General features: G+C 47.4%; 5 protein-coding genes across 9 annotated transcripts; 4 read left to right on the forward strand and 1 right to left on the reverse strand.

Annotated features, from left to right (window-relative positions):
• Window positions 1-25,477: 25,477 nt before the first annotated feature.
• Window positions 25,478-52,292, forward strand: LOC309854284 (ectonucleotide pyrophosphatase/phosphodiesterase family member 7-like; the record flags this gene model as incomplete). Its single annotated transcript, XM_082713180.1, has 5 exons — window positions 25,478-25,727; window positions 40,152-40,297; window positions 47,857-48,483; window positions 50,567-50,804; window positions 52,165-52,292. 5 exons carry the CDS (start codon window positions 25,478-25,480, stop codon window positions 52,290-52,292), a joined length of 1,389 nt encoding a protein of 462 aa, XP_082569306.1.
• Window positions 52,293-56,233: 3,941 nt separating this feature from the next.
• Window positions 56,234-70,598, forward strand: EEF2KMT (eukaryotic elongation factor 2 lysine methyltransferase). 2 transcript variants are annotated; one of them, XM_082713798.1, is made up of 8 exons: window positions 56,234-56,367; window positions 58,867-58,929; window positions 61,011-61,091; window positions 62,437-62,538; window positions 66,347-66,480; window positions 66,562-66,857; window positions 68,220-68,369; window positions 70,332-70,598. In XM_082713798.1, exons 1-8 carry the CDS (start codon window positions 56,272-56,274, stop codon window positions 70,430-70,432), a joined length of 1,023 nt encoding a protein of 340 aa, XP_082569924.1. In that variant the 5' UTR covers window positions 56,234-56,271; the 3' UTR covers window positions 70,433-70,598. The 2 variants fall into 2 exon arrangements, with proteins under 2 accessions (XP_082569924.1, XP_082569925.1); XM_082713799.1 differs by lacking the exon at window positions 58,867-58,929 and having other exon boundaries at window positions 56,239-56,367.
• Window positions 70,599-70,663: 65 nt separating this feature from the next.
• On the reverse strand, window positions 70,664-83,403 carry ALG1 (ALG1 chitobiosyldiphosphodolichol beta-mannosyltransferase). Of its 2 annotated transcripts, none has more exons than XM_082713797.1 (13): window positions 83,256-83,403; window positions 82,180-82,257; window positions 81,961-82,064; window positions 79,137-79,285; window positions 77,257-77,346; window positions 76,815-76,925; window positions 76,241-76,362; window positions 76,035-76,073; window positions 75,648-75,707; window positions 74,749-74,859; window positions 73,398-73,512; window positions 72,391-72,466; window positions 70,664-71,308 (listed from the first exon to the last, which is right to left on the reverse strand). In XM_082713797.1, exons 3-13 carry the CDS (start codon window positions 81,994-81,996, stop codon window positions 71,177-71,179), a joined length of 1,041 nt encoding a protein of 346 aa, XP_082569923.1. In that variant the 5' UTR covers window positions 81,997-82,064; window positions 82,180-82,257; window positions 83,256-83,403; the 3' UTR covers window positions 70,664-71,176. The 2 variants fall into 2 exon arrangements, with proteins under 2 accessions (XP_082569923.1, XP_082569922.1); XM_082713796.1 differs by having other exon boundaries at window positions 83,146-83,401.
• Window positions 83,404-88,933: 5,530 nt separating this feature from the next.
• Window positions 88,934-102,495, forward strand: LOC309854611 (UPF0764 protein C16orf89 homolog). 2 transcript variants are annotated; one of them, XM_082713950.1, is made up of 8 exons: window positions 88,934-89,248; window positions 93,245-93,394; window positions 94,775-94,925; window positions 95,928-96,045; window positions 97,753-97,888; window positions 98,492-98,596; window positions 99,683-99,769; window positions 102,125-102,495. In XM_082713950.1, exons 1-8 carry the CDS (start codon window positions 89,038-89,040, stop codon window positions 102,286-102,288), a joined length of 1,122 nt encoding a protein of 373 aa, XP_082570076.1. In that variant the 5' UTR covers window positions 88,934-89,037; the 3' UTR covers window positions 102,289-102,495. The 2 variants fall into 2 exon arrangements, with proteins under 2 accessions (XP_082570076.1, XP_082570077.1); XM_082713951.1 differs by lacking the exon at window positions 98,492-98,596 and having other exon boundaries at window positions 88,965-89,248.
• Window positions 102,496-109,371: 6,876 nt separating this feature from the next.
• On the forward strand, window positions 109,372-118,703 carry NAGPA (N-acetylglucosamine-1-phosphodiester alpha-N-acetylglucosaminidase). 2 transcript variants are annotated; one of them, XM_082713873.1, is made up of 11 exons: window positions 109,372-109,488; window positions 109,579-110,034; window positions 111,395-111,534; window positions 112,416-112,524; window positions 113,611-113,739; window positions 114,240-114,445; window positions 114,550-114,597; window positions 115,779-115,907; window positions 116,094-116,225; window positions 116,311-116,374; window positions 117,859-118,703. In XM_082713873.1, exons 1-11 carry the CDS (start codon window positions 109,403-109,405, stop codon window positions 118,067-118,069), a joined length of 1,710 nt encoding a protein of 569 aa, XP_082569999.1. In that variant the 5' UTR covers window positions 109,372-109,402; the 3' UTR covers window positions 118,070-118,703. The 2 variants fall into 2 exon arrangements, with proteins under 2 accessions (XP_082569999.1, XP_082570000.1); XM_082713874.1 differs by lacking the exon at window positions 117,859-118,703 and adding an exon at window positions 117,636-117,852.
• Window positions 118,704-124,396: the final 5,693 nt, after the last annotated feature.

The raw sequence follows: 124,396 nt of genomic DNA on the forward strand, positions 1-124,396 counted from the left end.
TCATCAGTTGATGGACATTTTGGGGTGTTTCTGCTTTCTGGCTATTATGAACAAATTTGTTATGAACATTTGTGTATAAGTTTTTGTGTCGACAATTCTCTTAGGCATATAACTAGAAATGGAATTGCTAGGTCATATAGTAACTCTATGTAAACATTTTGAGAACCTGACAGACTGTTTTCCATAGCAGCTGCACTGTTTTACTTTCCCACCAACAATGCATGAGTGTTCCAATTTCTCCACATCCTCGCCAACACCTGGTATTATATGTCTTTTTTATGATAGCCATCCTCATGGGTGTAAAGTAGCATTCCATTGAAATATAATTCACATATCATGAATTCGCCCTTTTAAAGTGTACAATTCAGAATTTTGGAGAGTATTTACAAAGTTGTGCAATTATCACTACAATAGTTCTGGAATTCCAGAACATTTGCTTCGCCCCCAAAAGAAACCCCATAGAAGTCACTCTCTATTTCCCTCTCCTAAAACTACTAGTCTACCTTTGAAGGGATAAATCTCTTAACCTCACCATCCATACGGGAAGACAGATAATACCACATGCTTTTTGGACAGTAGTAAGGATAAGATGAGGTCATGTGTATGTGTAGAAACCTATAGTACAGAGACTGACATGTGTATGCTTTCAGATCTAATCTAGATACTGGGCTGATAGACTTCCCTCGTCTCTACTCGCCATTCTTAGGGCTGTGTCAAGAGAGATTCCAGCTCCAAAAAGACAAAACTCAGCAATGCAGGATATTGGTTGGCACTTTTGAATGAATGATCCTCACAATGAATGATCCTCCTGAGAAAAATTTTGTGGAGGTATATAAACCCTGCTTGATGAGTTCTAGACCACACACCCAGCAAAGCCCTGGGATATGATAATTTCAAACTGGCCTGATCACAGTATTCCCTTTCTTAAGAACTTTCACAGTTTCCCCATTGCCCAAAGTTGAAAACGCGTGAGTGACTCTCCATAATCTGGCCTCAAACTATCTCCTACAATGAATGCTAATTGTTGAAGAGATTCCAGTTACTCTGGAGAAGTTCCTTTGAACTCAGGCATATCCAGTTCCTCCTCTTGCTGGCTTCAACCTTGAAAAATGACTACCACTCTGAGCCGAAAGATCCTCATCTTTAAAGTAGGGGCAATAATGGCTCTCTTGCAAAGTCACTGTAATTACGGAACAGAAATATAACTAAAGAGCACTTAGGACCAACTTCTGGCATACACTAGATCAGGGATTCCCTACTTTTTTTTAAAGGGCCAAATAGTAAATACTTTAGGTTTGGGGGGCCATATGGCCTCTGTCATGATTACTCAAGGTTGCTGTCATAATGCCAAAGCAATCATACATCATATGTTAAAGAATGGGATTACACTGTTGGTTGGAATGCAAGCTGCTGCAGCCAATTTGGAAAACAGAGTGGAGATTCCTCAAAAAATGAAAAACACAGCTACCTTATGACTCTGCAATTGCACTACTGGGTGTTTACCCCAAAGATACAGATGCAGTGAAAAAAAAAGCCATATGTACGCCAATGTTCATAGCAGCCATGTCCACAATAGCCAAACTGTGGAAAGAGCAGAAAGAGCCTTCAACAGACGAATGGATAAAAAAGATGTGGTCCATATATACAATAGAATATTACTCAGCCATAAGAAAGGATGATTACCCAACTTTTGTATCAACATGCACAGGACTGGAGATTATGCTGAGTGAACTAAGTCAAGCAGAGAAAGTTAATTATATGGTTTCACTTACTTGTGGAACATAAGGAATAACATGGAGGACATTAGGAGAAGGAAAGGAATAGTGAATTGGATCCGAGGAGGAGATGAACCATCTGAGGGGGAGATGAACCAGAGAGACTTGGACTCTGAGAAATAAACTGAGGGTTTTAGAGGGGAGAGGAGTGGGGGGATAGGTGAGCCTCATGGTGGGTATTCAGGAGGGCACGGATTGCATGGAGCACTGGGTGTCATACATAAACAGTGAATTTTGGAACACTGAAAAAATAAAATAATAAATAAATAAATAGAATGGGAGTGGCTGTGTTCCATAAAACTTTATATACAAAAGCAGGTGGTGGGCAAGTTTTGGCCCAAGGGCTATAGTTTACCAATCCTTATACTAGTCAATAAAGAGCTCTCACTTGCCTGTGATGTCTTATTTCTGAGCCACACCCGACTCTTCACAGATCCCTGCACAAATCCCTGCACCCCCTCCATGCCTCCACTCAAACGAGGCTACCACCCCAAAATGTGCAGTATGAACTTTACCACTTTTGTAAAAACTGTCCTGGATTCCTGTGCTCTGCTCTGCAGGCTCCCAGAGTCCAAACCCTTATCAACACATGTCCACATCATCTCATGGTGTGTAATTTACAATTCTTTCTTCCAAACTGGACAGAGAACCCCTGTAGCCCTCATAGCCTCAGGACCTACCACAACACATCACAGGCAATGAGTAAACATTTATGGAAAAAAAAAAAATCAGCAGTAATCATCACACACAACACAATGAAGAAATCTCACAGATATGATGCTGAGTGAAAGATGCCGGACACAGAAGAGCTCCTACTGCACAATTTCAGTGACACGAAGTTCAAGAATAGGCAAAACACACCAATGCTGATAGAAATCAGAGCAGATGGTTCGCTCAGGTGGAGAAAGAGGTTATAATCTGGGAAGGGGCCCAAGGGAAACTTCTGGGTGCTCAATAGGTTCTGTCTCCACATCTCAGTGGTGATCACATGGGTATATTCGTTTGCTACGCTTCCATAACAAAGGACCAGGAAGGGGGGGGGGCCTGATGTAATAGAAATTTGTTGTTTCACAATTCTGGAGGCCAGAAGTCTGAGATATGGATGTGTCAGCATGGCCATGCTCTCTGATGGCTCTAGGAGAGAAATCCTTCCCGGCATCTCCCAGCTTCTGGTGGCTGGCAGCAATCCTTGCCTTCCTCAGTCCGTAGAGGCATCATTTCAATCTGTGCCTTCACCTTCACATGGCCTTCTCACTGTGTATGTGTCTGTGTCCAAAGTTCCCTCTTCTTATAAAGACACCTGTGAGGAGCACCAGGCTGGCTCAATTCGTTAAGTGTCTGCCTTCAGCTCAGGTTCTGATCCCAGGGTTCTGGGATTGAGCCCCACATTGGACTCCCTGCTTGGTGGGGAGTCTGTTTCTCTCTCTACCCCTGCTAATGTGCATGCCTCTCAAATAGATTTTTAAAAAATTTTAGTTAAAAAAAAGACACCTGTCATATTGGACTAAGAGCCCTCCCCAATCCAGCATGATCTCATTCTAACTAATTACATCGGCAACAACCCTGTTTCCAAATCAAGTCACATTCTGAGGTCCTGGGGATTAAGACCTTCCACATATCTTTTGTGAGGACACAACTGAACCATAACAAAGGGTGTATAGGTGCAGTAAAAAATCATCAACTTGCAAATTTAAGATGAGTACACTTTTATGTATAAATATTGTGTCTCAGTAAAACAAAATGGAAGGAAAACAACAAATAAGCAATAACCAACAAACCCCACCTCTCTGTCAGCATCTGAAACATAAAGCTGGTAATGATACCCCCACTTCTGGAGAAGATGTTTTACTTTTTCCTCTCACTTGTGGCATTAGATATGCTCTCTCCCCATCAAATCTGCTCAGGCCCCTGGGATCTGCCTCTTCCAGAGGTCAGAGAGAGACTGATGGTGAAGCAGCCATCATTTTCACTGTAAAGCCTCCTCAAAATTAGCAGGACCAGCCAGCTGCTCACTTTCCACCCTCACGTGCCGCCCTTGGCAGACAAGAAGGAATTTTTAAAGACTGATTACACATTCTTTTTTATTGGTGCCATGTTTGTAGTATTTGCTGTCCCCAGCTGGTGCCACAGTAGGTGATATAAAAAGATGTATGAATAATGTATACAACAGCTCCAGAGTCATCAGAGAACCTCACTGCCAAAACAGGCAAGGGACATCGGGTCGAGAAAATGAATTTGAAGGGGAAGAAAAAGAAATGCATATTCCTATTCAGTTGTCCCTGAAAACTGTGGGCTATGATCGGCTTGAAGAAAAGCAAACAAGATCCACATCCAGGCCTGAAGAAAGCTTCCAAAAGGATCATACAGGGTATTTGAACACAGCAACCTCACATCCTAAAATACAATCATGGATGCACAAATATTTACGAACAAGCATGTTTGTTTCAGCATTGTCCTATGTGTGAGGAAAATAACTAAAGCTACTGATCTGAGAGGGTTCTCTGTCCATCGGTAGAGATCCCTCCACAGTTCTTCTTTCTCTCTTGCCTCTGTCTATGGAGGTCAAACAAGAGATGCTTGCTTTCCCACCCTCCCTTGCGGCTAGGGTGGCCATGTGACCCAGTCTTGACCAAGGAGATGTAAAAGGAAGGTCTCCTAGGAAAGACATCTCCTCCTTTGTAAGAACACTGTCTCTCTGCCCCCCATCACACACACACACGCACACACATAATCCTGGCCATCCCCATTACTCCCTCCCTCACATATATTTCACACCTTCAGATGGAGCTATGTAAAGATTTCCTGCTTGGCTCACAGAAGCCATCTTGTAACCAAGAGAGAAAACCCAAGAGAATTGCAGAAAACCAGCCCAGAGCCCTGATATCATGAAGCTGCTGAACCATGCCCAGAAAGACCAACCTCCGGGCTCCTTGTGGACCTTTGCATTCACCTGCTGAGACTTGCTTGCTGGTGAATACCTCCCTAACTGCTCCATACCTCGCCTCTGAGGGCCTGGCCTCGGAAGTAACACCCATTCAGCCTCAGAAAAGCCCCAGCCTTTTGCCTAAGGCAACTGCAAGTATACCCTGTAGTGAGTTAAATACTATCCCTCTCTCCACCCCCAAAGCGTGTCTATGCCAAGCCTTAGAATATGACCATATTTGGAAATAGGGTCTTTGCAAATATAATTAAGGTAAGACGAGGTCATTAGGGCAGGTCCTCATCTGACGAGAGTGTCCCTATAAGAGACAGAAAAAGACACACAGATATTCAGGAGAGAAGGCCATGGGAAGACAGAGGCAGAGACTGGGGGGAATGCAGCCACAAACCAAAGAACACCAGGAGCCACAAGAAGCTGGAAAAGGCAAGGAAGGATCCTCCCCTTAAGCCTTAGCAGGAAGTGTGACACTGCCAGCACCTTGATATCAGACTTCTGGCTGCCAGAACTGTGAAAGAAGTTTCTGTTGTTCTAAGCCACCAAGGTTGAGGAGATTTGTTGTGGAAGCCTTAGGAAACTACAGTATTTGGTCGAGACTGTTCACACTGGTGAAACCACTGTGTCTCTCTGACCGGATGGCCTGACTCTGACTCACACTCCTTGTGGGGTCTCTCAGGCTATGAGGATGACCACCCCATCCCCACCCCATGGCCAGCAAACTAAACTCCTTACTGCCTGGCTCAGAGATCCCTTCCTACCTCCCCATTAGGTATGGAAGTAGCAGGAGGCAGCCATGAAGCGTACTTTTGTTTTACTCAAGTGCAGGGGGAGGGAAGAAGTTTCATTTAATGCCACAGTTACAACTAGAAAATGTGTCTTTACGTAGATTAAACATAGCTGAAATGCCCATCAATAGAAGACAGGATAAATACACTATGGAACATTTAGCAATGGAATATTATACAGTAGTTAAAAAAATTGTAGTCTACTGAGAAATAGTGATATAATGTTTGGGATTTTCTTCAAAATAATGTGGGAAGGGGTGGAATTGGATGGGGTCAATCAGATGAAATATGTTTGGCTAGAAGTTGATCATTGTTAAGGCTGGGTGAAGGGGATTCATTTTATTATTCTCACAACTTTTGTGTATCAATCAACTTTTAAATGAGTCAGTCTTCCACAATTTTTTTTTTTAAGATTCTATTTATTTATCAGAGAGAGAGAGGGAGTGAGAGCGAGCACAGGCAGACAGAATGGCAGGCAGAGACAGAGGGAGAAGCAGGCAAGGAACCCAATGTGGGACTCGATCCCAGGACGCTGGGATCATGACATGAGCCGAAGGCAGCTGTTTAACCAACTGAGCCACCAAGGTGTCCCAGTCTTCAACAATTTTAATCTCACATTCTGTGTCAATTATACTTTGATAAGAAATTTTTTAAAAAGAAGCAGCCCTTATGTATACTCTTGGAAAGGGGTCCATGATATATTCTAAAGTAAAAAAACAACTAGTTGGTGAATAATCCCACTTATCATATGAAGTAAGTATGGAGAATAATCTATAATTTTTACTATAAATAATAATTATAAGATCTATAATATTTTAATTATAATATCTACAAAGTCTATAATAATCAATACAACAAACCCAATAATGGTTTTAAAATTTGGCCCGCTGTTATTTTCTCTCATATCACTATTTCTTTTCCACAGTATGCTTCCTCGTGTTTGTCATTACACGTTCACAGGCCTCCATGCATTAAGCACTCCATGGATATTTGTTGAGTGAGTGTTTGACTTCACTTCCTAACACCTGTGGAGCCTGAGAATTCAATGAATTCACCAAAAGAACAAGTAAGAGACTGTACCTAAGGAGGCTCTGGAAGTTATTACTATTCCAGAGCAGCTTATTATTTATTCTTTTAAAAATAGAAATTCTACTCTTGTCAGAATAGCCTGTAGGCTTCAAGTGCAAAATTATAACATGAAGGCAGACCTTGGGAACAACCCGGGCAGCTGCAAACAAGATCATAGGCTTGAAATTGATCAACACAAAAACCCTGGAAGGGTTTCCCACCAGGAAAAGTCTGTTTTGAAAGAAGCATTTCATCAGGACCCAGGGGTCAGCTCATGGGGGGAGGTGGGGGGCGCTCTACTTAGGCCAGGGGCAGTGAGGATTGGGAAGCGCTCCACAAGAAAGGATCTGTCTTGGCTAAAGTTCGCTCTACCAAGTTCAGTTCAAGTTCCTATCAAAAGGCTAGTACACAAGTTAGCCAGGCGTGAGGTGGGCACACTGGCTCAACAAGGAGTACAGCAGCACACCTGAGGTCAGGTTCTCACCTTCTCAACCCACACTGTAAATTTAAATAGAAGTACCATGATCCCCCTCTCAGCTAGGAGTGGGAAGCATGGCAAGAACAGATCGGAAGCCCAATCCAACACGTGCCACACGCTACCACCAGTTACCCACAAGCTCCACAGTACAAAGTGCAGACTCAGAACTGAACACTGGTGCCAGCAGACCTGGGCTCCAGTCCTGGCTCAACTCCTAAGCTTGGCCAAGTGGCTTCCATTCTCCAAGCCTCATTTTCTTCACCTGTAAAATGTGGTTGATCATGGTTCCTACCAGGAAAGGGTAGGGCAAAGATTAAATGAGATAATATGCTTAAGGCAGTCTAAGCACATGATGTCCCAGAAGCAGACCCCTTGAGATAAGGGTCTGGTTACAAATAATTGATTTGGGAGGTGATCCTCAAAGAAGCCCTGATAGGGGAGTGGGGACATAAGATGCTGACAGGAAGAAGCCAATACTAGAAGAGTGATAAGCAGGCCCTGCTGCGGGCAAGTGGGGCTCAGTTGCACTGGGCAATTCAGGAAAGCTATATACGGCATGTCTCTGAACCCTGTCTCCTGAAGGGGAAGGAGGCTGGAAAGCTGACAATGAACCCCTGCCGGTGGCTGGCTGAGAACTGCTCCTGGCACGGTAACTTCCAGGTAATCTGCTCTACCCCATGCACTGGCTGAGCAAGCAGGACATGGGGTGCAGAAAGAACCTCTGCATACAAAGGAATGTGAGTGCTGAACGAGTAGGCAGGGCCCCCAGCAGTGTCTGTTACACATGCCACAGTGAATAAGACCGCAGACTTTGAAGGCAGGCTGCCTGGGCTTGGATCCCGACTCCACTACCTAGCAGCTGTAGGACGTGGGGAGAGTAGAGGAGGCAAGAGTCCCCAGAGGATAACCAGGGCTGTTGACAGAACATGAAGCAATGAAATGAACATGAAGCAAATGTCACAACACTGGGCTACAGTGATCATTTAAAAACTCAGACCAAGGGTGCCTGGGTGGCTCAGTGGGTTAAACTGCTGCCTTCGGCTCAGGTCATGATCTCAGGGTCCTGGGATCGAGTCCCGTATCAGGCTCTCTGCTCGGCAGGGAGTCTGCTTCCCTCTCTCTCTCTCTCTGCCTGCCTCTCTGCCTACTTGTGATCTCTGTCAAACAAATAAATAAAATCTTAAAAAAAAAAAAAAACAAAGACAAACAAACAAAAAAAACTCAGACCAATAATCCCTGAGAAACACAAATACTTTGTAATATAAAATATATCACAAAGCAAGACAATAACCCAAAGATAAGTGGAAAGACCCAGCTGACACGCAGAAAGAACTTATCTTTGGCAGCGATTCTCCATATTCTTGTGCATCAAGGTCACTGGGGTAGGTTGATAAAAAGGTAGATTCCTGGGCTCCAGTGCCAGGGAGTCTAATACAGTGAGCTCTTCAGGTGATTTGACAAAGACAAGCAAAGGACCACATTTTGAGAAACATGGTGCTCACAGAACCCAGGGCACTGGTTTTTCAGATCTCCTGGCAATACCAGGTGGGTAAGAGACACCTCCAGGAAGAAGTCACTATTCAGCATTTCAAATGGGTTAGCCCAGTGATGGGTATTGCAATGAACACTGAGTGTTAATATGCAAACAGTGAATCATGGAACACTACATCAAAACCAATGAAGTACTGTGTGGTGACTAACATAATATAAAAAAATAAACAAACAAATAAACAACTTTTTAAATGAGTGCAGGCACATCAACACTCACACAATACACATGTATGCATACATCAACAATACGAACAAATAGGGCTTGGAATGCCAACTATATTTACTCAACAAAATAAAGGACTCTGCTCCCCCAACATATTTCAAGAATTATCAACGAATAATTCATAAGCTCTGTGACCATCACCACCTCCACCCCCCACCCCCAAAGCCTCTTGAGAACTAGCCAAGGTTAATGAGGCTGGTGGTTATCTGCTGAGTAAGTGCTGGCCATGCAAGTTAAACTGCCTGAAGGTGGATTCAATCTATGGGTCCAATTCTTCCAAGAGTACAAAGAAAAATGTTTGCATGGGAAGAGAGGCCCGATGCTCCAGCCTGGGTGAGACAAAGACAACAGGGTTCCAACAGGCCAAACTTGGAATTTGGTCCAGGGAAGGCAGCTGACTCTCCAAATTCCTTTGCTTCCTCACTTTCAGACTTGCTCTTTTACCACTCCATCCACTGAGCCAAAGGCAGCACGAGGAACCTCCCCAAAACCTTGCTTTCTGGAGCCTCAAGCAATGTTCCCTATTCCCTGCTTCCAAAAGGTGAAGGTACCCGTGATTCCCACCTCTCCCACTTAGGTCCCCATCCCTCCCCAGATAGTGGGAAGATAGGCTAGGGGCAGTGAGGGTCACAGCTGGGGAACTACTCTTCTGATGTGCACAGTGGTAGCACAGGTCCTTGAAAACGTCATTGCTCCAAGTGAGGTTCTCAAACCAACATTGACGTTCTCCAAGTGAGGTTCTCAAACAGGCATTGAGGTTCTCAAATGTCAGCATTGACATTGGCACCAACTCAGTAGCTCATCAGAAATGCCCAGCCTCAGCCCCCCGCCCCAGATCTGCTGAATCATAACCAGCATTTTATTAAGATCCCTAGGGGCACCTAGATGGCTTGGTTGGTTAGGTATCCGACTCTTGGTTTTGACTCAGGTCAGGATCTCACAGGTTGTGGGATTGACCCCTGTGTCAGGATCCATGCTCAGTGCGGAGTCTGCTTAAAGATTCTCTCACTGCCCCTCCCCCCTCAAATAAATAAATAAATGTTTAAAAAGAAAAAAGATCCCTATGTGACTTGTATGTCCACATTAAAGTCTGAAGTCCCCAGTGTCTTCTGAATAGGGCCTCAAGTCCTCTCTATGTGTAGGGACATGGACCTTAGAAAGTTTGGGAGAAGGACAATTACAAACCTCAGCTGTCTCTGAGACGTTCATTCTAGGTCTCCTTAGACAACACTCAGAGTCTTTCTTCGGTGTATTTTTTTCAATATTACTGGGAAATTGGTCATTTTTATACTGTCCTTAAAAAAAATAATTGTGTGACTATGTAGATGATTTCTCATATTTTAAACTTCTCCCCTGAGGCCTCAGACAGAACTGCAGACCTGTTTGGGTTTGTCTGCATGGCATTTTTAAATTTTTATTGATTAGTTGCCAATATTCAAAAGTGAGGACTTTCTGCATTTTTTTTTTTAAATCTCCTTTCTAGGGGCACCTGAGTTGTACAGTTGGTTAAGCATCCACTTTTGGGTTCAGCTCAGGTAGTGATCTCAGTGTTACGATATTAAGCCCCACATCAGGCTCTGTACTCAGAAAGGGTCTTCTTGAGATTCTCTCCTTCTGCCTCTGAGCAGGGAGCCTGCTTCATCCTCTCCCTCTACCTGCTACTCCCCCTGCTTGTGCTCTCTCTCTCTGTGTCAAATAAATAATTTCTTAAAAAAAAAAGCATCAGGCAATGGCATATGGGGCAGAGTGGAATTTCCAAGGGTAGGGCGTAGGAAGTTGGAATGGGGAGGGATTAGAAGGGGAGCTAGAAGTGAGTGGAGTTAACCGTGTGGTTTCCCCTTAAAAAGATATGCCCCAGCTCCACCCCCCACTCCCCCATCCTATCCCCCCCACCCTCAGCTGTGAACGTGACCTTATTTGGAAATGGGATCTTCGCAGATGCCATTAGGTTAAGATTAGGTCATACTGGATTGGGTGGAGGGAGAGCTAATCCAATGACTTGTGTCTTCACAAGAAAAAGAAGAGGAAGATTCAGACACAGAGACATGAAGGAGGCATGAGAGAAGACCATGTGTGATGGAGGCAGCTGGAGGGGTGCAGCTATAAGCTGAGTGGGACACCAGAAGCTGGGAGAGAGGCAGGAGGGAGGCTTCTCTAGTGCCTTCCAAAGGAGCAGTGCCCTGACGAAACCTTCATTTTGGATTTCTGTCTCCAGAACTGTTGAGAGAATAAATTTCTGTGGTCTTAAGCCACCTGGTTTGTGGTATTTTGTTACAGCAGCCATGGAGGAAAGCAAACACAGAAAGGTAGAAAATGTGGGAGGAACATACCTGCTCCTTCAATATCCGCCCCCACCCAGGAGGAAAGCTACATAAAAACTAGAATTACCGTGACAACTGGGTTGTTGAATCAGTTGCCTAAGGGACCTGATGGGGACAAGGGCAAACTGAGTCCCCATGTAGAGAAGAGTCAGCCCTCATCTTTGGCTGACTGTCCCACATATTTTGAGCTTTCAGCAGAAGTTAGAAATCAGAATTTTTTTAAAAAAGATTTTATTTATTTATTTGAGAGAGAGAGAGAGTGAGAGAGAGAGCATGAGAGAGTGAGGAGAAGTCAGAGGGAGAAGCAGACTCCCCGTGGAGCTGGTAGCCTCATGTGGGACTCAATCCCAGGACTCCAGGATCATGATCTGAGCTGAAGACAGTCACCCAACCAACTGAGCCGCCCAGGCGCCCAAAAATCAGAATTTTTTTAAGATTTATTTATTTATTTTAAAGAGAGACAGAGAAGGAGGGGAAGGGCAGAGGGATAGGGAGAGAGAGATATCCCATCCCTGAAATCATGACCAGAGCCAAAATGAGCTTAACCAACTAAGCCACCCAACCACTGCCCTCCTTGAAACTGCCTTTTAAAGCATCCCTCTTACCACTGTAGGTAATCTCCAAGGGAAACAACTCTTGTCTATTTTCCCACCTTTGTAACTCTAGTACCTAGTGCTATGTGAATATGTGGTAGGGACTCAAATACTTGTTGAATGAATGAGTGAGCAACAATGAATGAAATAGAAAGAGTAGAGAAGGGAAGGAGACAACAGCATATATCACACCCCAACCCCAGATTTACAAGGATATATGCTGTGGCAAGAGATACTTTAAACAAAATGCAGTCATTGCCTGAGATTGTCAAGAACCACTCGGCGCATTTTATTTCCTCTCTTAATCAATACTGCCCAATCTCAGTGCTTGCTCCTGTCTCATTAACATTTATCAACAACGCTCAATGATATGTGGTCTTTTGCAATTGTTTTTCAACTCTGAATTTTAGTTCATCTTGCAGGCAGCCCATTTAGCATCAGGCGAGGACAAAGGCTTCTTCTAATCTGTATCCCACTGAGCACCACCAGCTTTATCAATGTCGTTCCAAACCCAGGCTGGCTGAGGCTCCCCCTCCCCCTTTGGAATTATATCAATTCTAAGAATCCTTCATAATCCAAACTGACACTCCATCTTACTCTATCATGCCACCTTTTTTGTTGACAGAGGAGGGTCCTTCTCCATCTTGCTTGGCAGTGATGTACAAGCAAGCAATTTCCATCCATTTTGTAGGGCAGATGTTGACAAGTCCTAAGAGCAGTTTCAAAGTGCAGACAGAGCTGGATTTGCAGAGGGAGTGAAGGGGCTCTCAGGCCAGCTCAACACCTCCCTGGGTATTCATTTACTCCCCTGCAGTCCCATTAGGGAAACTGTGGGCATCTGTCACAGGCCTTCTGAAAGAGGTCTCAGAATGACCCTTTCAGCTCGCTCCCAGGGAGTGATCCTGCCATGCTCAAGGCTTTGCCAGGGAACTTAAAGACCTCAGGGTTAGTGGCTTTTTGTTTCTAGCTGACCTTGACTTGTATTTTGCTTGTTATCAAGTGTGCCCCATGGCCCCATGAGCAAAAAGAGACTATTTTCCTGCACAGGTGGCTGGCAGTTTGGTTCTCGGCACATCACATCAGCTCCTGCAGGCCTCCTTCTGCAGAACTGAAACAGCATTTGTTTTATTTCAAAGAGCCTCTGACATCTGGCAGATTTTGAAAAAACATCACCACTTAAAATTCGTTTTCTCTCTGAGGTTGTTTTTTTTTTCCCCACTTGAGGTTTGTTTTCCTGTGCAAAGCCACTGGGAAGACGTCCTATGGGAATTTCTCTGCCCTGACTCCACCTATTGCTCACCTACATCTCTGATCATGGCACCTGGTGATTCTACCTCATAGCTAAAGGGTCTCAGGTTGGGAGCAGGAGATCTGGGAGAACCAACTGTGCGTGGGGAGGAAGGAAGAAAAATCTAAACAACCTGGTCTTAACCTTGGTCTTGGCTTAGGAAGGCACAGCCTCAACAGAAGCAAAAATGGACAAAGTTTTACATACTTCCTCCTGGCCTCCTCCATCTGAACCCAACATCAGGCTTTCTAGACCTCTGGATGTGCTCATCTGTGATAATTCCCCCTCCAACACCTGTTGTTCATAGAGGAAGGTACGTGTGGTAGGCAAAACTCTAAGATGGTCCCAAAATCCTCATTCTCTGGTGTCCATGTGCTCTATAACCCCCCATCCTTGAGTGTGAACAGTGTTTGAGTTATATGGGATTACATGTAACATAAGTTACATGAATGTGATTGAGTTACATGGGAAAGGCAAAAAAGGCAAAGAGATTCTCAAATGTGATTAAGGTCCTTAATCAGTTGACCTGGAGTTAATCAAAAGGGAGATCATTCTGGGTAGGCATAACCTAATCATGTGAGCCCTTTAAAGAAGGTGAAGTTTCAGTGAGATTCATTCATTCAAGAAGAAGCAGACAACCATGCTATGAGTTGTCTATGGAGAGGGGCAACACCTAGGAGCTGAGGTCCTCAGCCCAACACCCACAAGAATCTGAATTCAGCCAACAAACTGGATAAGCTTAGATGAAGACCCCAAGCCTCTGATGAGACTCCAACCCCATTTGACACCTTGGTTGCAGTCTTGTGAGACCCTGACCAGACTCATGACCCATGGAAAACATGGAATAATAAACTAGTGGTATTTTAAGCCAGTAATAAATTGTTATAAAGCAATAGAAAATTAATATAGAAGTAAGCCACCACTTTTGATCACTGAGGGAAGTTTCCATTCTCTCTTACATAATAATCTTTATCACGGCCTGAAAATTTGATGCTATTAATTCCATTTACTACAGATGAGGTTGAGGCCCACAGAAACAATAGAATTTAGCAAAGTCAGTGAACAGAAATGATAGAACTTAGCAAAGGTGCACAAGCTAGAACTCAGCCCCAGATGCATACAACTGAAGTCCACAATCTAAAACATCCATTAAATTTTGCCCCCTCCTCCAGCCTTGCTCTTCAGAAATCACTTCCTTCAATGATGGATCTCAACCAAATATTCAAAGTTATTGAACTCCTGGTTTTGAGAAAATTTAGTAGCTACCTACCAAAATTAATAATAATAAATACTATTTTTGAACCCATATGTTTGAAATACTGAGCTATCCCTATAGGATAGATTATACAGATATTTTTAATAAAAATATATAATAATAACTTCGTAATTATTTTAATTATTTCCTCCATTTTATTCATGAGGAAGCAGAAGCATGAAAAAGTAAAAAAAGTTGCCAGGGATCACACAGCCAAGAAGCAGTAGAAACAGCACCTGATAAATAAGTAAAACCTTTTTAAAAAGAGAGAGAGAGAGAGAAGAGAAGAAAAGAAAAGAAATGGCACCTGACCGTATGCAAACTAGCATCAGAGGCCTGCATTTAACCATCACATCATAGGGTCCTCTAACAAAAGTCTTAAGTCTGACATTCTGAAACCAAACAGTACCGAATAATAGCTTGGAAATGCACATATCTTCTGAAGGCTAATGGATTTCAATTTCAGGAGAATCACAAATAAGTACACTTAAATGAGGTCTTCTGTGTAACTGATGGGAGTAGTCAACAAGGCTGTTCACAATTCTTTGGTTCATGTTTCAGGCACACGGAAGTTAGGCATGACCATGTGATCTATTTTGTCCAGTGAAACATGAGAAAAAGTAACTTGTGTCACCACCAGGTGGAAGAATTAAGAGACTCTGATTCACACATTCCCTTCCCCCTACAATGGATGTCAAGCAAACATATACAGATGGAGCTTTCCTCGGCCTAGATCCCTAAGCAACTAGAACAGAGAGACCACCCCACAGTGCCCAGACACACATTGGACATGTACGTGACCAAGAATAAACCTTGTTGCCCTGCACAGCTAAGATTTAGGGATTGTTGTTACAACAGCATAACCCAAACCATCCTGACTAATACACTTCCCTAACTAGGGCTTTTTACTGAAAGCAAAAGCATTTTTTAAGTTAATGACATTATAAATAAAAGAGCAAATACCAACATAATCTGCACTTTGTCAGGCAAACAGAACCAAAAAAGCCAACAGCCATAAGTTAAAAGAAACAAATCATTAGGTTGAAAACAGAACTGTCAAAAGAAGCATAACTGACTAATTTAGTGATTGGTGATGAACATCAGGCAAGACACAGATGTTGTCCCATCATCATTTATTGTATGCCTAATTGCACACAAAATGTCTGACTAAGAAAAGCACAAAGTGTTCAAGCTTATTGTGTTAGTTCAAAGAAGTAACTTTCTGTTTACTTAACTTTTCAAAATGGATTTATTTATTGAGCAGCCCTCATGTGTTGGGCACTGTGCTGGGTGCTGGCATCCAATGGTGAAAAAGTTAGGCATGGCCCTACCCTTGAGGAACCCATGGGCTAGTGAGGAGACATAATAATAATAATAAATATGTAAAATGAAAAAATATGAAAATCCATAAAGGGAGAAGCAAGAGGCTGAGGTGGGAGAGTAACAGGAAGTCCACTTCGTAAAGGGGGTCAGAAAAGACCCCTCTGTGGAGACAACATTTAAGCTAAGACATAAAGGACAAGAGGTTAGTTTGGGGAGAAGCTGAGGGAAATCAGTCCCAGAGAAGAATAGGTCCTAAGATGGGAAGGGGCTTGCTGGGTTCAAAGACTGAAAGGAGGCTAGGGTGATGGGAGAAGAGGAAGCAAAGGGGAGGAAGGCAGGGAGGAGGTACAGAAGTGGGCAGGAGCCCACTGACTGACTCAATTGACTCAAGGACTCAATTTTATTCTCCACCCAATGAGAAGCCAATGCAGGAGTCCTAAGATCACTTTAGCTCCTACCAGGTGGGAAATGGATTGCTGAAGGCTGTGGCAAGAGCAGGAAGACCAGTTAGGAGCTGCCATAACCCAGCTGAGATATGGTGCTGTCCTGAGCTAAGATAGGAACCGTAAAGATGGAGAGAACAGACAACCTGAGATAAAGTTTAGAATCACAGGACTTAATGATGGGGGTAAAGGGCAAAAGAGGACAATGCCTAGCTTACTGCTTTGAACAGCTGCATAGGGGTACCTGGGTGGCTCAGTGGGTTGGGCCTCTGTCTTCAGCTCAGGTCATGATCTCGGGATCCTGGGATCGAGCCCTGCATCAGGCTCTCTGCTCAGCAGGGAGCCTGGTCCCCCCCAACCCTGCATCTCTGCCTACTTGTGATCTCTGTCTGTCAAATAAATAAATAAAATATTTTTTAAAAGTAATTTTTTAAGATTTTATTTATTTGACAGACAGAGATCACAAGTAGGCAGAGAGGCAGGCAGAGAGAGAGGAAGGGAAGAAGGTCCCCTGCTGAGCAGAGAGCCCGATGTGGGACTCGATCCCAGGACCCTGAGACCATGACCTGAGCCGAAGGCAGCAGCTTAACCCACTGAGCCACCCAGCTGCCCTAAAAAATCTTAAAAAAAAAAAATAATAAACAGCTGGGTAGATGGTGGTGCCACTTAAAGAATGGGAGAGGCTTGGGTTGGGGATAAGAAGGGAAGAGGATGAAAAGCAAGAGTTTGGCTTTGGTGGCTTTGAATGTGTCAAATGTGACATGTCAATTTTGTTGACAAGTGTAAAAAACAAGAAAAAGTACTGGATGTGTTCAAAAGAGAAGTCTGAGCCTGAGATAGACATTCAGGAGTCATCAGCCCAGAAATGTCAGCTAAAGCTATGGGGATAGATGGGCTCACCTAGCGAGCAAGTCTAGAGAGAGCAGAGATGTGTGTGAGGACTAGGTTATGAGAACAGCCAACATTTAAAAGGTGATATTGCTGGACAAGTGAAGACCTGATTGAATGACATCCCCTACTTCCCAATCCTTCCATTATGCTAAAAGGGGATGTGTGAATCAGAGTCTGTGTACCTCCAAGGAACACCTATGTGTCTCTCTTTCTTCTGAGACCTTTTCCAAAGTCCTCCTTCCATATTTAGTGAAAGAGGATACTCAACATACTTGCTTCTTCTTCTACCATCCAGCCTAAGCAAAAACTTTTGACTATAAAAGGAATAAAGAAGCCTTTAGTATCTGTTCTGCACTGCTAATTCCATCAAAGATTTCTCATTATTCATGCCTGGCAGTCTAATTTTCTTCTTTCACTTTTCCCAACACGGTCATAGCCTTAATTATTGACCTTTTCACTCTCCTAACACCACCTCTTCTCCTCCTCTCAGTACTCAGGGAGTTCTCACAAGATTATCTTCTGGATCCTCTTCTGGGCATAGAAGGTATTTTATGTGGACAATTCTCCCCCTTTAAATCTCTATCAGAAAAGTCAGAGATCTCTGTGCATCAAATGTTAAATTCAAGCTGGACAGATCATGCTTCCAGTTTCTCTCCTTCCACCTTATGGATTAACAATTTTACAACCTTCCCTGAGAAGGTCACCATATGTTCACGAGGTTGGAGTTCCCAAGTTCTCTTTGTCCTGCTCAGAATGAGGCATGAGAGAGTATTACATTATAGCATTTGCAGAATGCTGCATCTTGTTCTAGGGGCCATATTTTAAGAGACATGGGCAAACTAACAGGCATTCAGGAAACAGTTACTACAATAGGGAAGAAAATCAAAACCACACCAAGTAAGCAATGGTGAAAAGATTTAGAGATGTTCAGGTTAAAGAGAATGGAGCAAGGGTCCGGGAACTATGGCTCGTGGGCAAAATCCAACTTGATGTGTGTTTTTATAAATAAAGTTTTATTAGAACACAGACACATCCATTTATTTATGTACTCTCTGGCAGTTTTTCATGTTTTTTATGCTAGTGGCAGAGTTAAGTAGTTGTGACAGAGATTGTAAGTCCTGCAAGGTCTAAAATACTTATTCTCTGGCTCATTACAGAAAAAGTATGCCAACCCAGGTCTGGAAAATGAAGGGAGTGATAGAGGGAGGGAGAAAGGGAAAAAAGAGAGTAAGTGGAAATATGGCCACATTCAAACACCTGCTTCAAGAAATAGGAATTCAATTCACTCAGTGTGGCCCACGGTGTCAAACAAGGGGCAGGAGATTGAAGGTACAGAATAAGAAATCGACTGAGTATAAGAACAAATTCTCCAACAGGCATAGAATTCACACCAGAATACCTGCCTGGAGTAGTGAAGATGATGTTGGTAGGTGCCCATATGTGGTAAGGGGACAGTGCCCCCCAGGGGTAGGCAGTTTTAGATGGAGATTTTGTTAAAGGAAGCATACAAGCTGAAGGTGTTTTGAAAGGCGGAATGAGGTTGGAGAAAGGGCTGTGGCTAGAGACAGTGGAGAGGAGAAATTGTGGGGAGGAAGGAAAAAGTGGTGTGGCCATATAGCAAGGAGCTTTACAAAAGTTCGGTTCTTCAGTACAATCTTCAATTAAAGTAGTATTTCACCAATGCTTCTGGGATTGTGTTTGTGGAGATTTGTAGGAGATTTATGAAGATTCATAGGATTTACAGGAGGTGGCATTGTCTTAAAGAAACAGTACATAAGCCCCCAGAGACGAGGGTCCACTCTAGTTGAACCAACCCTTCCAGGTATGTCACAGATACTAGGAGGCCATTCTGAAACCTGCTAATCTCGAGACCATGTGAGTCTTCAAGAACATGATCTAGAATAACACTAGCACTTATTTCAACACCTGATGTGAATCTTGCTGAAGTGAAGCCACAAGAATATGCTTGTAAAATTTTTCTTTTATGTCAGAGCTTTCTTAGTAATTCATAAGTCTCAACCACATGGCAAGGGGCAAAATAATTTCTGAGCTTTGAGATTTCCCTGAGATGGTCCAAATCTGTGAAAATTTAATGGAAATTGTCTAAACCCACAGAATGTACAACACCAAGAGTGACCTATAATATAAACTATGAACTTTGGGTGACTATGATGTGTTCATCAGTTGTAACAAATATCCCACTCTGGTGGGGGATGTTGATGGGGGGGGGAGGCTGTGTATGTGTAGGGGCAGGGAATGTATGGGAGATCTCTATACCTTCCTCTCAATTTTGCTGTGAATCTGAAACTGCTCTAAAAATGTAAGTCTCTAAAAGTTTTTCATAGAAGTTTCAAACAAGAGGACATTAAGGAAATAAGTCAGCTCTGGACTGAATTCTGTGAACTTACGGATCTTCAGCAGATGGGAAATGCAGACCCCACATGCTCACACCCCCATGGGCTAGTCCTACTGCACCCAAAACTAAGTAGCTTTAAACCACATCAATTTATTATTTCTCATGAATCTATGAGTTGGCTGGTCATTTCCTCTGCTGGTTTTACCTGGGCTCACTGTTATGGCTGCCTGCAGCTGGAGGCCCAGCTGCACTAGAAGGTTGACAATGGCCTCACACACATGCCTGGCAGATGATGCTGGCTATTGGTTAGGGAACTTAGTTTTCCTCTACATGGCCTCTTATCCTCCAGAGGCCCTCTCCACACAGCCTCTTGAGCAGAAGAGCCAGGGCTTCCAATAGAGCAAAAATAAGGGAAGCTACAGAAACTTTCAAGGTCTAGAATCAAAAGTCAGAGACGATCCCCTCAGTCACATTCTACTGGTCAAAGCAAGTCACAGACCAGCCCAGGTTCAAGAGGAAGGAAATGACTCCGCTTCTTAATGGAATGGTTCCCAATCACACTGCAAAAGAGCATTTGTAGGATGTTGCATTCATCTTTGGAAACCACCTACCACACACACACATACACACACCCCTTTTTGTGCAACCCTCCTTTGAGGTGCATAACTGCCAGCCAGACCTAAGCAATGGAAGAAAGAAATTAGAATTCCTACATGCCAATTCTCTTCTTACTTAACTTCAGCCCATCATAAGCAGTCCCTACTAGAGTTTACATCACTTGAGAATTCATTGATCTTTGGATCCATCAATAAGGAATTGAATCCATAGCAACAACCTGTGCACAGGAAGTGTTCAGTTCATATATGTTTTTCCTTTCTGCTGAATCAACCTGAAAGAACTTTATATTTAAAAAGTTTCTTTAAGGCCCAGTAATTACTAGGCTTAACAGGATGCATTCTAGATCCTTACATCACAGACGTCTGTTGTTTTCTCAGCCTACCACCCCTCCCTTCTATGACTCTCGTATATCTTCCTACTCCAGCCACGTGGCTCTAGTGAAGACCTCCATGACTTCTATGACCCTGCCCTCTGATCACAGTTGATTGGTCCAGAGACCTAAATAGGCCAATCAGAGTTCTTTCCCTGGATTAATTTTCCTAACTGGAACCGGAAAATATAGTCATGCTTTGTGATGACAGGAACTCTGAAATGAGGAAAAACAGGAGCTTTTGTGGTCATGTTCCTCACCTTATGGAGAAAACCAGTCCTGAGTGAAAGAAAATTAAGGTGACATGCAAACAAAGGCAGACAAAGAAATAGAGGGATCTGGTGGTATGTGAGTCCCTGCTTGTGGAACCCAGCTGCATCCCTGCCTTTCTGCAGAATGATTTCAGTGACATGAGAAATCATGCCCTAAAAAACCTGTAGCAGATGCCATGCCCATAGCCCATCGTAGTCATCATTCTAGCACTCCATACACTCAAGACTGAAACATCTGTGTTGGCCTCCCTTCCCTTCCTTGAATCACTTCCCCACCCCCCTATGGGTGCTCCCTGGGATCATCTTCCAACAAGCTACCTGACCCCCATCCTTGGTTCAGGGTCTGCTTCAGGGCAAAACCAGTCTAAAACATGGTCCCTCTTCTTACCCAGACTAATAAGAAATGGGTTTTTTGTCACTAGCAACCAAGAGTTCTACCTATTACCTCATTCTGGGATGATTCGCAAAATCTATTTGGAATTCTTCATCTCCACTCCAGTGACTATGTCTTAAATATACAGATTTCTCTAAAAAGTTTAATGGTACTCTTTCCTTTTTTTTTTTTTTTTTAAGAGAGGGAGGAGGAAGGGACAGAGGAAGAGGAAGAGAATCTTAAGCAAGCTCCACACCCAGCAGGGAGCTCAACATAGAGCTCCATCTCACAACTGTGAGACCATGACCTTAGCCAAAATCAAGAGTCAGATGATTAACCAATGGAGCCACCCAGGCACCCCAAAAAGTTTAATGGCATTCTTGAAAATTAACAAAGTTTAATGGTATCTTTAAGTTTGACACAACATACTGCAATTCTGTAACAGTTCCCATGACTAATATATGAACCACACAAAAGAAGGTAAGAACCAGAGATGGGTGGGGGCACCTGGGTGGCTCAGTTGGTTCAACGACTGCCTTCAGCTCAAGTCACGATCCTGGAGTCTCAGGATTGAGTCCCACATCAGGCTCCCTGCTCATCGGGGAGCCTGCTTCTCCCTCTGACCTTTACCCTCTCATGCTCTCTCTCTCACTCTCTCTTTCTCTCTCAAATAAATAAATAAAATCTTTAAGAACCAGAGATGGCTGCACTTGCAAGAAAAAATGACAGTCAGGATGGTATAGCTGGAAAATGCTTGTGGAACTGCGACACTCAAGCCTCATGTCCCACAGCTGAGTACTAGACAGCTTGAAAACATAGTGGCCGAAAGAGATTTACTCTCTCCTCCATATTTCATCTTCCACTCCATCCAAAGTGCTCAATAAATATTTGATAAACAAATGATGGATTTAAGCTTTCCAAACTAAAACTTACCAAAAAGAACCCAGGCACACTACAATGCTGGGACCATAAGCATCACAGTGACCATAATGAGAATTTTCTGCAGCCAACCACCTCCACCAAATTCTGCTGATTACACCAAATATGGCACTTCAGGGATGTTTCAGTGGATGTGGCAGAATGTTTGTTGCATGACTGCTAACTAATTTTTTCTGTGTTTCCAAAATATAGAGATATGTATAGATTGTCCCCAAAAGGGCCTACCTGATTACAATTACACAATTGTATATAATTCCCAAAGGGCCAAATCACTTAGTACAAGCATTCCAGTCACCTTGGAGAATCTACACACCAGGGACTCAAGATTCTCTCCTTGGAAAGTCCCAGTTCTGGGATCAACAGCAACTCTGCTCCAGGTCTGGCCTTCTCAAGGATAGTATACATTGTTCATAGCCACCAAGGGTATGCAAGGACACAAAGTACAGATAACAATGCTTTATTGCCCCTCAATTATCCATCCCTCCCACATGGTGGAATGCCAAGGAATACCAAGTCAAATTTGTCCAAGCACAAAATAGTATCATTGGCATCATCAGATCAAATAACAAAACTTTCAGGGGCAATTTATCACACACTACAAGCAACCAACAACTGTTAAGCACTTATACTGCTAGGGACCAACGTAAATGCTTTACCTGCTGCTTTAGCCAGGATAGACTGGGTTATCCCACAGTAACAAATGAACCCCAAAATCCAAATGGCTCCACAACAAAGGTTGATTTCCAACACTCCATTCTACCATGGATTGGCTAGAGACTATGCTCCTTGTGGTCACTCAGAGACCCAGAATGATGGAAAGCCTATCATCTTAACACAGGACTTTCAGTTAATGGGGTGGCAGGGGATGACAGAGTGAAATGGTTAAGTACCATCCCTAGACAGATGTAGACTGGAAATGATGCATGTGGCTTCCACTCACAGCACATAGGCTGTAATTACAAAGGGGCTGGGAAATTAGGGGGAGAACATGGATATCCCATTAGCAGTTAACATTCCTACCAATCTATGTACAATATCTCATCAAAGTTTTACAACCTTCGGAAATATATCATTATTCCTTTTTACAGCAGAGAAAACAGAGACATAGAGGTTAAGGGACTTACGCCAAGGTGTCATAGATAGTAAGTGGCAGAATCAAGATGTGAACCCAAGCTTCAAAACATGCTCAACCTGGAAAGCTTCAAAACACACTCAACCACAATGCTGCATACTCATCACAAAATTCTATGCAAATCACTCAAGTAGCAAAACATATGCTAATTAATAGGAAAAGCCAAGGTATACAGATAAAAAATAAAGCTCCCCTGACATACCACATCTTCACCCCAAAGATTCAACCTAAGCAAAAACCTGGAACAGAACTCCAGGCAATTTCAGCAAGGGGGAAATAGGTTATCCACTTGGGTCTGATATCCAGCCTTCAGTACATCTACGTCAAGACAAAAATCTTCCCAAAACTTCCCCTGAATACCTAAGCAGACCTTCAACTCCTGTCCATTGATGACATCTTTATACAAGGCACAGATCTTTCTAAAAGTGCAAAGGTAAATGTCATCCATGTATCTGCAGGAAGAGGCCACAGGCAGATGTTGTCATGTCCAGATCAGTGGCTGAGTGACAGTGCTTCCGAAAGGTTAATTCCTCCCAGCCTACAACACTCAAGTCTAGCACCACCTCCTCCAAAAACCCTTCCCCTACCCAGCTTCTCCAGGTTGGGACCCTCTACCTCTGCTCCCACATCACTTCTCACGCACATCTTTAGCAGGGCCCTTCTATTGCATGTAACACTTTACTTGTCTGCCTGTCCCCTGGACTCTGAGCCACCCAAAGGTAACCTCTTCATTTATATTTCTGTATCTCTTATACCGAGGACTCAAAAAATCTGGAGTGAATGGGCAGATGCTTAAGAGTATTCAAAGCAATTTGTGTCCTTGGGGAATTTAACACACCCCTCCCACACCTGGCAACCATGCGGCCAAGTGTAAAAACTACAGTTCCAGGGGTGCCTGGGTGGCTCAGTGGGTTAAGCCTCTGCCTTCGGCTCAGGTCATGATCCCAGGGTCCTGAGATTGAGCCCCACATTGGGCTCTCTGCTCAGCAGGGAGCCTGCTTCCCGCTCTCTCTCTCTGCCTGCTGCTCTGCCTACTTGTGATCTCTGTCTGTCAAATACATAAATAAAATATTTTTAAAATAATAATAATAAATAGGGGGCGCCTGGGTGGCTCAGTGAGTTAAGCCTCTGCCTTCAGCTCAGGTCATGATCTCAGGGTCCTGGGATCAAGCACCCCCATCGGGATCTCTGCTCAGCAGGGAGTCTGCTTCCCCCTCTCTCTCTGCCTGCCTTTCTGCCTACTTATGATCTCTGTCAAATAAATAAATAAAATCTTTAAAAATAATAATATTAATTAATTAATTAATTAACTACAATTCCAGCCTCACATCTGCTCTGTGAACTTGAAGTGGTTCCATAGCCTCTCTGAGCTGTTTACTTAGCTACTAAGTAAACACCACCTCATAGATACGTTGCAAAGACTAAGTGGAAAGCAGAGGGTATTCAAACAAATATTCATAGCAGCACTATTCACAACCGGCAAAAGATGGGAAAAAAAATATATTGATCAGCTGGTGAATGGATATATGAAATGTGGCATATCCACACGGTAGAGTACTAACAAGCCATGAAAAGGATGAAACGTTGATTCATACCACAACACGGATAAACCTTGAAAACATTATGCTCGGTGAAAGAGGCCAAACACAAAAGACTACATACTTTATGATTCCACATATATGAAATTCCCAGAGAAGGTAAATCCAAGCAGACAAAAAGCATATTAGTGGTTACCAGAGACTAGGTAAGGGAGGGATGAGGAAGGCCAGTTAATGGTCATAGGGCTTCCTTTTGATGGGATGAAAAAGTTCTGGAACTAGAGAGAGGTAATAACTGCACAACATTGTAATGCACTAAATGTCGCTGAATTTGTACACATCTGAAAGGTTAAAACGGTAATCTTATCTTATGTGCATCTAACCACAGTAACTATTTAAAATTCTTATGGAAAATTTCCAACCAATAACCTACCTTAGTTTTTTTTTTAATTAAATGGAATAGATAATGTGTATATAGTTCCTGGCTCTCTTAGGTCCTCAATCCCTGGTGGCTGCTTTCAGAGTCAAAATGAAAACAATAATTTGTTCTCCCCACAAAAACAGAATATACTGAGCAAAGGAAAACACCAGTCTTTTTCCCCAAATCTTCACAATAGTGGAATTGACATCAAAGTCCAAAGTATTTCACATGGTTTGATTTCTATTACCATGGTGAAATATGCACAACATAAAATTTACCATTTTTACCATTTTACAGTGTACAGTTCAGGGTCATTAAATGCATTCACAATGTTGTGCAGCCGTCACCACCATCCATTTCCAGAACTTTTCATCACATAAAATATGACATCTTGTTACACTCCAGGTGTTTTAATCCACAACAGAGCTCAGGCACAATTATCAATTTGGACTTTGTTCAACCACAGATAAAAAAGGGAGAAAATGGGAGCATGCCCATGAACTCTGTGATGTGTGGTGCTTGCGGCATGACAGGGCTTGGGGTCCTCACACTGCTGCTGTCTGTCCTGCTGGTCTGGGCCAGCTGCCACCCTGTCCCCGGGAGGAAGAACTTCAACAAGCTGCTGCTGATCTCCTTCGATGGCTTCCGCTGGAACTATGACCAGGATGTGGACACCCCCAATATGGACCGTCTGGCCCAGGAGGGCGTGAAGGCCAAGTACCTCACGCCACCCTTTGTGACCATGACCTCCCCATCCCATTTCACCACCATCTCTGGTAAGTTTCAATCTGTAGCCAGTCCACCAATGCTGGTGGAAGCCCCCGTATCTGTCATTCCCTGAAACAGAGCCCAATTTCAGTCAGCCCTTGGGAGAGTGAGGCAATTCATGCAACTGGAAGAAGCACTAGCTTAGAATATTATGGTTTCTAAAACCCTGCTGGCTACAGGGCACCAGCCTGCAGAGAGAATCAAGACTATAGCTGCAGCCTCTCCAGCTCCCATTCCCTGCTCCCCAGGCCCACCCACCCTCCATCCACGTTGGCTAATGTTCTTTCCCAAAACTAAATCATTAAAAAAACTTTATAAAAATAATAAAAAATTAAACTTTAGAGAACTAGATGAGATTAGATGGCTCCCTGGCTTATTATTGAAGAGGTGGAGCAATACTATGGGCCTTTTCTCGGGATTTTTTTGTTTGGTTGGTTTGGGGTTTTTTTTTTTTTTAAAGATTTATCTATTTATTTATTTGACAGACAGAGATCACAAGTCGGCAGAGAGGCAGGCACAGACAGAGAGAGGGGGAAGCAGTCTCCCCGCTGAGCAGAGAGCATGTCGTAGGGCTCCATCCCAGGACCCTGGGATCATGACCTGAGCTGAAGGCAGAGGCTTCAACCCACTGAGCCACCCAGGCATCCCTTTGTTTTTGTTTTTAAAGATTGTATTTCTTTATTTGAGAGAGAGAGGGAAAGCATGCGTGGGGTGGAGGGGCAGAGAGAAAGGGAGAAACAGACTCCCCACTCAGCAGGGAGCCTGACATGGGACTTGATCTTAGGACCCCAGGATCATGACCTGAGCTAAAGGTAGACACAGCCAACTGAGCCACCCATGTGCCCCATCAATATTATCTTTGAAGAGAATTCAAAATTATCTTCTGTGGCCCAGAAAGTCCCATGACCTGGCCCCTGACCCATTCTCCTTTGGCCGCTCTCATCTCTCTTCCCTTCACTCGGTTCTCTCCAGATCACAAAGATAATTTGCTTATGTCTCCACCCAGCCCCCAACTGCCTCAGGGCCTCTGCCCTCACCAGTCTTCACAGATCACCCGGAGCATGTAGTCCAAATGGGGGAGATAGACATTAGACAAGAAGATACACTAACAGATCTCACTGCAACTAGGAGAGGCATTGAGAAGGAAGAGGAGAGTTTCTTCAGAAGACAGCAAGGGAACCTGACTTGAAATTGGAGGTAGGAAAGGCTGAGAAGGAACAGTTGAACTGAGAACTGAAAGAGACCTCAGGAGACAAAGAGAAAGGAAAAGTATTCCAGGCTGAGGGAAGGGTATGTTCAAGGTCTCTGTGAGAGGAAGGATTGTGGTCATTCCAGAATCCCAGTTGCCAAAATGCAATGGATTTCACTGAAGAATAAGAATTGTTTCTGTTCCTCCAACATGGGCCTGAAGCTGGGCATGTGCTAGGTGCTTTGGCTTCTACATCTCCAGTACAAAAGTACTGCAAAGCAAGTGTTGTCCCCATTCCACAGATGAGAAAACTAAAGCTCAGGCTGAAAAACTCATCAGTCACTTGGCCAAGAAGTGGGCAAGAGGGAAGCCAGGTCTGGAACAAGTGTGTCCCTAGCCACCCAGAACTAAGTTCTGCCTAGCTATGAGCCTGGGATCCACATGGATACTACCTCTCATGAGGTAGGGAATGGTGCCTGGCAGGGTGAGCCTCACCCCTACCCAGAGAACCACTCCCTTGGGGTCCATGGCATCTCCAGGAGCCTCTGAAATGAGACAAAACTGCTGGTATGTTTTTCAGAAGAGGGTTTTATCACTTCCATCAGACTCTCAAAGGGGCCCTTGAATCAGAAACTTAAAAAATAAAGCTGAACAACCACTCAGAGGGATATTTGCTGAGAGAGATTTTCCTATATGTAAACTCTTTGAGAGGCAAGTCATTTGGGAACTATTAGTGCCAGGAAACAGGAACTAAATAGCCCTTTTCTGGAGAAAGTGAGTGCTACTTCCCAGTGGCATTAACTTTATAATACTTAAAAGATCTCCCATGGGCAGATTCTGGGTCCCTGAACACTGAGAATATGATGGGCACAAAATATTATAAGGCATGCCCACCTTTTATTTATTCCCAGAAGGTTTTCAATAAGACGATATAAACAGTAGGAGCAAATTTTAAAAATTATAAAATCACTCTAACTCCTCTCCTACACTCATTGCCAGTGGGGAATAGAAATGGGTACAGTTGCAATGCAGGGTAATTTGGCAACAACCAATACAATCAGGAACATACAAATTTTCTTATTTGGCAATTTCACTTGTAGGACTTTATCCTACAGATATATGTATCTGCTGGGTAGAAAACGATGTACAGTGTACATACGAAGTTATTCATTGCATTGGCATTCGTAACCACAGCAAAAATAGAAAACAAGCTAACTAGCCACCCATAAGCGAATGGCTAAATAAAATACCAGACATCCATGGAATGGCAAAATCTGTTACCTTTAAAAGGGAAAATGAGGTAGTTCTTTATGCCCTGATAGGAAGCTATCTCCAAAATGGATTAAGTGACAAAAGCAGGAGGCAAAGAATGTGTGTGTTTATATGTGTTCATATAATATAAATGTACACATATGTGCATACAATTACTTATAGATGTATAGAACCTCTGGATAAATAAACAAGAAACTGGATATACTGGTTCCTCCAGGAAGGGCAGGGGGTGGGAGACTTTGAACTGTAACCCCTGTGTACTTTTTAGATCTTGGACCATGTGAAATATATTACCTATAAATAACAAAATGCTATACACCAAACCACCTTTTTAATTTGCCCACTGTGGAAAGAACATGCTCTTTTGAACCCTCTATTTATAAGCAGACTTGCCATTTATTGAGCAGGTGAACATTCACTCTGCTTCAACTTTAGAAAAGGTTTTCCAACCGCAGCACTATTGACATTTGGGACCAGATTTTTCTCTTGTGGGGTAGGGGGAGTATCATGTGCACTGTGGAATAGCAAGCTCATCCCTGGCCTGTAAACCCCCTAGATAGATGCCAGGAGCACCCCCTCTTTCCAATGTGACAACCAAAAATGTCTCCAGACATCGCCCAATGTCTCCTCAGGGAGCAAACTGGCCTCCAGCCGGAAACCCCTGCCTTGAATGGTAGAACCTAATACCTGGCTTATGAAAATGCTAAGCAGGTACCATCATCATCAAATCTTTCAATTCCTATAATTGTGATTTGAAGTCAGGACAGTTACACTCTTTACAGGTGAGATATCTGGATTCAAAGACATACAAATCTTTTCTGGGACAGAGGTAAGATTCTTACCAACCTCTGGATGGTTACAGACACTGATTTCTCAATCCCTGCCCTCCAGCATGACTATGACCCACCAGTGTCTTTGATTCTATTTATGTAATCATTCCAAACCCCTCTGAATATTGCCCATCCTCATAGCTTTCAGGAAAACAAGTATATATCTTGAGTATGTTGTTAATGAAACAAGAGGCCACCCCGGGCCCAGTAAAATTCCCAGCATTTGTCTTCATGAGCTGGGCTCAAGCAGACCTTTGTATGACTCCAGTATGGGAAAGAATCATCCATAATAGAAAAAATAATGGATAAAATTCATGCTTGCAGCACCCAAAGACCTCATCAGATTCCGTGGTATAGGCCTGACACAAAATACGATAAAGGGGACTCTCTTAGCTCAACAACTAATTAATTGGTATTCTTACGAACACCTCCAGGCAGTTTAACAGGAAAGAGAGGTGATGAGGAGGAACCTGTCACACTGCTTCACTTCTCAGCTGCAATACTACACACAGCTCCAACACAGACTCAGGTCCGAGAAGCCATGTGGCCACTCCTCTAAGCTTCCTAGACAGAGATCAAGGGGCAAGGGCCAGGTGGTCTCAGGCAAGGATCAAGGCCAGGAAAAGCCACGTCCCAGGCACAAGGACCCATGAGCAAGCCTCCCTAAGACAACTGACTTAGCTGCCCAGCATCAGAACTCTGGGCCTCCTACAGCGTCTGCTGCCTTCATCTGGCAGCCGGACCTCCTCATGGCTGGGCGCTGTCAGGTGTATGGATATCTCAGCCCCCACCCCACAGCCAAGGTCACATGGCCCTCATCAGTTTTCCCTGATACTGGTAAAGAAAGTCTTCCTGGAGAGTTTTTTTTTAAAGGGTTTCCAACATATTCATTCCTTCATTCAACAATTATTGTTTGAGCATCCCCTTTAAGACTGTAAGCTGGTACAGTGGCCAACTACACTTAAGTGTTTCCAAGGTCTTGCCACTTAACAGGGCTTGGCCCACGACACAGGCTCATGTCCCCTATGTTCCCAGATCCAACAGATCCCATGGATCTTTTGCGGGGGGCAGGGGTGGTGTTTCCTTTTCTCTGTGGCTCTGCCAGGGAGAAAGATGAAGAGCCATTTCTTGTGGATCCTTCTGCCTTTTTGTTTCCTTTCTATGACAGTTCAGGGAATCTGACAGGCAAATGTGTTCTCACTCAGCTGTGTCCCCCCAAAAACTTTTTCTGCACCCCAGCTCCTCTATGGGACAGAGCTTAGGAGAAATACCCACAGTCCATGCTTCTTCCATGGCATCCTCTCCTTTAAGCAGAGAGGACAAAGTCCTCAGCAAAAAACTGAGGGAGGGAGGATTTCTGAAATGTCCTACCTTATCAGCTCTCCATGTGGGACAATCTACATCCTTACAAAGAATGTGCATTTTTCCTCCAACTATCAGCCCTTGCAGCACCACCTGCAAGAGGTGGAAGTGGGGCACCTATCTAGAACCAAGTTCCCAAGAGCAAAGCAAGCCCTGGCTCTGGGGGAAACATTTTCCCTCCGGTTCCCCAACACTGGGCACTGGGCAGGCCTGCGTGTTAATCAACTTCGCTCCCTCCCCCACGAAATGAGTCATTATAAGATAAGATAAGATGTTTTCTTCTTCCCACCTTTCCCACCTGGCTTCATCACCCCCACCCCCAACACACACACACACACACACACACACACACACACACACACACACACAGGCTTGGCCACAGCTCCTGGAAGTTTCTTGAAATAGAATGACGTATTAGTTTTCTATGGTTGCAGAACCAGTTACCACAAACGTAACGGCTTAGAACAACACCCATGTATTATCCCTCAGTTTCCTCAGCCTGATGGGGCTTTTGATGAGGGTGTGCAGTCCAGCAGTCCAGTACTCAGTCCCAACAAATCACACCTTCACCTGTGGGGTGGCTCATAGGGCATGGGCTCCCTGTGGTTTCAGTAACCACAAGTGCAACAGCCACCTCCCAGCACGTCCCCCCCTACTCTCTCCGAACTGTCCCAATTCCCTTCAGATCTCACCAAAATGAAAAGCCATTCTCTGAGGGTTAGCGGCTCATTCTGCTAGTTTAAATCACCAGATTCCTTCTCCCTCTCCAGAAGCCTGTACTTACTGCTCCATCACTGGTAATGACAGTGAACATTTCTGCAATCTCAGTTTTTATTGCAAAGTGATTGAGGACCAGGGAGAATAACTTATGCTGCTGAAACTAAGGAAATCCCGCCAAGCAAGTGGTGGGTGGATAGGAAGTCTTATGGCAGCAGCATATATTTTTCTCCCCCAAGGAACCTACTGACAGTAAGAAGCTATCACCACCATGATTCAGACAAAGGCTATGGAAAATGTAAGCTGTGATATTATAATTTGACAATCTTAAATCTAGTCAAATAGATATAGATCAGAGGTGAAAAGGGGACTCTGGTAATTGGAGGGTGGTTGAGAATAATAAAAGTGAGGTCCTCTCTGCTCAACATTTTCTCCTTCCTTGAAAGGGTACTTGTTGATAGGATCATTTTCCCTACCAGGCAGAAATTAAGTCTCTCCTAATTCCAGAACCCCTCCAGGGCAACCCCAAAACTAGAGCCATCATTTTGTAACTCTATAGACTGTGTACAGCACCATTCTAGGGAAGTTATTTTCATGAATGCTACGTGGGTAGTATCCCCTGGAGGTGCACAAGGCACAATTTACACAAATGATAAGTTGCTTACATTCTATCCCAAAACCAATTTGTAAGAGGTAAAGATTCCTCACAGATGTTAAAACCCATCATGAATCCATGACTCTCCTTCCACCTGAAACAGGAGCAAAGGAAGCACGGCCAAATGTACTTAGATGATCTTTAAGACTAGGGTCAGGTTCTCAATGTCTCACCACTGACATTTTGGGCCAAATCATTCTTTGTCTTATGGCGGCTGTCCTATGCTTTATAGCGTGTTTAGCAGCATTCTTGGCCTCTGTTCACTAGATGCCAGCAGCATCCCTTCCGTGGTTGTGACAACCAAGTGTCTCCAGACATAGCCACATGTTCCTTAGGGGGGCAAAATCACCCCCTAGTTGAGAAAACTTGGACTAGATGTATAATATACAAATCACATAATCAGAGAGCCAAAGGTCACCCATGTGACTCTAACCAGTAAAAAACACAGAGTTTGAAAGAGGTAAAAGAGATAGGTAAAGGAAATTAAATTCCTGCCGCTGGTAACAATACAAGCCCAGTAGATGTTGTTGGAAACCTAGTTAGAAGATGCTATAGACCTTCATCAGCTCCCATCCTGCTTCCCCAGAAATAACTCTCCATTGAAAAATTCCTCTAAGTCCCAAAACAGTTCCCCCCAAAACACAGATGAACAAAGCAAAGAAACTCACAGATGGAGACAGAAAAGATGTGCTTCCAACATCAGTCATTTCCACAAGAAGGGAAAAATGGAAGTCATGAAAATAATTGAAAAAAAAGGAAGGCTGGAAAACTAGGATTATTTCCTAACTTGTCATGATGCTAATTTCCAACATGTAGAATGTAGATGTAGATGTCTCAGGACTATGGATTACAAAGGAGAAAGTGTCAGCCCAAACACCACAGCAACTGAGACAAAAATCGTGACTGCTCCAAATCCCAAGGCCTTGAGTAAGAGAAGTTGGAAACGCTTGAAACTGACAGCATGGTTGTATTAGTTTCCTGTTGCTGCTGTAACAAAGTACAATAATCTGGGTGGCTTAAAACAACAGAAAGCCTAGAGGCTAGAAGGCCAAAATCAAGGTATCAGTGGGCCATGCTTCCTCCACAAGTTCTAGGGGAGAATCTTTCCTTGCCTCTCCGGGCTCTGGTAGCTGCCAGCATTCCCTGATTTGTGGCCGCACCATTCCAGTATCTGCCTCCATGGTCACACTGCTTCCTCCTTTTCTCTCTGTGTCCTCTCCTCTTCTGCGTCTTATAAAGGGGTTTAGATCCAACATGCATAATCTCTTCATGTTATGATTTTCGGGATGATCTCTTCATGTCAAGATCCTTAACTACATCCATAAAGACCTAGTTTCCAAATAAAGCAACATTCTGGGAATAAGAATATGGACATATAATTTGGGGGGGTATCAATTCAACTCACTATAGTGGTCAGAGGAGAAAATGAAGTGAGGAAAAAAATGCAGAGGACAGATTCCATTTCCATGACAGTGGTTAGTAAGGCAGGACAAGGGTAGAACTGTGTGTTAAAAGAGTTCCCAGGTGGAACTTAAGCACTGCCCGCTGATTCCAGCTACTCAAAGAGATAAAATTTCTGTTTTTGACAGCAGATTAAAGGAAGAGGTGGAGAGTATGAAAGCCCACTCTCTGTTGGCCTAGTTCCTACAGAATCATGCCTCTGCCTTAGGGCCATTCTCAAGCCTTATTCAAGGATAAAATGATTTATGGATAGCCATAATTAAAAAGCAATGTCAAAAAGAAGCAACAACAGCATTTTTTATTTGCACTTACACATGAGCAAGAGCCTTTTCGTAAAATGGGCAAGCTAGGGTTTAATATTCTCTGTCCAAAAAAGGGCTGCCATCATGAGTGCTAGTGTTGGAGACAAGCCAATTCTATAGCAGGAATTGATAAGGTTTTAAATTTTGATTGGCTTACCTGTCCTCATTTCAAGTACTTTTTTTATGGGTCCAGTGGATTATCAATGGGTGGCACTCTGGGTGTGTAAACTTGAGTAAGTGTGGTTTTGAGCATCAGTGGGGGCTGTTTCCCATTCATGTCTTGGCTGTGGTTCTCAATGGGCTTGTCAGCTCAAGAATGAAACACTGGGTTGATTTAAGGTGGTTGGTTGACTTGATTTGGCAACTGCTCTTCCTCACTGATTTCATACTAGCTGGTTAACAAGCTGTTTTCTTCTTTGGTTTTGGGAATGTGAAATTAATGAACCACAAATCAGAAGGAAAATGAAGATATGCTTATAGTTTATACAGTAGATTAATTTAAAGGAATTAGTGAATAACACATAGCAATTCCTCAAATTATTGTTAAATAAATAGATGCATTAAAGTATATCTACACCCAAGTGGACAACCTATAAATATACACTGTTACATCTGAAAATTAGGAACAGAGCAAATGTTTAGAAGAGAGGGGGAGGAACACCCTTATTAAGTTATTAAGTTATGGCATGGTTTCTTTTAATCCCACTAAAATATCTTTTTTCCCAAAAATGACTTCAGACTAAATCAGGTTCTATCTCCTACTTGCTCAGATCATACCTGAACTGGGGCAGAGGTAAGAGGAAGTTTGCTCAGTTAAATTCAACAAATATTTGTTGAATGTCTAATAAGGGTAAATCCCTATGCTTTGTGCCATGGAGATTCCAGAATAAATGAGCCATAACCTTACTCTTAGGAAGCTTGTAAACTAATAGAAAAAAACATATTTGTAGGCAATCATCTGAAATTCAAGAGGAAATGAAATGGATGCTAAGTGGAAAGTATAAGCAGGATGGAATGGCATGAGTGCCATGTGTGCCCAATTCCAATGACACTCCCTGACAGCCCACATCAGTTGCACAGGCACCCATTTCTCATATGATCTGAATGACCATGAAGGTTTGCATCTAGACAGGTCTAATCTAGGTCTACAGTCTAAGTCAGGTCAGTCTGACCTTAGGATAAGGGAATAAAAGGAGTGGTTTTCATCTATCACAAGCCAAGGAATAGCCCAGAACAGTGGCAAAAACCAAAAACTTTGCAAGTTCTAGAGCAGGACTGAGATGATAAGAAAAAGCAAGTCATGCACCATCTCAGCCATTTTTTTTTCATCATAATCAAAAAAGGAAAGAACTTCAGCAGTCTTACTGGGTAGATGCCAAACCCTATTTTTAGTTCAAACTTTGGAACTCTCTCTCAAACCATCTAACAATGGCCAAACTGGTCATTTGTCCACAACAACATAACTGGACAATATTGTTCACTTATTTCCAAGTGCTTATCACGAGAGAAGTTTAGGTCATTAACAAAAACGCACTAAGCAATCTCAGGCTACATAATCCTTTCAGCGGCATAACTGACAATGGATACAACTGGGGCAGGTAATTATAAAACAACCTCTATCTACTTCTACCCAAGCAGGAAACTGCTTAGTTTTAATAGTTAAAAATCATGGCAGATACAAGTGACATTTGAACAATATGGGGGTTAGTGGTGGTAACACAGTCGAATCCATGTATAACTTTTGACTCCCCAAAATTTAACTACTGATAGCCTACCATTGACCAGAAGCCTTACTGATAATATGGACAATTAATACATATTTTATATATTATATTCTATATTCTTACAATAAAGTAAGCTAGATGAAAGAAAATGTTATTAAGAAAATCATAAGTAAGAGAAAATACACTAACAGTACTGTAGTGTATTTATCAAAAACAATCTGTTGTATAAGTGCACCCACACAATTCAAGCCCATGTTGTTCAAGGTTGGACTACATTTGCACTTGCCTTCTATGAGGCTCCAATGTCACCTCCTCTGTGAAGCCTTCCCTGATCCCCTCTTTTCTGTGTTCTCACCGCACTTTATTCAGCATTGGAGCACTCCTCACCAGTTATGTCAGGGAATAACAGCCATAAAACATAGAAATCCTTTCACATTAGCTCAAGGGAAAGGTCTGCCCTGTAAGGCTCTACCAGACAAAGTCAAGCAAAGGAACCAAACGAGAGACGATGGCAAATGGAGTTAGAGTTATGGAGTTAGAGAAACCAGACCTTATGTTTCTGGCTCTCATTAGTCCAGTGTCCTTCCAGTCAGCCCCAGGAACTCTCCTTTCTCTGTTTCACTTGCTCACCACCAGCTTTCTCTTTCTGCTCATGGCCCATCATGGTAGGCTTCTCAGAGCCCACCACCAGATGACTAGTCATTTCATCTCTTGGTTTAAGTCTTGAGAGAGAGAACTGGGTTTCTTACCAACCAACTGAATGTGGGGAGGAGATGCCACATGGTACAAATACGGTGCCTAGACCTGCCTCTCAGCAACGCCTACAAGAAGGGGAATCCTACGAGAAGGTGCCTGCTAGCATTGCAGGTACTCCAGAACATGCTCTCTCTTTTTTTAACTCTCTCTCCCCTAGGCTGTAAATGCCCTGGGACATCAAGGATAATACCTGGCTCAAACGTTTGAGAAAGAGGATTTGGATCCAACACTAGACTTGATGGTTTCCTAAATTCACCCTGCAAGTATTTGGGAAATAAATAAATGTCAGTCTCTGAGAATCAAGAAAAGGGAGTCAAATCTAGCTGGGTTGGTTCCCACACCTGAGAGGCTCAGTTGGGTGAATTTACCCACACTTCGCCATAAATGGCATGGTGTGGGAGTAGGTATTGTACCCTGATTAAAGCATAATTAGCAAGCAGCAGGAATCACGTTCTCTAGGAGAGCTTATCCTACTTCCTTTTTAACTTCCACATCACAGACATTGAAATGACATGGATGACAGACTCTCAGAATGGATAAAGCCGGAAAGGACCTTGGAAATCATTAACTCTCTCATTTTACAGGGAGAAAACTAAGTCCCAGGGAGAAAGCAAGTGCTTACAAGAGCCAAAACCAAACCCGGATGTCCCGTCTCTGAGAGCAGTGCCCCTTCTGTAGCACTGTACTGTAGTAAGGGCTATGTCATCTGACCCTTTGTCATCAGTTCCTTTGCAGCTACTGGAACCCCAGGCATGGTCAACAGTGTTGCCTTCACACAGCTTTCCAGCCTGGTAACTGATTGTCTTCAGAGTTGAAAATGCAGTTATAGTAAAACTGATTGCCACTCCCTGCAGCTGTTCATTTCTTAGCTTTTCCCCTCTTCTGTCTTATTCTACCCACATTCTAGAAGTGGTCCTTAACCAGGATAAACAGCCTAGAGCAACAGGAAGATGGAACCAAAGGGGCAGTGGAAATTTCTGCTGGGTCATTAGTGGTCCCAGCTGCTGGCTGGATGTAGAACATGCCTTTAAGTGTCAGGGTGAAAATAAACCAAACACTATGGAGACAGTTTTCTTTGCACAATTACTGGGACTAACCATGCCACAGAATAGAAGAGTCATGCTCCCTGAACTCATTTTAGGTTAGGTATTTGAAACCTGGGTAACATCTCTTTGAGTGGAAAATGGTTCTGTGATTGGTTCCCAAGCTAGTCTACTTGACTGATATTATAACTGACATCTGGATCCCAGAACCTGGAAGCCAGAATCATTAAGGTCCAGGAGGGGGGAGTTTCTGTGTCCATGGCATCCTCTGCTTCCTCCAATCCTTCCTCCAAATCCTCCCAGTGGCTTTGCTTCCCCAAGATACTGGAGTACTCCAGGCTTTGACAGCTGCCTCTCCCCACTTTGGTCCCTCAGGTGAACTACTGTCAACCCAGATTTTGGAGTAATGGGCAGTCTGCTAGAACTAACCCACATGTATGTGTGAATGACTAACAGTTCCTAAAACAATGGTTCTAACATGTCAGTGGGGTATGTCAGGGGGCACTAGAACCACCTGGAGAGCTTATGAAATGTAGGCTCCCAGACCTCAGTCAAGAAGTGTGAATTCAGCAAGGGCTAGAGTGGAGACCAGGGAATTTGTGAGGGTTTGTTTGGTTGCTTTTTGTTTTGTTTTGTTTTGTTTTTTGAGAGAGAGAGGGAGAGGGAGAGCGAGCGCAGGCATGGACAGAGGGGAAGGGCAGAGGGAGAAGCAGACTCCCTGCTGAGCAAGGAGTCCCACTCGACTTAGGGCTCAATCTTAGGACTCTGAGATCATGACCTGAGCCGAAGGCAGATACCTAACCAACTGAGCCACTCAGGCTCCCCAGGAATTTGTGTTTTTTAACAAGCAGTTCAGTTGATTCTAATGTTGGTGGTATAAAATACCATGGATAAATACTAGAATAGATGAAGTGCCCGATGTTTGTAAATTCCAGTGATTTGTTCTTTACTAGCCAGGAAGAGTCACAAAGAACAGAATCCAGGATTTGCAGGCAAAAAAAAAAAAAAAAAACCAAGGCAAAAGCAAGCTACCCCTGGGTGAACTGTCTCTGTGCTTCCATTTCACCTACTATGATATGGCATGGATCAGCCATGAGAAAGCTCCCACACTATAACAAGGAAATATGCTACAACATGGATGAACCTGGAAAACATAAAGCTAAGTAAAAGAAACCAGACACAAAAGGTCACATATTGTGAGATCTCATTTCTATGAGATGTCCAGAACAGGTAAAACTATAGAGACAGAAAGAAGATTAGAGGCTAGTAGGAGATGGGGGAGTGACTGCTTGAGTACAGTCTCCTTTTGGGGTGATGAACATGCCCTGGAACTAGAAAGAGGTGATTATTGCACAACATTGTGACTATACTAAATGCTACTGAATTGTATACTTTAAAATGTTAATGGAGGGGTGTCTGGGTGGCTCAGTGGGTTAAAGCCTCTGCCTTCGGCTCAGGTCATGATCCCTGGGACTTGGGATCGAGCCCTGCATCGGGCTCTCTGCTCTGCAGGGAGCCTTCTTCCTCCTCTCTCTCTCTCTGCCTACTTATGATCTCTGTCTGTGAAATAAATAAATCAAATCTTTAAATAAATAAATAAAATAAAATGTTAATGGAGAATTTTATGCTATATGAATTTCACCTATTAAAAAAAAAAAAAAAAGCATGGGCTATAACCAAGCCTCCTGGGTTCAAAGGCCAGTTCTGCTACATGATCTTGAGCAAACTCTGTGCCTATTTCCTTAAAGGGGGAAATCTCTAAAAGAGGGGCTATAATAGTAGCCACCTCACAGAGTTGTTGGGAGCATGAGATGAGTTAATCCCCCTATAAATTTAGGAAATGCGTTGGTTTTTATGACATGACAGTAAATATGTACCATACTTTCATCACACAAACACTACCTGCTATTATTCAGGCAACCAAGGCCAGGCAGGTTAGGGGCTTATTTAAGTTCACACTTATGTTCAAAAGCCAAACTGCGGTTGGCACCCAGCTCTCTTGGGCTCTAAGTCCATGGTCTTCCCCTGCTGACCATCCAGTTTGATCCCTGACCAGGAATCTTGACCCCAAAGCCCTATCCCTGACAGCAGCACAACTTATTTTCAGTGCCCCTAAGCATGATCTACCTATAAGACAGAAACACTAAAGCAACAACTGTTTTTGCTTCTTCCCACCTGAAAGCCTTGGCCATCCTAGCGGGATTTTACCCACCATCAGCCTGGCAATGAGTCTGAGCTAGTGGAGAGCTTTCCCTTCTTGGTTCCCGTGACCATCAAGTTCTGGTCACAGTATGTCAGGCATTGATTTAACTTGGAAATAGGAGAAATCGTCACTATCTTATTATAATCAGCAGGGTCACCCAGAGGATTCTGTCCCAGCAGGTAAGGAAGTGTACTCGGCTGTCCCCTTGGATCTTTTGGTTCACTCTTTAGAGTGTCCCCCAACACACACTCCTCTTTTCCCTGGTACAATTTAAGACCACGGGTTTTTTTCTATATTGGTTCAATTCTTATGCTTTCAAGAATAATCTAGCTTAATCACATTCTCCAGCATCTGCTTTCCCTAAGTAGAGAGAAGTAAGTCTATAGCCATTTATGTCTAGAAATCCTTCCTGATTCCGTTGTTTTCCTCAAACAGTATGGGAGTCCTAGGGTAAACCCTGGGATGTTTGCCAAGAATTAGGTCCACTGGATATTCAATATTGAATCAGATCATCACAAGCAGAAGATAAGGAAAATCATCCCACAGGAAATATCCAAATTCTAGGCTCTTACCTTCTAGACACAGAACAACCCAAGTAACCTGGCCTCCCCTTGCCCTGCCTTCCCTTCCATATCAGGTTCCACAGCCAATCCCAGCTTCCTCCAGGACTCTGAGGTCTATTCCAGGAACAGATCCAGTCTGGCAGTTGTGAGATACAATTAGCCCTTCCTTTATGCCTACCAACATTTGCACCTCCAGAAAACCAAGTCAGAAGCCCCAGGGTAGCCACCCCGAGCAAAAATCCCCCAGAAGTAGGCCGACCAGAAGGGTATTGAGAGAGGTCTTAAGATCACTTTGATAGCCCTAGCAGCATCCATTCACAGTACTTATCAGTACCTTCCCTCTTTCATTCCCAAGGTCGCTGGATTGAAGATCACGGAGTCATTCACAACATGATGTTTAATACAGAGACACAATGGAAGTACTCCTTCAAAACTACACAGAACAAGACTGAGTGGTGGGACAATGGTGTTCTCCCCCTCTGGATCACAGCCCAGAGACAGGTACTATCAGAAACCCTAGGTTGGTTTCCAGGGATATTGCCTCTCATTCCTAAGCATGTGGGATGAGGGTTGGAAGCTGTGACCTTGAGAAAGTGACTTAACTTCTCTAAACATGTTTCCCTAAATGCGTAATGGGAATAATGATGATGTGCTTATTTAATAGATTTTATGTAAGCATTAAATGAAATATGCATTTAACCATTATCAATGGATGAGTCTCTATGAGGGCAGAGTCTGGCTGAATCATGATTGTACCTCCAAGGCTCACCATAGGATCTGAACTCAGCAGCCCTTTCATAAATATCTGTTTATACTCTTGCCTCAGACTTAAGCATAAAAGCCCTTAAGAATGAAGCTGACCATTTAATGAATCTTTAGACCATGAAAAGCTCTGAGAACATTCACTTGAAAGGATTCCAGTGGCCATTTACTATTGCTTCAAAAAGGCAGAAATCAGAGCTACATGTTTATAAAAGTCCTTGCCCCAAAACTGCTGTCAGCTTTGTATTTTCTTTTTTTTTTAATATTTTATTTATTTGTTTGATAGTGAGAAAGAGAGAGAGAGAGCACACACACAAGTAGGGGGAGCAGCAGGCAGAGGGAGAAGCAGGCCTTCTGCCAAGCAGGGAGCCTGATTGCCAAGCAGGATCCTGGAATCATGACCTGAGCCGAAGGCAGACACTTAATGACTGAGCCACCCAGGCGCCCCCAGCTTTGTATTTTCTTAAACAGCTTCCACAGTCATCGCTTCAGAATAGAATCTCTCTCCCCAAGACACCACTTTGCTCCAAAGATCCCCTTGCACTGGAGCTCCATCTCTGTGCTCCAGCATACAGAGTGTGTCCTGCTGCAAGGTGGTGCTGTTGCCTCTCAGAAGGCAGGCTGTGGACTTGGACTCCTGGAGAAGGATCTGGCCAGCTCCACCTTTCTCCAGCTGCCTGTCCTTGGGCAAAACCCTCCTCCCTGTGCTTGATTTGCCCCACCCATAAAATGAAGATTGTCAGAGTCCCTGCTTCTTAAGCCCATTACGAAGGTTAACTGAGATAATGCATGTAACATGCTGAAAACTAAATGTTCAAAAACTATTAGTCATTAAAGGAGGCTGAATCATTTTAGCACTTCAGCTGGTCACTACAGCTCTAGCCAGAACTATCCAATGGAACTTTCTTTGATGATAGACATGTTCAACTGTGCATGGTCGAACATGGAAGCCACTAGCCACACGTGGTTATTGAGCCCTTGAAATGTGACTAGTGAGACTGAGGAACCAAATTTTTAATTGCATTTAAATTTTATTAATTTCAATTTAAATCTAAATACCACATGTGGTTAAGGACTACTGTACTGGACAGCATAGCTCTAAATGAATCAGAGGAGGTTGTCAGTGACTCAATCTCAGCTTTATTTTCCCCTTAACTGTTATGCTCTAGATTCCTTTCTCTTCTGTCACATTTTTTTCACTTTAAGGCAGAAACCATGCAAATAAATTCTGCCCCCTCAAGAAAATAACACTAATAACACCTTCTATGTGCCTAGTACTGATTTAAGTGCTTTACATTTATTAATTTATAACAGTTTTATTAAAGACTTTATTTATTTATTTGACAGAGAGAGAACACAAGTAGGCAGAGAGGCAGGCAGAGAGAGAGGAGGAAGCAGGCTCCCTGCTGAGCAGAGAGCCCAATGCGGGACTTGATCCCAGGACCCTGAGATCATGACCTGAGCCTAAGGCAGCGGCTTAACCCACTGAGCCACCCAGGCACCCAATTTGTAACAGTTCTTAAGTAGGTATTAGGATTATGCCCACTTAACAGGTGAGCAAACTTTTTTGTAACTTCTAAAGTTACAAAGCTAGCAAGAGGCAAATCTAAGATTTTAACTCACTCAGAGTTCAGCAACTCTTAACTCTTAACTATAACATAGTATTACTTCCTTGGCTGAAACATTCAGCCATGGGTTTTATAGTGAATCACCTATTTGTCTTGCTCCTAGGGAGGTCTGGGCGGTCTTCATTAATTTAGTGTTCAAAACCCAGGGCCTTTCTAGTCTCTTGCTACACTATTTGTTCATTGGCACAAGGTTTCTGGTAGCATTCTTTCCTGTAGTTTTTCTTATTCATGGTTCTTGTCTCATTGCCATTTATTTTCAGGACGTGTTTCCTTCTGCTCAATTCATAATCAGAGTGTTCTTCCTCTTTGCTGAATTCATAAGTGGTTGTGCAAAAACAGGATCTGGTGCAGGGCCAGACGATTGACAACACGCCATGGGTTTGGCAAATGAAAATCAAGCTGGTATATCTCATTCTACCACTGACATCTCCTGCAATGGGACAGGGCCACTGGCCAGCTCCCCGAGGAGTTGGCAGGAAAGCTGCTGCAATCAGAGCAAACCTGTGGCCCTAGGTCAGCCCCATAGTAACAGCATACCAAATGGCCCTAAATGTCATTCAGGGGTCCATCTATATTACCAGGCAGAACTATAATGGAGTGGCCTAACCTCTAACCATTACTGGGAAAATCCATCCTTCTCCATGTGGGCTTTGTGGAGATTGATGCATCCACCTTTAATAGGACTAAAATGTTTTCCTTCCATGACATTAATGCTGCCAGAGTCTAACAAGATACATAAGAACTGACATGCGTTGTGGATGATGCCTAAAAGATGGGATTCCTGGCCACCTTTGAGTCCATTATTCACATCCAAGAACATATCCACACTCCAGCAGGACTTCAGTAATGGTCAGGGGATAAACAGAGAGGGTCCATTCAAAGCAAGCTCAGATTTTAAATGAATATGCCTGATAACGGAATATAATTAATGGCTGAAGTGGTTCACCAAGTTAAGAAGTCCTAATCCTCAGAGAAGGGCAGGCAGCCATGACTTTAAGACCCAGGAAAACCATAAAAACCTAGGAGCATGTATTACCTTTCTGTGGAGGAGCTATAGAGCATATTAAGGAGTGAAATTGTGGGGGATAATCTGAGTGAGAACCCCATGGCTTCCAAAAGTCTGTATCAGGACCATGGTAGGCTACAACCAGGAGGGGATTTGGAGAGAAGGTGGGGAAGGCAGCTATGATTTTCATTGTAAACCAAGTCTCATAGACAATAGCTTCCGAACTTGGAAGAGCTGTGAGCAGGATGGTGCCAGCTGCTTCTGCCTAGAGCATTAATAACAAGATAATTCATTCCAATATTAGCCCAAACCATGTCTTTATTATGCATCATAAAGGTTCTAAGAATAATGATCTGACCTGTGAAAGGGTGTGGGAGGGGGAGAAAATAGAATCTGGGCTGTCTGGCTCCTTCTGTTCAGTGACTCCTCTAGAGCCCAGAAAAGCAATGAAAACAACTCAGATCAACCTTGACTTCTGAATTTCACATACATAGAGTCCATGTCTTTCTACCCAATCACTTCCTAGAAGGAGGAACTCCTTTCCCTAAACCATACATACTTTCTTTTTTTTTTTTAAGATTTTATTTATTTACTTGACAGACAGAGATCACAAGTAGGCAGAGAGGCAGAGAGAGAGGAGGAAGCAGGCTCCCTGCTGAGCAGAGAGCCCGATGTGAGGCTCCATCCCAGGACCCTGGGATCATGACCTGAGCTGAAAGCAGAGGCTTTAACCCACTGAGCCACCCAGGCGCCCCAAAACCATACATACTTTCCACCAAAGCACAACCATGATGAAATGTTCAGGGGCCTTCCTAAAACATGTGTACCTTGTGACTATCCACTCTGTCCTAAAGGAAGAGACAAGACAAAACGCAAAACCAAACTGAAACTTCTGTTCTAATGATTAGTTCTGAGGAGTTTGGTGGACTCTGTACAAAATCAAAGGATATTGCCTATAGGAAGTACCAACTCTTGTTTTAAAAAAGCAACTTAAGAGTAATAGCCACATTGATGCAACACTACACTAAGGGAGAATAATGAACCTAATAAAACCAGTGATTTTCCAATTGCTATTGCTACTGGAAACACTGATTATGCTAATTAAAGGGTAGAATAGTAAATACCCACTCTTTTGCATCCAATTAAATGCTCAGATTATTTCTCAGAAGTATTTGTTGAAAATAGCACTTTTGATTATCCCGGGTCCCAAATAAATAGAGTCGTGTGTGTGTGTGTGTGTGTGTGTGTGTACACACTCAAACATACATTTCTTTCTGGAGCTTCTTTCATGTAACAGTTTAACTCTTAAAATCCCTAGGGGGCAAAGTGAAAAAAAAAATCACAGTTTCCTAAGACTATAGCTTGAAATATCTTTAAAGAAGGTGTGTGTTGAGGGCGCCTGGGAGGCTCAGTTGGTTAAGCGACTCCCTTTGGCTCAGGTCATGATCCTGGAGTCCCGGGATGGAGTCCCACATCGGGCTTCCTGCTCAGCAGGGAGTCTGCTTCTCCCTCTGACCCTCCCCTTTCTTATACTCTCTCTCTCTCTCATTCTCTCTATCTCTCAAATAAATAAATAAAATCTTTTAAAAAATAAAAAGAAGGTGTGTGTTGAGAACACAGCACAAGAAAACAATTTCAAGTTAGGAACTTTTGAGATTTAACATGCAAACATCAAGAAGTCAACTGGATATGCAGAACTGCCTAAGTCCCTCAGAATGCCAATGTCAGCTTATTCTAGATAATAAAATAGCCAGTCAAATTATGTTCTACAAAATGTTGAAAGTTTTATCCTTCCAGTCAATTCCATACTTCAGAGCAAAGTCAATTTATATTAAGTTAAACAAAGTACCACCGTTAAAAACTGAGAATTATGAGTAATGCCAATCAGAAATGCAATAAATAAATATTAGAGGATTTGCAAGTTAAAGCAACCATAGAAATTCTATTATCAAATATGAAAATGTGTTGCCTGAAGAGATTACAAATAAGATGCTAGAACCCCAAAAAGAAAGAGCTTCTGTAGCTCTTTACATAAGTTAATCAGGAGTGAGAATAGGATGGGTTTTGCACCCACAAAAGGAGATGTGATTCAGCATTCATTCAAAATCCACTTAACCAACAATTACCACCTACTCTGAGCCAGGCCTGTTCTATGTCCCAGAAAAAGAGTGGTCAATAAAATCAACATGGCCCCTGATCTCATGGAACTCACACTCTAAGGAAGGGAAATAGACAGTAAACAAGAAACACATTAAGATCATTTCAGATTGGGTAAAGTACTTTAAAGAAAATAAAATTAAATCACATGATAGAAAATGAATGCTGGAGGCCAGAGGGCCCAATGTTTCACCTATAGCAGTAGATAACAGAGCTTCTGGAGCCTTGAAAAGTATTTAGCATTAAAACTTCTATCTTGGGGCAACTAGATGGCTCAGTCATTTAACAGCTACCTTTGGCCCAGGTCATGATCCCAGGGTCCTGGGATCAACACCCTCATCAGGCACCCTGCTCAGTGGGAACCCTTGTTATCCTTCCCCCACTTCCCCTGCTTATGTTTTCTCTCCCACCATGTTTTTCTCTGTCAAATAAATAAATAAAATCTTTAAAAAAAAAAAAAAAAAAACTTCTATCTTGGGGTACAGCGGCTCCATTGGTTGAGTGTCTGCCTTCAGCTCCGTTATGATCCCAGGGTCCTGGGATTGAGGTCCACGTCAGACTCCCTGCTCAACAGGAAGTTGGTTTCCTCCTCTTCCTCTGCCCCCACTGCTTCCTTGTGCTCACACTCTCTCTCTAATAAATAAATAAAATTCTTTTTAAAAATTTTCTATCTTATTTCAAGCTTCCTAAATGCAGAGCCTGAGGCAGGGATTTGGTGAATATAAGGCACTAAGGGAGAGTTTCAGGAGATGGGAGTGAGGGAAACTGACAGGATAGGATTTGAAAGAAGAGAAGGGAGCTGTGGTTGCAGTTAGAGATCAGCTTCAGCCTAATCCCACAGAGCTCTGGAGCATTAAATTACACCCCCATGCTATCCCATCCTGACGCAAGGAAGCTGGTCTTTGGTCCTCCTATCAGTCAATCACTGGCCATAGGCACCTGGAGTGAAGAAGCAGTATGGAACACCTTACCAAGTAAAGCAAGATTTGGCCACTTAGCTGAAGGTAATTTTCCAGAACATGGAACAGCTGAAGTGAATGTGAGTGCACTGGCCCAAAAAGGGGATCTGGGTAGAAAACCAACAGCATCCCTCACAACTTCCAAATTGCTTTCCTGCTTCTCTCTCTCAAACAGTACATTGTAAGTTTTGTCATTACTCGTGGATATAATTTTCTGCTCATTTGTCAACCAAATAGCCACAACCCAGGTGCCATTATCCCAAAAATCTTCCTGGTCATTTATGCTCCATACCAAATCAATATAGTGACATCACCCTTAGTTCTACTAAAATCAATGAACTTTTGTGTTTTTCAGAACATCCAAATATTGGGTGGTAGAGGAAGTGTCACAGTACAGCCTTCAAGCTAATAGTTTTACTGAGACAAAGGAAAGTACTTGCTCCCCAGATAAGTAGGACATTCATTCATTAAACCAAAATCCACTGAGCCCCTACTATGTGCCATGTCCTGATCAATGAGCTGCTTTACAACAACAGGACTTAGTGAGATGTGCCCATCTCATTGTTAATTCATTGGTGAGCAAACATAAAATTCTTTTTTTTCCTAACAGTTTTACCAAACTTTGTCAACAGCCACCTTTCTGCTTGGGGGATCACTTAAGAATATTTTCATTACTTTGAAATCGTGTGTGTTGTTAAAACAACCTGATTTGTGGTCCAAAGCTTTCCTCTAGCCCTTATTCCTCCTCCTCAGAAGTCACAAGATCAAATCTCTTTGGCTCTGACTGGGACATAGGCCCAAGGCTGACCCAACTGCTGTGGCCAGTGGAAGTAGTGTCCTCTGATTGGCCAGGCCACAACCAAATCCCACCTCTGGAGCCTGATGTGGAAATAACACATCCCAAATCAGCCATGAAGCAAGGGCAGAGTCTCTAGGGGAAGTCAGGGTTCTCTGAACCATTGGAGGGGGAGTGGGTGCTGGGCTGGCAAACATATTAAGTGTTCACTACACACATCGGGGAGGGCTTTGTGGTGGTTTGCTATACCTGGAAGCAAAGAAAAGAATGCCTACCACATGCCAAAACACAACCTCTACCACTTTATCTTAAAGTTAGCTGACTTAATCCTCACAAAAATAACATCAACTTTTTGGCATTTTACATGTGGAAACACGAAATATAAGAGATTAAAGAATTCACTCACCATCACGAAAACAGAATGTACCATTTTTCCTCCATTCCAAGGAACTTCTTTTCATTTTGCCGTCTCTGAAGCTGGAGTGCATCTTACAATCAGTGGAGTATCATGGTTTCACTGGCAGCACTTTTTTTTTAGTAGCACATAAAATAATAGCATGTCTTGCAATGGTGTTATAGATTTGATGAGACCCTGGTAAAGCCAGGAATGAAGTCCAACGCCATCTGATTCCAAGGCTCCCATGTTCTCTATGTCTCTGGACTAGGGCAGGAACATCAACAAGCCAGGCTTCACTTGTTATGAAAAAGATATGAGAAACAGTCCTGATAGAATTTTCTTCTTATCCTTGCAGGGGAGGAAGACAGCATCATTCCACTATCCTGGAGGAGGTGCGAAGTACAAAGGAGAGGCTGTCCAGCGGTCCCTGGTAGAGTCTTACACTCACCCAGACAGCAATGAGACAGAGTGGAGGGAGAACATTGACATTGTCATGAATTGGTTCACTAAGGAAGATTTTGACTTTGTAACTCTGTACTATGGAGAGCCAGATAATGTGGGACACAAATTCGGGCCTGAGACAGAGAACAGAAGGGTGATTATTCAGCAAATCGACAGAACCATCGGGTACCTAGTGGAAGCCATTGAGAGGCACAGCTTGACCAAGAACCTCAATGTCATCATCACATCAGACCACGGCATGACCACAGTGAAAAAGGAGCCCAACGTCACTGAGATCCTCTTGACCAACTACATTAAGTTCAGGGATTTAGTCAAATTTGACATTGTGGATTATGGTGGCTTTGGGATGCTCCTGCCCAAACCAGGGCAAGAGGAAGCCGTTTACCAAGCGCTGAAGAATGCACACCCTCATCTCAATGTGTACAAGAAGGAGGAATTCCCAGAACGCTTCCATTTTGCTAAACACCAGCGGGTCCTGCCAATCGTGATGTATGCTGACTCTGGTTATAACATCAATGGGGTGAGTTGATTCTAAAATGAATAAAGTCATCTTAGGTCTTGGAGACAGCCTCTAGAGAGGAACAGGTCTGAAAAAAAATGAAAATATAAGTTGTAATCCACTGTTTCCTAAGTGTTCCCCATCCCCAACCCCACATCCCACCCAACCAACCCTGTTCCATGTTACCACTATGTAATAATAATGACAATATCCCTCCCTGACCAAGGCCCTGTTCAGGGCTGTACTAAAATTTTAACATTAATTATTTCATTTTTGTTTTCCCAGCCCCTAAAGATATTCTTATCTCCCCCATTTTAATGAGAATAAACCAAAGCTAGAGAGAAGTGATTTGGGATTAAAAGTAGATCCACCAAAAAACCCACCTGCTGGTTCCCCTTTGCACATATCAAAACTAATAATGAAAATAATAAGCAACCCTGTTCACAAAATTATACACAAATGCTCATAGCAGCATGATTCAAAATGACCAAGAAGTGAAAACAACCCAATTGCCCATCAGTTGATAAGTAGATAAATGAAATATGATATATCCATACGATGGAATATTATGTTGCCATTAAAAGGAACAAAGTAGGGGGTGCCTGGGTGGCTCAGTGGGTTAAAGCCTCTGCCTTTGGCTCAGGTCATGATCCCAGGGTCCTGGGATCGAGCCCCACATCAGGCTCTCTGCTCTGTGGGGAGCCTGCTTCCTCCTCTCTTTCTCTGCCTGCCTCTCTGCCTACTTCTCTGCCTACTTGTGATCTCTGTCTGTCAAATAAATAAATAAAATCTTAAAAGAAAAAAAAAAGGAACAAAGTACTGATACATGTTATAACTTGAATCAATTGTGAGAATACTATGATGACGGAAAGAAATTAGATTCAAAGGACGACATACTGTATGATTCTATTTAAATGAAATGTTTAGAATAGGCAAATATATAGAGAGAGATCACAAATTTGTGGTTGTCTAGAATAGGGAGTTGATGTCAGGAGAAAATGAGGAGTGACTGCTGAAGGATACAGGGTTTCTTTTTGGGGTGATGAGTGTTCCAAAATTGATTGTGGTGACAGTTCCACACCTCAGAGAAAAATTTTAAAATCTTCAAATTGTACATATGGTATACAAATCATATCTCAACAAAGCTGTTATGAAAAATAAGCAAATCTAAAGAAGAAAATACCAAAATCAAGGCTAATTGTGAGACATAAGTGAGGTGGTCTGGTGTTTGTAAACTACCAACTAATAATTCATGGCAGAACAAAGTTTAGGTGATATTTAAACATCACATGACAGAAGACCATCCCAGGTATAGCTTGGAGAATGCTTGTCCTAGGCTACGGACAGGAGTTAAACATTATAATCATGTCTGCAATCTGTATACTCCCATATTGCTACAAATTCAGAGTATAACAGGTTTGAGAAAACTCATAAGGTTATTGTTTAATATTGGTGGAAATAGTCACAACAAAATGCAATAATTTATTGATATTTTGCAATCTCTCACACAGCCCAGAACACTGACGATATGTGCCCAAAGCTAAGGTCTTGCCAAGAAGAGATTCTACAGTCACTGGCCTCTTTGTAAGCCTGGTTCATGGCATAACAAGCTGAGAGTGAGGTGAAGGGATTTAATGCAATAGTCACATTCCCAACAGAACCAACCAGCTTTGAGGGAATAGAGAACATTCCGAACTGGCCGTTAGGCAGAAAATTCTTGGAATCTCAGTGCCTCTCACTGAATACACTTCTCAGATCCCCATCCACCTGCCTGCTTTGGTGTGCACAGTGAAGTAGGTGTTCCTCTTCTCTCTTTAGGATTGAGGAGCTTGCAAAACACATGAGGCCATCACCGGAGATACTGTATTTGAGCTTATTATTATTATTATTGTCAGTATTATCTTCTTGCTGTGTCTAATGGCTATGCTTTCTTTATTCTCTTTCTTAAAGATCTTTCATTCCTTCCTCTTTGGCACTGCAGAGCAGTGTGCTTCCTTGTCATTTAAATTTTCAAAGATCTCATGGATCTGACATGCATGACATAAGGATAGTTTTCTTTCAGGGGACTGGAATCTAAAATAGTTTTTTTGTTATTATTTTTCAGCGACTTATAATATATTTCAACAAGGGAGATCATGGCTTTGATAATGTCCACATGGACATGAAGACCATATTCAGAGCTTTTGGGCCAGATTTCAAGAAGAATCACATAGCTGAGCCTTTTGACAGCATCCACATCTACCCACTCATGTGTAAGCTTCTGGGGGTTACCCCTGAACCCCACAATGGCTCCCTGGCCATCACCCAGGAAATGCTTGTGGACTCATATGACCAGCAGTCAGGTGAGATACAAAAACAACCAACAGAAAATTGATAGCGTGCTCTGTCCTGAGAAAAGAATCAAAAGGTTGCGGGGGTGGGGTTTAGTGGCAGAATCAAGCAGAATAATCCTGTTTCCCGGATAGCTTCGGTGCCCCCAGGGCAAGACAGCTGCAGCTCTAAACAGATAGAGGAGGAAGTAGGGAATCCCTCCACATGTTGGTGGCATTTCACATAGTGCCTTTGGGGCAAAAGGAAGCCTCTGTATAGAAAATGTCAAGCAATAATCCTTGTCCTCAGAAATCGCATGCAGTCTGTACTCTGACTCCCCTTCTAGATACAGAAAAGCAACCTTCATTCAACAACTCAGTCCTTGCTGGTGCCTGAAAGAAAGCTGCTCAAAGGGGAAGAATGAAGCCTTACCATTCCACTCACTGCTGAAAAAAGGGGGAAGGAGGTGGTTCCTGTAAATAAGGTTGCTAATTCTTAAGACTTCAAAATCTTAAATGTGAACGATATAAAGGAAGAATGGAATCATCTCTGAGAATTCAGTTATTTGCAAACACTGGCCAGCTTTTCTTCTGCGGAAAGAAACTTAGGCACGGCTCAGTGATTTTTCTTTCTTTTTTTTAAAGATTTTATTTATTTATTTGAAGAGATCACAAGTAGGCGAAGAGGCAGGCAGAGAGAGAGGAGGAAACAGTCTCCCCACTGAGCAGAGAGCCCCATGCGGGGCCCAATCCCAGGACCCTGGGATCATGACCTGAGCCAAAGGCAGAGGCTTTAACCCACTGAGCCACCCAGGTGCCCCATCAGTGATTTATTATAATTAAAATAACTTTGCTCAATTAGAACAGAGTACATAGGACACCCTTTTCACTCTAAGCCACTGTCCATGATCTTCTTGTGAACTTCCAGGAAGCAGCCATTTTGTAGGAATCTAATTAAATGAATGTCAATTCACCAAATTAGTTAGGATTTTTTAAGTTTTAGAGTGTTGCTAGAACTATTTGGCCCCTGCCGCTGTCTCATAGCCCACTGGGAGCCTGCGGTAAGGTCTTTGGCTATTGTCAGTTATTGATAAGCAAAATGTCCCACCAACTGATGATTCTCAGCAAATTGGCTTTTAGCAAATTGGTCACTTGGCAAAGTGGTCATTAGGAAAATGGGTCATTTGGTGAATAGGTCGTTTAGTAAATCGGCTTTCAACGACTTGCCCTACAAGGTTTCTTTACAGTGAGCACTTTCTTGGGTTAAATGTACATTTCATTTCCATAGTTAATATTCACCAGAGCCTGGATGGAAAACTTCCCACGGATCCAGGAGCAGCCAGAAAAGCCTCTTAATAATCAGACAATTAAAAACCATCTGATATTTTATCAGGAGCGGAGACACAGAAGACATTGGCTCTTCAAAAGGCAGTGCTTGGTCTTGCGATTGTCACAGGAGTTCTTGCAGTTCTGTTTGTTGCTAGCGTGACATACACCGCTATTCATCGGAAAAAGAAGTGAGTGTTCTTTGGGTTTCCTGTGGTTAATCAGGGCACATTGTAATAATCCACTTCAACCACTTCCTGCAAGCCAAAGAGGATCCAGCACTTTGAGAATCCAGCAACAAGGCCAGGTTTATGATTTGCGACCTAAGCAATCACTCAAAGCCCAAGGCTCGGAAGAGCCCCCAATCTGGTTTAATAATCTACTGTCACCATTTCAGAATTCTTGATTTTTTTAACAAGGACCCTGCATTTTCATTTTGTACTGGGCCTCCCAAATTACATACCAGTTGTATTAGTTTTCCGCGGCTGCCATAACAAATTACCCCAAACTAGCTGGCTTAAAACAACAGATACTATCTCATAGACCTGGAGGGTAAACGGCCAAAATCAAGGTGTCAGCAGGGCCAGGCTCCCTCTAAAACATATAGGGGAGAATCCTTCCTTGCCTCTTCTAGCTTTTGGTGGTTGCTGGCAATCCTTGGTATTCCTCGGTTTAGAGATGCATCATTCCTGTCTCTGCTTCCATCACCACATGGCTATCTTCTCCCTGTGTCTGTCTTTACATGGTGTTCTCTTCTCTTATATGGACACCAGTCATGATATTTAGGGCCCTCTATAGCCAGGATGACCTCATTTTAATTATATCTTCAGACTCTATTTCCAAATAAGGTCACCAGTACCATAAGGTCCTAAGTACCAAGGATTAAGGCTTCCAACATACTTTCTGGGGGTGTGAGGGAACACAATCCAACTTGTAACACTGGTTCTGCCACCAACCAAAGCATTATAGAGTCCTGATGCACCTCTTTCTATATCTCAATAATTACATCATTAGACTGAGCCACCTACATCCTTATTATACCCAACCCTGACCATTCTTCTGCTTTAACAAAGCTCTTATGCCAATAGAGCGGGAGCCTCCTGAACACTATAAACAACCTAAGGAAAGTCAGAACTTTACTTAACCTTAACTCCATTACAAAGCCTACATTTAACGTAATTTATATTTGAACTATAAAAATTTCCTATAAGTTGAAACATGACCTATAAAGGTCTCTACACCCTGAAGCAACATTTTAAAAAGAAATCAATTGGTCCTTTTCTACAGAAACCATTAGTTATAGGAGAGATAAAGAAAAAACTTCAAGGTACTGATTAAACTGCCATGCCCACAGCATAATTTCTAAAAAGCAACCATTCCATACAGCTAAAATGTATTAGAGGGTTGTGGTTGTTGTTGTTGTTGTTATTGTTATTGTTGTTGTTGTTATTAAAAGCCTCAAATCCTTATTATTAAAAACCTCAAATCCAGAAGCCAAATCTGCAATATAGCGTATGCACCTACATATCCCCTCGATGCTGGCAGAACTGTGGGATGTGTCCTAAAGCCTCTCTTCATATAAACACTCCCTAGAATTTTTAGTTTTTGTGTTAAATGGCAATCCTAATCTTCACTTATACCTGAACACACACCTATGAGGTCCCTGGATGTTGAAAACGACTTCAGTGCCTTGATTCTTCTAGATTCAGATCTAAAATTTGTAACTTTATGACCTTTGTCCCTCCCAAGAGCCCACACACCAAAATAAAGGCTTCTTCTGTGTGCAAGTCACTGCTATGGCTCACTTGGGATCCTTTCCCAATCTACCTCCCATCTATGGCATCAGGAAAGGCTGAACCAGCCTAGATTTATTAGTATCTTAGAATAACATCATACAGTATTACTTATTATGGCATTGACTGTACATGCCCTTTTGCTCCTCAGAAGAAAGGCAATTAATGGCGATTGTATGTGTTAACAGAACAAGCCTAGTATTTATGAGTTTGACCCTTTCCATTGGTTTTCATTGTCTACTGCAGGCAGAGAGCTGATCAAAACAGCAGAAGCGGACCAGTCCACATGGCCCAGTTCTGAAGCTTCATTCCCTTAGGACCAAGAATCAGCCCTGGTTGATACATTGTCATATTTCAGGTGATTCCACCTCAAGATATTGTGACTGAGAGGATTTCTGCAACATCAGTCCCAGAAACCATTAATTCTGGGTAAAGACAGCAATTATCACAGTCCACCCTCTTTATTTAAATCAACAGTGTTGGGCACCTGGGTGGCTCAGTGGGTTAAAACCTCTGCCTTCAGCTCGGGTCATGATCTCAGGGTCCTAGGATCGAGCCATGCATCGGGCTCTCTGCTCAGCAGGGAGCCTGCTTCCCCTCCCTCTCTCTCTGCCTACTTGTGATCTCTGTCTGCCAAATAAATAAATAAAATCTCTAAAAAAAAATCAACAGTATCAAGGGAATAAAAGACATCATTCTTATGTCGGATCCTGTGCTCACTGGGTGCTAGTGTTAGAACAACAGATAGGAGGGGGCGCCTGGGTGGCTCAGTGGATTAAAGCCTCAGGTCATGGTCCCAGGGTCCTAGTCCCACATCTGGCTCTCTGCTCAGTGGGGAGCCTGCTTCCTCTTCTCTCTCTCTCTCTCTCTGCCTGCCTCTCTGCAAACTTGTGATCTCTGTCTGTCAAATAAATAAATAAAATCTTTAAAAAAAAAAAAAAAGAACAACAGGAGAATAAATGCATTCAATTAGAATTAATTCTCCTCTCTTGTTCTCATAGCTGAGCAGGGCTCAGTGTTTTTCATCTGAAAGGGGTAATAAGATTTAATCTGCACCCTCATCTACCTTCTGCAAGTATATTTAGCAAATTAGCTCTGGACTCTTCCAAATGGAGTTTTATGAGAGATGCGCTGAAGTGAACATGCTAGGCTTTGAACACAGCTCAGACTCCGCAGGCAGCGCCCGCGGGTTGCTGTCTACCCTGCCTTTCACTCCAGGCACAGTAATGCCTAATGGAAATTTTTTTTTTTTTCTTTTCTTCCCCATCCCCACCATCCCCAGCAGCCCCCTTACTCTCCTTTCATACTCCCTTCCCTACAAAGTCAAACTTCTACTCTAAGCCCTCCCTCTTCCGGGAGCTCCACCTGCACGACAGGTATTGCCAAGCCCGTCCACACGCATCTGTGTGGTAGTTAGTGCGGAGCCTACTTCCGCGCGAGCTCCTGAGCCCCCGAAGGGCAGGGGCCACTCCTGGTTTTCCTCGCGGTTCCTGACAGCACTGGGTACGCAGTAGGTGCTTAATAAGTGTCTGGTGAAGACAAGACTGGATGGGTTAGGGGCAGATCCAAAGGCCGGAGGAGTTGGGGGGTGGGGGGGCAGTCCTGCCTGGTGTTGAGGGGGCCATGGAGAGGACGTGACCTCAGGCTGACCTTGCCAAGCTCCTCGCGCCCTCCCTCCCGACTCTGGAGAGCACCTCAGCGCATGGCTCCCACCACGGGGGCCGTTCGAGGTCGCCGTGGCCGGAACAGGGCACCATGCTGTGGAGAGCACGCGGACCGCGGAGAAGACTAAACCCCCGCACGGCTTCCAGGGGTAGGTTTAAGAATCTGGCAGAGGGGCGCACCTCACAGCCCTCCAGTCATCTTGCGGCGCCCTGGTGGGTCAGGTCTGAGAACCTAAGTTCCCTCGCCCATTAACCGCGCCACCTACCCACGCGGAGCTGCAAACCCGCACCTTGTCTTGAAGGGGCGGCGACGCCATGAGGCCGCCAAACACCGGCCTGAGGACGCAGCCTTGGAAAGTTTGGGCCGTCAGCCTCCTTCGCTCCCAGGAGCGCAACTGGGAGAGGGCTACGCATCCGTCCACTCGGCCAAAAAGACCCTCGTGAAGGCGAGGGAACAACGAGAAGGTTACCTTGCCCTTCGCCTGACTGGAAGCTACCAGAGAGCCGTAGCCTCCCGCCTGCCCTCTCTTGGCGCCAAAACCCTGACTCCTCCCTTCAAGCCCCAGGCCCCGCCCCGAGCCAACCGTGGCCCCGCCTCCCCACCTCCCACACTCCCGGCGGCTCCTGGCCCCGCCCCCGGCCCCTGCGCAGCGCCTCGGTCCCACCCCTCTGCCGCCCCGTCTCCCGGGCAACGCCGCGGACCCGCCCCGCCCCGCCATGGCGCTGGAGGAGAGCGCGGAGGCCGCGCGCCTGCTGCGGAGTTTCGAGCGCCGCTTCCTGGCAGCGCGCACACTGCGCTCTTTCCCCTGGAAGGTGGGCGGTGGGGCGCGCGGAGGGAGGGCGAGGGGCGGCAGTGGAGGGGTGAGGGCTGGGCGGGCTCCGGCGCCGGACCCGTTCCCCCCCGCCACGTGATGTTCTCGGCTCCCTTTCTGGACCCCGCCGCGCGTCCTGTTCTTGTCCCCCGGGCTCCGCCGGGGGCGCGGGCTGGCGGTGGGCAGCAGGAGGCACACCTGCGCGAGTCTGGGGGGCCCAGCCTGCACTCAGGCTTCTGCTCCCTCTTCCCCTGGCCCTTCCCGCCCTTGGCTGCCTTTGCACAGAGTCCCCGAATTCCTCCCACTTCTCTTTGTCACTCTGGGGTTAGGTCGGACAATTCACGATAAATTTCATTACTTTTTTTGTTTAGCCCATTGTTATTCTAGCCATTGCTGCTGCCCATTTCTTTTTAAGACTATCCGGTTTTTTTTTTTTTTTTTTTTTTAAGATTTTATTTATTTGACAGAGATCACAAGTAGGCAGAGAGGCAGGCAGAGAGAGAGAGGAGAAAACAGGCTCCCTGCTAAGCAGAGAGCCCGATGCGGGGCTCGATTCGAGATCATGATCTGAGCCGAAGGCAGAGGCTTTAACCCGCTGAGACACCCAGGCGCCCCGCTGCTGCCCATTTAAACAGTCCACGTCCTCAGGACACCGGGAGACCAGTTGTAATGAGCGCAATGACCAAGTTCCAGACGCCACACCTCCCGCCCTTGCCAGGCCTCAGTGTTCTCATCTGTACCATCAGCATTGGACAGAACCCTCGCAGAGGCAGTTTGAGGCTCTTATGCTTGTGGTGGAAGAGACAGGGCGGTGGGGAGGGGGGTATTGTTTCAAAACAGGCCAGAAGAGAGACGAAAGAAGTCTCACCTTCCCTGCTCTGGAGACCTGCCCTTCTTGCACATGGAAATGACCATGGCAGCAGCTTCCTTCTGCCAATGCAGGGGCTCTAATGATGCTGCCTCCTTCATAATTCATGTGCGATGAGCTCACTGGGATGACTCAGATTGGGTACATATTCCTCCCCCAAGTCTGCCCCGTCTTAAGGGGTGATGGTTAGTCATTTGTGCCTCATTGACCTAACCCATTTAGCATTCTGAGAGATCTTGCAGATCAGAAAGGAATATTTTTATATTTAAAAAATTATTATATTTTTGTATATATTATTATATTTTTAAAATAGTTCATTTTTTTAACCCAAAATGTAAACCTTCATTACAGCATCTATGTGTCCGAATTCAATATCAACTACAATTATTCACAGGAAATGAGTGCTTACTCTGAATCAGGCCCATGATAAATGCTTACTTAGACTGGCCCACAACAGTCGTGCAGTGGGTACTATTACTACCATTCACATTTGACCAGAAAGATTGCTTGATTAGTAAAGAAGTAGAGTGCGGTAGTGGGGGAGCTCAGGCCTGGGATCCAGCCTGCCTGTTTTGAATCCTGGCCAAACCCCGTACAAGTTGTGTGACCTTGGGCAAGTGACTGCATTTCTCCTATACCTTAGTTTTCTTATTAAGTGGGAGATACAATGATGGTGCTGGTGTCAGAATTATAGGAGATTGAAGCACCCGAGTCAATGTCCAGGTCATGGTGAGGTGGGTGTTAGCTAATATTTTTATTCCACCACCAAATATTTACTGAATGCCTTCTGTGAGCCAGGCACCAGGAACCAGCAGTATATATTACAGATGAGGCCCTGGTTGGATGGGAGAGCCAGAGAATAAACAAGTAAATGAATAAGCAAGAAGACACCAGGAGATGACGGTGGCTGTAAAGTCAATGAAATAGTGAAATGTATCATCAAAGTAGGGGGAGTCAGGAAGGCCTCTCCCAAGAGGTGACATTTGAGCCAGAACCTGAACAGTAAAGCAGCCCACTATGGGAAGGCACTGCCAGTGAGAACAGGCTGCTGCACTTGAAGAATGGCAAGGAGGCCAGGGCTGGGGGGCAGACAAGGTCAGAGAGAGGGCAAGGGCCAGGCTTATAGGCCTTTTAGAGCCTAACTCACTCTGGAGAAATGAAGGGATTTGCCTGATGTCACATACCAGCCAGGACCAGTCTGTCTGCTTCTAGAACCTGAGCTCACTGCTGGGCTGGAGTTCCCTGTCAGAGAGGACAGCATAAACTAGCCATTGTAACTCAGATGTCAAGTCCAAGGTGAGCCCATCAGGTGTCAGTGTCATTGCTCCTATAATTCCTGGTTGGCCATGTCATCCATGGAGCTGCTCTGTGACCTAAGCGAGCCTAAGCAGCCAGGGCTAATGCAGACCCAAGAGTCTCTTCTGATATTTTTTCTTTGACTCATCCAGGTCTTACCCAGGACTTCTCAAGTTCAGGCTTTCAGCCAATCTGTGGCTTTCACTTCCAACTGGCTCCAGGTCCCTGGGGAGAGATCACTTAGCACTTTGCTAACATGTCCTATTGCATGTTTAATGTTCCTGTGAAAATGCCCTTGAGATTTCTCTCTCCCCCCTCCACTCTCTCTCTGAATAGAGCCTAGAAGAGAAATTAAGGGACTCATCAGGTCCTGAGCTGCTGCTGAATATTTTGCGAAAGGTAAGAATCAGAATCACCAGCCTCCTGACTTGCCCATGAAGACGTGATAGAAACACAGTGGGTGCACTTGTATCCTTTAAAAAGAAAGACACTGCATTTAGGTGGCAGCACCTCAGGCAGCTCTGGCTCTGTTGTTTTCCTAGACGAAGACATTAGAATATATAAAAATCTGCATGAGAGGAGGGAATTTGGGAGCTGTTTTAGAAATCATCCACAATGAAAACCAAGATGACAGCTATGCACTTGGTAGCTGCTCAAAGACTTTCTTCTTTACATTTACATTTAAGGAAAAAATAAGGAGGCAAGTCTTGCCCACTCATGTCTCTTCTAGATGTAGCTATGCTCTGCTTTTCCGAGGTAGGGTGTGAATTCTGAGGTACCTCTGGGCAAGGGTACAGGTAAGACTGCCGCTCTGCTGGCCTTGCCCCAACCCTGACCCTAGCCATGTGGATCAAGTGGAGATCACACTGCATTTTTTTTTTTTAAGATTTTATTTATTTATTTGAGAGAGAGACAGTGAGACAGAGCATGAGAGGGGAGAAGGTCAGAGGGAGCAGATTCCCCATAGAGCAGGGAGCCTGATGCGGGACTCAATCCCAGGACTCTGGTATCATGACGGGAGCCAAAGGCAGTCGCTCACCCAACTGAGCCACCCAGGCGCCCCTGGCTATGAACTCTCTTAAGCATCATGAACCCTTCTGAAAACCCAAAGCTATGAATTCTCCTGTTCTAATCTCACCCCCATTAAAAAATAGGACCAGAAGAATACATTTTATGTACAAATTCCTGGGAGTTAGAGACACTACTCCAACCACCAAGCCCATCCAAGAAGCCTAGGTTAAGAATTCCTGTGTAGAGGGTGAACCAAGATCGTCCGACCACCATGTGGGAAAGATGTTGCCATGGCTAGGGGAGGCTTGAGAGCAACCCCGTCGTTCAGGACTGTAAGCTCAGAGATTCTGAAGTCCTTGTGCGGCAGCCCACTCTTGATTTTCACCTTGAGGCTAAAACCTAACACCAGCCGACCAGAAATCCCCTGAAGGGTCGTGTGAGTATTTTGTTGCCCATGAGTAAAATCATGTCCCTCCATGTGACCTGGCCCCTATTCTCACTACCCCTGTTGCTCTGCCCTTGTTCCCAAAATGCCAGGCCATGCCTGCCTCAGAGCCTCCACAAACTATCCCCTCTGCCTGGAACTCGCTCCTCCCGCTCTTTGCTTCTCTAGACATCAGCCGAAGTGTCACCCCTGAGAGCCCCCTTCCCCTCCACCACACCGCAGGCAGAGTCCCCATCTTCCTCTGTCCCAGCCGTCGTAGCACTCGTCCTCAGCCTGGCATGTTAGCTCCAGGAGAGCAAGTGCCCGGTCTGCCTGTTCCCGCCGTTTGCACTTTCACCTTTTCCACAGAGCCAGACAGTCCCACAGTCATCCCCACTAAAAACTAATTCATGCTGCCTGCGCTGTGCAGGGGCGGCATAGACCATTCAAGCTGCTAGAAGAGAACACCATGGACTGGGTGACTTGTAAATAAGAGCAATTTGTTTCTCATGGTTCTAGAGGCTGGGAAGGCCAAGATCAAGTGTCTGGTGGGGAACCACTTCTTCCTTCATAGACAGCTGAGTCCTCACTGTGGAAGGACTGAGGGAACTCTCTGGGATTTCTTATAAGGGCACTAATCCCACTCATGAAAGCTTCACCTTCATGATTTAATCACTCCCGAAGGCCCTGCCTTCTAATACCATCACATTGGGATTTAGACTTCAGACTATGAACTGGGGGGGACACAAACATACGGTCTATAGCAGGGTGTTTTCTTGGGTCCATGTGCTCCATGTTCTGCCCAGAATGTTCTGTCAGCCTACACCACTGTAGTGGAGAAATTTTTTTGGAAAGGGAATTGTATCTGAAGACTTACTGATTCAGATTCATGAGGGTCACCTGAACCCTGAACCCAGAACCCTTGTGTCTGTACACATCTTTTCTGAGGGCTTGAGTAATGGGGGTTGCCCTATATTCACTTGAAGTTTGTGGGAGACTTACAGTGGGGTCTGTCTAGCAACTCACATTGTGTCCTTTGTCACAGACTGTGAAACATCCTCTGTGTGTGAAGCATCCGCCGTCCGTGAAGTATGCCCGGTGCTTTCTCTCAGAGCTCATCAGAAAGGTCAGTAATGGGCACTGTCTGGTAGCCGGACAGCACCTGGGACTTGCCTGATTCTCCAGAAGTGAACTCTGCCTGGCTTTGCCCGTTGGAACTCATGCCCTTTGCCTGCTCTACAAACCCCAGTATGTCAGAGGGGCTCCCTGTGTAACTGTTCCTAGCTGGGTTTGACCTGTCAGAGGCTATGGGGGGCAGGAGGAAGAGAGGCCAGGGTGTCTCTGCCTCTGTGCTTCAAGAGGTCTCCAGCAGCAGCTGCATTTCTTCTGTGGTCCCAGCTCCCTGCTCCTTTCTCCCCCAGGCTGCCAGCCCACAGGTTCTTAACCTATTCCTGCTGTTGCCGAGATCTGGGTTGCCACACTGCCCTCTATTGGGTGTTTTAGGTCTTGCAATACCCTCTTCTCCCCAATGAACTACCTGATGTGGGCTCTTTTCCTGACTGATACAGGATGTATTTTATTTATTTGTTTGTTTATTTATTTATTTATTTTGACAGAGACACAGAGAGAGAGGGGACACAAGCAGGGGGAGTGGGAGAGGGAGAAGCAGGCTCCCCACCGAGGAGGGAGCCCGATGTGGGGCTCTATCCCAGGATTCTGGGATCATGACCTGAGCTGAAGGCAGATGCTTAACAACTGAGCCCACCCAGGCGCCCCTATAGGATGTCTTTTAAAAATGAGCCCAAAGCTGCTGGGTTTCACGTTAGACTGAACGTCAGAGAGGTGATTCCTTAGTGATCAGCATCAGACCTGCTATCTTCAGCGACTGAATGCATGGGCCATGTCTCACCTAAGCTTAGCACATGAAACAATCCTGGCTTCTCCGTTGCCTCCCCACCTGATTCTTACCAACAGTCGTGGCCCACAGGTCTCCCCAGAACCACCAGAAGCATGGCTATCCCGCTGCTGCCCCTGTGAGGTGCACAACAGAGGCTTGCCCATTGATGAAGCCGGCCACACCATGTAGAGTGCCCATCTTTGTGGCTTTTGCCCAGGCTCACTTAAAAGCTCCAGTTGTTTGATCCATCCACAACATCACGATGGAAGGGCAGAGCTCCCTGTCACCGTCACATGGCAGCTCATGCAGTCCTATTTCTGCTGTCCTAGACCACACCTCACCCTCACCCTCTCTATACCTGAGATACCATCCAGCTACCCCACCACATGAACTTTTCGTATGCCAGGTGGCTTGTATTAAGTCAATCCATCCCAAACCTCCCATCCAAATTTGGTAAAAATCCTCCAGTCAGAGAACAGAAAATAAATAAATAAATAAACTCATGGAACATTTGTTTGATTCATGAGGGTCAACTTAACCTCTTGCCTGAAGCTCTTGCTTTGCCTACCTCCAGCACGAGGCTGTCCACACGGAGCCTTTGGACGAGCTGTACGAGGCATTGGCAGAGGTCCTGATGGCCGAGGAGCCCACCCAGTCCCACCGGAGCTATCTGCTGGTAGGAGATGGGCTCCCTCCCCGAATGATCCACACATCCACTCCTGCGCACAGAGTTGAAATTCAGACTCCAGTCAGCGTCAAGTGGGTACAAATCCTGCCCTGTCAGCTCTGAGGTCTTAGAGGAGGTCAGTTAAGCACACTGAGCCTTGTTTTCCCCCGTCAGCAAACCAAGCATTTCAGTACATAATAGTACCTATTTTATGGGGTGGCTGGGGGTTAAGTCAGGTCGTGCACATGATTGTGTAGTAGAGACCTGGTGCTCAGTCCTCAGTAAATACTTGATGGTGTTACAGGAGAGCAGTCTCTCTCCGCTGCCCACCGGCACCATCCTCACTGGCCTGGCAAATACTGCAGCCCTTGGACTGGTGTTACACCTTCTTGGTCCACAGAAGTCTGTTCTGCACATAACACTTAAAGGGGTCTCAGGTTTTGTTTTGGGCCTTTTATTATAAAATAAAACACAGATGTAGGAAACCACATGAAATAAATGTACAGCTTACCAAATTGTTGCAAGGCAGCCACCATGGTGACCGGTACTCCAGTCAAGGGACAGAACTTTGGCAGCCAGCCCGCAGGCCCTCCGTCACTACAAAGTGACCACCAGGACCTTTGGAGCAGTCATTCTGTGGTTTCCTCCCACCCACATGCACCTCTGGCACCAGCCTTTACTCTTGCCCATCAGCTCCGTCTAGTTTGAAGTCTCCCTCCACATGCAGGTCCCCCTCCAGCTGTTTCTTCCCTGGCAGTGTCTGTGTTGCTTTCCACAGGCTGGATTTACTCGCTTGTGCGTGGTGCTGTTCGGCTGGTTCTTCCGGCTCTGTTTCCCACTAACTGGCTGGTTTCGGAGGCCCGGTCAGGCTTACATCTGCTTGATCCCTTTGGCAAGAACACAAAATGGGGCTCTAGGAGACACACATCATATCTGTTATGATAGCAGTTATGAATGCTCAAAGCTTATTCTTTAATTCATTGGAGAATATGAAAGGGTGGTTTTCTAATTCTGTCACTTTGTTTTCATTCATTGGCTAGAGAAGTTTTACGAGATGTCTCCCTTTATCCACTGTTTGGTCACCCACTGATAGAGACCATAGAGGAGAGGCAGGATACAGACTGGATTCTTTCTTTGTCAGTGCAGTGAATTGGTTTCTTATCATACCCAGAAAGAATACAGCCCACTGCAAACTGTGTCCTTAGTGAAGCTCAAATGTGCTCTTTTCTCTCTTCTTGAATTTCTTAAATATGTTCCTCCATCTTCCTTGGTATGAAGTGTTGCTGTGGAAAACCCTGGTAATAACCTAATATTCTTTCCTGTGTATGCCCCATGCTTTTCACTCTTAAATGGCCAAAGGACTTTTCCCTTTAAAGTCCAGAATTTTAGTAGAATATATCTTGAGGTGGGTTGTTTTGGCTCAGTGATCTTGGGTGCGTTGTGGACTCCTTCAGTGTTTATCTTTTGTTTTTTAGGAATGTTTTCTTGAATTAAAATTTTTAGTATTTGTTCTTTGCTTTCATTTTCTGTGACAAAGTACCCAAAAATGGGTATCTTGAACAACAGAAATTTATCATCTCACAGTTCAGGAGGCCAAAAGTCTAAGATCAAGTTATTGGCAGGGTTGGTTCCTTCTGAGGGCCGTGCGGAAAGGATGTACTCCCAGCCTCTCTCCTCAGCCTGCCAACGGCTGTCTTCTCATCATCTTCCCTCTATGCCTTCTGTGTACAGGGACACCAGTCTTACTGGGTTAGGGCCCCTCTGATGACGTCATCTTAACTTCAGAGAGAGAATCCTCTCTGAAGAGACCCTGTCTCCAAATAAGGTCCCAGTCCTGAAGTGCTGGGAGTTAGGACTTTAACATATGAGTTTGTGAGGAGGGCACATTGAGCTCCTTATAATCTCTTTCTTAATTTTTGATGTTTAAACTTTCACTACTTTCACCTTCCATTTCTCTAATGGGCTGATCTGTTTTTATGTTTTGTTTTCTTTCTCACCTTCTTCTCATGTACCTTGATGTCTGAAGTGTTTTCTGTTCTTCTCAAACATTTCTCAGTGTTTGTAGTTGCCATTAGGCCTCACCCCCAGTCCCTCATACCCCCGATGACTAGAGCAGCAAGTTCTCTTCTCCATGGGCTGTGCTTCACAGCTGGCACCTGCATTTCCAGTGAATACTTGGCTACTAGGCTTCTGTCCTAGGGCCCGTTGTGTGCCCCATTGTTCTCTCTCTCTCTCTCTCTCTCTCTCTCACACACACACACACACACACACACACACACGTCTTGTGTCTGTTGGTGGTTTGCCCCCACTTATTGATACTTCGGCTTCACCTAGTTTTGTTGAATGTTATCCATATCTCACTACTCTCTATGTGGGGATTCAGGAAGATTCAAAACCATACTCCCAGAAACCCCAGAGTGCTCCCCTTGATTTAAGACGTAAATCAGAGCATGTTGCTCAACCACCCAGAGCCTGCCAGCAGCTGTCCTTCACACTCAGACTCAAATCCTAGTTTCTCACGTGGCCTGCCAAGCCCTGCATGCCCTGCTACAGCCTTCCTTCTCCTCTAGTTCCTCCTGCTCTCCCTCTGCTCCAGACCACTGGCATTCTTTGCCTTCCTTGAACTCACCAAATAAAATGCTGCCTCGGGGCCTTTGCACCTCCTCTGTCTGGAATGCTCTCCTCCTAGAACCTCACATGCCTCACTTCTCCTTTATTCTCACATCCCAGGTCACATGACACATACTCAAAGAGGCTGTTTCTGACCATTCTATCTGAAATAGACCCCTCCGCCAGTCTCTGTTATCATGTAGTCTTTTGTCTCCTTCTTAGCATTGAAAACCCGATAAATTACTTTGTTTATTATGGTTTTAACCCCCATTGGCATGGAAGTTCCATAAGAACAGGGAATGACTTCATCTTGTCACATGTGAATCCCTAGCACCATAATAGATGCTCAGGAAAAATGCACGGATGGATGAATGAACAAATAACTGCTCACAGTACACCAGAGACCGGAGTCTCCTATATGAGTTTGTGAGCTCAGAGATAACCAGAAACCGCCCCCAGGTGACTGCATGTCTGAAGTGCCCTGCTCAGATGCCCCACTTTGAAGAACACAGTTCAGGACTGCATGTTCCAGGAAACACTTGCTTTGAGGGTGACAGAAAAGTTCAAGGGTTGGAGAATTCCCAGGCCCCAGATGTTGGGTTGAATTGAGGAAGGCCCCACACACTAAGTCTTTTCATGCATAGCTCATGATGCCAGAGAGTTGTGACTTTTTGTTGTTGTTAATAATTTCAGATTCATAGACATTGCAAAAACAGTACAGAGAGGTGCCCTTTCCCTAGGTTCCCCTGTTGTAAACACGGGCCCTAACTTATACGGCTTCACTACCAGGACTCTGACATACACACCATGCATGTGTAGGTGTACCTCATTTACCACACGTGCAGGTCCGGGTGGGCATCACTACAATCAAGATACTGACCTGCTGTCACCACAAAGACCTCCTTCAGGCCTCCTCTGTCCCCAGTCCCCACCAACCCCACCCTGGCAGCCACTGATCTGTTCTCCCTCTTCACAGTCCTGTTATTTTGAGAAGGTGAGATGGATGGAATCCCACAATGTGTGACCTCGAGACCCATGCAGGTGGCACGTACAGTGTTAACCTGTTCCTTTCCATTGCTGTGTAGTATTCTGTGGCAGAATGTTCCACAGTCTTATCTACCATGCACCTGTTGTGATGTTTTTCTTTTTAAAATCAGCTCCATGTCTCCTGATAGCTTAGATTAATCCTTTCCCTGTCTCGGCCCAGCCTTCCGGAGACTCAGTCACACTCTCAGAGAGCACAGCCATCGTTTCCCATGGCACCACCGGCCTGGTCACGTGGGACGCCGCACTCTACCTTGCAGAATGGGCCATAGAGAACCCGGCTGCCTTTGCTCACAGGTGACCTTGGGGTGCCGGGCAGGGCAGGAAGGCCAGTTTTCTCAGCACAATCTCAGACACAGGCCCCCTTCTCCCACCCAGGATTGTCTTAGAGCTCGGCAGTGGAGCTGGCCTCACGGGCCTGGCCATTTGCAAGACATGCTGTCCCAGCACGTACATCTTCAGCGACTGTCACACCTGTGTCCTTGAGCAGCTCCGAGGAAACATCCTTCTCAATGGCCTCTCATTGGAACCAGATACCACTGACCCTGCAAGGCACCCAGGACATAACACCTACAACTCAGAGAGCCCCAGGGTGATGGTGGCCCATTTGGACTGGGACGTTGTGACAGCCCCTGAGCTCGCTGCCTTCCAGCCAGACGTAATCATAGCAGCAGGTACTGCTTCCTGCCCCGCAGCAACTGGAACAGCTCTACCCAGCGCTCAGCTCTGGGAAGGGGACAGTGTATATCCTGCCAGGCAGAGGAATGATGAGACTTGTAGAAGTGCCACTGTGGGCCTTCAGGGAGACATCAAACTACAGGGCATGGCTCATGGATGCCCTAAAGCCACAGTCCTCCCACTTGACACAGTGGTCACATGTATTCCTGTTAAAATGGTTCCTTCAGATAAATGAACCCAGCTTTTCTCAGCAAAGCCTGAGATGGAGTGCACAGGCCCCAGGGCACCAAAGCCATCTGACCTATTAGCCAGGCTGCAGCTGAGCAGAGAGATTTTTATGTCCCTCCCTTGAATCTGAATGAAATGGCCAGAGCAGACCCATGAAACAGGGGAGCTGAACAGCAGCCCTGCCTCCGCCACCCCCCAGTCTTCAGATGTGGGGCCAAAATGGCCATGGCAGCCCTCTTTTCAGGGCTGCAAGGGACAAGCGTGATTCTCCCCAGGACCATGTCTGATTCCTATACATGTCACAGACACCCAGCCCTGGGGCAGACCTAGGGTCGAACCACAGTGGTTTCAGAGTCAGGGAACGAGCTCTGAGTGCCCCACCCTGGTAAGCGCTTGCTTCTATCTCTACACAGCTCTGTTGCCTGATATTTGCACTTATGACTCCAAGGGCTCTGCCTGCACATCTCTGTCCCAGATCAGGCCCCTATGTTTTTCAGAGACAAGCCCCACATCTCATCTTTGAGGGCATGAGTGGGAGAAGGGCGGGCCCAGCCACTTCAGGCGCAAGGACAGGGTCCTCGACACAAGGGGTGTTTGGCCAACAGCCCCCTTGTCCTCCACTGAGTTCACCCAGTCCCCAGTCCAGCTGACAGTGCTGTGGCTCTGATCCTGGCCTACAGCCCTGAGACCTCCAGGCCCACAGTGGCCAGAACACAGAGCCCGAGCAGCACCTTCCCAAATAAGGGTGCTGACAGGGAGTGAGTGCAGCCAACAAAACAGAAGATCCCTGCAAACAAGAAGTCTGAGACAGAGAGCTGCTTGGGGGGTATTTCATTAAGCATCTTCTAAATAGACCATAGTCAAAGAACTGATTTTTTTTTTTAAAGGAACACCAGTGAGTCCTGGATATTTTCCACTTCATGCAGAGTTTTTCAGCAGCTTTTTTTTCTCTCCGAAGTTTTCCTTTTTAACCATGTCATCTTCTTTGGTCCAGTGTCATGGTTCTAATAAAGCTGCTGGTTTCCAGGCCCCAGCCCTGCTGCTGACGTCAGCACAACCAGGCACCCTCTCTTCTGGATCCTGAATCCTAGAGTGAACCCCTTTCAGTAACCTGAGTTTTTTCATTACAGATGTGTTGTATTGCCCAGAAACTGTCCTCTCCCTGATCAGAGTCCTACAGAGGCTCTCTGCTTGCCTGAAGAACCAGCAGGCTCCTGAGGCCTACATTGCCTTCACCATCCGCAACCCAGAGACCTGCCAGCTGTTCACGAGCGAGCTGGGTGAGCCCTGGGCCCTGGGAGGGGCTGCTGTCTCTAAGAAGCCACCTGGGCCCCCACACAGGACTCCAGAGAGGCAGAAATCAGCAGAGTAAAAGAATGGGGCCCTGAAAACAGACAGACAGGCTGGGCCATCAGCCCACTACCTGCCTCCCACCCCCTCAGCCCCAGGGGGCTTAGTGGAGGAGGCCTGTTCAGCAGAGGAGGCAGGCTGGGGAGCTGTGCTTGGAAGGGGAAGAGGCAGTTTATGCAGCAGTCCTAGAGGTCAGACCAGCAGTCCTACCATGTGTTTAGAGCAGGTTTCAAGGGTCTTCAGGCCCGTTTCCTGGTCTGTGGAACGGAGAAGAGAGGATGGTGAATGCCAGGGGGTGTCAGGGTAGATGACTTCTGGCCACACAGCAGTGGGGTGCAGGCTCCAGCAACTGCGCCTGGTGAACCTGGGCTGCCACTCCCCTCCTTGTCTTCATCTGTGTGGTAGGAACATCCACCTGGGAGGTGACACAGGACCTGGCATTGGGGAGCACTTGGGAACATGGTAGCTGCTGCTATCACTGTATTAAGAACCCAGTAAATGGAAGAAAAACAGGGAGGACTCTGGAGGAGGGGGGCCTCTGCCATTTATACCCCAAACTGGCCCTGCTGTGGCCAGGTACTGTCCTCAGACCGGTCAGCCCCCCAGCACCACGGAGGGGTGTGCTGTCATCCTCCAGTCTCACCCATGGAAATCCTGGGGTGCATGGCGACTAGTGACTGCCTCAGCTCCAGAATGGAGCCAGGCAGCCGACTCCCACCCTCCACTCTCCCACCCCACAACCACCGGCCACTGTCCTGCAATCCCTGTCACGTGCCAGGCCCAACCGGGGCTTGCTTCACACAGCCTGGCTGCAGTGTAGTACCACGCGTGCCCCCCAACCCGCCCCTCCCCAGCACAGCCCCCACAACAGCTGCCTCTATAGGCAAACACCCCCTACGTGTGCCCGTGTCCTATGGACAGCGTGCCCTGTAGCTTTGAAAAAGAATGAAATCCTCCTTCAGATACTATATGAAAAATCTCTATACTATAGTTTAAGTGAAGAAAGCAAAGTACCAAACACCATATATATATATATATATGTCCCCATTTTATTGAGAGAGGAAGAGGGAGAACCCTTTTTTTTTTTCTTTTGTTTTTGTTTTTGAGAGGGAGAATCTTAAGCAGGCTCCATGCCCAGTGGGGAGCCCAACATGCAGCTTGATCTCACAACCCTGAGATCATGACCTGAGCTGAAATCAAGAGATGGATACTTAATGAACTGAGCGACCCAGGTGCCCCAACTCCTTCTATTTTTAAAAATAATCCTCTCCATATTCATATGTATATAGGGAAAAATCTGAAAGAACATAGACCAATTAACATTTGTTATACTTGGTGGCAGGATTATAGACACACACACACGTGTATTTTTTTTTTTTTTACATAAGCTCTAGGCCTGGTGTGGCACTTGAACTCATGAACCCAAGATCAAGAGTCCCAAGTTCCACTGACTGAGCCAGCCAGGAACACTGACACTTGTGTACTTTTAATATTTCATTTTTATAATTACTTTCATTCATAAAACACTAATGTCAAAATGATCCTTGCCAAGGGCTCTTCAGGCATCTGTGCTTATGAGGAGGATGTAAGCCCTTCTGCATATATCTAGCCTCTGCCAACAGGCACCAGGCTGAGTGGTCAGGAAACCCAGACAGGTCTGTGACCTTCTAGGAAAGGTATGACCCAGAAAACAGGTGGCAAATGTGGCTGCCATGCACCATTTAAAAACTCAATTCTTGGTCCTATCCCTGAAGGCTGATTCTAGGTGTCCAGATGGGGCCCAGAAGTCTGTGGTTTGTATATACCCCCCAGCCTGTCCTGCAGCCCCACATTATATAGGTGGTGTCATGTCCCCAGACCCCACCATCCAGAGACACATGTTGTATTTCCAGGCCAAGCTGGGATCCCATGGGAAGCAGTGCCTCATCACAACCAGAAGCTGTTTCCCTACGAAGAGCACTCAGACATGAAAATTTTGAAATTAATGCTGTAGGTTTACAAACGTTTTTAAAGATCAACATGAAAATTAAATCACCATCCTGGAAAGAATTTTCATGTGGCAAAGCTGATAAAATTTTCACTGGACTTGAATGCTTGAAGAATGTTAAATTCAGAATCAGGACTGCAAACTGTGTTCTAATAAAATATAAACTATTCAAGTGGGTGCCTCTTTCTGTCACTAGTTCTAGTTCTTAAGTGAATCTCTATAAATCAAAAATGAAAATTTTTGCTCAGAAATAAGCATTTCATTTATGCAAATAAAAACATGTATCAAGTATGTCTCCCCATCCCACCCCCAAGCCTGCACCCACACCCCTCATGAAGCCAAGCTGCTTCAAACTCATTGTAGACGTTACAGAGCAGCAGGCTGTGGTACCTGTCCTTACAGCAGGAATGAAATACCAGGGACACAATGGGACAGATGCTGGGAGAAGCAGACACCGTAAGACAAAAACAGGTCAAAGAGATGTTGAAGATACCACACGCAAATAACAGGAAAGTAATACAGTGGGGAGAAAGAAACCCAGACAGGTCATGAGTCTCTCATATTCAGAGCCTCCGGGGAGGAAACCAGGCTGAACCAGCTTCCTGGTCCACAAACTCCAAGTCATTAAAAAATTTCACTCCGCAGCCGTCCTTCCAGCTGCTGTCCACAGGGAGGCGCTGTTCTAAAGCATTTGCCCAGGGCTAAGAGGAACTGGGCCACACTCAGGAGCACTGTCTTCCGCTCAAGCAGTCACCGGTCCATAAGCAAAGGCAGCACCCTCTGCTTCCAGCTCTCATCCCAACGAAGCTGCTCTGACTCCCGGAGGTTCTTCCGGAACTGGTTTAGTTTGCCAGCAGAATCAGGAAACTTTGAGAAAAGCATCTAGAAGAATAACGACCAGAACTTACTCATCACTGCTTCCCACCCTTGTCCCAGGTCCCACCCTAGAGCTGTCCCTCCTTCCCAGGAGCCTAGACTCCTGTCCCCCTCCAAACACAGGCTCCCAGACCAGTGATCCTACCGAAACCCTCCATCACCGCACTTGAAGAACCACTACCAGTGTCCCAGAGCCCCCAGAGCCACGGCTCTGGCCCAGCTTTCACAGCAACCTTGGCTAAGCTTGACACAGCTCTGACCCCGATATCCCAGACCCAGCAAGCCCCTTCCTCACGTGGCATAGGAGACCCTCAAGTCCCAGCCATGCTCCATCCCCTACTCTGCTCCTCCTTGACAGTGCGGCCCAGACTGCAGCGTTTTCCATCCACACCATGCCCTGTGGCAGCCCTTGGCCACTGCTGTTCTGTCCACCCACAGCACCCACCCTCAGCCTCCGCCCACCACTGTCCAGCCCACGTGCTAGAACTCGGCATCTGTGTTCTTTCCTGCTAAACTACATCAGGTGTTTGCAAAATAAGCCCAGGGGCCAACTTCGACCCCCACCTGTCTCTGCAAGTAGTTTTACTGGAACACAGCCCCATCCCTATGAGCCCCCACTCACAGACTGTGGTTGCTTTCATGTTACGGCAGAGCTGAGGACTTCTGAGACTATGGCAAAGCAAAAACATTTTCTATCTGGGCCTTTCCAGAAAGTTTGCTGTCCCTGGTCTCAACTGCAAAGAATGATGAACCCATCTTTTCTAATAAGTGTGAGCACCCTTTGAAGACTCCCACCCCCACCCCCAGCCCTGCAAAACTGCTTCATGAAGCTCCCTTCACTCACTCCCTAGTGGCTCACTCCCTAGATAGAGCACATGGTCCACCAGCTCCAGCATCACCAAGTGGTATAAGCTCCACAAACCCAGAGAGCAGTCAGGGCCGCACCCACACGGAGCGCATGGAGGCCCAGCCTCTGAGACCACTGCTCCCTGCCTCAGCTGTCACCCAGACCCAGCACAGGCCTGCCCAGACCCAGGAGCAAAGAATCAGGGCAGAGCTCAGCCTGGCGTGGGGGCAGACGTGGCTACCTGCAGCTGGGCTGCCAGCTCCTCAGAGTCCTCGAAGACCAGGCCATTTTCCTCATGTTTCACGAGCTCGTGTAAGCTGCAGAGAGAATCACAGACCTGAGAGCTGCCTGGAAAATCCCCACGGTGCCCACGGTGCCCACGGTGCCCACCCGGACTCCCCATCCCACCCCTCCCACGGTCAGTCTGCTTGCAGCGAGTCTGTTCTTAGGTTTGGCATCTGAATAGAAAAAAAAGGCCTCGAGGGACATATACACATTAAAAATCCAAACTGATTCCAAGAAGGAGGAACAGTGAGCACATACTTTGACCTTTTCTGCTACAGGCTCTTTTCTCTGAGAACGTGCTCAATGAGCTCTCCATTTTTTTTTTTTTTTTTCTTAATTGCACAGCAGAGAAACAAGGTAAAAGGCAACCGCACTAGAGGGAGACCTGGCACATTAAGGATGACTTTTCTGGGTCAACAAGGAGTTAATCCCAATGTGCCCGGAGCTCAGGGTCGAACATCCTGTATTTTCCATTCAGAGGCTGGCTCCTGAGCCAGTGGTGGGGCTATTATTTCTAGAACCTCTCCTAACACCGCCCTCTCCAAACACCCATCTTTGCCAGGAACAGTGGAGACAGAATCACACTCATTTAACTGATTCCAATTCAACTCTTATGAGCCCAGACAAAAGGGACACAGAAATAAAACCATGTCAGCTGTGCCGGCAATTCCATCCACCACTCTATCCATGAGCACAGGCTCCCTAAGTGGAATATTTAAGACTCATACTTTTTATTCAACATCAGCTCTAAGTGGAAGTCCACTCCTTCAACAGGGTACAGCCCACCCACAGAAAGCCCACGGGCCCTACTCCCAAGGACCACCTGGCAATGCTGCATGATTTTCCAGGAGAATTCCTTGAGCAATTCCAATCTTACTGACAAAATCCTCCCTCCCCCCACCCTCCCGCCACCACAGCTGATCTGAGAACCTAACTCCGTGAACATTCGGTTTCTGCTCCTACCACTGGAAGTTCACAGCGCACACAGGCAGACAGCACCCAAACATGTCCACCACCTTCATGGGCAGGTCCAGGCCGCTGGAGGACTTGTGCAGGCACACACCCAGGTCTGCCGAGCCTGCAGGGTTGGGGCGAGGGGGGCAGTCAGAGCGCAGGCCCATGCACCCCTAGAACACAAATCCTGAAAGGACTGTGGATCGTCACCTCAGCATAGGGAATGGAAAGCAGGGTAACAATGCCCCCAGGCCCACATACAACTGGCTGAGTTGGCCAAGCAGCCTGGAGAAGAGCAGACACACAGCGCTTCTCCCCAACAGCCATTCCCGGCCACTCGGCCCTGTTTGAAAATGACCTGCCCATCACGGGTAGTTTCAGTCAAACAGACTCCCTTTGTCTACTTAACCACATGTATTTTGAAAGAATCAGTAGTAGTTATTGTTAAAGGGGTTCAGAATTTCTGCTTGGGGTGATGAAAATGTTTTGGAAATAGACGGGTGATGATTGTATAACACTTTGTATGTAAATAATGCTACTGAGTTGTACATATACTTAAAAATGGAAAAATCATTAAAACAGCAAGTTTTTACTGTATGTTTTACCACACTATTAGGGAAAAAAAAAAAACAACCCCATAGCACATCCAACAGAAAACCAGCTGTCACTGTGGAAATAAAGCCAAATAAACAACTTTGCATCACTAAATACTGCCTGGGAACTCCTGCCAACCAAAGGCTTTCCATCTTGACACTGCCGGAAGATGAGGCCTTTCGAGACATGTCAGCACGAGGCCAGCACCCTCTCCCGGAGAAAGGAAGATGAAGGAGGATTAGGGACCCAGGGGAGTCAATGGTGCTTAACACATTATTTCTGCATCTCCCAAGCCACTACCCTCCCAGACTTGGGGAACGGGGAACCCCAACCCAAGGCCAGGCCCAGCCCTTCTGCCCAGATGGAAGAGCAGGACTGAACGGAGGGCTTGGAGGTTGAGAAGACAGAACCCTGATAAACAGGTGTAGGGCCCCGTAGGTGGGAGAAGCTGGCGTATCAGGAAGCAGCCTGATCTCCTGGAGGATAGCCAAGAGCTCCTCTGACAGGTTCCTGGCAGGTGGCATCTCCCAGCCCCACACAGCCCCTAAGCAGGGCCCAATCCAGCCTGAGGCCTGTGTGTCTATGGCCCTGGAGCTAAGAATGGCTTTTAATTTTTAAGATTACAAAACAAAGACTATGCAATAGAAGCAAATGAGACATTCACTATCGGACCCTTTCCAGAAAAACTCTGTCCCTGCCGTGTCCTAGAACATTCCCCTCTAAACCCCAGCTCTCTCCCTGTAGGCTGCCGGCTGGATGCCCTTACCTAGAAGCAGGGGATAGTCCTCAGCCTCCAGCCACGGCGTACAGACTTGGATGTGCTGGAAACGCTTCTGGCTGATGAGGCCGCCATAATACTCCTTCAGAGGACCTTTGCCTTGCCAAGAAGATCTCAGTCACTGCACTGGACCCATCTCTGGCCCCATCCCACAGCCTCAAGCCTCAGAACCCTGCAGAGGTGTTAGCGGAAGGCCCACACTCTGAAGATGTGATCAGGTTCCCATTTGGCCCCTTCCAGACCACCAAGGGGAATGCACCCGGACCACTGAAGCCATGGTCCCCCCCAAGCAACCTGCATTAAGAGGGCCTCAGGCTTGGAAGGTGGCCAGGCACCAGAGTGCCAACTGGATACAACTTCTCGCCCAGACTGGTCTATGTCTTCCCTGATGCCCCAGGTGGCACAGGGTATACAGTGGGTTCCTAGCTGCCCCTGAGAACTCTGGCCAGGAGGAGGGGAGTACAAGGTGGGGGAGCTTGCCAGGACTCTGCTCCAACCACAGCTCTTTGCTTCTCTCTCTCCCCGCTAGCCTACTCAGGAAGTAATTTTATGTTGAGCTCTTTAAAATAGACTCTTTCATTAGAAAAAAAAAAAAAATGCCTGGAAACCACTGCATACAAGTAAAACTCAGTATCTATGAGGCTATGCTATCCAAGATTCAACCAGAAGCCACAATCCTGCTGTCAGGCCCCTCTGAGCCTCAGTTTCCTCCTCTATCAAGCTAGTATAGAAAACCCTACATCAGAGAGCTGTGGTCAGGACTGACAAGACAACCAACACCACATGCCTGGTGTGAGGAAGGCACCTAATAAAGGCAGATGCCTTCTGCAGGCCCTCCCCGCAAGCACCCCATTTCATACAGGAACATGGACAGTCCCTGGCAATACCTGTTATCACACAGACCAGAGAAGGAAGGCTCTCTCCGTCTAGGATCAGCTGTTCAAACTCTATGTTTAAAAAAATAAAATGATAACCAGGATTACTATCTCATCAGGTGAGTGCAGGCTGGGGGACGGGACGGTTGCGGGGGAGGTAGCCTCTCCCAGCCACAAGATCACTCTTCCAGAGGTGGCATTTCAGATCTAGGGCCTGGTTAGTCAGTGACCCAAATGGGGACTCAAAGAGTCACCACCTCCACCACCCACGTCCTTAGGCTGACCCACTCAGTGGCCCTGGGGGCAGGAACATGCTGTAGGAGACACCATGCAAGGCCAGGTGAGCACCTCACGGCTCAACAGCCCCTGACAAGCTCCTGCTCACAGCCACACACCTACTTTCTAATGCCGCCAGCAAGATGGAGAAGTCTTCATCCTCTATAAGAAAAGAGACCAAAGTGTCATTGGCTAATTTCTAGATGCTTCCCATCCCAGCTCAAGGCCACCCCCCTTCTCATCGGGTCCCCAGTGTCCTCAAATACACATGGGGCGCAGGCTCAGCCAGGCACTCAAACAAGCCCCAAGTGCCCGGAGGGGTCCTAGACCTGTCCAGCTGGTGCTGCTGATCAACAGGGCCGGTCGCCCACGAAGATACGTCACCACCCCACTCTGACAGTCCCGCTCTGTGAAGGCAGACCTCTCTGTTGCTGGGTCCAGGCGTTCAGAGCTGAAGGAACAGAAACAGAGCCCATGAGATGTCACAGAGCAAGGCTTCAGGCCCCAGGACGGTGATCGCCTGCCAGAGTGAGGAGTGAGGCCAGCAGACTCCCAACAGTCAGGATGCGGCCATGTCAGCCCCGACCTCCAGTCTCTGTTGCAAAACTCAGCTCTACTGTTGCTGAACAAAAGCGGCCATGCACGGTGCATTACTCGGTGAGTGTACTGTAGAGCCATAAAACTTTATTTACCAAAAGAGGCAGCAGGCCTATGGTCACAGTCTGCCAACCCCTGGATTAGGGGATTCCCTAATCTTGTCTGCAGCCAGAACAAGAGAGGCCAGAGCAGCAGTGAGGAGCCAGGGTCAGGGGAGCAACAGGGACAGCTGTGAGGAGGTGGGGACAGGTGGGACAGCAGGAAGCACAAGAGAAGACAGATAAAGACTGAAGATGGGACACCTACCGGGCCTTAAATGCAGAGTAGGTGCAGCCCAGCTTCATAAACAGCTGGTGTTGCAGGTCCAAGGGTGTCTCTTTAAAGAAAGAGGCTGGCTTGTCATAGACGGTCACAGCTCTGCAATGAGATCACTGGCGGCTCTAGAGAGAGCTAGAGAAAGGGCTAAGGCATACAAGATTCAGGGGGATCCAAAAAATAAGGGCATTCAGAGGATCCACGACTCGGACAAGGACACTAAGAAGCTTCAGAATTACTTGGGAAGCTCAGAGACATGTTCTAAGACCAAAACCACATGGACAGTCTGGTCTCCTCCCCCCTCGGCTTCCCAAAACCAGTAATCATCTCCCCAGACCCCTGAGCATTTGTGGCTGCCTCGCCAACACGACACAGCAGGCACTGCAGCTGGGACCAACCATGCTTGGAGCCCCTCGCCTCCCCAGGCCCCTACTTGATGCCCCAGTTCTCTGCCAGATCTTCCCGCATCGAGTTGGTCACACATAGATTCAGGTGGGACAGGCGCCCGCAGAGCTTCTCGTACCTGAAAAGACATATCACCATTCAGCCAGGAGCCCTGGACCCACCACTACTGCCACCACCCCCACTTGACTTGATACCTTCTGGTACACAAGAGCACAGGGCTGGGGGTTTCCCAAATCGAGTTGCTGGTGAGGTGCCTCCCCAGAGTCTGCGCTGAGTTCCGTCTGTACTATTTCTTTTTTTTTAAGATTTTATTTATTTATTTGACAGACAGAGATCACAAGTAGGCAGAGAGGCAGAGAGAGAGAGAGAGGAGGCAACAGGCTCCCTGCTGAGCAGAGAGCCGGATGTGGGTGGGGCTCGATCCCAGGACCCTGGGATCATGACCTGAGCCCAAGGCAGAGGCTTTAACCCACTGAGCCACCCAGGCACCCCTGTACTATTTCTTTTACACCTTTAAGTCATATCGCTTTTTAGCTTAAATACAGTTAGAAACATTATCTCAGGGTGCCTGGGCGGCTTAGTAGTTAAGCATCTGCCTTCAGCACAGGTCATGATCCCAGGGTCCAGGGATCGAGCCCCACTTCTCCCTCTCCCACTCCCTCTGCTTGTGTTCCCTCTCCTGCTATCTCTCTCTGTGTCAAATAAATAAAATCTTAAAAAAAAAAAAAAAAGAAAAGAAAGAACGAACCTTTCTCTACAGAAGGGAAAATCCAGGCTCTCCTGCCACCAAAGGAAGAAATGTAATAAAGCCTTCATTATTAAATTTTACCCACACTGTACTCTTGCTGCAGAGGCTGTGGGGCTGGGCTTGTGGGTTACCAAGGGATGGTTTTAAAAATCTGAGAGAGGTGTTAGCAGCAGATTAGCCCCCAGTGGAGACCTGAGCCCTATACCATGGCAGAAGTGAAAGTGAAAGGGGAGGAAGCACTCAAGGTTGCTGAATGCCCCTGGTGTACCACAGCCCACTCCTCACTCAGGATGCGGAGGAGGCAAGAGAGCTGGACAGCTTGGGACTGAACTGTGGTCCTCACACTTACTACCTGTGTGGCAAGCAGCAAAGTGGTGCTGGACCTTGGTTTCCTGGCTTGTAAAAGGAGAGTGACCAGAGGACATCCTCACCAGGGGCAGCGAAGACTGAATGGGATAAAGGGCCTGGCATGCAGCAAGTACTCCACGATCACTTGCTGCTGCTGCTGCTGCCACAGCTATTACGACCCTTGGTGAATGACCCATCAGGGTCAGATACTGCCCACTCGGGCTCAGAGCACGACTCTTCCTGCTCTGCAGCCAATCTGCTCCCGCAGGCCCTTCTTTCTTGCTGTCTCACTGGTTGCAGCCGACTGGGGCCTGTGTCCCCATCCCCCAACAGCACCCCCAGTTTTTACTTGGGGATCTAATCTGGGGGCACCTGGGACCCCAGGTCTGACAGCAGAGCACTTCCCCTAAACCTGAGGTATCGGGGTACTGCAGCACCCCCACCCCAGTGGAATGTCAGAGCCTGACAATCAGAGAGGTTCCCTTTCTCTACTGAGCCTGTCAGGGTGCCAGGAGAGCCCCCAACACAAGAGAAACACCTCCAGGACGGAGTGCGGAGAAATGACAGCGGGTCCTGATGACATTTTTTGAGTCAAAGTCAGCCATGTCTCTGGACTTTGCAGTTTCAGGACCAACAAAAGTCTGCCTTGGCTTAGGCCCATCTCTGTACTTGTAACCAGAGTCAGTCTAATCCCCCAGCCTTGCCCTTACTTCACAGAGCACCTGGGGGACCAGCTTCACCAGGTCTCTGCACTGGCCCTTTTTCCTACCCGGTTCAGGGAAGGTGTCTGTACCCTCTTCCCAGACACTCACCACTTGGCCAGCAGGACAAGGCGGTGACTGGGGCCATGCACCAGCCCCATAATGGAGTAGCCATAGTTGTGCCAGTCGATGACGAGCTTGCTCCCACAGAGGCAGCCCACAAACCAGCAGACAGCGATGGCAGGTAAGCCCGGGGGGTTCTGGGAAAGAGATATTTGAATGAAGAGAAGGAAACCCAGACCACGGTCAACAATAAACTGACTGAAAACAGTGGCAACATAAATGGCAAAGAGCCAATGATCTTTACAAAGCTCTTGGTAATTAATAAGCAGAAGAAAGACCCTCTTCCTCACCAAAAAAGGTGTAAAAACTCATAAAGGAGGGGCACCTGGGTGGCTCAGTGGGTTGAGCCTCTCTGCCTTCAGCTTGGGTCATGATCTCGGGGTCCTGGGATCGAGCCCCATGTTGGGCTCTCTGCTCAGCGGGGACCCTGCTTCCCCCTCTCTCTCTGTCTGCCTCTCTACCTACTTGTGATCTCTCTGTCAAATAAATAAATAAATAATCTTTTTTTAAAAACTCATAAAGGAAATAAAATTGACCATCCTGAAAAGCCCAAGGCCACCAAAAATCAAGGAGATAAAAAATAGCCAAAGAGGTGCATTTTTCACCTAGCAGAATGTAACCTCTAAGACACCTAACAATAGAGAGGGGTGGTGAGGACATGGGAGAAGAGGCATCCCCACTGGATGGGGGAAAAACTGGCTCAACCTTATTCTAGGACTATCTAGTAACACACCACAATATTTTAAAAGTGCATGAACTCTGGAGTGCCTAACTGCTATGTTGATAGAGCAGTGACCCCCTTTTTATTTTTTAAGACTTTATTATTTATCTGAGAGGCAGAGAGAGAGCGCGCAAGTGGGAAGGAGGGGCAGAGGGAGAGGGGCTCTGCTCTCCCCACTGAGTAGGGAGCCCAAAACTGGGCTCAATCCCAGGACCCCAAGACCATGACCTGAGCAAAAGTCAGACACTTAACTGACTGTGCCACCCAGGCACCCCAGAACATATGACTCTTCATCTCAGGATTTTGAGTTCAAGCCTCATGTTGTGCATGAGGCCTACTTAAAAAAAAAAAAAAAAAAAAAGGAAAAAAAGTTTAAAAAGAGCATGAACTCTGATTAAGCACAGGAATTTACCCCACAAAGAAACTGCAAAAAACATATGGTCACTTGTGCTCTTTGCTGTGCTATTTGTAAAAGTGAAAAATCTAGAAGTATCTGAATGTCTGTTAAAATGAAATAAGTATGTTAAGAGCATATCATATATTGGAATCCAGTGCAGCTAATTAAAAGAAGGTGTTTTTATATGTTAAAAAGCAGTGAATGGGAGAGTCTGAGAGCCTAATTCCAGAACCAGACCAACTACTTGGTTCAAATCTTTACTCCAGTATTTCCTAGATGTGTGATGACAGGGCTATTTACAGAACCTCTCTAGACCTAAGTTTCTTCATCTCTAAAACATGGGTCATACAAGACCCTACTTATTAGAATTGTGAGGAATTGGATGAATTAATACAGACATATAGATATGTAGTAAGTACAGTCTAAGACTCTGTCTATAATGACAAAATAACAGAATGAATGAGTACCATTAATACAATGGACACACACCGTAAGCTCTTACTCATGTTTTAATAAGTCTATACACACACAAATATGCAATTTATTCACCAATTTGCCTTTTTTTTTTTCAAAAATTTTATTTATTGGGGTGCCTGGGTGGCTCAGTGGGTTAAAAGCCTCTGCTTTCAGCTCAGGTCATGATCTCAGGGTCCTGGGATCAAGCCCCACATCGGGCTCTCTGCCTGTCAGGGAGCCTGCTTCCTCCTCTCTCTCTCTCTCCGCCTGCCTCTCTGCCTACTTGTGATCTCTGTCAAATAAATGGATAAAATCTTTTTTAAAAAAATTTATTTATTTATATGACAGAGAAAGAGAGAGAGAGAGACAAAGAGTACACGCACAGAGGCGCCTGGGTGGCTCACTGGGTTGAGCCTCTACCTTCAACTCAGGTCACGACCTCAGGGTCCTGGGATCGAGTCCCACATCAGGCTCTCTGCTCAACGGAGAGCCTACTTCTCCCTTTTTATCTGCCTGCCTCTCTGCCTGCTTGTGATCTCTGTCAAATAAATAAATAAAATCTTAAAAAAAGGGGCGCCTGGGTGGCTCAGTGGGTTAAGCCGCTGCCTTCGGCTCAGGTCATGATCTCAGAGTCCTGGGATCGAGTCCCACATCGGGCTCTCTGCTCAGCGGGGAGCCTGCTTCCTCCTCTCTCTCTCTGCCTGCCTCTCTGCCTACTTGTGATCTCTCTCTGTCAAATAAATAAAATCTTTAAAAAAAAAAAAAAAGAAATCTTAAAAAAAAAAAAGAGGGGGCGCCTGGGTGGCTCAGTGGGTTAATCCGCTGCCTTCGGCTCAAGTCATGATCTCAGAGTCCTGGGATCGAGTCCGGCATCGGGCTCTCTGCTCAGCAGGGAGCCTGCTTCCTCCTCTCTCTCGCTCTCTCTGCCTGCCTCTCTGCCTACTTGTGATGTCTCTCTGTCAAATAAATAAATAAATAATCTTTTTTAAAAAAAAAAAAAAAGAGTGCACACACAGGCAGGGAAAGTGGCAAAGGGACAGGGAGAAGCAGGCTCCCCGCTGAGCAGGGAGCCCCATGTGAGGCTGGACTCAGGACCCTGAGATCATGGCCTGAGCTGAAGGCAGATGCTCAAACGACTAAGCCAACCAGGTGCTCCACAATTTGCACATTTTAAAAGGCTGGAAAGTAAAGGAAGCTTAACAGTGATTCTCATAGGACGACGCAAGGCTGACGTTTACCTGGAGAAAGATGTAGGCTGCTGGCTCCCTGCACATCAACTTCCACAGCAAGTGCACAGACTGAAATATAACTTTGACTCCATACTGGAAAATGTAGGGCCCAACTACAAGTCAAAAAACAGTTGTTACTCCCGAAGGAATTCTTGGCAATGTGTAGAACCCCCCACCCGCCCAACACAGACACAGATTCAGAGGGATCTGGAGTTCACTGCATCCTACCTGGAAGTTTCTGAAGTTCTGTCAAACTCACAATCTGAATTCTGTTGTTCTGCAAGAGCTCATCATAGGGTCTGGAGTCTGAAAAGAATGTACCCTTTAATGTGGTGGACAGGGCAATATAAAGTCAGATGATCCAGCAGCTCAGGCTGAATAGTGAAGAATGTTTTGGAAAATAAGAAATTTTCTCTCTGTTCCCCATAGCCAGAATAGAGCATTGAGGACACTTCCTGTCCAGACTCTCCCCACAGAGGGAGGGCCTGAATCTTACCCACTTTTATTTACTTAACACAATGCCTGGCACACAGTAGGTACTCCAGACAATCTAGAGCTCCCTGGATGGTGGAATTACCCCACAACAGGCAGACCCCTAGGAAGTTCCACTCCACTCCACTTTCTGATGACACCTTCAAAACAGGGCCAGAGGCAACCAGTGCTACTCCCCTTTTTCCCTGATACAGGACTGAGGTTCCCTCTAAAGATGTCATCCTGCTTCTGCATACTGAGAGTAAAAGCTGGACATGCGGCACAAATGAAACCTCTCCTGCCTGCAGACTCTGCACTGAGGGTGTGGAATGGAGAGGAGACAAGTCCTCTGAGACACAGACTGACAAAGTAGCCACAAGGAAGTATGGTTATCGTCACTGACCCTGGAGTCACACACACCTGGGTTCCAATCCGTCTTTCTATTCACTAGAAAGTAATGTGAGACTATGCAATGAATTCACTTAACACAGTCCTGACATATGGCAGTCACTCCGTTAACGCTGGCTGTTCCTAGATACCCATCCAGCAAAGGTTGGGCAGAAACCTAGCCATCAGGGCCACTACCCAGGCCATCCAATTTCAGAGAGCTGCCCGAGGTAGGAGAGAGGAAGGGGCGTCCCCGCCCCAGCTCCCCTGCGTAGGTCAAAGCCGCTGGTTAAAAGCTGAGAGTGCAGCCTCCCTCCCAGTCTCCCGGGCACTCACTGCAAAAGCCCAGAAGTGTCACGGAGAAGCCGCTCTTGGCAAACGACAACGCGTGGTACTGCATGCGGGGACTGCGACCCACGTCCCCCAGCACCACAATGATCACGTGCCATTTCGCGCGCCCCTGACGCCAGCGCTTCCACGAGACCAGCAGTAGTAGCAGCAGAGACGTGGCCACCGCCAGCAGGGCCACACAGGAAGCCGCCATTCTGGCGGGCCGACAGCAGTCACGTGACCGCCCTCCCCGCGCCAGCGACGCAGTGCGCAGCCTCAGACACAGCCTGTCGGAGATGGGCGGAGAGAAAGAGGAGGTGAGGAGGTGGTTCCCTAAGCGGAGGCGCATGGAACTTCGAAGGAGCCTCTGCTGGCCAAAAGTTGGTGATGCTATGGTAAAGATCCTTCTAAGAATCTAGGAACGCTTTTTCTCAAAATTCTAAGATAACTTCAAATACAGTGAAACAGGGGCGCCTGGGTGGCTCAGGTCATGATCGCAGGGTCCTGGGATCGAGCCCCGCATCGGGCTCTCTGCTGGGCTGGGAGCCGCTTCCTCCTCTCTCTCTGCCTGCCTTTCTGCCTACTTGTGATCTCTGTCAAGTAAATAAAATCTTAAAAAAACAAAAAGTTTTCGTATTGGCCAGTTCCATTTTTCTAAAATCAAAACTACCCTTTAAGGTCGGTTGGATGACATAGTCCCAGGCCCTTAAGGGTGGACTCTTGATTTCGGGTGAGGTCATGATCTCAGGGTGGGGAGATGGAGCCTGCAGGAGCGGGGGTTGGGGGGGGGTGTTGTCCGGCGTCCAAGCTCAGAGGGGAGTCTGCTTGAGATTCTCTCCCTGTCCCTCTGCCTGTCTCCCCACTTGGTGCATTCAGTCTCTCTCTATCTAATAAATAAATCTTAAAAAACAAAAAAACTCCCCTTTACTGTTAGAAGTCAGGAGAACGACCTGCCTTGGAGGACGGGGTGTGAGTGGGAGGGGGCCAGTACGGAGCTGGTGGAATAGGGCTCCTCAAGGTGTCTTTCTGGATCTGGGTAGGTGTGGTCCTTAGCAGCAAACTTGTTTGTTTTTCCGGATGTATGTTGTACTTGAATAAAACGTTTATAAAGAGAAAGGGAAAAGGACAAAGAAGGAAGTAAAACACACAATGATTTCAAGTGTATGTGGTTAAGAAGGAAAGTTTTTCCCACTGACAGTCTCATTTTACCCCCTAAAGTAGTCACACTAAAGAGTTTAGTGTGTGTACATGTGATAGCCTTTTAACTTTGAACAGGGTCCTCTTGCTGAGAAACACTGAGAGCATTTTGGTAAATCCCCCCTCACTGCCCTCAAGCTTCTTCTCTCACTCATGCACTGGACCAAAAAATAAAAAATAAAACTCCTTTGATAAGAGCCTAGACAGGGCAGCACCTTACAGAGTGGTTCCAGTGTCCCTAGAGCCCAGCTCAAGACTTAGCATGTGTGTCATATTTGCTTCTCACAATAACCTTGTGACTCCTTTTTTACCAAAAAGGATGTTGAAGATCATACCATTAGTGAGTAAGTGACAGAGATAGGGCTTGAAAATTAAGCTAAAGAGAGAAAGGAAAGATTAGTAAATATGTAGAGATAGGAGGGATAGGCAGACAGATAGGGAGGGCAGCCTCCTTAGTCCCTCAGTTGCAAGTGCCGGGGCTGTAAGGCTGGAGGACACACCCTGCCCACTCTGTCCACCCCCTTTGGTGGGATGTGGCTGGAATCTGGAAACCTCAGCCTGGTGGGTTTCATAATCTTGGGCAAGTCACTCTCCTTCGGTTGGCTTTCCTGACCTGTAAGTGAAGGAGGGGACATCCCATCTCAAACGGGCCCTTCAGCCCTGATGATCTAAGAGTCTAAGGACCAGATCCCATGGTTATGACAAACCAAGAGTAAATGCCATGCTCCGAGGATGAAACCCTGGCTGGCAAAGGAGTCAGGATTGCTTCTCTAGGGAAAAGGAACAAGATGCATCACCAGTCAGAGGTGTTTCAGAGCTCAGCCAGCTCTGCTTGTCCTGCCTGCCCGTTTGCTATACATCACATATGAAATTCAGTCCTTCCAAAGGTCAGGAGGGTTTGTTTCACCTTTAGAGACTAGAGATTGAACCCCAGCAGGATCGCCTGATTCTTAAGATGTGGACTCAGGCATTGGATTTCCTGTACCACCTCATACTAGCTGTGAGACAGTAAGTCACAAGAAATCACTTACCTTGTCCCCTAGAGCCTCAGATTTTAAGTTATAAAAGGGAATAAGAATAGGACCCACTTGGGTGCCTGGGTGGCCCAGTCGGTGAAGCATCTGCCTTCGGCTCAGGTCATGATCAAGAGTCCTGGGACCAAGTCCCACATTGGGCTCCCTGCTCAGCGGGGAATCTGGTACTTTCTCTCCCCCTCCATCTGTGCACTCTCTCTCTCTCTTGCTTTCTCTCAAGTAAATAAATAAAATATTTAAAAAATAGAATAGGACCCACTTCAGAGGCTGTTGTAAGGATTAACTGAAGTGACGATAGTGACGAGCTTCTCCAAGAACATTCATTCTCAGTGGCACACCCAAGGGAATAAAAAAATGGTTGTTGGGGAGAAAAAAAAAAACTTAACTCTCCTTATATGTAGGGCACAGTTAGAGACACAGTACACAAACAAATATATGGTATAACTGCAATATTAAAATGTCATGGTGTGGGGTGCCTGGGTGGCTTAGTGGGTTAAGCCTCTGCCTTCGGCCCAGGTCAGGATCTCAGGGTCCTGGGATCGAGCCCCACATCAGGCTCTCTGCTCGCCAGGGAGACTGCTTCCCTCTCTCTCTCTCTGCCTGCCTCTCTGCCTGCTTGTGATCTCTGTCTCTCTGTCAAATAAATGAATAAAATCTTAAAAATAAATAAACAAAATGTCATGGGGTCACCAAACAAAAACGTATGCATGAGGAACCCTCATATATCACTGGTAGGAATGTAAGATGATGCATCCCCTGTGGAAAATATTTTGGTAGTTCCTCAATAAGTTAAACATAGACTTACCACAGGCTCCAACACCTGCCTCATAGGTATATGGCCAAGAAAACTGAAGACAGGTTTTGAAACAAAAACTTGTAAGCAGATATTTATTTCAGCATTATTCACAGTAGCAGAAAGGTGGAAATGACTCATATGTCCATCAACAGTTGAATGGCTCGGATATAATGGGATCTAGCTGCACAGCGGGACGTTATTCAGCCATAAAAAGGAATCAAGTCCTGAGGTTCCTGGGTGGCTCAGCGCATTAAGCTCAAGTCATGATCCCAGGGTCCTGGGATCAAGCCGCAGCACATCGGGTTCTCTGCTCAGCAGGGAGCCTGCTTCCCCCTCTGTCTCTGCCTGCCTCTCTGCCTACTTGTGATCTCTCTCTCTCTCTCTCTGTCAAATAAATTTAAAAATATTTTTTTTTAAAAAAAGGAATCAAGTCCTGATTCATGCTACAACATGGATGAACCTGGAAAACATCATGCTGAAGGAAAGCAGTCAGGCACAAAAGGTCACATACTGAAGAGTTCCCCCGATTTTAAGAAATGTCTAGAATGGGCAAACCCATAGACATTGAAAGGAGATTCATGGTTGCCGGGGGCTGGGCAGGTGAGGAGGCAGGGGTGGGAGTGGGGAGTGACTGGTAATGGGGACGGGTTTCTTTTGGGGGAAACGAAAATGTTTCAGAATCAGATAGTGGTGGTAGTTGAGCAACCTTGTGAATCTACTTTAAAAGACACTGCTGAACTGTACACTTTATAAGGGCGAATTTTATGGTATGTGAATTATATCTCAATAAAGCTGTCATTCTTAAATGTTCTGGGGAAAATGTATAAAAAGGTTGGCAGGGGTGGGGAGGGAGGGACAAGAATGAAATTAAATGGTTGACCTACAGCATGCCCACAAGGACCGTCAAGATGAAAGTTTTGGTGGTGGTATTTTTATTATTATTATTTTTTTTACAGATCTATAATCTGCTAACTGAAGCCCTGGGAGCCAGATATGTTTTTGCATTCAGAACTTTTTGGATTTTAGAAAGACAATATGGCGCACGTGCATGTAACCATCCGGCAAGGTTCAGGACAAGACCCAGTAAACCAAAATTTAAAAATTTCTGCAGGGGACGCAGCTGGGAGGCTGAGTTGGTTGAGCATCCAATTCTTGGTTGATCTGGGGGTCATGGAATCGAGCCCTACGTAGGACTCTCCACTCACTGGGGAGTCTGCTTCTTTCTAACTCTCTCGCTCTCTCTCACTATCTCTCTCTCTCCTCCTCTCCCTCTGCCCCTACCCTACCTGTGTTCTCTCTAAAATAAAGGCATAAATGTTTTCTAAAACTTTCTGCAGGGAAACATAGGCGTTCACACTGAACAAGTCAAAGAAGGGCTCTAAGTCTTCAGTGTACGATACAGCAGCCACATGTGATTGTTGGGCTCTTGAAATGAGCCCAGCCTGTGTTGAAATGCACCTCAAGTATGAAATGCCACATTTCAAAGACCTCATTGGAGAAAACTGATATTTAAAAAGTTACAAAGTTAATCATTTTATATTGATTCCATGTTGAAATGTTTTGGATCCATTGGTTCAAGTAAGAAAGATCATTAAAATTCATTCCGCCTGGGTGCCGGGGTGACTCCCTCGATAAGGCATCTGACTCATGATTTCAGCTCAGGCCTTGACCTCAGGGTTGTGAGTTGGGCTCCTTGCTGGGTGTGGAGCCTACTTTAAAAAAAAAAAATTAATTTCACTTGCTTTTCTTTACTTTATAAAATGTGGCCACTTGGGGTGCCTGGGTGGCTCAGTGGGTTAAAGCCTCTGCCTTCGGCTCGGGTCATGATCTCAGGGTCCTGGGATCGAGTCCCGCATCGGGCTTTCTGCTCGGCAGGGAGCCTGCTTCCCTCTCTCTCTCTCTCTGCCTGTCTCTCCATCTACTTGTGATTTCGCTCTCTATGTCAAATAAATAAATAAAATCTTTTTTTTTAAAGACATAGAGAGCGAGATCACAAGTAGGCAGGGGCAGGCAGAGAGAGAGAGAGGGAAGCAGGCTCCCTGCCGAGCAGAGAGCCCGTTGCGGGGCTCAATCCCAGGACCCCGAGATCACGACCTGAGCCGAAGGCAGAGGCTTTAACCCACTGAGCCACCCAGGTGCCCCTAAATAAAATCTTTTAAAAAAATAAAATAAGGGGCACCTGGGTGGCTCAGTGGTTAAGCCGCTGCCTTCGGCTCGGGTCATGATCCCAGGGTCCTGGGATCGAGCCCCGCATGGGGCACTCTGCTCAGCAGGGAGCCTGCTTCCTCCTCTCTCTCTCTGCCTGCCTCTCTGCCTACTTACGATCTCTGTCTGTCAAATAAATAAATAAAATATTTAAAAAAATAAAAATAAAAAAATAAAATAAAATGTGGCCACTGGATGATTTTTTAAGTGCCTACGTGTCCTGCCTTTACAGTTAATATCCTGTTTCAAACAAGCTTGTTCCAAACTTATTTCAAACAACAAAAAAGGAAAAACCTTTACGTTTCCATGTTTTTAGATCTGGAGTATAACTGCAATTGGTAGGTCCAAGACTTAGCCCATGGGCCTGGAGAATCAAGAATGAGAAGGAAAGGCTGGAAGCTTGCAGCCAACTGTCTCCAGTCCAGAAATGGCCTGACTGCCGCCCACCCCACCCACCCCATCCCCTGCCTGGGGTAAGCAGACCCCTGCAGCAGCCCTTCCCATGGCGCTCTGCCCAGGCTACCCCAGGCTGCTGGGTCAGCCCTGCCTGCCCATTGTCTCCAGCTCTGCAGGGGAGGAGCAAGGAGGAAGGGACAGGAGGAGTGTATATGGGAGCGGGCTGCCTGGAACTGCAACACTCCTCCAGCCTCAGGCAGAGGGCCAGCCATGTCCAGCTCACGGCTCCTGCTCCTGCTCTTGCTGCTGGTATCACCACCCCCTCTGCAGCCCTCCTCGCTGGCACCACCGGACACCCCAGCGGGCAAGGCCACCATCATGGGCCTTATCCTCTCGGCGCTGGAGAGAGCCACCTCCTTCCTGAAGAAGAGGCTGCCTGAAATCAACCTGGACGGCGTGGTGGGGTTCCGGGTGCTGGAAGGTGGGTGCACTCTTGTTCCCCTGGATGGGCCACCAGAAAAACAGTTCTCAGCCAGTCACCTCCCTGCTCTGCTAGGAGGCTTGCTCCTTTTGGAGCCCTCTTGGGGCCCTGCTGTACTCAATTATTTTAGGAGCAAAAAGGATTCAGACACTACATGGGAAAAGATTTGGAAATTATTCTTTTCCTGGGAGGAAATGATTCCTTTGAGAATGGTCCTGATATGTCAGGATGGTCCTGATATGTCATGAACAAGATGGGCAGAGGGTGTATGCCCTCTCAAGGGGCCTTAATGGGAGTGTGGCTATGGAAAAACCAGAAACCCTTAAGATCGGGCTGCAGTGCACTCCCTCCACTTCTACCCAAAGCCACCTGAAGGCTCCAAGATAAGAGCCAAGTGTTTGCTCAGCTTTCAGGGATATAAGATCCTCTAGAAGGAGCTGACAATAGGCCAAGGCAAACAAGGAACCACCCCACTCACACTTCCAGTTACAGGAGCCCCTTTCCAAAGGCCACCTTGACCTAACTGACAGAGCTGACTTAGTATCAGCCTGGGGCTCTGGCCAGGCCCCCCTTCCCCATCACCCCCTCTGGGGATGACCAGCACAGCTTGCCACCTCCATCCACCTGGACTCCAGGTCCCAGCAAGAAGAGGGGCCAGGTCTGCTCCCATGCCTGGCTTCCCAGTGTCCTCCCCACACTCCTGAGCCCCCAAGTGCCATTCTGGAGACCCCCAAGATCCAAGATCCTCTCAGGCTAGGACCAGGGTCTCCATTTAATCCCAGCCTGTCCTATACTGCCTCTAGAAATGAGTAATAATAATAAACCACAGGGCAGGCTTCCCCATGAGGCACAAGATACTTTCAGAGGCCCGTGAAAATGTTTTGATTTCTCTCTTTTTTTAAATTTCATTTATTTGAGAGAGAGCATGCGCATGAGAGAGAACATGAGCAGGGGAGAGGGGCAGAGGGAGAGGGAGAATCAGACTCCCCACTGAGCAGGGAGCCTGATGCAGGACTCAGTTCCAGGACCCTGGGATCATGACCTGAGCCGAAGGCAGACACTTGACCGACTAACCCACCCAGGCACCCTGTTTTGATTTCTGTTAAAGTCAGAAGGAATAAAAATAAACTTTTAAGTCAAAGAGAATGCTCTAATATATAATGTCAACAGATCCATATTTACACTTATACAGTCTTAAGACGTTCTCTTTGATCTATTTTTTTTTTAATAAAGAAAGGGCCCCACAAAGCCACAGCAAGTGGCCTGGCAATGTACCTTTGGATGCTAGTAATCTCCAAGCAGCCCAGAGAGGGAAGTGTTCTGTTTTGCTCTCCCTGCAGGTGGGGACCCTGAGGCACAGAGAGGTCCGGTAACCTCTCCAGTATGATCGGCTTCACAGCTGATCATACTCAAATCGAACTCCAACAGCCCTTGAGGGGAGAGTGGACATTGCCTTGACTTTTCTGACCACCCTAGATGTCAGTCACAGCACTGGGCTCCATCTAAGCAGCTGTTGTTGTTCCTGGAACAAGACAACAGGTTTTGTCAGCAGCCGTCCCATGGGCCTGTTATTTCTTTATGGAGAGAGAAGGAAGGGCAGGTGGTTCCCTTGGCCGTGTGCTTTCTGGGGTCCATGAGATAATAAAACATAAAGTTTGCTAAGTACCCACTAAGTGCTGGCACAAGTTTAACGCTCATATGGGGTATTTTGCTGACTTCTCCCCACAATCCTTGAAGTAAGTTCATTATGATTATCCCCTTTCACCGATCAGGGACAGACTTTAGAGAATGTCCAGGGTCACATAGCAAGCAAGTGTAGGCAGTGGGCTTAGAACCCTGCTCTGTCTGACTCAGCGCCCACTGTCTGAATCATCGCTGGGTTGAGGTGGCTGGGAAGGAGGGAAATGGTGGTGTAACCCAACACCACACAACAGCCTCAGACCAGGGCCACCCCCTCCTCTCCTCTCCTCTCCACAGCTCTCCTCTATCCCTTTGCCATAACCTATAGATGTGTAACAAAGTATCCCTAAACAGGTGCATAAAATGGCAACACAGTTACCATCTCACCATGACTGTTTGTCAGGAGTCTAGGAAGAGTTGGGCTAGGGTTCTGGCTCAGGGTCTCACATGAGATTGGAGTCAAAATGTCAGCCAGGCTGTGATCATCCGAAGGCTTGACTGGGGCTGGAGGAGCCACCCCATTCACTCCCAGGCCTGTCAAGTTAGTGCTGGCAGGAGCCTCACCATGTGACCTCGCCATATGGCTACCTGTGTGCCCTGGCAACATGGCAGCCAGCTTTCCCAGAGTAAGTGACCTCAGAGAAGCAAGGCAGTTGCCTTGTCTTTTACAACCAAGCCTTGGAGGTCACACACCATCATTTCCCCAATTTCTTATTGGTTTCGAGGGTCAGCCCCATATGATGCAGGAAGGCCTTGAAAGGGTGTGGAAACTGGCGGGTTGCCACAGCACTCCTTGTGAAGGTCCTATTTTCATTCTCAGCCTCCCAGGACAGAGAGAAGGGGTTCACAGTTGGGGGGGGTCCAGTTACAACAAGATACCCGTTGTTCTCCCGAATCCTTTCTGCTTGGGGCTAGACAAGTGGACATTGACCCTCCCTAAGAGAGAAAAGGGTCCCTCCAGCTGCCTCTGCCAGCCAGGACGGTGATCCAAAAGGTGGCAGCAGCAGCCACCCAGGCAGGGAGAAATACCACCATGAAGCCAGGTTGGGTGCACCTCATTGCTAACTTGGCTACCCCTTCTGGTTGCCAGGACAGTACCCTCCAGCTGCAACAGAGTCAAGCAGTCTGGAACAAGGCTTCAGAAGCAGACAGCCTAGGTTCAAGTGCAGGGAGAGAGCCAAAACTGGAGAAGAGTGTTATAGAGCCCATCACCCCCCACAGGACTTGCTTAACACACTCTTAAACCACATCCTCCCTCCCCAACAAAGTTCTTATCTGGACTCAGGCCATCTCTCATCCTCTCAGCCCTGTGCTGAGGCTTTCCCTCACATCTCCTCTCTCGACCACCTTTTCTCTCCCCACCATGACCATTTTCTCCCACCCCTGCAGAACCACTGCTAGTCAAAATGTGAAATTTGAAATGTGAATTCTAATGTGAAAATTAGAAAAAGGTGTCTCTTTCCTCAAGTCTTTTGCCTGCCATCTGCTGGAAAATTGTCTTAATACAAATACAAACCCAGGGCGCCTGGATGGCTCAGTGAGTTAAGCCGCTGCCTTCGGCTCAGGTCATGATCTCAGGGTACTGGGATCGAGTCCCACATCAGGCTCTCTGCTCATCAGGGAGCCTGCTTCTCTCTCTCTCTCTCTCTCTCTCTGCCTACCTCTCTGCCTACTTGTGATCTCTCTGTGTCAAATAAATAAATAAAATCTTTAAAAAAAAAAGATATTTAACAAATACAAACCCATGATAGGAATATATGCTGCCCTTGTGCAGTATACAACCTGCTCAACTGTACACCGCGGCTTTCCACCCAGCATCTGAATCCCTTCCTCATTCTTGTACAGCAAACCTTAGATCTCCCTAATTAATACTTACAACTAAACTTTATTAAGTGCCTACTTTGCACCGTGGACAATGCTAAGTCCTCTCTATGCATTAGTTCATTTAATCCTTACAACTCCCCACTCTAAGAAGTAAGGACCATCATTTCCCCCATTTCATAGAGGAAGAAAGTAAAATGAAAAGAAATTAAATATCTTTCTCTGGTCATCCAACAAGAAAGAATTCGAGTCAGGATCTAAACTCAGGCCCACCTCCCGAAACCAAATCCTTAGCTGCCAACTTCCGGCACACTGGCCCCACCCCCATCACCCAGCTGAGCCCCACAGGCCTCATTTCCAGTAAGCTCAGCCAATTCTTTCCTCTCAGGAACTGGAGGAGAAAAGGAGGTTCAATAAGCATTATAAGTTTGGATAATCTTTTCTATTCAAATTCCTTGTCAAATGATGGAATGAATGAAGTCTTTTCCTTTCCAGTGCAGCTAAAAGGTGTTCAGGAAAAGTGGGCCCAGGACCCCCAGATGCAGCAGCTGAGCCTGCGTGTGGGGAAGCTGGTGGAAAAGCTAGAACCTCTCCTTCACAGATCTATCTCCTACCTCAAGCTGAGTGATCCCAAGTACCTAAGAGGTAAAAGCAGGGGCTAAAGTCCCATTACTTCAGGAACACAGCATCTGGGGGCACTCCTCCTGGTGTAACGGAGAATCTGGGACAATCTGTAACCAACTGATTCCTGTGGGCCTAGCACACAGGCTGAACTTGGGGAATGTTTGACCATCCCTGGCCAGCTTGTGATGACCTCTCCCACCTATACAGGGAGTGATGAGACGGGGAGGGGTTGAATGGTGGGGCAGAGTGGCTGGGAGTAGGGAACATGCCTCCCCTTGCTCAGCTTACCCAAGGCTTGGAAGCCTGCATCCTAGACAAGAGGGGAGGGTCTGGTCTGTCCCAGAGAGTAAGATGTCTCAAAAATAATTCAGCCCTTTGCACACCAAATATTAGCATTCTGCTAGTATCTCTCTGATCCACGCTGTAAGCCTGGTGTGAATCATTCCTGGGGTGGTAAAGGGGGATGATGTATAAAACCAGCCCCTCATGCTTGTTTGGCCGCATAGACTCCCAGCTCCCAGGCAGGTGTGTGGGAATGAACAAGGAGATGGTTAGCCAGTATACCCTTCCTTCTCACACAGCAGCCCAGCTGCAGACCACCACATCCCCGCCCTCCCTACCTCTGATCTCCATGTGCCCCATCCTGGCCCTTAAGACCATCCCAACCTGTGTTATCCTAAAGAAGTCCCTCAGCATCTTTCTTTCTTTCTTTCTTTCTTTCTTTCTTTCTTTCTTTCTTTCTTTCTTTTTTAAGACTTTATTTATTAGGGCTCCTGGGTGGCCCAGTGGCTTAAAGCCTCAGCCTTCAGCTCAGGTCATGATCTCGGGGTCCTAGGATGGAGCCCCATATTGGGCTCTCTGCTCGGCAGGGAGCCTGCTTCCCCCTCTGTCTCTCTGCCTGCCTCTCTGCCTACTTGTGACCTCTGTCAAATAAATGGATAAAATCTTAAAAAAAAAAAAAAGATTTTATCTATTTATTTATTTGAGAGAGAGCACAAGCTGTGGGGAGGGGCAGAGGCAGAAGGAGAAGCATACTCCCTGCTGAGCAGGGAGCCTGACTTGGGGCTCGATCCCCAGACCTGAGATCATGACCTGAGCTGAAAGTAGAAGCTTAATTGACTGAGCCACTCAGGCACCCCAATTCTTATTGATTAAAAAAAAAAAAAAAAATTTTTTTTTTTTTTTTTTTTTTTTTTTAGAGGAGGAGCTTCCTGAATGTTTCAAACATAATGTGCAAGCAGCAGGCAAGGATCAGAGCCTTGGGCAGGCTTGTGTGCGGTCCGGGCTACCTGGGCAGGGACACCCAGTTCCTGGGCTTGGGCTGTAGGAGCCTGGGTGCAATTAGGCAAGGCATGGTGTACTGCCCCTGGGTGCTTTCTCTTCACCCCGCCTTTCTGCCAGAGTTCCAGCCGACCATCCAGCCTGGGTTTTGGAAGCTTCCACATGCCTGGACCAGCACAGATGCCTCCATGGTCTACCCCACGTTTGAGCCACAGGACTCCTTCTCCGAGGAACGCAGTGACTCCTGTCTGGTGCAGCTGCTGGGAACAGGGTGGGCCCCCTACACCTGCCCTCACTTTCCAAAAACCCAAATCACTTGCTCTCTGCTAGTCCTCCTGTCTCCAACGTCCAAGGATCTGTGCAGAACCAAGCACAGCCTCCCCACCTCCCAGACACCCTGACACCAACCTCTCTCACCCCCGTTGCACCTAAGCTGCCTCCCCCGCAGCCCCGCTCTCCACTGGAGACTTCCAGCTGGGTCCAAACATCCACCCCACGCCCTGAACGCACCCCCCCACCCCACTGGTCTCTCACACAAGAGGGATCCTTTCAAAAGCCACATCTGAACATTCCGCCCCCAGTATGAAGCTTCCTGTTGTTCTCAGAACAAAGCCCCAGCTCCTGCTGCCCTTACAGGTCCCCGGGCCCCTCTAGTCCAGCCCCTGGGGCTCTTGTCAGGCCCTCAAAAGGACCTATTCTGTCCCACTTCTAAACCTTTGCCTGTGCCCCGCTGTAGTCTGTGGTCCTCCTCCCACCTGCCCCACCCCACCCCCCTGCCTAAGTAACCCTGCTTACGCCTTAGAGCCACTCCAGCATCCTTCTTCCAGAACCTTCCCTGACCTCCCACAGTAAGCTGACTCTCCTAGCACCACCGGTAGCCATAGATAGAATTTACATTAATCTAGGGCTCTGGCCCCCTCACTGGGCTGTAGGTCTCTGCAAGCAGGAGTAGAGCCTAGTGACGCTTACAATTTCATCCTGCTGTGCAGGGGGCTTGGTACCAGCCCTGAATCAGCCCTAGGTGCATAGAATTGCTGGGTAGGGTAGTGGGTGGTCCCCCAAGGACTGTACTTGGGGGTCCCACAGAGCAAGTCGCAGCCCCTTGGAGCTTGCCCAATCCAGGATAACTCCAGGGTCGCCTCCCCTTGCTGGGGTAGCACAGCTGGGTCCCTAGAAAATACTGGGGTTCTAATAACAAGTGGGGGGCTGGGGACCGGAACAGGCTTCATGTCCTCAGGCTTCCTTCAGGGCGCCTGAACCACTTCTTCTGCAGGACAGACAGCAGCCAGCCCTGCAGGCTCTCAGACTTGTGCAGGACCCTCATGACCAAGCCCGGCTGCTCGGGCTACGGCCTCTCCCACCAGCTGCTGTTCTTCCTCTCGGCCAGAATGGTAAGTGCCCCACATGGGCCAGCGACACGCACAGAGGAGAGCCAAAGATTAGAAGGGGCTTGTGGCGGTGCAGTTTTGCATGCTACACACCAGGAAAATAAGCGGGGTTTGGGGCTTGTGCTTTGGACATCAGGAGGGAGAAGTAAGAGTAGTCTGCCATCTGTCTGCTATAACATTGAACCAGACTAGGGGTGGGGGTGGGGGGTCAGGATTTGGGATTCTAGTTGGACAGATCGCACTGCATGCAAAACTGGATTGTAGGCGCCGGGAAAACAAAGAGAAAGAGTAAAAGAGAAGCAGCAGAAAGAACTCCGTAAACAATAACAAATGGAAAAGGATTTCGAATATTTGGTCCATAGCAGCTTTCAGAAAAACAAACCAAGACAAACCAGCCCCACCCTGACCTCTGCAGCCCCCAATGCTCTTCCAAGCCCAGGAGCTCAAACTTCACTAAATAAAGACAATAATTTTAGTTTTATAAAATTATTTTTATAATTTTATTTTTTAAACATTTTATTTATTTATCTGAGAGAGAGAGAGAGACATCACAAGTATGGAGAGGGGTAGAGAGAGAAGCAGGCCCTCCCCACTGAGTAGGGAGCCCAATGCGGGACCCATACCAGGACCCTGGGATCATGACCTGAGCCGAAAGCAGACGCTTAACCAACTGAGCCACCCAGGAACCCTAAATTAGGATAATAATTTTTAAGCATATATATTTCCCCATATGGAAAGGTAAGGCTCATTATCTCCATTGAAAGAGGTTATTTCTTGTGCAGAAATTCTTAACTGAGGGATGGCTGGGTGCCTCAGTGGGTCAAAGCCTCTGCCTTCGGCTCAGATCGTGATATCATGGGATCGAGCCCCGTGTTGGGCTGTCTGCTCAGCAGGGAGCCTGCTTCCTCCTCTCTCTGCCTGCCTTTCTCCCTACTTGTGATCTCTGTCTGTCAAATAAATAAATAAATCTTTAAAAAAGAAAGAAAGAAATTCTTAGCTGAGAAGGTACTTAATGTTTTAGTCAGGCAGGTTTTTTTAAAAAAATTGTTGTTATTTGTTGGCAAGCTGTCCCCATCCAGTATTTCTGTAAATACAATAACAATCAAATTACGAGGAAAACTATTTTGCTTATTAGATTGGACAGGTAGAAGGTTACTCTGATACAGTGTTACAGAAATTGGCAAATCCACCTCTCGTCTCCTGTCCCGTCCCTGAGACCAGTCCGTGGCCCACACTTTGAGCAGCACTGAAGCTAGCCAGCTGGGTTAGCCTGAAATCGGAATGGGGCAGCAGCGAATGGTTATATTGCTCCAGTATCAGGCTGTGTCGGGTACTTCCCGACTATGGTACCGCCCATCCAAGCGAGTGCCTCTGGTGCAGTCCCAGACACATCGCCCTTCCCCTGTGGCTGAGACCCTCGAGGTTCAGAAAGGTTAACGTGACCGGCTAAGGTCACACCACTCCTGAGTGGCAGAGCTGGGACTCAAACCCAGCTCTTTCTGATCCGCGCCCCACCCCCACCCCCCGCCACCCCACCCAGAGATGGAGCCCCCAGCAATCCAGGGGTATAGATGGGGAAGAAATTCTGGAAAAAGAGGAAAGACCTGCCTCAAAGGCAGCCTCCTTCCAGACCATCTCAGAACTACAAGCCTTCCCCTGTAGTGGAGTGTGGGTGTGTCATCTATCCTTCTGGCTGTTTCTTCCCCTCAGAAGGGATGCACAGAGGGGCTGTTCCGCCAGAGCCAACACTACATGAATCTCTTTTGTGCCAACATGATGGAGCTGAACCGGAGAGCTGAGGCCATTGGATATGCCTACCCGACCCGGGACATCTTCATGGAGAACAGTGAGCCCTGGCACTCCTCTCTACTGACAGAGCGGAGGGGTGTGCCTGGTCCAGGGGGCACGTACGCATGCACACACACACGCACTCACGGGTTGCCAGATTTAGCAAAAGAAATATAGATGCCCCAAGTAACTTTGAACTCCAGATAAACTGAATATATTTTTAGTACAAGTATATCCTGAACATTCCCTGGGATACTCTTGTGCTTTAAAATTTGCATTTGTGATTATTGGACACTCGACTTGAACTGGGCGTCCTGTATTTTACCTGCCACAACGTGACTGCTTCCTGCCCCCAAGGCTGACACGGTGACGGAACTCTGGACTGACTGACCAGCTCAGAGATGAGGCAGGAAAGGCATCTCATAGTGGTTGCTCCTTGGCGTGGGGGTCTGGATCCCTCGACTGACACTAACTCTTGAGTGACTCCCATCAAGGCCCTCAGTGGAGGCAGGATCTAGTCTGGGAGTTGCCTTATTCCAGCCACTGCCCTGAGCCCCTACCTGCTGGCAGGAGGAGGCTCGTGGCACTGTGCAGCCTTGGACGCTGGAAGCTGGTGGGCCTGGAGGAAGGCCTGTAGAGCATCCTCTGTCTTTGCTTCCAGTCATGTTCTGTGGAATCAGTGGCTTCTTGGACTTCTACAAGCTCCAGTGGCTGGAAGCCATTCTCAACTGGCAGAAGCCACAGGAAGGATGCTTCGGGAGGCCCGGTAAGGTGCACGTCCACCCTGGCTGAAAGCAGGAGGCTGGTGGGGGGCTGGGTTTCTAGGCCAAGTGAAGAAAGGTGATAGAGCAGTCCTAGTGTCTCAGAGAGAGATTTGCAACACATATATACATGCAAACACACAGGCGAACACACACACACGTGGAAATGGGCTTGGATCTTTGGAAGCCAAAACTTTGCAGGATGGGAGACGGTCTCGTTGGAAGGTGTTGGCCCCCTGCACCTGCAGGAACAAATGCATTGCTTCGGTGACTATTTCCTAAGCACCTGCTTTGGGCCAGACCCTTTCTAGGATCCAGGGTATACTTTGACCCTGAAGAAAAGAGGCAGAAGCCATCTAAATTAACCAATAAGTGAATTAATTGTGAGTTCTGATAAGGGCTGTGAAGAAGAAACAGGCTGAGAAAGAAAAGAATGTGGAAGAAGTTTCTTTGGGCGAGAATATTCAGGGAGATGTCTGAAGCAAGTGACCTAGAAGAGGAGGCAGAGAGGACACAGTCCCTTTCCAGCTGTGTTACACTGGGCAGCTGGTCCCTTTTAACTCACTGAGCCTTGACTTCCTCTTCTGTAGATAAATGGGTATAATAATTTCCTTCCTGAGCTATGAGGAGTAGACATAATACATGGGAAACCATTTGTCCTGTTTGTGGCACAGAGGAGGTTTCCAGTACAGGCTAAAGCCTGGAATGCCTCAAGGAGGCAAAGCTTTTGAAATAAGATAGTCTAATTTTAGAATAGAACAGGTGATAAAATGAAGGTTCTGAGGCCCCCAGACCTTCGACTGAGCAGACAGAACGTGGGCCTGTGGAAAGTGCATATTTAAGAAGTTCCTCCGCATCAGCTGCCCTGATATGGGTGGTTGGGGGACCACAATGGGAGAAACATCAGCAGAGGGCAAATTTAGGCAGTATGTAAGGATCTGCAGACAGGTGCTCCAGGAACCTTCTGGAAGAACCTCCAGAGGCAAGTCCCAAGTTTCTTGAGGTATTGTGAGGCGGGGGGGGGGGGGAGGTTTGGTGAGTAAGGTGTGAAAATCCATCTTGAGAAGGTCACCTTTCAACTCTTCTCCCAGCTGCTGAAGATGAAGAATTATCAAAAGCCGTTCAACACCAACAGCATGTTTTGAGGAGAGTGAAGAGGCGAGAAAAACAATTTACAGGTAATGAAAATACCCAGCGGCCTTCTGGGCATGAAACCAAGATACACCCCAGAAAGGCTGCACACAGATTGACCTCAGTGGAAATGTGCCTTATTCCCTCAAGGCAGGGTAGGAAGCAGGAGTCCAGAGATCTTGTCTCCAGGAAGGGAACATAAAAGAAGTTTCAGCGTGTTACTGAAAATGACAAGAGAGAGCACCCCCTCACTGTCTAGGTCAAGTCAGGAAAACGGAACCAGCACCGGGAACTTGAGGCAGGGGGAATTTAATGCAGGGAACTCTTCTCAAGGGTGTTGCAAGAGATGAGCCCAGAAAAACGAGAAAACCCAAAGACTAACCACTGCAGGAAGCCACGACCCTCACCGGAAACAGAGCTGGAGGGACTGTGAAGCTAGGCAGGGTTAGGAGAGCCTGCAGGGACTGGCCATGGAGGAGGCAAAGATGGGGAGGAGTATCCCCTCTTTCAGCTTGTGTCTGCTATTGCTCAAACCTAGACAGAAGCTGATGGGCAAGGCATCCTGGGAAATGTAGTTTGGAAGGGTCAGTGCACTGTGGTTTGGAGCCAAAAAAGGGCAGGAGGGAATCTTTGAGCCAACAGGCAAGTGAGCAATGCAATCCCCGTGGCCACATGTCCAGATGTCCCCAGCTTACACCTCTTGTCCCGGAGCCATTATGAATAGTACCCCCTTTCCTCCCCGAAGTATCCCTGGTTGAGAAGATAAATTGCATGGTCAGTCCACCAGTGTAGAGAAACCGAGAATCAGATACAGTTATATTGGGAAGGGAAGAAAGGCAAGATTTAATATGGGAGGCAGGGAGGAAGAAGGAAGAAAAGAACTGATTCCTTTTTAAAATTTTTTGATTTTTTCCTTTTTTTATTATTATTAAAAAATAAATATCCACAAAACACAAGCAGGAAAAGAGATATGATAGCCAGCCCCCAGAGCAGATACCCAGCATAGGTTGGTGGATGATTCCAGTAACTAAATGTCTCCCCATGAGCCCCACTGTAGCCTCATCATCTGCCTGCAGGTAGGCAAGGGAAGGAAGTGGAAGCACAAATCCAAAGGCTGGGTTGGGGGAGGGAGAGAAGTTCTCAGGAGACCACAAGAGGCCCCTGACACAAGGGGCTGTGGCTACCCATGGCCAGGTGGTAGGGGTTCTGCTGTGCACACACTGGAGAGCTGGCTGCTGCCCAGAGGCACACAGCTAGACCGTACGACTGAGCTGGGACTGGAGAGGGAGGTGCAAAAAGGGCCGAGGTCCTTCCGGGGTCCCTACAGATTGATGGCAGTGGAGGGAACTGCCCAGGAGGGAGCAGTGCTTCCTTTCCTTCTGGAGCACACCCCCTGCACACCCATGGAGCAGGGGGCAGCCAGCGTGGAGATTTAGGGCACAGGATTTGAAATCATGCTGTCAGAGCTGGAATCTGCTTCTGCTTCTTCCTCACTGTGGGGATCACTCGACCCTTCTGGTCCTCCATTTCTTTATAAAATCAGGACCTACCAGTGCCTCCTTCATAGAGCTGCTGGGGGTTAGTATCAGATCACCAAGCAGAGCACTCCCCATGGTATTTGGCATATCACAGTGTGAGCTGCTGGCGTGCATAATTAGGCTCCTTGGAACCTGCATTCTCTCTCCCTCCAAAGGCCCTAGCTGAGGTTCTTCCCATCTCCAAGACCATGAGGGGCAAGGAAAGTCCTGGCTCCCTCTCCACCTGCTCAGAAACAGAGGTGGATGGCCCACTTGGGGGTTAGAGAACAAAGAAACCTCTAAGGGGTTCTTGCTCTGGCAGGTGTCAGGCAGGTGCTCAGGGTCACCTGGGACCAGACAAAATTAAGGCAGGAATGAGAGAGGCTATCAAGGTCAAGAAATGAGCCCTGGGGACTCCAGTGTTGGGGAGCTCATCCCTGCTACCGAACTTTGGTTTCCCTATCTGCAAAAATGGGCAACAGGATGCTATCCTAGAAGGTCTCATGCAGGCCCTCAGAGCAAGGGGAGGTGGGAAGGAGCTGGACAAGGGTGTGGCCTCAGGTCAGATCCCAGGGGAGGGGGGCTCTGGAGTGGAAATTGCACCTGAGTCACCCCCGCCCCCCCCCCGCAGATGGAAGGCTGGTCTTTTGTGTCCTGTATTAGTAAGTCACTGGGAGGAGGCATAACCTTCTTGATGAGGAGGCTCCAACTGGCCGGGGTCATTTTTCTGGAGATGGGAGCTATTAGTGGCCAGCACTCATGGCAGCTGGTGGATGGGTGGTGGCCCAGGACCTGGCTGGCTGGGGAAGTATCCAAAAACCACTCATGACAGAACTGTGGCCAGTATTCAACACAGGATTCACAGCGAGGGCTCTCTCTCCCCAGATGGCTGTTCCTCCCACAACACAGCCATGGCTGTGGCCGCCCTGGGGGGCTTCCTCTACGTCCTGGCGGAACACCCCCCAGCAGGTGGAGAGCTGTGGCAGTCCTCACTGGCACCAGCTGTAGTCGCTGAGACAAATGTGTCCACGCCTGCCACTGGAAGATGAAAATGGATACCGTTCGTCAGACCTTCCTCCCTTAAATCCCAGGTGCCCAGGCCATGCCCTGACAAGGAGGCAGCAGAAGAAACAACCAGAAAAGCAGCCCAGCTTCGTCCCCTCGGGGAGCAGGGCCAGGGAAGGTGATGTGGGGCTGGAGCCAGGCGTGGGAGCCAGGCGTGGAAGCAGAAATGAATAAATTTAGAGTGCAGTCGAGTCGTGTTTCTCAGCCGTGGGGACAACTTCTAGGGCTCTGTTTTCAAGTCACGACACAAATTCCAAGGAGACCCATAACGTGAGCGTTAAAGGCAGTTCGTTCAGATGTCAATGGTTGCATCTTTCCCAGTGGGAGAAATAAGGGTCTCTGAATGTAACAGTCGAGTCATGACCAAACTTGAGATGTGGTCACAAAAGGCAGAACATAAAATGTTTATGTCCGTGCAAGGAACTCTAGTGTCATGTCGTGTCCTGCCACAGCCACGTCATTTGACAAAAGGCAGTGTGGCATCGTGGTTAATGGTGCGGCTGTGCCCAGGCTGCGTGCGTCCAAATCCCAGCTGTCCCGCTGATGAGCTCTGTGTCCTCCGCAGGGTCAGTTAGTGTCTCTGTGACTTTGTTTCTCATCAGTACAACTGGGATAATTACGGCACATGCCTGAAGATCATTTGCAGTGTTGTGACCATCATCTTTGTAGGGTACCAAGAACCATTCCTATAACACAGTAGGTGCCAGGTGAGTGTTCCCTCCTGCAGCAGCAGGGGTGATGTCACATTACCTGGGGAGCTTGTCCCGAAGCAGTGGGCATGGAGAGCTGACTTGTCAGCCCTTTTCTTATTCCCAGCACGTGCTTCCTCCCTGGTGTTCTGCTTCAGTGTGAGTATATCTGAGCATGTCAGCTACAGTTCTGATTTGTTTTCTTGAAGTACAGCTGACATAAAATTCCTTGGAACTCTGACACAAGGAAAGACCTTCTGGAATGTTATCATGGGTCCAGCCACTGTCTGTGGTACAGATATCAGGCTATGTACAGAGGCATGTCAAAAGAAGACTGGGGTCAAAAAATCATCTAAAAATCTAGTCCTTTGGACTTGAAGGTCCTCTTTTTTTTTTTTCTTCAAAGATTTTATTTATTTGACAGACAGAGATCACAAGTAAGTGGAGAGGCAGGCAGAGAGAGAGGAAGCAGGCTCCCCATGGAGCAGAGGGCCTGACATGGGGCTTGATCCCAGGACCCTGGGATCACAACCTGAGCCAAAGGCAGAGGCCTAACCCACTGAGCCACTCAGGTGCCCCTGGACTTGCAGATTCTTTAAATCCATCACGTTGCTTTGCTTCAGAGTGAAAAACAGTTGCTGATCTTCCCTGTGTGAGTAGGAGTTGTACTGGAGAATCTGAATTCAAACACCCGTGCTCCTTCTGTGCTCAGCTGAATAATCCTGCGGGGGCCAGTGGTTCTTCTAAATCTTTCTCTTGGGAGTTAGTCTCCTCTGTCTAATCCTCTTCTGGTGCCCCTGAATGCTTTCCGGAAAGTGCTCTTAAGTTGTCAGGCACAGAGAAATGGTCCTGGATTTCGCTGACAAGTTTGACTTGCTTCTGGGTTGCTAGTTTTCTTGAGGAACCAAGGGCCGGAATTTAATACCTACTTGGCACTCCATAGGCTTCAAGGATTTCTTCCACATACTGGATCACAAAGCAAAGTTTACCAAGACAGGCACACAGCCTAGAGAGGGTGGGGCAGCCCATAACCAGATTAGGGGGGATTATGTCTCACCCTGTGTCCTTCCTGCATTCTAGATGGATTAGTCACTGGAGCCTGACATTGATACATGTTTATTTAGTAGGCTTAATTAACCCAACAAGGGTGGGGATGAGGGGGGCAATGACTCTAGAGGAAATCTGGGTTTATAAGTCACTTTCAGGAAAAGGGAATCCTAAAGCTAACTGGGACATGGGAAGAAAAATTTGCAAGATGAACCCCACTTGAACTGTCACATCTTTGGGTTATAAGGGCTGTAGGGCACTGAGAAGAGGTAAAAACACCAGTGATGAGTCTCCTTCCCATATTCTAAATACTGGCTCGCTACCTTCTTAGAGGAGTTTCTCCGTATGTGGCCTGTGGCCACTGGCATCAGGACTAGTTGGGGAGATCTTGTTAAACATGTAGATTCTCAGGCGCTTGGGTGACTCAGTCAGTTAAGCATCTGCCTTCAGCTCAAGTCATGATCCCAGGAGTTCCAGGATCCGGATTGAGTCTCCGACTCCCCGCTCAGTGGGGAGTGGGCTTCTCCGTCTGACCCTCCCCCGTCTTGTGCTCTCTCTCTCTCTTTCTCAAATACATAAAATCCTTAAAAAACAAACAAACAAACATGCAGACTCTCTAGCTCTGTCCCTAGAGATTCTCATTCAGCCCCCAGGAGGGGTCCTGGGGATATGTCTCCTTGGCAAACTCCCAAGGGATTCTGATGCTCACCAAGGCTGAGGACTGTGGGGTCACCAAGGCCTGGACCTGTATGACATCAGGTGGTAGATAAAAGGAACATCTACGTTTGACACTGGGGCAGTGACCTCAATACGTATATCCAGAGGTATAAGTAAGATTCCTCCCCCCCTACACTGCAAGACTCTTTAGGCTGGTCTGGAAATTAAGTTGACATGAGACAAATTAACAGGAGAAAAACAAAACAAAAAAGAAGTGTAAGAAACGTGCATACTGCCTGTCTACATGAGAGAGACCCAGGAAAACTGAATAAGTCCCTGCAGTGGCCTAAGCAGTCACCCTAAATACCACTTCCAGCTAAAGACGAGAGAAGACCCTGGGGCTGGGAGGGTCCCTTATGGGAGGTTACTGGGGAACGCACAGTAAACAAGAGCAGACTGAAGTCTGTGCTTTCTCTACTCATAAGTTTCTAGAAATTTAGGATCACCCACCCCCTCTTCCTGGTAATGAGATGAAAACACACTTACAAAAGGGTAAATTCTGTTTTCAGAACTTCCCTTGTGTCTGCAGTTTCTTAAAAATAACCAGCTTAAGATGATCAGTATGCCAAAGAGGCATATCTTGGGGTGGCAAAATTTGCTTCCCTAACCCCCCCCCCTTGGTGCTCACACTCACCCCACTGTGATTTTAGGTGCTCCAACAATGTTCCTGTCAAAAGCATGTTCCCAACAGGTCCCTCAGTCAAGATAAAAATGTCTGCTGTAAATGAGGATTTGTGTTAAACAAATCATTGTTGTTTTTAAAGTATTTCCCTTTAAGATGTAAACACGTACAGGAAAAGTTGTGAGCGCAAACTTCAGAACCACCTGCCACCTCTGCTAACAACTGTGTGACCCTAGGTCGGTAGCTTGCCCTCTCTGTGCCTCCATTTCCTTTTCTGTACAATGGGTAGCGCAATATCACCCAGTCCAAGTGCTATGAGCCAGGGGAAAGACCTCTACTAAGAAAGTGAGAAAGCAAAGAAAGAAAGGAAATTGATTGCCTATAGCTTTATGTCTAGTTGGCTGTTGGTTAAAGCTGTTTGTGGGGCACCTGAGTGGCTCAGACGGTTGGGCGTTTGTCTGCCTTGGGCTCAGCTCATGATCCTGGGATTGAGCCCAGCATCTGCAGGCTCCCAGCTCAGCGGGGAGTCTGTTTCTCCCTTCTCTCTGCCTCTCCCCCAGCTTATACTTTCTATCTCTCTCAAATGAAAAAGATTTTTTTTAATTTTTTATTTATTTGACAGACAGAGATCACAAGCAGGCAGAGAGGCACGGAGGAGGAAGCAGGCTCCCCGCTGAGCAGAGAGCCCGATGCAGGGCTCGATCCCAGGACCCTGGGATCATGACCTGAGCCAAAGGCAGAGGCTTTAACCCACAGGTCCTGAGCCATCCAGGCGCCCCTGAAAAAGAATTTTTTAAAAAGCTATTTGCAATTGGTCATCCTTAACATTTTGATCTCATAACCTTGAGGCATTTACAGGCTTTAAGTTTTGGTTTGCTTCTTTTTCTAAATTTTTTAATTATTTTAACTAAATTTAGTTAACATATACTGTATTAGTTTCAGGGATAGAATTTAGTGATTCATAATTTGCACACAACACCCAATGCTCATTACATCAAGTGTCCTCCTTAATGCCCATCTTGGTTTGCTTCTGTAAACAGTATTTTAAAAAAAATGGGGGCCTGACAGGCTTAGTCAGAGACCATACAACTTTTTTTTTATGATTTTATTTATTTATTTGACAGACAGAGATCACAAGTTGGCAGAGGCAGGCGGAGAGATCGGAAGGGAGGCAGACACCCTGCCGAGCAGAGAGCCCACTGGGATCATGACCTGAGCCAAAGGGAGAGGCTTTAACCCACTGAGCTACAGCCTACCCCCCCCACCCCAGCATTTGACCTCAGGGTCGAGTTCCAGCCCCACATTGTGTGGAGAGATTAGCTATTTAAAAAGTAAAAAAGGGACAACAACCCCCCAATGGAGTAATATATGCCAAGCCCCATGTCAGCCAAACCAAGACTTAATATCTGACTTAACTACAGTTTAAGCCTCTTCCAGGAATGAAACTGAGCCTCCTGCTCCCTCATCAAAACCTTTAACCAGCCAATTACCTGGTCAGCGCTAGTGAAGTCATCTGTACTATAGGCCCTTATCCTTCCCTCAAAGGAAGGTGACCTTGCCTAAAACAATCCACTCTTTCTTTGTCTCCCTCCCTTTCTGCCTATAAAAGCCTTTCATTTTGTACAGCTCTTTGGAGCATCTTTCTATTTGCTAGATGGGATGCTGCCTTATTCTTGAGTCATTGAATAAAGTCTATTTGATCTTTAAATTCACTCAGTTGACTTTTGTTTTTTAACAGCAGATATGGCATAAAGCCGTATCAATCTAATGGCCTCCTTGTTTAATTAATGTAATAGGCTGCTCAGCAAATGGAGAATTTCCGTGGGACTTACGTGCTTAGGTATTATGTGCTTGTTACGTGACACAGTTGGGAGGAGACGGAAGGTCAGAACTCTCTAGAGACTGCCTGTACCTACATCTTCCAGTCAACAACCCACAACCACCCCTCCCACCTCCCATTCATCTCCTTCCCTGACTCCCAGTAGGAAGAATGACCTTATTCCAGAAACTCAACTATCTTAATTTGCTACGGGGGGGGGGGGGGGGGGACATACTACACAACCTTAGCTTGATCATAGCAAGCCCTCCAGTAGCCTGAAAATCTTCTTTAGCATATGAAAGTGCTTTTGGACACCTCCCTTTGTCCTTACCACCCAAAACCCTACAGTATATCATCAGCCATTTCTCACAACCCCAGTGCACTTGCTGTTTCTGCCCACAGGTCCTGACCCCATGCTTTAATAAAACCACCTTTTCACACCAAAGAAGTCTCAAGAATTCTTTCTTGGCCCTCAGCTCCAAAACTCACCTACAATCTGTAAGGGCCTATTCAGCCAGAGCGGCGCCACCCCAGTTGAACTGCCATTTTGTGTTTATTGGGTAAAACTTAAATTGACCCTGCCCACCCCCCAGGAGAACTTACTTAAAAGCAAGTCCGGGGGGCGTCTGGGTGGCTCAGTGGGTTAGGCCTCTGCCTTCAGCTCAGGTCATGATCTCAGGGTCCTGGGATCGAGACCCACATTGGGCTCTCTGCTCCGCAGGGAGCCTGCTTCCTCCTCTCTCTATGCCTGCCGCTCCGCCTACTTGTGATCTCTCTCTCTCTCTCTCTGTCAAATAAAAAAATAAAATATTAAAAAAAAAAAAGTCCGGGAAACCAGTCCCAGGTCACAAAGCCCAAATACAAGGGTGGGTCAGGTCAGGTCGAGACATTCAATCAGTGGGGGCCCATACTGTCTCCTAGCTACCAAGGAGTATGGACCCCACCTTGAGGTGAATGGCGCCCATTCTGACTAAAGTGATAGGCTAGTTCAAATAGCTATGATGGGGTGACTTGTAGTTCAATTGGCTACCCATGTGTGACCTAGCATGACTGTGCAGCTTCCTCTGTGTATTGCAATCTCATTGGCCACCTGTGTGCGGCCAGGCTCAACCACATGGCCTTTGCACTATAAAAGTTAGTCTGTGGGATGCCTGGGTGGCTCAGTTGGTTGGACAACTGCCTTAGGCTTAGGTCATGATCCCGGAGTCCAGGGATCGAGTCCCGCATCGGGCTCCCAGGTCCACGGAGAGTCTGCTTCTCTCTCTGACCTTCTCCTCACTCATGCTCACTATCTCTCTCAAATAAATAAATAAAAATCTAATAAATAAATAAATAAAATAAAAGTTAGTCTGTGAGGCAGGGAGGCGTTGCACTCTCTGTAAGAGGTGTGGCACCGGCTCATCGGTTTGATTCTTGATGCTTGGCACGAAAGCTAGACCTTCGCTTTGTGTCAGTCTCGCTCCTTTAATCACGGACCCGTTTTGGGGGGACCCAACATTGGAGACCCAAAACTACATCAAAGGTTGTAAGAGACCAAGGCTGAGAAACTGGTCCAGAATCAGGGAGACCACAGTGACACGACAAGAAATGTAGCTCCTGGATTGGACCCTAGATGTGGGGAAAATAGCTCTAAAGGACATCATACAGAAAATTGGCAAATTATGAGTATGAACTGTGGATTAGTTAATAAACTATTAATGTAAAATGTCTTACTTTTACTTAGCCTGTGGTTGTGCAGGGAAAAGTCCTTGTCCCTAAAAGATTATATAAAGTATCAAGGTGAAGAATCCCGAAGTCTGCAACTTGGCTGCAAATGGTTGGAGGGGAGTGGGGAGTGGCCTATGCAAATGAAGTTGAAATGAAAAACTAAATGGGACAAAAGTTAACTAGTAAATATAGGTAGAAGATATATGGGAGCTCTTTACATTACTCTTAGAACAGGGACGCCTGGGTGGCTCAGTTGGTTACATTACTCTTAGAACCTCCAGTAAGTTTGAAATTACATTAACACGAAACGTTCCCACCGACAACCCAACGTCACGCGCCTTCGGAACAAAAAAAACAACACACACACAAAACTGTAAACTTTTCAGGAGAAGAGCTCCTGATATCCAAAGGAGCCTAAGCTAGCCGGGTTGAAATCGACCACCAAAAATCGTGAGTCACGTGGGGCAGTCCCACGTGATCGGAGGCCCTGCTCCAACATGGCGGCCTCCATGGGTCGCTGGCTTCTCTTCCTCGTTGAGCTGCTCGGCTTCCTCACGGAGGAGACCAGCGGCCTCGACTGGGGGTGAGTAAAGGTCTGGAGGCGTGAGCCTGGTTCGGGGATACTCCGCCCGGGACACAGGCCTCCGAGCTCACGGCCGCCCTGTCCCCTCAGGGCCTCCCGAGACGACGACTTGCTGCTGCCCTACTCCCGCGCGCGCGCGCGGTCAGCCCGGGACTGCTCAAGGGTGCGCGCCGGAAGCCTCGACCACGAGAGCTGGCCACCTACCCCGGCGACCCCCGGCACCCGCGGCCCATCGGTGCGCACCTTTGTTTCGCACTTTGCAGACCGCGCGGTGCCTGGCCACCTGACGCGGGTGGCAGAGCCCCTGCGCACCTTCTCGGTGCTGGAGCCCGGTGGGTCCGGCGGCTGCGCTTCGAGGCGCCGCGCCACCGTGGAGGAGACGGCGCGGGCGGCTGGCTGCAGAGTCGCCCAGAACGGCGGCTTCTTCCGCATGAGCACGGGCGAGTGCCTGGGGAACGTGGTGAGCGACGGGCGCCGGGTGAGCAGCGCCGGGGGGCTGCAGAACGCGCAGTTCGGGATCCGCCGCGACGGGACCCTGGTCACCGGGTGAGAAGGCAGGGAGACTCGTGACTGTCGCGGGCAGAGGACTTGAGATTTGGGTTGTAGCCGTGGTGCTGGGTTCAAGTCACCTGACAAAGCTGAGCGTCCGTTTGCGTTCTGCAGAATGGGGCTGGTAATACTTTTCTTAAAGTGTTTGTTCATCTCCCAGTATCACTGAGTGCTTGCTTTGTGTCAGGCAGTGTGCTGCGCGCTGGGGATATAGCAGTGAACAAGCAGACAGCCTTGGTCTTCCGGGAACTCTCCCATTACTAGGAAAAATAAATAAAAGCCGGGGAAATGATAAGATAAATTCAGATTGCATGCGTGTAAAGAAGCAAGGAACAAGGTGAACCAATGTAAATGGAGTGTGGATTTTAGGGACGGTGGGTTTTAGGGAAGGTGACCTCTGGGTTGAGAACTGAAGATTAATCACAAGTTAGCCAAGGTCAGAACTGGAGGAAGAGAACTACAGTCAGAACGAACAGCAAGTGTAAGGCTCAAAGATCCACAGGGGTTTGGTGTGTGTGAGTGACTGAAGGAAGGAACAGAGTATCAGAGAATGACAGGACTGACTTTGGTTATTTAAAAACATGCTCTAGGGGGTGCGCCTGGGTGGCTCAGTGGGTTAAGCCTCTGCCTTCTGCCCAGGTCAGGATCTCAGGGTCCTGGGATCAAGCCCCGCATCCACGTCTCTGCTCCGCAGGGAGCCTGCTTCCCCTTTGTCTCTGCCTGCCTCTCTGCCTACTTGTGATCTCTCTATCAAATAAATAAATAAAATCTTTTCAAAATGCTCTAGGGACATCTGGGTGGCTCAGTTGGTGAAGAGTCTGTCTGCCTTTGGCTCGGGTGGTGATCTCAGGGTCCTGGGATCGAGCCCTCCATCGGGCTCAATCAGGCTTCCTGCTCAGCAAGGGAGTCAGCTTCTCTCCCTCCCTCTATCCCTGCTCATGCTCTCCCTTGATCTCACTCTGTCTCTCTCAAATAAAAAAATAAAATCTTTTAAAAAAATAAAAATAGAAACATGCTCTAATCCTGGCTGGGGGCTGGGTTGGAGGGACCAGAGTAGAAGCAAGGAGACCAATTACAAGTTGTCAGTAGGCATCAGGTGGTCATTTGTCTAGAGTGATGGCCTAGGAGGTTGAAGGCCAGAGATGAACTTGAAATCTGTTGACAATCGTTGTTTATATTAGATGAAGTATTAACTGGGATGCATAGACTGTTTACAAAGGCTGCACTCGGGACAGCATGATTCCTGGGACACCAGGAGGAATCAAGCAGCCAACCTGAGGAGGGGAGGTAGGAGGGAGCCCTGCTACCTACAGTTGTCCCTCCTGGTGAGAGAATCGCATGCCTTTTCTGTGTCCAGGTACCTGTCTGAAGAGGAGGTGCTGGAAACCGAGAATCCATTTGTGCAGCTGCTGAGTGGGGTCGTGTGGCTGATACGCAACGGAAGTGTGTACATCAACGAAAGCCAGGCGACCGAGTGTGATGAGACGCAGGAGACAGGTTTGGCAGCGGGGTGCGGCACAGTCCTGTTGAGAACCAGGACCTCTGGGCTGGTGGGGGAAGCTATTCTTAAGTCTTCGAGCAAGTACTTTTCAAGATACAGGGGATCTGTGGGGATTATGACAAATAAGGTCCCTGCTCTTGCGACCTTACAGAAGAAAGGAAATAGATATGTAATTTGCTGAAAGGAAGTGGTAAGTGCTAAGAAGGAAACATGAAGTTGGGGCAGAGGGGACAGGTAGAGGACAGGAGCTGTGACTCAGAATCCCGAATCCCTGGGGGAGAGGCCCAGGCCTGTGTGTTTTAACAAACCCCTTGGGTAATTCAGTTTGAGAACCTCTGGGATGTAGAATACTGGGCTGGGAAGGGATGCTATGGCCCTGTTGTGGAAATGACTGTTTTAGATGGAGCAGTCAAGGGAGGCCTCACTGAGGAGGTGCCCTAGGTTGGAAAGAGCAAATCGCAGGAAGAACTGAGGAGAAGCACAGTCCAGCCAGAGGGAACAGAAGGTGCAGAAGCCCTAAAGCAGAAAGTGGCTGCAGGATGGTGAGGGGGGAGCCCCCAGAGATGAGGAAGGAGAAGCAGGCCAGAGTGGCCATGTTGGGCCTTGGGTTTTGTGCTGAGAACAGTGGAAGTCATTAGAGGGTTTTCCCCTGGAGGCTGATGTCACTTAATTTACACCTGAGAAGGGCCATCCAGCGGCTATGTGGAGAGTGAGTGGGACGGGGCAGAGGGGAGGCAGGATGATACATATCTAAGTGAAAAACTGGATGGCACAGACCTAGAGGTGGAGAACGGCATTGGACTGGCCAAAAATAACAGGCAGAGCCCAGGAGGCTTCCCAGAGAGCCAGGGGATCAGCCAGGCTTCTTCTCTTTTAGGTTCCTTTAGCAAATTCGTGAATGTGATGTCAGCCAGGACAGCTGTGGGACATGACCGGAAAGGGCAGCTGGTGCTCTTCCACGCAGATGGGCAGACGGAGCAGCGGGGGTGAGTGCCAGGAACTGGGACCGCCAGGCCTGGGCCGAGTCCTGCTTCGAGGAACCTCAGCCCACTGACAGCTGGTCATCAGAATCCCAACAGGGGATGTTCATATCCACCTGTCCCCTGCCTTCCCACACAAAACAGTTCCTAGATCTGTCTCACTTCTGGGAACTCATCACCCTCTACACACTTCTTCTCCGTTCTCTCCAACTTGGGCCTCCGCCCTGCTGAGCCCCGGGTAGGGTGATGGGAAGTAAATACAAAGTTAGTAGGGAGAAGACCTCTGTTCGAATCCCAGCTCTGCCACCTGCTAGCTCTGTGGCCACAGACAAGTCTCTCAACCTCTCTGAGCCACAGTTTCTTCCTCTGTGAAGAGAGTGTGTTGGTTTGCTATTGCTGTGTAACAGACAAGCACAAACCTCACCCATCTGGTAGGTCACAGTTCTGTAGGTCAGAAGTCTGGAGGGCCCAGCTGGGTTCCATGTTGGAGGTATCCCATGGAGGTACCCCAAAAATCAAGCCATTTGCCAGGGAGGCTGTCATCTGGAGTGTCAGAGCAAGAATACTCTTAGATCATTCGATTTGTTGGCCAATACGCTTCCTCATGGTTGTAGGACTGCATTCTGTGTTTTCTTGCTGGTTGTTGGCCATGGGACCCTCTGCTCCTTCAGGCTGCCCACATTCCTTCCTGTGCATGTTACGCACCCCATCTTCAAGCCAGCAAACATGCATCTAGTCCCTTCTTCCCCTTTGCAGTCTCTCTCACGCCACATTCTGCCAGCAGCCAGGGAAAGGTCTGCTTTTAAGAGCTTTGTCTGCTTTTAAGAGCTTTTGTGATTCCACTGGGCCCCCCAGATAATCCAAGACAGTGTCCCCACTGTGGACAGCTGAACCGTCTAAAATAACACAGTCATGGGGGTGATCTCTTGTTATAGTCACAGCTTCCAGGGATTTAGATGGGACATTTGAGAGGAAATCCCATTTAGGAATTTGCCTGCCACAGTGGGGGTGATACTGTCCACCATGGAAAGGAAAGCCAGTTAAACAGGAAAGGCAGTGGACACAGTCAGCGTTAATGCTCTTGTGCTTCAGCATTAACCTGTGGGAGATGGCAGAGTTCTTGCTGAAACAGGACGTGGTCAACGCCATCAACCTGGATGGAGGGGGTTCCGCCACCTTTGTGCTCAACGGGACCTTGGCCAGTTACCCATCAGATCACTGGTAAGCATGCCAGAGGCCCCTTCTTGAGGTCTATGTCCAGGCCTGTCCTCAGCTGTGTCATTCAACAAAGACTGAGCACCTACTGCGTGCCAGGCACTGGGGAGTCAGCCGTGAGCAGGAAGAGCTGAGATCCCTGCCTCTCACTGCTTCCAAGAAGAGAGTCAAATTATACATACTGTGCCAGTGTCCCCGATGCCAATGAAAGGGGTTCTAGAGGTCAGGAAAGACCTCTTTGAGCGTAATGGAACCTCAGCTGGGCTCTGAGGGTTGAAGAGGTGGCGAGGCAGGGCCGGGAGAACCTTCGAGGCAGCAAGAACAATGTGTGTAAAGGCCCTGGGGTTGGAAGAGATGGCCAGGGTGGGAAGAACCTATAAAAGGCTGGAGAACTGGCAGGGGAGAGAGAGACAGCTCTCGGGAACTATGGTAGGGGGTAGGCGTGGTCCACTGGGGGATGGTCAGTGTCTTGGCCTCTTCACACACTGTGTACCCCCCTCCCACAGCCAGGACAACATGTGGCGCTGTCCACGCCGCGTGTCTACCGTGGTGTGTGTGCATGAGCCCCGCTGCCAGCCACCTGACTGCAGCGGCCACGGGACCTGTGTGGAGGGTCGCTGCCAGTGCACGGGACACTTCTGGCAGGGCGCGGCCTGCGACAAGCTGGACTGTGGCCCCTCCAACTGCAGCCTACACGGGCTTTGCACAGAGAGTGAGTGGGATCTCCGGGGAGGCAGCTGTGACTGGGGCTCCCTGCCCTCCCTGCCCTGGCCTTGCCCGGGCCCTCACCTGGCCTCCTTGGTCTTGTCTTGGCAGCTGGCTGCCGCTGTGAAGCTGGATGGACAGGCTCCAACTGCAGTGAAGGTAAAAGCCGCCAGGCCAGGCGCTCAGTGCCCCTGGCCCCCTGGGGAGAGGGTGAGCGTGGCAGCTGCCTTTATCCTCCTCCTGCTTCTTGCTCTCGCCTGACTGTAAATCACTGCATTAGTTTTCCACGGCAGCCACAACAAATTCCACAAACTGCGTGGCTTGAAATAGCACTTACACTGTCTCAGTTCCAGAGGGCAGAACTGCAAAATCGTGGTGTCTCCGGGGCCCTCACTCCCTGTCAGAGATCTAGGGGAGGCTCCTTCCCGCCCCTTCCAACTCCTAGTGGCTCTGGGCATCCTTGCCTTGTGGCCACATCCCTCCAGTCTTTGCCCATGTCTGTCTTTCCATTCCCTTACACGGACCCCAGGTCATTGGCTTTAGGGCTCACTCTAAATCCAGATGCCCTCATCTTCTACAGTCTTCACTTAATTGTATCTGCAAAGACTCTGTGTCTAGGTAAGGTCATGTTCACAGATTCTGAGGATTAGGACACAATATCTTTTTTTTTTTTTTAAGATTTTATTTATTTATTTGACAGATCACAAGTAGGCAGAGAGGCGGGCAGAGAGGGGGGCGGGAAGCAAGCTCCTTGCAGAACAGAGAGCCCGATTTGGGGCTCATTCCCAGGACCCTGAGATCATGACCCGAGCCGAAAGCAGAGGCTTTACCCACTGAGCCACGCAGGTGCCCCAGGACACAGTATCTTTTGGGGGGACACCGTTCAGCCCACCACAGCCATCCACAGCTTCAAATCCTTCAGGGCTTTCTCTTAAGTACATGAAAGGAATGAAGCCCTAAGCCTGACCTGCTGGGTGCCGCAGCCCTTCCCCAACTCACTGACCCAGCTGCACTCCTCCAGACCCCAGCTCAATTGCCCTGTCCCCCGACGCCTGCCCACCCCACCCCCTCCAGCGGTCTGCTGCTGCTGTGCTTGTCCGCACCTGCACATCCGTGTCTGCTTCCTGGCTCCCTGGCCACCTGTCCATCTAGACAGGAAGCCCCAGGAAGACTCAGTGTCAGGGCCTGCCTTGAAGTGTGTTCTCCTTAACTTTCTGCTGGAAGCATGTGTGAACTTACGGGGCTACTTAGGGTGACTGAGATCTGTTTGCAGTCTTCTTGGCCCTCACCCAGGTGGGGCGGGGCTGGATTTTGAAATGACTCCCCTTTCCCCTGGCCAGCTTGTAGCAATGGCTCCTTCGGGGCAGACTGTGCCATGAAGTGCAGGTGTCAGAACGGAGCTGCCTGTGACCCCGTCCAGGGAACCTGCACCTGTCCTCCTGGCTTCACTGGAGACACCTGTGAGCAGGGTAAGCTACACAGGCCCCAAGTCAGCTGGGAGGAAGTGCCACCCAGGGGCACCTCCAGGGTCTAGCCTGGGGGAACCCCGGGGTCACTTCTGCTTCAGCCCAGCTCTGCACACACCTGGGGCCCATCCTGTCTGTGCAGAGAGAGGTCCTGCTACTGAGGCCTCCACTTCTGCCTCCTCTCCACAGAGTGTCCCCTCGGCTGGCACGGGCCAGGCTGCCAGATGCCTTGCAAGTGTGAGCACCAGTGTCCCTGTGACCCCCAGACTGGCAACTGCAGCCTGGCCCAGGCACCAGCCCTTACCAGCATCTTCTCCCAAGGTATGGCTCCTCCCAGGCTCCTGGGGGGCAAATGGGGCACACCCCTTCCGTCCCAGCATGTCAGCCTCTCTCTGCTGTCTTACAGTGAAACAGTGTCTCCGGCCATCTGAGACCACCCCGAGAACAGGAGAACTCTCCCTTCTCACCGGGTAGGAGATTTGGTGGGACTTGGGGCTGGAATGGGAGGAAACCCCCCTCTCCCTCCATGAGGTATGGCCTCTGCTCAGGAACTGGGCAAGGCTGGGAGGTGACGTCAGCCACCCAGGCGATGTTTCTTCAGTGTAAGCACAGAGAGGGTCACAGCTCATGCTCACAGCCTCCCAAGTGGGCCTGGGAGATGGTAAGAAGGACCCTGGTCACCACCCCAGTGGGAGTCGAAGGGGCAGGGCATCGGGGCTCCTTTCCCTGTAAGACTCGTGACTTATTTTCTCGGGTCCTGGTGTTGGGTACAGAAGTGCCAACCTCCGAGAAACTCACACCATTTCTTGAGCACCGCCCTGCGGGGTGGGCTTTCTGTTTGCTAGTGCAAACCTCAGGGAGGGGGTGCTGAAATAGATTGCTGGGTCCCTTCTCTGGAGTTTCTGCTTTAGTAGGTCTGGGGTGGAGGCTGAGAATCTGCATTTCCAGGGTGATCCCAGAGGATGGTAATGCTGCTGGCCTGGAGACGCCACTCTTTTCTTGTAGCTCTCAGCTCATGGCCCAGCCCCACCCACACTGAAGGTGGGAATCAGGTGTGGGTATGAATGAAAAGCTCCTGGCGATGTCCTGGAGGACAGTCTTATCGTTAATAATGCAGATCCCAGGTCCCTCCTGGATGTCCTCACTCAGCGAGCCTGGGGTGAGGCTCTGAAGGCCCAGAACCACACCTGAAGAAAACCCCTTGGAAACATGCTTTGAAAATGCTCCCAGAGCAGGGACAGTGGCTCCTGGGAGCATCTGGCCCCTGGTCTTAAGTGCAGGCTCCTCAGGTGTGAGACTTTGAGCCCCTTCTCCCCAGTGCATACCTGGATCCCACTGACAGCTGCTGGCAAGGGAAGGGGAGCCCTGGGGGGCTGACGAGCATGTCCCCGCCCCCAGCAATGTGCTTGTGTCTGCTTTTGCATGGAGGGCTTCAGCCACAGATTTCACATGAAGGAGGAAAACAAGGATCGTTGGAAGACCCCGCCCGCTCCCCAGGAGGGAGGAAGGGGTGCCGTTCTCCCTGCTCTCTCTGCTTTGAGGTTTCTGGAACGTCCCCCAGAGCACAGGATGCAAACTGATGCCTCTTGGGGCATCATCGTGAGATCCCCAACTGTATTGTATTTGCCCTGCATAATTTAAAAAATGTAAGGTTTATTAGCAGCTTCTGAAAATCAGCAACATTCACATAAAAAATTTTTTTTTCTTTTCATGGTTTTTCTTAACTATCAGGAGATGTGGCAGGGCTGGCCTGCATGACACACAGGGACTGTCACTACTGCTCCCCGAGCGTGTGTCTGGAGGGTGCCCCCTGGCCCTGCCAGCCCCAATTTGCTCCGGAACAGTGGTTGTGTTCTCCCTGGAGGCTCCCGACTCTGCCTCTGTTGTGGTGGAGGGGAAACCCCTCCAGCACTGCCCCACAACCCCCTGTTGAGGCTCTCTCTTCTGCACCCAGGACCTCCTGGCTGGCCCTCACCCTGGCCCTAGTTTTCCTTCTGCTGATCAGCACGGTGGCGAACGTGTCCTTACTCCTTGGCTCGAGGGCAGAGCGGAGCCGGCACCTGGATGGGGCCTACGTTTACCACCCACTGCAGGAGATGAACGGGGAGCTTCTGGCCACGGAGAAGGAACAGCAGGGTGACGCCCACAACCCCTTCAAGGACTGACGCCTCCACCCGTCCGCCATGGCCTGCTCTGAAAGCTCACTTCAACACGGCCTCGTTTCTGCAAGGGAAGCCTCAAGGCCGCTGCTCATCTGGGTGCTCTCCGTCCCGGTGCCAAGCCAAGCTTCTGATAGCACCTGTGCCTCAGCCCCTCACCTGGCCCCAGGCCCTCCCCTGGTCGCCTGCCATGACACACGCAACCCTAGCAATACCGTGCTCCCCAGAGAGAGACTGCCTCCTTCCCTGCCTGCCTGTGTCTGCTGCCTGGGTGGCCTGTCCCCCGAGGGCCTGCTGTGCTGCCAAAGAGCCTCTGGCCTCCTGAGGCAGAGGCCGCTAGCGATTGGACGCCCCGTGACTGCACCGTGACTGAGTGGCAGGGGCCAGCCAGCCCTCCTGGACAGGGATGGATTACAGAGACGATGGTCACGTCACGGGATCCTTCTCTACAGACCTCAATGCAGAATTTGCCAATTAGAATTCTACTTCCTATCACAGGGAGCTCCTTCGAAGGGGCGGGGGATGGAATCATGTTTACAAACTTTCTATTTTGGTACCCTGCCACAGAGAGAGGGTTTTTTTTTTTTAATCACTTGAATAAATTGATGTAATAAAAGGAGCCCCCCAGGTGGCAACTAAAGCCTGTATTGTGGATTTCTGGAAGTACCTAGGTCTTAAGGGTGGGGTTGTGTCACCTGAATCCAGGGTCATAAATGGGCAGCCCAGAGCACGTCCAGCTCCCTGATCTGTTCGTTTGATTCAGGACTTCTGACTTTGTGGTGCACACGAGTCACCTGGAGATCTTGTTAAAATGCAGATTCTGGCCCAGGATGGGGTACAAGAGTCTGAGTCTCTCACAAGCTCCCAGGTGATGCCAAGACTTGGGGGGACGGGCAGGTCTGGACCATGTTTTGAAAGAAGGAAAAAGTGTAGTCTGCACCATGACTTAACAGGCTTTAAATTAGTTACCAGCCTTTAAAGGTCAAGAGATAAACAATTTAAGAATTCTGATTCCTTTTTATTTTATTTATTTATTTATTTATTTATTTATTTTAAAAGATTTTATTTATTTATTTGACAGAGAGAGAGAGGCAGAGAGGCAGGCTCCCCGCTGAGCAGAGGGCCCGATGTGGGGCTTGATCCCAGGACCCTGAGATCATGACCTGAGCCGAAGGCAGAGGCTTTAACCCACTGAGCCACCCAGGCACCCCTCTGATTTCTTTTTAAAAGAGGGCGAGCCTGCAGCCTTTACCAGCACCCCTCCAGGGCAACGACTTGTCAGAGATGAGAATTCCTGGTCCCTCTGTGGGCCTGCCTTCTCCAGGTCATCGCAGCCCCTGGCAGTCTGTGGCCTGCCAGCCCCAGAGTTTGAGTTTGGAACCCGTGGCCGTGGAGGGTCTTCAGGAAGTACCTGGCAGTTCCCCCCGACCGCCCAGACGAATGGGTATTACCCTGTGCTCAGCAGATCTTTGGGGATGAGAGCTGAGGGAGGCCCTGTAGCTCCCAGCAGATATTAAAGAGACTCACGTACATTATGAACTGAGTGTACAATGACTCCTGTGTTGAAGTCCGAACCCTCTTCTTCCCCCCAACCCATGTGGTAGTATTAGGAGGTCGGGCCTTTGGTTTAATTAGTTTTTGATGAGGTCACAACAGTGGTCTCCTCAGGATGGGATTAGCGCTCTTACAAGAAGAGACGGGAGGACACTATCTCCACACAAGCACAGGGAAGAGACCTTGTGCAAGCTGGCAGCTGTCCACAAGCCAAGATGGGAGCCCTCACCAAGAACTGAATTTGCCGGCACCTTGATCTTGGATTCCAGCCTCCAGAACTTTGGGAAATAGACATCTGTTATTTGTAAGCTGCCCAGTGTATGGTATTAGTCAAAGCTTGAGCAGGCTAAGACACGGTATAACTGGTAGCTAGCTAGTCCTGTGTAACCAGTCCAAAACTTGGTGGTTTAAAACAACAAGCAGTTACTGCTTCTTTTGAAAAGCAATTATTTTTCATGATTCTAGGGTCGACTATGTGATTCTGTTGATGGGGGCTGGGGACGGTGATCTCAGCTGGGCTCACTGGTATGTCTGCCACAGCTGATGGGCCCACTGGGGGCTGGTCTGGGATGGCCACAGCTGATGACGTAGCTCCACGTGGTGCCTTGTCCCCCAGGAGGAAGAGAAGCACACAAGGCTTTTTGAAGCTTCGGCTCAGAACTGGCATGACTTCATTTCCACCGTGTTCTGTGAGCTGGTCCAAAGACACCCAGATTCCACCCCCGAGACAGACTCCACCCCCTAGTGAGAGGAGCTGCAAAGAGACCTGGGTCCAGGAGGCTAATCAAGCCCATCCTGCAGTCCATCTACTGTTCTGCTGGTCTAGTTTCACTTCAGAAAGGAATTCGGTTCCGAGAAGTAAAATATCACAGGCCAATTTCCCAGACTCCAAGTTCCCGCAGGAATGTGTCTGTGGGTCTGTGTGTCTTTTTGTCTGTCCCCCTGAAGTTGAGACCCGCTGAACCAGCCTGTGATACTTCCTCCAGGATGCTGTGTTTTGGTCCTGCAGTGGGAGCCAGAGGCCAGGTTATCGATATCCCTGGGCATAGTTGATCCTACACCTAGTGAACCATCACACTACCCACGGCCAGGCAGCTGTCATTTCTACCTCCTAATTCAGCCCCTTTTCTGGGCTTGTGACCCAGGTTGGAGGGAAGGGAGGAGTGGAGCTCATAGCACATCCAGGAACTGAGGGCGGCTGCTCATCTAAGGAACTAGGCAAATTCTTCACATTGTAAGTCCTCCTTCCAGAAATGGAAACAACCAAGTTCACATGTTCCTCTGGGGACCTTATGTTTCAACACCACCTGGAAGTCTTTTTCTGTGTTTCGCTCTTTTCCAGGGCACAACTTGTCCCTGGGCTGCTTGGATATTTTGCTCCCACTGTTCAGGGGTAGGAAGTACTGACAAGAGCTTGGAGAAGTTCCCAAGCATCTTTTAATCACGTCGGCATGTTCCTGAGACACAGTTCCCGAGCCCAGCGACAGGTCAGAGTGTTTTCCCCGGGAATGTTGTATGATTGTAGATGTCCACATCCTGTCCCAGAGCCATTGAGTCAAAATCTCAGGGGTAGGGGTTCTGGGAATCTACAGGGAGCACCTTCAGAGGTTCTGGGAATCTACAGGGAGCACCTACAGAGGTTCTGTAGAAACCCATGACCTGGAAGCTCTGACCTCTGCAGAGGGTGTCTCTCTGTGTCCTTGGTTGGACTGGCAGCTGAGCTGGGAGAGTACAGTGCTGTGCATGGGCTTGTTGGATTTCAGGCCAGAGGGAGCTGAAGAGGGTCCATCATGGCGTGCTGGAGGGGTCCCTGGTTCAGCAAAGAGGCTACGTTCACCCTCCCTGTTTGTATAGGGGTTCTGTCATGCCTGCCCAACACCCAGTGCCCTGTCTTCACCTGGATCCCCCCCAGCCCGTGAACCTGAGATAAAGAGGTGAGGGCAAGTAGTTTCTTTGGGAGGTGACCACAAGAAGCCCTGGTGGGGAACAGAGAAGTGAGGTAGGGAAGGAAAGGCAGCCAGTACACAGTGCATTCGTGAGCAGCTCCCCACTGTGGGCAGCCAGGAGAATACAGACAACATCTTGAGGTTGTGTCTCTGGTGGGGTGTGTGTTGGCCAGCACGCTCTCATTGTGGGATGGGGGCTTCTCCTGGGGGTTAACTCCTTGGCATGTCCAGGCTGCCCTACACAGGGGCAGAGTGTTCTTCACCAACCAGAAGTAGCCATCAGAACTTGCAGTTTCTTGCATCCAGACACCTCCCGGTGGTAATCAGAATGCCCAGTGAAAGCAGGACTCTGAGAGCCAAAGCTGTGAGCCTCCCTACCATTGCCTTTAGGGTGCTACCTCTCCCCCATTCTGGTACCGTCCCATCAAGTCCCAGATAGCATGCATATAGGGGTCGGAGGTAGTCCCCTGTCCCAGTTGGCTCACTAGAGCCCACCCTGGAACTTCTGCTAGAATTTGGGGGAAAACACTTTGCTGAGATTGTCCACTTGCCAGGGTGTGGGCCACGTGGAGAAAGAGAGTGAAGTGAATGTGGAGAAGAACCAAATCAAGAGAAAAGAGGGATATAATTTAAGCGCCTAGATCCAGCTATCCCTGAAGCCACTATCATTCTTGGACCAATTACATGGACCAGTAAATCCCCGTTTTTGCTTGAGGCACTTCGTGTTGGATTTGGGGGTCTCTGGCAACCCACAGAGTCTAACACTTATACTGTTCAAGGAGAGACACATTTTGGACTCAGGTATTTTTTGGAGCTTAGATGAGGCATGGAGCAGAGGCAAAAAGGTGTTTTTTTAGATTCAAACACTTAACCTCTAGGGGTGGGTAGGAACACGTGCTGTGGACACAAATGTACAAGAGCTCATCATCAAGCTTTGGGATTGGTAGTTGGGGATTAACATGGACCAGTTACGGTGGCGCAAGCATCCCCCTTCCTACCTCATGGTGGTGACGGAAGGCCCCTGGGCACAGAATGTGGACCAGATGTCTTGGTGGCCTGACCAGCAAGAGTCTTGTTGCCATGGTAACATATGGCCGCTAGGATGCTCTTCATAAAACTTGAGCATCAGGAAAGTCTCCAGAAAAACGTTCAATCCTGGGCTTAATGGATGGGCTTTCCAAGACTCTTAGGAGCCCTGATATGGGAATAATTCAAGTGTGATGCCCAAAGCTTCTACTGGATTTGCAAAGAGGGGTGTGTATCTCAGAAAACTTGGGCTCCAGGAAACTCTTAAGTCAGTGGTTTCAAGTTGCACTTTTGGGGGACCCACGTTCCTTGGAAATGCCTTAGCTGGGGCAGGGAGGCACTGAAGTGAGGAGAGGGAAAAATGGACTGAAGAGAAGTCTGAAAGCCACTGCTGTCTTTCCTGTCCCTGAGAGCTACCTGGCACTTTTCCTTCCAGCTCTTTCCAGGCCCTGCCCAAACTCCCAACAGCTGCTAGTGCCCTGAGACCCTGCTTCCACAGAAGCCTCAGCAGGCTGCTTTGGACCTGGCCCCTGGCCTCTGAGGAAGAATTGGTCCCAGAGGCAGACTCTGGGCCCCAAGGGAGCCCTAGTGTGTCTTCCCCTCTCGGCCCCACAAACCTCAGGAGGCTTCTGAGGAGGCAGTTCTGCCCAGGACAGACGTCAGCAGTGACTCACGGCTCAGAGCTGATTCCAACTGGCCTGCCCCAGGGACCTCTGTCTTTCTCAACACCCACCACATGCAGGAGTCCGCTGGCTGGTCCTTGGAGAGCTCTTACCCGCAGTTGCAGAGAAATCCATGGCAAAGTCCCAGAGAATGAATGCATGCATTATACCGAAGCAGGCAAGGGCTGCTTCCTCTCCCTCAGTTGGATGTGTTGGGTGCGGATGGGTAACCAAACCCAGTATAGACAGGGTACCCCAGAGCAGTCCCACAAGAGAACCACACGTTCTCTGCTTCCCCAAGTGACAGTCCTTGGCCTCCTGCTCCAAAACAAGAGGGCCTTTTCAGAACCCCATGATGTGTGTGGCAGACAGCACCCCTGCTCTATGTCCCAAGGAAGCTCACAGGCAGGACAGCTGGTGACCTGGACAAGGTCCCCACCCAACCCCCAACCTCAGGACGATGGCTGTTGTTGAACATCACACTAGGTCTTAGGCCAAATCCCAGGGAACCAGGCAGAGTGGCCCAGAAAGATGGATGGCAGGACCCTCACTTTTACCTGGATACGTGGCAAAGAGAATCCAGAAGCGCACCCTCAAAATTCCAAGTCAGCAGTGCTGAGTGGGCCCAGGGAATCTGCATTTAATTCCTCTGATAAACTATGCACGTATCTCTGTATGCACCCTGTGCTTGTGCAATGGTTTGAATAGTGTTTGTCCACTGCCCCCCCAGAATCAGCGTCCACACAGAACCTTAGAATGTGACTTTCTTTGAAAGTAGTTTTTGCAGATGTAATTAGTTAAGGATCTGAAGCTGAAATCGTACTAGATTGACAGTGAACCCTGAATCCAGTGCCTGGTGTCCTTACAAGACAGGAGACACACAAAGAAGCTGTGTGAAGACAAGCAGGACGAGAGCAATGCAGCCACAGGCCAAGGCATTCCTGGTGACTCCAGAAGCTCCGAGACATAGGAAGCGTCCTCCCCTAGTGTTAGGAGGGGCACCTGCAAACGCCTTCATCTCAGACTTCCGGCCCCCAGAACGGTGAGGGAATCCGTTCCTGTTGTTTTAGGCTAACCAAGTGTGTGGGAATTTGTTACAGCAGCCCTAGGGAACTATTACTGTATGTCTGCGCTTTATATATAGA

The sequence above is a fragment of the Mustela nivalis genome, assembly GCF_964662115.1.
Source record: "Mustela nivalis genome assembly, chromosome: 19".
In the NCBI taxonomy this organism is placed as follows: Eukaryota; Metazoa; Chordata; class Mammalia; order Carnivora; family Mustelidae; genus Mustela; species Mustela nivalis.

What these genes read in the sequence shown, in the direction of transcription:
- LOC309854611 (XM_082713950.1), top strand. Translation starts at nt 89,038, where the DNA reads ATGTCCAGCTCACGGCTCCTGCTCCTGCTCTTGCTGCTGGTATCACCA. An exon ending in TCTTCCTCTCGGCCAGAATG is followed by an intron (nt 96,046 to 97,752) that starts GTAAGTGCCCCA and finishes TCTTCCCCTCAG; the next exon opens with AAGGGATGCACAGAGGGGCT. An exon ending in AGGATGCTTCGGGAGGCCCG is followed by an intron (nt 98,597 to 99,682) that starts GTAAGGTGCACG and finishes CTCTTCTCCCAG; the next exon opens with CTGCTGAAGATGAAGAATTA.
- ALG1 (XM_082713796.1), bottom strand. Translation starts at nt 83,353, where the DNA reads ATGGCGGCTTCCTGTGTGGCCCTGCTGGCGGTGGCCACGTCTCTGCTG. An exon ending in TACTCTGCATTTAAGGCCCG is followed by an intron (nt 76,363 to 76,814) that starts GTAGGTGTCCCA and finishes CTGTTCCTTCAG; the next exon opens with CTCTGAACGCCTGGACCCAG. An exon ending in GGACTATCCCCTGCTTCTAG is followed by an intron (nt 73,513 to 74,748) that starts GTAAGGGCATCC and finishes CCAACCCTGCAG; the next exon opens with GCTCGGCAGACCTGGGTGTG.
- NAGPA (XM_082713873.1), top strand. Translation starts at nt 109,403, where the DNA reads ATGGCGGCCTCCATGGGTCGCTGGCTTCTCTTCCTCGTTGAGCTGCTC. An exon ending in TGATGAGACGCAGGAGACAG is followed by an intron (nt 111,535 to 112,415) that starts GTTTGGCAGCGG and finishes CTTCTCTTTTAG; the next exon opens with GTTCCTTTAGCAAATTCGTG. An exon ending in AGGCTCCAACTGCAGTGAAG is followed by an intron (nt 114,598 to 115,778) that starts GTAAAAGCCGCC and finishes TCCCCTGGCCAG; the next exon opens with CTTGTAGCAATGGCTCCTTC.
- EEF2KMT (XM_082713798.1), top strand. Translation starts at nt 56,272, where the DNA reads ATGGCGCTGGAGGAGAGCGCGGAGGCCGCGCGCCTGCTGCGGAGTTTC. An exon ending in TCTCAGAGCTCATCAGAAAG is followed by an intron (nt 61,092 to 62,436) that starts GTCAGTAATGGG and finishes GCCTACCTCCAG; the next exon opens with CACGAGGCTGTCCACACGGA. An exon ending in CCGGCTGCCTTTGCTCACAG is followed by an intron (nt 66,481 to 66,561) that starts GTGACCTTGGGG and finishes TCTCCCACCCAG; the next exon opens with GATTGTCTTAGAGCTCGGCA.